The sequence below is a fragment of the Pteronotus mesoamericanus genome, unplaced genomic scaffold, assembly GCF_021234165.1.
Source record: "Pteronotus mesoamericanus isolate MK-2021 breed Mesoamerican mustached bat unplaced genomic scaffold, CSHL_Meso_final scaffold_85, whole genome shotgun sequence".
NCBI classification, from domain to species: Eukaryota; Metazoa; Chordata; class Mammalia; order Chiroptera; family Mormoopidae; genus Pteronotus; species Pteronotus mesoamericanus.
In genome coordinates this window covers 53,577,137-53,721,315 of record NW_026555329.1, presented here as the reverse complement: position 1 = coordinate 53,721,315, position 144,179 = coordinate 53,577,137, and the positions used below count along the sequence as shown (strand labels likewise).

Genomic DNA, 144,179 nt, shown 5'->3' with positions numbered 1-144,179 from the left:
CTCCTCTTCATATGCAAGTGATTTAGAAATAACCATTTTTAATAAATATATTAGGAAAGTATTTCAATTTTTGCTCTTGGATGGTTAATTAAAATTTGTTTTTTATTATTAGTTTAAAAGTTCCTTCACCTTTGCACATTTTTATTGTAGTGGCTATGTAAATTTTTGAAATTCTTGTAAAACTTGGGAAAAAACACTGTAATTTTTTTTACATATGAACTGTACGATTTTAAGGTGCTCCAATTTTCTGGTGTAGAAATTAAATATCCTTTTGATAGACATTACTCTCTGTTTGTGGAGGGCCCTTTGCAAGTTTTGTTGTTGTTGTTAATCCACTGAAACCTGCTAATATTGGAGGAAGTGGTTTTATAATGTTTTGGTAAGTATCATCTAGGTTATCCAGCCCCTTGACTTTGGATGAGAGGACTCAGAACCTAATCTATTGTTCTTAGACTTTAGGACTTTGATTAAAATAGAGACTTTAAGTGGTATTACATAATAATTTATGGGATCTGAATAAAAGGATTATGTTAGTTTAAAAAAAACTAAATCAAACTCTTTGCCCTATAGACAGAAATATATATCTTACCTTTGAAACCATGCAACTTTTAAGACATTGTGAGGGTCAATCTTTGACAAGGCAATAAACCTGGAAATCATTATAGAGAGACTTTAGAAAAGGTCAACAGTGTTAGTGGAGTTTGAAGAAAGTAACAAAAGATACCAGAAAACAATTTTTAAAAATCAAGGAGTTATATAACAATGATTCTTTTGTTTGTACTAATCTTTCTAGTTACATTTTGATGTTACTGATAAGTGATGATGATTTCCTTAAGTTTCCCCCACCCCGTTCTCAGTTTCTGTTACACAATAAACTATAGATGATAGTAAGTCTCATAACTCATCTCATAAAAATTGGCTTATTTTACAGTAATAAAAATGAGTTAAACATAAAAAGTGATTGCAGTAGGTACAAACTTGAGTTTGGGATTCTGATCTCTAAGTCTGGCCAACTTTCACCACCATACGCAACACACACTGACATTCTGTTTGTACGCAACCAGGTCTTCCATTTGACCTTAGAACTCAAGGTTTTGTTTTTGATTTTCTTCTTAAATCAGTCTCTTCATCTGCTGATTCCTTAGATGTAGAATCCTAAATCCCACCTACATTGAATAAAATTATGGCCATAAACTAATTTGCCAAACCTACGTTTACCTTAGGACCCAAGATGAATGGTTTTGTTGGGTTTTATTCCCACTTTTTTTCAGAAACATCAACATCACCTCAGTTATTTCAAAGCAAATCTCAGGTTTCAGTCCAGGGAATGGCTGGTTCTTCTGGGCATGTTTTTGTATGCACAGCTTGTTCTTTTTAGTGACCTCTCCATGAGTTTCTGGACTGTGAAGACTGTTTTCCTCCGAAAAAAAACATTGGCCTACATACTTCTATTTTTTTTTAAATTGCTACAAGGGGAACTGCTGTAACAAGCAATATCAAATCTTAGACTGTTTTCTACTTATCTTTCTGCCTGTACTTGATCCATGTGCCAGCAGAAAGTGATACAGTTTTGTGAGTCAGGTAATTAAGTTGAATAAATTAACAGATAAGTATACTGAAGAATAGGCATTAAACTGCAAACCCAATGCTTCCATAATGGGCTCCTTTCTATAATATGGCTTTCTTCAAAAATATCATTTTTCTCCTCACTACATGCACTTTCAAATTTCTAACACCCTTGCCTCCTGTAATACTCAGGTCACTCCTTTTCCTTTCTCTCCTTTCCTTCTTCCCTTTTCTCACTGCTAGATTTTTTTTATTTTTTGGTCAACTATTCAAATGAAAGTGCAACTTTAATCATTAAATCATACTGATACTAGGTTGTTCACAGTTAACAATCCATACATAATATTTAGATCTAATTTTTACTTTGACTTTTTGCTCAAATTTCCTCACGATGGTATAAGGCCTTTTTGTAACATAAAAAATGAATGTAGAGAGAAAATAAGTATGTGCATGTAAAAGAGTGAGACACAGAAAGAGAGACAAAAAAATCTAGACAGATATTTTAGATGAATGTTATTTTATATTATTTAGCAACATTTAAAAAAAACCAAGGGACATTAGCAAGATTACGGCTGTGTAATACTCAGGTGGAGTTAGAAGAAAATAGCAAGAGATACTGGAAAACAGTATTTCAAGTCGTATAATTATAAAATAATGATTTTTTCATTTGGACTAACCTTTTTATTTTCATTTTGATGTGGATTATGTGATGATTTCCTTAAGTGTACTCCCACACTGTTCTCTGTTGCTGTCACATGAAATCTTGTTTTCTAACATGCTAGGAAGAGATGTAGAAGAATCAGCCTGGCCTCAAAGTGACATGTGCTATTCCCACTCTTGATCTATTTATTATAACTGGTCATGTGGCCCCACCCAAACTTTAAGAGAGGCTGGGGGCTGGGGGAAGCATCAAAAGCGCTTACTACATTTGGAGTAGTTGAAAATGCATAGGTCTTGGAGTCCAGAAAATCTGTATTATTATCACCTTAAACTCAGCAGAAAATAAAGCACTTTCCATTTTTTCCAATCACATTTCTAGTCATGCTATTGCACATATTTAAATGGTCACTTTTTGCCAAAGAGCATATAAGCCTTTCGTTTTTATCTTGTTCGAGAGTGTTGATGTTGTATTCCATTCAATGAATAACAATTCCAACAGAATTAGAAGGAAGCATAAGACAGAAAAGTAGGAGAGTCATTTATTTTATAATTTATTCTGCTCTGGGTCATACATGACAAACCCACAGCCCATATCATACTCAATGTGTAAAAACTAAAAGCATTTCCATTAAGATCAGGAAGAACACAGGGATGTCTGCATTCATCATTCCTATTTCACTTACTACTGGAAGGCCTAGCCACAGCAGTCACAAATACAACAACAACAAAAATAATAAAAAGCATCCAAATTTAAAAGGAAGAAGTGAAACTGCCATTATTTTTTGATGACATGATACTGAACATAGAGAACGCTAAAGATTCCACTCAAAAACTACTAGAACTGATAAATGAATACATAAAAGCAGCAGGATACAAAATAAATATGCAGAAATTGGTTGTATTTTAACACTAGTAGTGAACTATCAAAATAAGAAACAATCCAATTTACAATTGCATAAAAAGTATCTAGGATTAAATTTCACCAAGGAGGTAAAAGATGTGTACTCAGAAAACTACAAGACACTGAAGAAGGAAATTGAAGAAGATAATAATGAATGGAAGCATATACTGTGCTCATGAATTAGATTTAAAATCATTAAAATGTCCTTACTACCCAAAGTAATCTATAGATTTAATTCTATATTAATTCTATATATCAAAATCAATTCATATCAAAATACAAATTATGTATTATACAGAACTAGAATAAATAATCATAAAATTTGCATAGAATCACAAATGACAATCAATAGCAACAGAAATCTTGAAAAAGTAGAACAAAATGGCAGGTATCACACTACCTGATATTAAAAAATATACTACAAGGATATAATAATCAAAACAGCATGGTGCTGGAATAAAAACAGACACATAGATCAATGGAACAGCATAGAGAGCCCATACTTCTATGTTCCATTAATCTATGACAAAGGAAACAAGAACATACAATGGGATAAAGGCAGTTTATTCTATAAATGGTGTTGGGAAAATTGGACAGATACATGCAAAAAAATGTAATTAAACCATCTTATTATACCACATACAAGAATAAACTCAAAGTGGATTAAAGACTTAAATGTAAGATCTGAAACCATAAAAGTCCTAGAAGAAAACACAGGCAGTAAAATCTTGGACATTTCTTGTAGCAATACATTTTCTGATATGCCATTTAAGGCAAGGGAAACAAAAGAAAAAATAAACAAATTGGACTACATCAAACTAAAAAAGACTTTGCACAGTAAGGGAAACCATCAAGGGAAAATGACACACACACACACACACACACACACAAACCCAACCCCAAAAAGCAACCTATTTAATGGAAGAAGATACTCACCAATGATACATCCTATAATGGGTTAATATCCACAATTTATAAAGAACACATACAACTCAACACCAGAAAACAACCAACCACATTAAAAAGTGATAAACACAAAATACACTGTACAAATGATGTATTATAGAATTGTGCTCTTAAAACCTTAAACATTGGTTAATATAACTTTATTAACCAATGTCACCCCAATAAATTTAATAAATTTAAAAATAAACAAAAAGTGGGCAGAAGACCTGAACAGACACTTCTCAAAAGACATACAGATGGTCAATAAACATATGAAAATTTTCTGTGTCACTAATCATCATAGAAATGCAAATCAAAACTATAATGAGATACCACTTTACACCTGTCAGAATGGCTATCATCAATAAATTAAAAAACAAGTTGTTGGCGAAAATATGTAGGAAGGGGAACCCTTTTGCACTGTTGGTGGGAACACAAACTGGTGCAACTACAGTGGAAAACACTGGAAATTCCTCAAAAAATAAAAAAATGTAATTGCTCTATCACCTATTGATTCCACTTCTGAAAATATATCCAAAGAAACTGAAACACTAATTTTAAAGAACATATATACCCCTTGATTATTGCGATATTATTTACAATAGCTAAGATATGGAAGCAACTCAAGCGTCCGTCAACAGATTAGTGAATAAAAAAGCTGTGTGGTACATAAATACACGTAATGGAATACTACTTGGCCATAAAAAAGAATAAATCTTACTTTTTGCAACAGCATGGGTCTACCAAAAAAAGTATGCTAAATGAATTAATTCAGTGAAAGAAAGACAAATACCATATGATTTTTCTTAACATCTGTAATCTAAATAACAATATAAAGAAACAAACAAAATAGAAATAGACTCAGATACAGAGAACAAACTGATCATTGCCAGAGGGGAGGAATGTTGGAGGGATGGATGAAAAAGGTGAAGGGATTAAGAAGTACAAATTGGTAGTTACACAGTAGGTACAGAGATGAACAGCATAGCGAATGTAGTCAATAATATCGTAATAACTATAAATGGGGCCATGGTACTTAAAATATTGGGGGGACCACTCTGTAAAATACATGATTGTCTTACCACTGTGCTGTATATTGAAACTAATACAGAATAATATTGAATGTAAACTGTACTTTAAAAATTAAAAATTACTGAAAAATTTTTAAAAATTCTGCTCTGCTTAAACTTGATTAAAGAAAATATACATATAGTATAATATCATTAGTGTGCAGTTAATGAATTTTCACGAAGTGACCATAGTTGGGTATCAGCCCTCAGTTCAAGAAGTAAAATGTTACTTGCAAAATAATGGAAAACTTGCAAGAAATAAAATGTTACCAGTAACTCAGAATCCTGTTTCAATCTGTAACCACCTAAGGGTCACCCCTATCCTGCCTTCCAACACCATGAATGAATTCGTACTTCCATAAATAGAATCATACAAATGAAAAAAGTGCTTTCTTTCTTGCTGAGTTTAAGGTGATTGTAATACAGATATTTTTGTGCCTTGTTTTCTTCACTTAGCATTATCTTGAGTTTTATGTTATTATGTTATGCTATTAGGTTATTTCCTTTTATTGTTATTTATTCTACTGTGGGAATATAGACACGCTATTAGACTTTTAAAATAAACATTAACGATGTTTGCTAGTTTGAGTTATTTTATGACCACCAATTCCTATTGGCTGGAGAGCAGAAAAATATCTTTATCTGTAATTGATGTCCTGAAACCTTGATTTCAGACTCTGGCCTCCGGAACTGTGAAAGAACAAATTTCCATTGTTTTAAGCTACCAAGTTTGTGGTAATTTGTACAGCAGCCGCAGGAAACTAACATACAGAGGCCTTGTCCACAATAGGCAGGGGGCTCTTAGGAACTGGCTACTGAAGTGAAGGGGATTCACTGGTTGCATCCATCTCTGCAGAGTGGCTGGAGTGGCTATTGTGCATGGGGCTCCCTGCCTGTGTGGATCACTGAAGGCCTCTGGCTGCCCTCTGAGGAGCCCCAGATGCAGCTCTGCTACTCAGGCTTTGGGAATTGTTGCAAGGGATGAAGTGGACCTGATATTGCAACACATATGCTGAGCCCTCTTTTTTTTTTTTAAGAACAAGTTTCCATTTATTATTAATTTTTCAATTCTCACCTGAGGATATGTTTACTGATTTTAGAGAGAGGGGAAGAGAGAAAGAGAGACAGAAAAAAAAAAACAAAAAACCCAGAAACAGAGAGATAGAGAAACATTGAATGGTTGCCTCCTGTATGCACCTGGACCTGGGATGGAACATGCAACCTGAGTATGTGCTTTGATGGGGAATCAAACCCACAGCGCTTTGGTGTACTGGACCACACTCCAACCAACTGAGCCACTTGGCCAGGGGAGGACTTTTGAGCCCCTCTTGACATGCTGTCCCAGGGGCAGCAGCATAGGGCTGCTATTAGCATTTAATTTATCCTCTAATTGTGCTGTGGTTTCTTTTCACTAGGGTTACTGACAATTTGTGGTGGGAAGACAAATTATTTTTTATAAAAAAAATCCATAGTTATGGTAGGAAAAGTATAGGTTCATGGTGAATCAGCAATCTGTGCCAGTAAAACCACCCATCAGAAAATATTTCCAACTTTTAAAAAAATGTATTGGGGCAACATTGGTTAATAAAATTATATAGGATTCAAGGGTACAATTCTATAACACATCATCTGTATAGTTGTACTGTGTGTTCACCACCCCAAATCAAGTTTCCTTCCATCACCATTTATCCCCCTTTTACCCTCTCCTACATTCCCCCCATTCTTTTTCACTCTAATAATCACCATACTGTTCTGTTTATGAGGTTTTATCTTAATCCCTTCACCTTTTTCACCCTTATTTTGATTTTCATTAGAGCATTCCTTAAGCATAATATAAAAGACCCTGAAGAGGTGGCAGAAGGTGATACAAATGCTTCACTGACTCCTATATTTAAGTTTAGAATTACCCTGAATTCATGATAGTCTATTTGAGCTTCATTTTTAAAAAATTCTCTGACACATTACTTCTTTGAGAGGTAGCAAAAGCTCTGAGTGTTCTTCAATCCACAGGTCACATTTTGCTCTTTGCAGTTCTTTCACACCAACCTTCTGTCTGCCTAACTATGTGCTTCTCTTCAGGTAGTACTCTCTGCCTCTTCTAACTGCCTTTGTGCCAGCTTTCCTAAACATTGTATTGTGATAAAGATGTTTTACAAAGATGGCCTGTGGGTACAATTTAGTGAAGAATTTTACAAAGAAAATACCAAAATAGACTGCTTGATAATTCAAAATTAGTGGTGGTTAGCTTTTGGAGCTGCCAACTCGCATTGATGGGCTTACAGAGTTCACAGTTCTTGCTTGGGGAAGATGGGTGAAAAGGGAAGGTGAATTCCCATCTTCTGGGCCAGGAAATAGTAATGTTAAACAAACACAGGCCAAGTATGAGCAGTGGCCACTTCTAGAAGCTCCTAGGGTGATGATAGAAATGACAGTGGTAACAGCAGCAGAGAGGGCATTTGTTTCTGGAATTGCCAGTGTATGAAGAGTGCTGGTGGAGTCTTCCCATCCCAAGAAATACTTTCTGAATTGTAGTTGAGAAGTAACAGGACTCATCCTTTGGATAAAAGTAAGTATCCTTATAATTTTTTGATGATACTTGGGATGGGCTCACAGAGGAAGCTAAATTGTCTCTGTTCATATAGGCAGGTGGGATTCACTTTAGTCTTTGGCTGATATGGCACCAAAACTCTTAAGTACTGCCATCGCTTCATTTTATAGATAGGAAAACAAGCCTCAAAGAGATTCAAAACCTTGTTTAAGTTCACAGTTAACAAGGGGCAGTCAGAATCACACCCAGGTAGTCTGGCTAAACATTCTGATTAGCACTCAATCCAATGAAGAGAGTGGCAGGATGATTCTGCTATTATTCCAATTACTACTCCAAAAATGAAAAGAAATTGTGCTTGAGATAGTTACATATTAAGGTGAGTTGGTGTCACAGCATGATGGGAGGGTATCTCTGGCATTTTACAACAGGCAAGAGTCATGCAAGAATATCTTGCAACTACCCTGTGTACACAATATTGAGATAGTATATAGTTCAGCAAAATATTTTTGAACCTGTTCATTTTTATACTCCAAGGTTTGGCAAACCTGACATTTTCTTAGCCTAGCTAGTGTAATTTATTTTAATCCATTTTTCTAATAAAATTAGAGTTTTAGGTTAAAGGAAAGTATTTATTAAAGAAAATATTTCCACTGTAATGTTGTTTCATTTAACCAAACCAGTAATTCAGTTGCCCCTGGAACAAGCTCTGCAGATCAAGAAGTTTAAGAAGGTTAAACATATAACTGACTAGCATTCTTGAGGAATCTTAAAATCTCCACTAATATGTTATCATTTTCAATCAACTTTTGAGAACATATACAGAATCTACTTTATTGCCATGAATGTCTAGGGAGCTAGGTTGTGGCTATTGATCCCTAATGTTCATTGAGAATCAATTATTGAATATAATGTGTCCAAGTTTTTTTTTCTAAACTTAATTTTAAGTAAGTCATTTATGTCAGTATCTTTTGGGGAAATGTCTAACTCAACAAAAAGGTGGTAAAATTTCATGTGTTATATTTAGAGATTAAAATTAAGCCTAAGCAAAAGTTATACATTTGCTCTTGCTCAACTAAAGTTGTTTGAATGAATAGAGATACTATCATTTAAGAACACCAACAAGTGGAGACTATCTCATGAAAAGATGCCTTCAAAGCCTCAGACTCCAGTGTCTCCTATTTCCAGAACTTCAGGAATATTTTACTAGGCATGTTGCATGGGATTTTAAAGAAACATACCCCAAACAGAATTCACCATCTTTCTCTCTCAAACCTGTTGCTTCCCAGACTATAAGCTAGATTGAAGCTAGAAATTACAGTATCATCATTGATTTATATTTTTTACCTATTGGCTTTGGAAATGGAATTGCTGATCTATTTTTTAAACTTTTTATTTTGCAATAATTTCAAATGTACAGAAATATAAATCTTAGTACAGTACTAAGAATTTCCATATGCTCTTTATCTGATTTGATCACCAACTTTACATGTTAACATTGCCTAATATTTGCTTTATCCTTCATGTATTTTTTCTCTATGTATATGCATACATACATACATTTATATAATTTTTTTCTGTTCTGTTTGAGAGTAAATTAAAGACCTCATGCTCTTTTCTTCCTAATTATTTAGTATTACTTACTAAGAATAAGAACATTCTCCTACATAATCAAACTGAAACTTCTGGAATCATAAAAATTAACATTGGGAGCTATACATGTGGTGACAGAAGATAATTTATTTGACTTTGGCTTGTGGGCACCCAACGCAATATAAAGATCATGTATCATAGAAATCTACACTTGGAATCTATACCACCTTATTAACCAATGTCACTCCAATAAATTTAACTAAAAAACTTGCTAGGGAAAAAAAGAAAACAAATTGGTGGATGCTTAGAGGCAGGTGGAGGGTATCAAAATGAGTGAAGAAGGTCAAAGCGTACGAACTTCCAGTTACAAAAAATTAACACTGATACAATGCTATTATTTAATCCATATTACCTACTCAAATTATTTTAATTGTCTCTTTATTGTCTTTTACAGTGCATTTTTTCTTTTAAACTTTTGATGACTGTGTTGGGGATGAAATCGGCCCTAAAGTTTGGACATCTCAGTTTTGAGAGCCATTAAATTCCTATTTAAAATACTATTTTATTTTATTTTATTTTTTACAATTGTTTCTTATTTGCAATTAACATGTTAATTTTTAGGGTTTTTAAAAACATTTTAATTTCTTTTTAAAAAATTTTATAAATCATGTTTTTTCTATTACAGTTGTCTAAATTTTTTCCCCTTTACCCCCCTACACCCATCCCACCCCCACCCCCCACTCCCACAGTGAATTCCCACTCTGTTGTCCATGTCCATGGGTCATTCATACATGTTCTTTGTCTAGTCCCTTCCCCTTCTTTCCACCATTGTCCTCTTTCCCCGTCCCCTCTAGTCACTTTCACTCTCCTCCATGTTTCTGTGCCTGTGGTTTATTTTGTTCATTAGTTTATTTTGTTGAATAGAGTCCACTTATAGGTGAAATCATATGGTATTTGTCTTTTATCAACTGGCTTATTTCACTTAGCTTAATATTCTCTAGTTCCATTTATGTTGTCGCAAAGGGTAGGAGTTCCATCCCTTCCTTCCTTCTTTCCTTCCTTCCTTAATGCAGATTGATTTTACTTATTTTTTCAAGTGTCAAAGTTAATTATAAAGTATTAAAAAATTTAAAACCATCATAAAGTCTCAGCAATTAAACCAACATGACATCGGCACAGAAATAATCAAGTAGAACAATGAAATATAATGAGCATTTTAGAGACAAATGTATATATCTAACAATATATGATTAAGTTGATATTTCTAATCAATGGTTAAAATAAGGCTTATTCAGCAAATAAAGTGTATTGACAACTATTACTTGAAATAAAACAAATATAGAGCCCTATTTCACACATTATACAAGAAATATTCAGGTGAGTTAAAAACTGATATGTAGAATCTAAGAAGTTTTAGAAGAAAATAGAACTAATATTTTTCATGACTTAAAGTATTCAAACCCAGAAGCTATAAAGTAAATATTGACAATATGACAATATTAAACATTTAGGACTATACAATAATATACATATAAAAAAGTTAAAGGACAAGGAATAGACCAGGACAGTATTTGCAATGCATCTAAAACATGGTTCATAGGTTTTTTTCTTTTCCTTTTTTTTAGGGAAAAAATTTCTACAAACTTCTAATCAATAAATGGATAAAGAATACCAAAACATAATTTAGAGCTTTTTAAAAATAATAGAAATAGGCAAGAAATGTACAAAAACAGGTTTAGTGTCAACAAATAGTAAAGGAACAATTAAAGTAACATCATTGTCACAATCAGATTAATGAGTATTAAAAATATTGATAATATCAAGTATTGGCAATTCTGAAAGGAACTGGATATTCATAGATTCTTTTTCTTCATCTTAAGGCAGTCCCTTTAGCATATTTTGCAGTGCTGGTTTGGTGGAGATGTATTCTTTTAGCCTTCTTTTGTCTGGGAAAATCCTTATTTCTCCTTCCATTTTAATTGAGAGCCTTGCTGGATAGAGCAGTCTTGGTGGTAGGCCTTCACTTCTCATTACTTGCAATAGTTCTTGCCATTCCCTTCTGGCTTGTAGTGTTTCTGTTGAGAAGTCAGCTGCTAGCCGTATTGGAGCTCCCTCGTTCTCCCTTGCTGCCTTTAGGATTCTTTGTTTGCCTTTGATATTTGACATTTTCATGATGATGTGTCTTGGAGTAGGCCTCATTGGGTTCCTCTTGAATGGGGCCCTCTGTGCTTCCTGGACTTGTGTGACTTTTTCTCTCCTCAAATTAGGGAAGTTTTCCATCATGACTTTTTCAAACAGCTTCTCTATCCCTTCCTCATCCTCTTCTCCTTCTGGTATCCCTATTATACAGATATTATTACGTTTCAAGTTGTCCTGCATTTCCCTCAATGCCTCTTCATTCTATTTTAGTCTTTTTTCATTTTCTTGCTCTTTCTGGGAGCTTTTTTCCTACCTTGCCCTCCAGTTCACTGATTTGGTCCCCAGCTTCATGGAGCCTGCTCTTGATTCCTTCTACTATGTTCTTCAAATCAGAAATTATATGCTTCATTTCCTCTTGTCTCTTATTAGTAGTTACTATGTCCTTTTCCATGCTGATATAGTTTGCAGTAAGTTCCTCGTAGTTTCCCTGCAGTTTTTTGTAATTCTCTCTGAGCTCATTGAGCTTCCTTAGACTTGTTGTTTGGAACTCAATATCTGATAGTTTACGTGCCTCTATTTCATTTAGTTCTCTTTCTTGGGATTCCTCCTTTCCCTTCGAGTGGGGCGTATTTCTTTGTCTTCCCATTATTTGTGAGACTCTTCTCTTTTGCTTCTGATTATTAAGTTGATCTGTCTTTATCTCCTGACTTTGTGGTGTGAACTTCTACGGTTGGAGACCACTGTTTTTACTTTCTGGATCTGTCTCTGATGATGTCAGATGTTGACCCTGCCTGATCTTAAACAGTCTGTTCGAGACTTCCAGTAATCTACTGTTTGTGGCTGTCTCCTTCAGCTGTTAATCCAGTCACTCTGCACTCAGCAGGGTGCCTTAGACAGCTCAGGGAGGGGCGGAGTCCCTCCTGGGGATGGGGTTATTGGGTCCACTCATGCTGCTGCTGTAAGGGGGATGAGTCCGCATTGGGATGCCACTGGCTACTTTCTCCTTTCTCTCCCCAAAGCCTCCATCCCCAGTCTCTCCTCAGGTGTCTCCAGACCTCTCTGCACCCCCTTTATCCAGAGATCTACCATCTATGGTGCCAGTTTACACTCAGCAGGCAGCTTAGACAGGACAGGGCAGGGTGCCTGGAGGCGGAGCTATTTGGTCCTCTGATGCTGATGCCACTCAGGGGGAGTGGTCTCTATCTGAGTAAGATGGCTGCTGCCGCCTGGGAGATGAATCAGCGCTGATATCCCGCCAGCTACTCTCTCAGTTCTCTCCCCAAAGTGTCCTTCCTCAGTCTCTTCTCAGGTGTCTCTAGCCCACTGTGCTCCCGCCTTTGCCAGAGACCAGGTAAGTGGCTGCAAATGAAAATGTATGTGTTGGCCCTTTAAACAGTTCTTTGTTTCTCCAGCTGCCTGCCCCTGGCAGAGAGCAACCCTGCAGCTTTTCGCAGCTGGCTGTTTTCTGAGTACCTTTTGGGCTCTGGTGCTGTGGGTGAGAGATCCCCACTTTTGGTTTAGACCCCACTCTTCTCAGGGGGATCGAAGTGGCTGTTTCAATATCTTTCTGGTGTTGTCATCCATGGGCGTCCCCACTGCCTTCTTGAGTCTGTACTGCACTCCTTACCAGTAAGATTGTGCTCAAGCTGATTCTTCTGTCTCCGAGGTTACAAGGTTCCTCTCCAGCCATTGCTCAGTTGTTTGTTCCAGATGATTTCTCCACAATTTAGTTGTAATTCCAGGTTGGTCCTGGGAGGAGGGCAGTGTGACTTCCACTCACTTCTCAGCCATCTTGATTCTCTACAGTGCATTTTTTGCTGGTCCAGGATGGAATTTGAATCACACTTGCACTTAGTTTTTATGTTTCTTATCTGGTATGGTTTTTCAGACTTTGTGTTTTATGACATAGATATTATAGAGAATACAGTCCATTGATGTTATGTTTATAAATTTGGGTTATGTTTATAAATAATGTTATGTTTTATAAACATAAATCTGATGTTCTTTCAAGATTAGTTTCAGTTTATGCATTGTTGTAAGACATATGATGTTAGTGATACTCTGCCCTCAGTATATCACATCAGCAGGCACAGGGTATCTATCTGTCTCATTATGGATAATTTTACCTTTATTACTTGGTTAAGTGTTTATTTACTGTTTTGTTCTCATTCACATCTTCACACCTTGCCCTTTTGTTCTGTCAATTCTTAAAATCTCCCAAGTTGAGAATTTCTACTCCATTCCCATGGCCTTTGCTTAGATTATTGCATTAGCTTCCCAATCCATCTCCCAGCTCCATCTCTCTTCTAATCCCTCTTCCATGATCTTGCCAAAATTGAATTTCTGAAATACAAATTTGGCCATTAATTCCCCTAATCTTCAACAATTAAGACCTTAATTCCATGCAATTGTTTATAGCAGCATTTCCAAATTACCTTATGTGGAACTCTGGCTCTTCAAAATAACATCTTGAAAAAGGTTCTGTTGTCAAGAAATGTGGGAAATTCTTTGTTACCATGTCTTGTATAGCCATATAGATGAACATACTGAAGACTCTGAGAAGTTCTGCAGATGTAATTCCAGAATTTCTAAAACTTACATGAATAAAAAACCTTTTGTTTACCATAGTTCACTATATATAACCCAAGAAACAAGTGGTCTACAGAGTTAATATTCATAAAATACCTTTGGGAAGATATTGTTATATAACCCATACTCCTTACAATTAAACTCGCACCTTGCCTGTCTTTACCAGGCCAAATTCTATCACTTTCCCTATCAACATTTTCTCTCTTTAATCAGTCAAAACTACTACTATGACCTCATTACACCCGATATGCACATGTCCTGTTACTGCACAAACCATGCCCTCTGTCTAGAATGCCCTTCACTGCTCCATCTCTTATGGAAAACACACACACACATACACACACACACGCTCCTGTGTGTCTCTTTTATAACTCACAGAGAACACTTCTGTGACCAGATGTGTTTTTCCTTACTCTCACACTACATTACTTCAATTCTGGCATTTCTGATCACCAAATGTGTGATATATTTCCCCACATCAAATAATTCTGTCACACCAGTTAAGTGCCCTGCAATTTAACTCAATTCTGACACTATCTACCTGAAGATAATATCAGATCCCAAAGTTTTAAGGAAAGAACTATGAGTCTGCCTTCCCACCACTTCAGAAGCTGATTGCAAGTCCAGGTTGTTACCTGTACTTCTGAAAGACTGACTATCATTCTGAGGTTCCTCCGACTCCTGGCTTCAATTAATTTACTAAAGTGACTCACAGAACTGAGGAAACAATTTATTTACTAGATTACTGGTTTATTATAAAATGATATAACTCAGGAACAGCTAGGTGAAAGAGATGCAGAGGGAAAGGTATGGGGAAGGACTGAGGTTCTTCCATCCCTTCTTTAAGCATGCCACTTTACTAGCAACTCCATGTGTCCACTAACCCTTAAATGTCCTCCAGCCCTGCCTGTCCTTTGGGGTTTTTTTGGAGGCTTCATTACTTAGGCATAATTGATTGGCCATTGGTGATTGACCTCAGCCTCCAGCCCCTCTCTTCCCTAGAGGTCGCAGAGTGGTGCTGAAAGTTTCAACCCTCTAATCTGGTCATCTCAGGTATGGTTGAAAGGGACTTGTTATGAATAACTAAAGACATCTTTATCTCTCTCATCACTTAGGAAATTCCAAGGATTCTAGAAGCTCTGTGCCATGAACACACACTGTATAGTATGTCACTTACACTCCTGTTAATGACCAAGTTCAAATGCTGTCTTCCTCCCTAAAATCTGCATTGCTCTCCTTATCTCTATTCCATTCCTGCAGCCCTCTGTTGAGGGCTTAACACACTGCACAATAATTACATGTTTGCATGTTTGCTTCTCTCCCCACATGGTGGGTTTCTTGTACACCTTACAAACACTGCAGTTTTGGTAAACTCTCACTGATTGATTACTGAATAAGTGAATGAACAGTCTAGATTTTTTCTACATGCTGATGAGACTATTATCTGGTAAATTTGATGACATCAGCTGTACCTAGTGACCATATCAGATTCTAGATACTGAAGGGAATTTTGTATCAAGTCAAAATGATAAGCATTCAAAATAAATTATTTTTCATTCCTCTTTTCTCACAACACTCACCTATATTTGGAAACACATTTTACAAGGTATATGCGGTAAATAATTTGACTTATTTCTTTGAATATTAATCAAATTCAACAAGTACCTTAATTAATTTTATCAGATAAGTGCCTATTACCAATAAGAAAACTGATCTTATTGTAAACAAATGAAGAAACAGGGTGGGAAATGGTATTCTCACATTTGTTCTGACTTTTATAAACACGCCTATCTTGCAATATTCTTTAGCCTTCTTTCTTTTTAATCCTTACTCTAGTACACATTCATTGGCTAGAGAGGGAGAGAGAGATTGAGAGAGATTGATTGATTGGCTGCCTCCCATATGACCAGGGATTGAACCTGCAGCCCCTTGGTGGGTGGATGATGCTCTAACCAACTGAGCCACCCTGCCAAGTCAGGCTTCCTCTTGCCTTTAAATACGGGATCCATCAGATTTTACATTTTTTCAACAGAGTTGATAAAAGCCTTTGTCTATGACAACTGTATATTCTCAACACACATCTTTACACTTCAGCTCACCAAAAGAGGCACTACATTTATTACCTATACAGGAAAACTGGATCATCTAAAAGGGTCACGAAACAGACTCTTTCCTAATCAGAAACCTTGGAGCCTGAATGTGTGCAACTTGGTTCCTACCCCTTTGGAGACAATCTTATGGGAGAAAATTTTTTCCATAGCAGTGGAGACACTATGATTTTTCCTTACTGCACTCCAATTTCTCGAGACTGTGCACGAAGTCAGATGTTGAACTAAACTCTAGATTTCTGACTTCTATTTCAAATACATTCCATACAATTATGGCACAAGTGTAGATTATACCATTCAACCTCCCTATGCACTATGATTCATAAGGAAACCTCTTTTACTGGCTGCCAAAACATGAAGAGCTTGGGATAGCAGCAGGGTTTGAGAGCAGGTATTCAGAATGGGCTTGGGCTGGGAAGGAATGCAGTGTGCATTCCAGGTTTGCAGAAGTGTAGAGTTTACAACTGCAAGGCAAAGCCAAACTGTTTATGATGAAAAAGAGTCAAGGAGGCTGTAAATACTCAGTAAATGGAGCCAAAAAATAAACACAGTCAAAATTTCTTTCTTTCTTTCTTTCTTTCTTTCTTTCTTTCTTTCTTTCTTTCTTTCTTTCTTTCTTTCTTTCTTTCTTTCTTTCTTTCTTTCTTTCTTTCTTTCCTTCCTTCCTTCCTTCCTTCCCTTCCTTCCTTCCCTTTCTTTCTTTTTCTTTCTCTTTCTTTCTTTCTTTTCTTTCTTTCTTTCTTTCTTTCTTTCTTTCTTTCTTTCTTTCTTTCTTTTCTTCTTTCTTTCCTTCCTTCCTTTCTTCCTTCCTTCCTTCCTTTTTCTTTCTTTCCTTTCTTCCTTCCTTCCTTCCTTTCCTTTCTTTCTTTCTTTTTCTCTTTCTTTCTTTTCTTCTTTCCTTCCTTCCTTCCTTCCTTCCTTCCTTCCTTCCTTTTTCTTTCTTTCTTTCTTTCCTTCCTTCCTTCCTTCCTTCCTTTTTCTTTCTTTCTTTCCTTTCTTCCTTCCTTCCTTCCTTTCTTTCCTTTCTTTCTCTTTCTTTCTTTCTTTCTTTCTTTCTTTCTTTCTTTCTTTCTTTCTTTCTTTCTTTCTCTCTCTCTCTCTATCTCTCCCTCCCTCCCTCCCTCCCTCCCTCCCTCCCTCCCTTCCTTCCTTCCTTCCTTCCCTCCTTTCTTTCTTCTTTCTCTCTTTTTCATTTCTCTGAAGTGTTTCCTGAAACATTAATTGTAAATTTTCCAAAGTTCCTTATTCTTTGCATAATGGGCAAACCACAGTGTTATTATATTTAGCTATTTCTGCAACTACACACTGATCCATCCCTAAAGTCACTGCTAAACTTAATGCTGAAGTATGTGCTAGTTTGCATCAGCATTACCATACAAGGAAGCTTTGAATTCCTCATGTTAAACTTTTATTACTTTTTTCAAGTTTTCCAAGCATTGCCAAACATCTTGAACTTTGTGGAATGATTATAAAATTTATAAACATAAGTCTCAATTCCACTTTGAACCTATTAAAGAATGCCAAAATTACATTAACAATGCCCACTTCAAATCAAAGCCCTGGAATACCATTTTGATTATTTTGACCTTAGAAAACATTTGTCGATATCACTGGACAATTGATAAACAGACATTGCAACAACTTTGCTGGTTTTCAAGATTATACAACCCAGAAACAAAGCTTGGGTTGTTTGCAAATGGCTCAGACATTTAAAAAGGTGCCCCTTTAAAATCTCCAAAAACTCTTGTTAGAAACACTTCATAGTGTAAGTATGCTTCCTTTGGCACCTCAGCAGGGCAGCTCTTATTTTCAGCTCAGAACATGAGAGATTTGGTTGAGAAACAGAAAGGGTTTTGACTTGAACAGGATGACATTAGACTACTGCTGGATTCATGACCCAGAATCAATGTGATATAGAGCAACTCCTTAATGAGGGAAGACTATTCTTGACACAGGATGAGCTCATGCTGCTGGAAGATGCACAGGTGCATGGAAGAATCTCTGTGGAAGGGCAAACAAGCAAAAGAAAACTTTTGTTATGTGGTCCTGACATAGCTTATATGAAGGGGGAGAGACATGTACACAGTCTGTCAGTATGGTAAAATAAATAGAATTCAGACTTTAAAATTAGATTGCCTAAGTTTGAATTCCAGTTCTAATGCTTCCTCCTTTAGTGGCTTTGGTCAAATTACATAACCCCATTGTCCTCAGTTTCCTTATCTATAAAATGATATACTAAAAGTACCTACCTCTAAGGGTTGTTGTGAATATTGAGTGTATACATATAAAGCATTTAGAACAGTGACTAGCTCTGCTCTTCAAAAGAATGTCAAGGCAATTTTAAAAAGGAGAGAGAGATGAAGAATGAACTTTGTTTTTAAAAAGTGTTTCAGCCAAAATTTTCTCTCATATGATAATGCTTGACCTAACACATATGTGTACAAGAAAAGTCATTGTAAATATTAACTCTTCCTTTAGTAAAATCCATATTAAGTAGTCTGACAAAGGCTCTATGATTATCTCTCAAAAACCTTTTGGCTGGAGACAATAATGAAAATTCCCACATTCATTTTATAAGTGAAGAAGAATTATTTTCAGCCTTTGATGGGAATACTACACTCTCCTGCTGAGATGCAGCTCCTTGCCACAGAAGCTCTGCCTCTCTGCTTGTTCTTATGTTGCCATAGGATTGGGCAGAGAGGAACCCTTAATAAATATTCAGTGGCAATGGTGATTTCACAATAGTGTCTTACAGTTACCTCATTGATTTTGCAAAACCCTACAGGGTATTTCCTGATTTTGGAAAATAGGGGGTGAAGTATCATTTGGTGGAAGGTCAATTCAGAATGAAAGCACTGAATGTTGCTGTGGTCCTATGTTGTCCTCCAGCTTCTCTCTTCTCTGCATCCCTAGCCCTCATTTCAGTCCATTAGCAAAAATTCATTTGGAACAAAGAGAAAGAAAATGTTTATGAAAGAAAACGTGTGTGGGAAAAAAATAATTTATTACATACCTTTGTCAAGCAGGACTCCCAACAATGTAACATGCTCCCTTGCTAGTCACTCTATCATATACTTAAGTACTTCGAAGGTATGATCCCTAAGTTATATAAATTGCAATCCTATGGAAGTAATTAATTTTTAATTTTAAAAATTCAAGAAATAGGATAAATCACTGCTTATGTATAGTAACACATGCCATTATTCTTTGGTAAACTATACATACTGATAAAGTGTACTAATCTCAAGATTTTATCTCTTCTGTTTGGTTTAACACAATGGATTGATAGTTTGTTTAATTACCTGTTTCCTTTATGAGCTATGAGACTGAACTTCTTGAGGGCAAGAACAATAGTGAATATAGTTTTATACCCAGAGTACTTGGGAGCTTGTACAAGATAAATAAATCTCCCCTCAATTTTTCTTAAGAAACTATTTTTTATAGATTTTGGAGAATAAACATGGCCCTGTATTCCAAGTTCTTTCTACTTGAATCTTTAGCAGCACTAAAGATGCTTCTCACCTTGGCAACTGGAGTGCTGAGGATTCCATTTGTTCAGCAAAACAATTCAAAATGTGAAGATTCCCCACAGGAATATAAGCCTCCGGCTTGCTTCCAGGCCATGATCCTAACCCCTGGAATGTACTGTGTTGAAAACAGTGTTCAGCAGTTTCTCTAATCTAGATTATTATAAATGTTCTTGGTGATTTTAAACTCTACAGATAGAGTTTATGGACATAACATTTATTAAAACTATACAACCAACCCTGGCTGGTATAGCTCAGTGGATTAAGTGCGGGCCTGTGAAAGGTTGCCAGTTCAATCCCTGGTCAGGGCACATATCTCGGTTGTAGGCCAAGGTACCCAGTTAGGGGAGTGTGAGAGCCAACTGATAGATGCTTCTCTCACACATTGATGTTTCTCTCCCTCCCTTCTAATGATAAATAAATAAAATTTATTAAAAAAAACTATACAACTGTATAAACCCTTAAGCAGTGGGAGAGGGAATGTGGATTAAAGAATATAAGCTAATATCTTAAGTAGTGCATTATTATAAATAAAATTTTTTTTAAATTTTATTTTAATTTATTTTTTCAAATACATTTGTCTCTGCCTACCCCCCACCACTTTCCCTTGCCCCCTCCCTCTTTCCTTCCCTGAGTTCTTCCCCTTTGGTTGAGTCCATGAGTCTTTGCTATATGTTCCTTGACTTTCCCCCTTCCCTTCCTTGTCCCACCCCCCTCCCTCCTTCCCTCTTGTCTCTGTTGATTTCTTTTACTTTCAGTGTTGCGGGTCTTACTTTCCTTGCATCTTTGTATTGTTCGTTAGGTTCCACTTACAGGTGAGATCATATGGTATTTGTGTTTCGCCCCCTGGCTTATTTCACTTCGCATAATGCTCTCCAGTTCCATCCATGCTGTCGCGAAGTTTAGTAGTTCTTTTTTCTTTCTGCTGCGTGGTATTCCATTGTGTATATGTACCATCACTTTTTGATCCAATCATCTACTGATGGGCATTTAGGCTGCTACCCACACTTGGCTATTGTAAATTGTGCTGCTATGAACATTGGGGTGCATAGGTTCTTTTGTATTGGCCTTTTGGTGTTCTTAGGGTATAGTCCCAGCAGGGGAATCACTGGATCAAAAGGTAGTTCCATTTTCAGCTTTTACAGGAAATTCCACACTGCTTTCCACAGTGGCTGCACCAGTCTGCATTCCCACCAACAGTGGACTAGGGTTCCTTTTTCTCCACAGCCTCGTCAGCACCTGTTGTTTGTTGATCTGTTTATGATGGCCATTCTGACCAGTGTGAGGTGGTACCCATGGTGGTTTTGATCTGCATTTCTCTGATGGCTAGTGATACTGAGCATCCTTTCAAATGCCTCTGGGCCCTCTGTATCTCCTCCTTGGAAAAGTGTCTCCCCAGGTCCTTTGCCCATTTTTTGATTGGATCATTTGACTTCTTGGAGTGGAGTTGAGTGTGTTCTTTATATATCTTGGAGATCAAACCTCTATCTGATGTATCATTAGCGAATATATTTTCCCATAGGGTTGGCTCCCTTTTCATGTTGCTGATGTTTTCTTTTGCCGTGCAGAAGCCTCTTATTTTGATGAGGTCCCACTTGTTTATTCTTTCCTTTATGTCCCTTGCTTTAGGAGACATATCAGTGAAAAAATTGCTGTGTGGCATAACTGAGAGTTTCCTGCCAATGTTCTCCTCTAGGACTTTGGTGGTGTTGCGACTTCTGTTTAAGTCTTTTATCCATCTTGAGTTTATTTCTGTGTATGGTGTCAGCTGATGATCCAATTTCAATTTTTTGCGTGTAGCTGTCCAGCTCTCCCAACACCATTTGTTGAAGAGGCTATTATTGCTCCATTTTGTGCTTCTGCCCCCTTTGTCAAATATTAAATGCCCATAGAGATCTGGGCTTATTTCTGGGCTTTCTATTCTGTTCCACTGGTCTATGGGTCTGTTCTTGTGCCAGTACCAGATTGTTTTGAGTATAGTGGCTTTGTAGTAGAGTTTCATGTCCGGTATTGAGATCCTTCCTACTTTGTTTTTCTTTCTTAATATTGCTGCGGCTATTTGGGGTTGTTTATACTTCCATATAAATTTTTGAAATGTCTGTTCTATTTCTGTGAAATATGTCATTGGTATCTTAATAGGGAATGCGTTGAATCTATAAATTGCTTTAGGTAGTATGGACATTTTGATGATATTAATTCTTCCAATCCATGAGCACGGTATATGCTTCCATTTATTTGTGTCTTCCTTAATTTTTTTTCAATGTTGTATAGTTTTCTGCATACAGGTCTTTTATGTGTTTGGTTAAATTTATGCCCAGGTACTTTATTTCTCTTCTTGCTATATCGAATGGTATTTTTTTCTGATTTCTTCTTCTGTTGCATTGCTGGTGTGCAAAAATGTCTTTGATTTCTGAATGTTGACTTTGTATCCTGCTGGTTTGCCAAATTCACTTATTAAGTTAAGGAGTTTTTTGGTAGAGTCTACAGGGTTCTCTATGTACACTATCATGTCATCTGCAAACAATGATAGCTGTACTTCCTCCTTTCCTATTTGGGTGCCTTTTATCTCTTTCTCTTGTCTGACTGCTGTGGCTAAGACTTCCAATACGATGTTGAAAAGAAGCGGTGAGAGCGGACATCCTTGTTGTGTTCCCGATCTTAGTGGGAAAGCTTTCAGTTTTTGCCCGTTGAGTATGATGTTGGCTGTAGGTTTTTCATATATGGCCTTTATTACGTTGAGGAATGCCCCATTTATTCCCATTTTGCTGAGTGTTTTGATCATAAATGGGTGCTGTACCTTACTGAATGCTTTTTCTGCATCTATCGAGATGATCATGTGGTTTTTGTCTTTTCTTTTGTTTATGTGATGTATCACGTTTACTGATTTGCGTATATTGAACCATCCCTGCATGCCTGGGATGAATCCCACTTGATTGTGGTGGGTAAACTTTTGAATGTATTGCTGGATGTGGTTTGTCAATATTTTGTTGAGGATTTTAGCCTCTATGTTCATCAGCGAAATTGGCCTGTAGTTTTCTTTCTTTGTAAGGTCTTTATCTGGTTTTGGGATCAGGGTGATGCTGGCCTCATAGAAAGAGTCTGGGAGTCTTCCCTCCTCTTGGATTTTTTGGAATAGTCTGAGAAGGACAGGGTATAGCGCTTCCTTAAATGTTTTGTAAAATTCTCCTGTGATACTGTCTGGTCCAGGGCTTTTGTGTGCCAGGAGTTTCTTGATATACGCTTCAATTTCCCCAGCTGTTATCGGTCTGTTCAAGCTTTCTGTTTCTTCTTCCTTCAGTGTTGGAAGATTATCCTTTTCTAAAAATTAGTCCATTTCATCAAGATTTTCAAATTTCTTGGCATATAATTTCTCATAGTAGTTTCTGACGATCCTTTGTATTTCTGTGGTATCAGTGGTTATTTCTCCTCTTTCATTTCTGATATTATTAGTTTGGCTCCTCTCCCTTTTTTTCTTGATGAGTCTGCTTAAAGGCTTGTCAATTTTATTTATCTTTTCAAAGAACCAGCTTCTGGATTGGTTGATCCTCTGAATTGTTCTTTTCGTCTCTATGTCATTCAATTCTGCTCTAATCTTGACTATTTCCTTCCTTCTTGCTCTGGGATTTATTTGTTGTTGTTTCTCCAGTTCTTGAAGTTGTAGTGTTACGTCCTTTATTTGAAATGTTTCTATCTTTTTTAAGTAAGCCTGTATTGCTATGAACTTCCCTCTCAGGACCGCCTTTGCTGTGTCCCATAGGTTTTGGACTGTTGTCTGTTCATTTTCATTTGTTTCCAGAAATTTTTGATTTCTTCTCTTATCTCATTATTGACCCATTCATTGTTTAATAGTCTACTGTTCAGTCTCCATGAGTTTGCAAGTTTTTGAAGTTTCTCTTTGAGGTTGATTTTGAGTTTCAAGGCCTTGTGGTCTGAGAAAAAGTTTGGTATTATTTCAATTTTCCTGAATTTGCTGAGGCTTGCTTTGTGTCCTATCATGTGGTCTATCTTTGAAAAACTGCCATGAGCATTTGAAAAGAATGTGTATTTTTCTTCTTTGGGATGTAAGGTTCTATATATGTCAGTTAAGTCTCTTTGATTCAGTGTTTCATTCAGCGCCATGATATGTTTATTAATGTTTTGTTTGGAAGATCTGTCCATTTTTGACAGTGGGGTGTTGAAATCCCCTACCATCAGTGTGTTGCTGTCTATATCTTTTTTGAAGTCGTCCAACAATTTCCTTATATATTTCGGGGCTCCTCTATTGGGAGCATATAAGTTTACAATGTTGATGTCTTCTTGATAGATTCTTCCTTTAAGTATGATAAAGTGCCCCTCTGGGTCTCGCTTTATGGCCTTTGTTTTGAAATCGACTTTGTCTGATACAAGCATGGCAATCCTGTCCTTTTTCTCATGTCCATTTGCTTGGAATATTATTTTCCATCCCTTTACTTTCAATCTGTGGGTTTTTTGCTCTGAGGTGGGTCTCTTGTAGGCAGCATATGTGTGGGTCATGTTTTCTTATCCATTCAGCTACCCTGTGTCTTTTGATTGGGGTATTTAGTCCATTCACATTGAGAGATATTACTGATAGAAACTTACTCATTTTTCTCTTTGTACCTGTGTTCCTCTCGCTCATTCTTTTCCTTCATCTTCTTAAACCAGTCCCCTTAGCATATCTTGGAGTGCTGGTTTGGTAGAGATGTATTCTTTTGCCTTCTCTTGTCTGGGAAACTCTGTATTTCCCCTTCTATTTTAATGGAGAGCCTAGCGGGGTAGAGCAGCCTTGGCTGTAGGTGCTTGCTTTTCATGACTTGGAATATTTGTTGCCATTTCCTCCTGGCTTGTTGTGTTTCTGTTGAGAAGTCAGCTCCTAGGAATATCGGGGCCCCCTTGTATGTGACTTTCTCCTTCTCCCTTGCTGCCTTGAGGATTCACTCTTTGTCTTTGATAGTTGCCATTTTAATGATGATGTGTCTTGGAGTGGACCTCCTTGAGTCCCTCTTGAGTGGGGTCCTCTGTGCCTCCTGGATCCACGAGAGCCTTTCTCTCCTCAAATTAGGGAAATTTTCCATCATTACTTTTTCGAGGAGGTTCTCTATTCCTTGCTCCTCTTCTTTTCCTTCTGGTATCCATATTATACAGATATTATTGCGTTTCAGGTTGTCCTGCATTTCCCTAAATGCCTCTTCATTTTTTTTGAGTCGTTTTTCCATTTCTTGTTCTTTCTGGGAGCTTCTTTCTACCTTATTTTCCATCTCACTGATTCTATCCTCAGCTTCACCCAGCCTGGTTTGGATTCCTTCTACTGTGTTCTTCAATTCAGGAATGGTATTCTTCATATCCTCTTGTGTCTTCTTGATAGTTTTTATGTCCTTTTCCAGGCTGATATAGTTTGCTGTAAGATCCTGATAGTTTCTCTGCAGTTTCTCATAGTTCTCTTTGAGCTGGCTGAGGTCATTGAGCTTCCTTAGTACCATTGTTTTGAATTCAGTATCTGATATTTCCCTTGCCTCTATTTCATTTACCTCTCTCTGTGGGGAGTCCCCTTTTCCACTCATTTCGGGGGAACATCTTTTTCTTCCCATTTTTGTGAGAGCCTGTTAAGTATTTTCGTCCTTTACTTTTCTTTCTGGGCCTGCCCCTGATGATGTCAGTTGTTGACCCTATATGACCTTGGGTTGTTTGTTTGAGCCTTCCAGGAGTCTACTGTCTGACTCCTGCTTGGGGCAGCTCTGTGACCCCTTCGGTGTGGGCTGGACTATTTTTTGGGATCTTTCTGCACTCTCACACTGGCTCCTTTAGCGCGCTCCCTGCGCAGCAGTATCCCCAGCCTGCCTGGGTTCCCAAATGCTTGCCCCAGACCAGGGGGCTTATTCGCGACCTCTTGTACTCATCTGGCCCCTTGGCTGGCGAGCTCCCCGGCACTGGTCCGTTTAGGGTCTTCTATTGTGTGTTTTCCCCGCTTTTGGCTCTTTGGGTGTGTTTCTTGCCCTCGCCAAATGGGGACTACGGAAATGGGAGGAAGTCAGCTCCAAGACTCTCCGGTTTATCCTCTCTCCGGTCTCTCCTCCAGGGATTCTGGGCAGCTCTACTAATTTTGTGGGCCACTCCACAATCCCGGGTGGGCGGGTCAATTTATGCCTGCCCTTGCCACTCTGTGCACTCCCTCGCAAGCCCTATTGGTGCCAATCTGTGGGAGTCCTTGCCGGCTGGTGCAAGCATTCGCCAGCCCGCGTGGGTCACACACACACTCGCCAACCCTCGCCGGTCACTCGGCGCTAGTGTGTGCGCTTGCACTGGATGTTTTTGGTGTGTCTGTGTGTGCTTTTTGGCTTTTGGTTCTTTGGGGCTGTGACCTCTTTCCTCGCAATGGAGACTACGGCAAGGAGAAAGAGTCGGGACTCCCCGGTTCCTCCTCCCGTTCTTTTCCCAACGCCTCCGTTTCCAGACTCTCCTCAGGGGCCTCTGGGCAGTTCTGTGACCCCTTTGGCCAAGGATCCACCACCTGTGCAGCCTGCGTTTCAATCGCAGGCAGTCTGGTTCATGCGCGCTCCGCTTCTTTCTCTTTGGTGGCGCACCTTTCCAGCCCACAATGGAGACTACAAAACGGGGAGGGAGTTGGGACTCCCTGGTTCCTCCTCCCATTCTTTCCCCAATGCCTCCATCTCCAGTTTCTCCTCAAGGCTCTCCCAGCCAGTCTGTACTCAGCCCTGCAGCTCACATGTGTATAAGCTGTGTGCGGGGCGCACAAAAGGCAGGTTAATTGATTCCCTTATGCCTGAGCAAGATGGTAGCTGCAGAGTGGGAGGTGCGTTATCACCTGGGTTCCATGGGTCGCCATGTCAGTTCTCTTCACAAAGTTTTCCTCACCAGTCTTTTCCCAGGCACCAGCCCACCCTGCTGCCGGCTCTACCCAGAGATCAAGGAGGGTGGCTGCCACTGCAATTTTTGCTTTCGCCCTTTAAATGTCTCTTTGCATCCCCAGCCACCTTTCTCTGGCAGAGAGTGCCCCTGAGCTTTTCGGGGTTACGTTTTGTCTGTATTTTCCTGGTTTTAGCTGCTGTAGTTTAGGGGTCCCTGTTTATGATTCAGACCGCGTTCTTTTCGGGGGGAGCTAACTGGCCGTTTCAATGTCCCTCTGGTGCTGGTGCCCGTGGGCACCCAGCCCACCCCTCGAGCCTCCACCGCACTTCTCACCCATTGGGATGTGTGAGAGTCGAATCCACTGTCTGTCCGCGGCTCTAAGGCTCCTCTCCCACTATCGTTCCATTGTTTTCCAGGTGATTACTCCACTATTTAGTCGTAATTCCATTTTGGTCTTGGGAGGAGGTCAGCATGACTCCCATTCACTCCTCCGCCATCTTCTCCTCTCTCTAAATAAAATTTTTTAGCATGCAGAGTAAATTGACTTTTTGCAGGAATTCTCCTGTATGGGTTGAATAACTCTGTTAAATAGGTGTTACAGATACCATGGCTAAATAGCAAATTACTCCAAAATTTTGTGGCATAAAGCAACCATTCATGTAAGTTTATGGAATCTGTGGTTTTGGAATCTGGCCAGGATACTGTGGGTTCAATTTGTCTCCACTGATATCAGGGCCTTCATTGGGAAGACACAAGGCTGGAGAATGGAATCATTTGAAGAATCATTTACTCACCTGTCTGACAGTTGACACTGATATTAGGTTTAGAGCCTCAGTCCCTCTTCATGTGGACCTCTCGACATGGAGACTCCAAGTGACCTACTTTGGGCTTCCTAACAGTGTGATAACGGGAGTTCATCCCTTGAGACAGAGAGCCTGAAGAAGTCATATCACTTGTTATGACCTAAGCTAGGAAAGCATGCATACCACATTTTGTTCACCCAGATAGTCACAAATTCCCTCTCAGTTTCAAGGGGAGGAAAGATAAACTCCAGAGAGTGAGTGGCAAGGTTCTGGAAAAGTGTGTGGAACCAGAAATATTACTACGGCTATTTTTGAAAATGCAATCTGACAATAGGAATTGATATTCCCAATTTATAGGTGAGAAATTGAGACAGAGAGGTTAAGTGGTTGTTTAGAACTTTCAATGTCTATTGTGTAAGTACTAAAACTGCTAGTTAATTTTTATCTCTTCAGAAAAAAGAGAGTTCCAACCAAGATGAAGGCGTAGGTAGAAATGCTTCACTTCCTCATACAACCCAAACAGGATAAAAACCAATTTAAAGACAAAAAGCCCCAGAACTGCCAGAAAATCAAACTGCATAGAAGCCTAACAACCAAGGAGTTAAAGAAACATGCATCCAGACTGGTAGGAGGGGCGTAGATGGGCAGCCAGGGCAGAGGGAGCTCATGGCAAGGTGGTGGACTGCGCAGGTGAAGCGAGGGCTGGATGACACATCCATGCACAGATAAGCTGGGAGGAACAACTGGAGATCAAGACAGACCACAAAACCTAGGGTTTCAGTGCAGGAAACTAAAGTCTCAAAACCTCTGGCTGTAAAGATCTGTGGGGGTTACAGCGGGAGAAACTCACAGTCTCACAGGAGAGTCCATTGGAGGAGTCCAGGGGGTCTTAGAATGTATACAAACCCACTCACCTGGGAATCAACACCTGAAGAGCACAATCTGCTTATGGGAAGTGAGGGAAGTGATGGAAAGTGGAGCTAGAGCCATGCAAGTGAGCAAGCAGGATTTTTCCCTCTCTGACCACAGCCCCTGCACCAGACAGCATCACAATGCAGCAAGGAGGGTTGCCCCACCCTGGCAAATACCTAAGGCTCAGCCCCTTACAACATATCAAGTGTGCCAAGACAAAGAAATATGGCCCAAATTAAAGAACAGATCAAAACTCCAGAAAAAGAACTGTGTGATGAAGATATAGCCAATCTATCAGATGCAGAATTCAAAATACTGGTAACCAGGATTCTCACAGAAACAATTGAGTTCAGTGGCAAAATGAAGGAAGAAATGAAGCCTATACAAAGTGAAATAAAGAAAAGTGTACAGGGAACCAACAGCAAAGGGAAGGAAACCTGCACTCAAATCAACAATTTGGAACAAAAGGAAGAAATAAACATCCAACTGGAACAGAATGAAGAAACAAGAATTCAAAAAAATGAGGGACATCCAGGACAACTTTAAATGTTCCAACATCTGAATCATAGGGTTGTAAGAAGGAGAAGAGGAAGAGCAAGACATTGAAAACTTATTTGAGCAAATAATGAAGGAAAACTTCTCTAGTCAGGTGAAGGAAATAGACTTCCAGGAAGCTCAGAGAGTCCCAAGGAAATTGAATCCAGGAAGAAACACACCAAGACACATCATAATTGAATTACACAAGATTAAAGATAAGGAGAAAATCTTAAAAGGAGCAAGAGAAAAGGAGCGAATTACCTACAAAGGAGCTCCCATAAGACTACCAGCTGATTTCTCAAAAGAAACCTTATAAACAAGAAGGTTCTGGAAAGAAGTATTCAAAGTCATGAAACGCAAGGATCTACATCTAAGATTACTCTATCCAGCAAAGCTATCATTTAGAATGGGAGGGCAGATAAAATGCTTCCCAGATAAGGTCAAGTTAGAGTTCATCGTCACCAAGACCTTACTGAGTAAAATGTTAAAGGGACTAATCAAAGAAAAAGAAGATCAACATTGTGAACAGTAAAATGACAACAAACCCACAACAATCAACAACTGAACCTAAAAAACAAAAACAAAAACTAAGCAAACAACTAGAACAGGAAAAGAATCACAGAAATGGAGCTCACATGAAGGGTTATCAGCAGGGAGGAGGAGGAGAAAATGGGGGGAAAAGGCACAGGGAATAAGAAGTATAATTGGTAGGCACAAAATAGACAAGGGGAGGTTAAGAATAGTACAGGAAATGGAGAAGTCAAAGAAATTATATGTACAACCCATGAACATGAACTAAGGGAGGGCATGCCGGAGGGTGGGAGATTTAGGGCAGAGGGAGATAAAGGGGAGAAAACAAACTAGGACAACTGTAATAGAATAATAAAATATACTTAAGAAAAAGAAAATATACTTACCTTGTCTTAATTTTTACCATGGAGAAAAATAGAGTAACATCAAAATCATTTCAAAAGCATCATTGGCATATAGTCACATTTCATAAGAAAAGGATCCTTTTTTGTAAGTTAATATGAGATACAAACATAATTTTATCCACTGACTTCCTTATTGACATTTCCAACCAGAGGGGTTTTTTGGGTTGTTTTTTTTTTTGAGATTTAGATATCAGGTTCCAAACTGTAACCCTCCACCTGCCTCAAACAACATATTCCAAACAGACTCATCATTTTTTTCTCAACCTAGCTCTTCGATAAAGGGATTTCCTGTGTGTAGGGTAAGTGGAAGCAGTTTGACTTCCTCACCCAGGTGTCTGGTTAACTGATGAAGTAGTTTCTCATAAGCTTGAAGGGTTCTGATAAAGGAGTGTTCTCATAGCCTTGAGTCTGGGTCTGATAAACACTTCCCATAAGATGAAGTGGGCTTGCATGCGCAGCTCATGCAATGTTACCTAAAAATTTGTCCTGTAGCCGGCTTTGTTCCTTCTAGTACTTAAGAAGGCAGGAACTTCTTGGTGTGTGCACAGACATAGACATGGGTTTGTAGCCTGTGTGGCTCCCTCGAATAAAGGCATGTCAAGCATCCCCACGGCTTCATGCATTTTCTTCCATCTACCTGAGTCTTGCATGGACCTGCCCAGCCTAGATAAGCTGCAACACACTGTGCTAAGTGCTCTATTGGGTTCCAAGGAAATATACATGAATAAAATTGTATTCCTGAACTCAAATAGGGTAATAAGTAAACTAGTAATAAAGGTCGAGACTTTTTGAGCACAGAGGATGGTCACAAACTTGGTGGTGTTCAAGAGTGTCATGGATCCACTTCTTTGAGGTAAGCTACCTTTGCAAAGTCATGGAGGTATGGAAGAAGATACTAAATTCAAGAAACTGCATCTTTTTATGGCTGAGTAGTATTCCATTGCATAAACATTCCATAGTTGTTTTATCCACTCATCTATTGATGGACATTTGGGCTACTTCCATATCTTGGCAATTGTAAATAATGTTGCAATGAACATAAGTGTGCTTATGTTCTTTTGAATTAATGTTTCAGGTTTCTTCAGATAAATTCCAAGAAATGGAATCACTGAGTCATAAGGCAATTCCATTTTTTATTTTTTTAGGTGACTCCATACTGCTTTCCACAGTGGCTGCACCAATCTGTATTCCCAAGAGTGCAAAAGCGTTCCCTTTTCTCCACATCCTCATCAGCACTTGTTTTTTGTTGATTAACTGATGATAGCCATTCTGACCTCTGTTAAGTGATATCTCATCATGGTTTTAATTGACATTTCTTTAATGATTAGTGATGTGGAGCATCTTTTCACGTGCATCTGGACGCTCTGTATGTCTCCTTTGGAGAAGTGTCTATTCAAGCCCTTGGCCCATTTTTTAATTGGACTGTTTCTTTGGTGTTGAGTTTTATAAGTTCTTTATAAATTTTGGATATTAACCTCTTATGGTTTCCTTTGTCATGCAAAAAATTTTAGTTTGATGTAGTTCCATTTGTTTGTTTTTTTTTTGTTCATTTGTTTCCCTTGCCTGAGGAGATATATCAGAAAAAATATTGCTACTAGCAATGTTGGAGATTTTACTGCCTACATTTTCTTCTAGGGATTTTATGGTTTCAGTCTAACATTTGTCTTTATGCTACTTTGAATTTATTCCTGTATATGGAGTAAGAAGGCGGTGTAGTTTCTTTTTCTTTTTTGCACATGTCTGTCCAATTTTCCCAGCACCATTTATTGAATAAACTGCCTTTAGCCCATTGTATGCGCTTGCTTCCTCTGTCAAATATTAATTGACTATAAATGTGTGGGTTTATTTCTGTGCTTCCTATTCTGTTCCATTGATCTATACGTCTGTACCAGGCTGTTTGGATTACTATGGCCTTATAGATGGAGTTGGAGATAATTATACTAAGTGAAATAATCCAGTCAGAGAAAGACAAATACCATATATGATTTCACTCATATGTGAAATCTAATGAACAAAGTGAATTAACAAGTAAAATATAACTAGGCTCATAGATAGAGAGCAGACTGACAGCTCTGAGGAGGATGGACTTAGTGGGTAGAGGGATCAAGCAAAAAGGAAAAAAGACTCATGGAAACGGATGGACAACAGTGTGATGATTGCAAGGGTGGGTATAAGGGAGATAAATGGTAATGGAAAAAATACAATAAAAGAAAGAAACTGAAAACATTTGGATATGGCTAGATAAAAATATGTAGGTATGGAGGGTTGGAAAAAGAGGGTGGCTTGTTGTTAGGTTTTTAGAAAAATACAGAATGGCTCAGGAAAATGTTTCTCAAAGTGTGGACCCAGACATCAATTAGCATCAGCATTTCCTAGGAACTTGTTAGGAATGCAAATAATCAGGCCCCACCCAAGACCAAGTGAATCAGAAACTCTGAAGAATGGGGTCAAGGAGTCTGTATTTAAAAAACCCTCCAGGTGATTTGTTACAGACTAGAGTTTGAGAATCAGTGAGTTAGAATGAAAGTGAGAGGATGAGATTTTAGAAAGAAAATCTTCATTGGAACTTTAATATCCCTGGTGGGAAACAAAGTTATCAACTAAAGTGTTGGTTGTGGTATTGGAGAAGCAGACATGAACAGATTCAATTAAGTGTTTCAGACAGCTAGATATGTCAGCATGGTAGGAGCATGAAGGAATAAGTAATAGGTTTTTGGGGAGCATTGGGGGGAAGTGAGAGAGAGAAGTAACAATTACCTGTGATTTGAAAATGGATCAGATAATAATGAGAATGAAATGGCAAGAGAAGCTGGCCAAACAAAACCCAGAACCAGTCACCCCAAGGACTTCATAGTGTCTCTTGTTCTATCTCCACATCATCCTGGGCTATGTAAGTGGCATCCTGCCTGAGAAAGATGTTCTCAAATGATGTCTATCTCATCTCACAAGCCAAGAGAAACCCCATGCTTCAGAACTAAGCAGCTGCCTAGCAATCCCGTATCTTCCAGCTAAAGATTGAATTCTAAACAATTGTTCACCATAGTGGTCCACTGCGGTAATTTGCCAGTTCAACAGCCATTTTCCTTCTTCCTCTGTCAGAAAATTATTCTGAGTAGCCATGTGCCCAGCTCTCAGAGTATGAATTACGATTAGATATGTCAACCATAGCTGTTTCCCTTTTCTTCTGAGCATGGGACCTAGTTCAAGCCAATAAAATGGAACGATAGGTAAGTCTGTTGGGGGCTCCTGGGAAAGATTTTTCTCCTTGTTAAGAGAGTAAAACACCCTTTTGCTCCCCCTCTGCTCTATACTTTGGGTGCTGTTATGTGTCGGAGTGGTACTTGAATAAAGGGGCAAACCTGAGAATGGAAGGTAACACATACAGGATGGCAGAGAGTTAAAAAAAAACAAAAAAGCTTCTTCTGAGCCAAATTTGTGTTAGCCTGTGTCTTCTCTTTAAGGCACTCATAGCAGTGTTTTTAGTCTCTTATAGCCAAAAACATTCTTAACTGATTACTCATCCTCTAGCAAACTATCAGAACTAAGCTTGGTATGCCTCTCAGCCTTCTTTACCTCAGACATCTACATTTTTTGGCCTCTTTTGGAAACCTGATATCCATTCTGCTCTGTTAATCCTCTAACCTGGCCCTATCCTTTTTTACCTTCCTTAACTTTACCACTGTGCCTTCTTGAAGTTCACCTTCTGTGAAGTGTGAACTTCCTTGTACTCTCAACCATGTCATCACATTGCTCCAGCTGATGCTCATTATGCCTCAAGGTCTGTAACATCTGTAGTGCTCTTGAGGCCAGTTATTTTTTCCCCACAGATGAGCATTGTCTTACTCTCCATTGTCTCTTCTACCTAATTCCTTTTTGCTTCCCAGCAATCAAAGCTCTTTGAAGTACATAGTACAGGGCCTCAGACTTTACCACTCATTTCTACACTTAGTTGACATCTTCTTTCAAATTACAGGATGCCCCATATTTTTTATAACTTTAGCCTCTGGCTCACTCTTCTTTCCACCTTTTTTCCTGTTATTCTTAGTGACTTCAACATATTCACAGAGGTCCATCCCACACTTGGGCCTGTTATTTCCTAGACTCCTGAAAGCTAACAGTCTTATCCTTCATCCTACTCAGCTGTAACTCTGAGGAGGAGAGGGAGAATCAATGGGACTTAGCCAGGTCTCTAGACCCCTAAAACTAGTCTTTTTTGAACTATACCATAATGCCTTCACAATCAGTGTTGTGGTGACATCAGCTCAAATGTCTCTGTATTTTATAATGGCTGACTCTAGTAAAGATAATTGGGTATAAGGTTTTGTTGTTGTTATTGTCTGAAGGTTGATATCCCAGGGAAAATTATCATTGAAGAAAAATCAATAGCAGCTTCCGTAAATATCAGCATAAAATGCCATTCAAAACAATTATAAAAGGTTAATGATATCTTGTTTTAAGTATTTTAAAATAAATTATCAGATGAAATAGAAACTAAATGACATGTTTCCCATGAAGTGACAAAATGATTAGCTAAAGCTGTTTATAATCTTTAGTAAATATATGAAAAAAAGCTTCTAATAGTCAAGCGAGAATGTTTCAGACTGTATATTCAAAATGCACCCCTCTATCCCAACACAATGAGTCCTTTTCATATATGTGAGCATTCAGTATAATTATCAAAGTCATCACTGAACACTTAAATAAGAAGAGGTCAAAGGAGGCAGAGAGAATCTAATAAGGATTTATAGTAAAGTACTCTTTTATGGAGACATTATTGGAGTCATTTGTTTTCTGATGAAGTAAGTGAACATCCAGAAGACAAGTTCAGATACGCCAGGGCATCTTGAAGCAAAGGCTTATGACTGATCTTGGGTGGTGTCTTTTTGGTAACCATGGTGATGTTGGATGAGCTCAAACATTGCGTGTTAGAAATTCCTTAAGAATGAGTCAGTAATAAATCTTTTGCCTTTGGTAAAATTGGGCTGAAATACTTTTGAAATCTATGCTTGAAGACTCAGAATCATAGAAATTTCACCTAATGTTGATTAAAGAAAAAATGACTCTTAGCTATTCATTTCCAATCAATCAATCAATCCATACGTAAGTAAAAAAAAGATACCATACAACAAATTTGAAGTCCAGTGAGTCTCTTGAGCAACTGATATTTCTTAATTGGATTAAATAACCCCAGTCCACTGACTTCTCAAAACTATAATTGTATCCAAGTGTTCCAAAAAATTCTTCTGCTTAGAGATGAGTAAGACATGTGTACATTCTGTGAATTAGTTCATGATTAATCATTTTAATATGGTCTATTCCAATAAGATGGTAAATGTATTACCTCAATATATTTCAGCAACTGATGGTGTGTCAAAATCTTTAGAACTTCTTAGGCCTCAGGAAAGAAATCTCTCTCCTCTCTCTCATAACCACTCTGTTCTCAAGTACCCACTGCTGATTAGGGGATAAGAGGATCAGAAATCATCATTATACCTTGTAATATCCAAGATGGTGGTTCTGCTGAAGGGAAAAAACACATTTCTTAATCTCTGTGGTGCCTTTATCATGTTTCATATTCTGGTAGTCTTTCCCTTCCAGTCTAGTTCTTTTCAGGGTGAGCGTCTCTCTACTGCAAACTGCACAAATGTGGTTGTTAAATGCCTGCTATGTTGAGTATAAAAGGATAAACTATATCTCTGAGAACTAGAACTAAATGGGATTTGGATTATAGAGATTTCCATTTATTGAACAATAGGAAATAAATAGAACAAAAGGTTATTCTTCATTATCTACTTTTGAAGAAAGTAATGCATGACTCTAGATAAAAACTTTTATTACTTCTCTATCTTTCACTGCAAGAGAAAGACTTAATTAATTCATTTACTTATTCTTTTGTTAAGTGTTCACAGGACAAAGTATTTGAAATTTTTTTTTACTTAACAATTTAAAATGGCAGGGAACTTTGAAATCTCTCTCATAGAGAGTTCATTAAAGGCCAAATTAAAAATAGATCAGAATAAATACTGTATGATCTCACCTATAAGTGGAGCCTAATCAACAAAACAAATGAGCAAAATAGAAGCAGGGTCTTGGAAATAAAAAACAAACTGATAGTGACCAGGGGGGCAAGGGGAGATAAATAATGGGGGAAAGAAGGAGAATGGGCAAGCAAAGGAACAGGAGTAGAGGACTCATGGGCATGGACAATGGAGGGGGGGATTGATGGTGAGAGTGGGGGGGGATGGAGTAGATAGAGGTGAGTGATAAGGAAAAACGAGGGACAACTGTAACTGAACAACAATTAAAAAAAAAAAAAAAAAGAACGAAGAGGCAAACCTAGTGGCTCTGTATCTCCCAGACAAAGTACTTTATTCTCCTAGGAAATTCCTAATTATACATGCAGTTATCCTCTTTGGTAGTGAATTATGACTTTGGTCAAATTCCTTGGGCCTTTACATCCCCCCAACCAGTCTGATTTTACTTCAACCTCAGAAGACAGGAGGCTGGGCGGGCAGACATATAAAGAGTGGCCATGTCAGTATGCAGAGAAATTGTTTTAATTTATTCCCACTTAGCCATGTTGGGGGCTGGAAACCGATTTTAAGGAGAATCACTCAGTCAAGCAAACAGGAACTGAAAAAAAAAATCAACATTAAATTATTTTGGGTATGTGTCACAGAAAACTATAACAGAAATACTTCACAGTGGTGGGGGGGAACTCATGATTTCCTAATATAAGGAAAAAAATGAATTTACCACTATTTCCTTCCTTTTTACAATAGGTTGCCATGAAAAAATTCTTAGTAAGCAAAATAGACTTGCAATTCAAGTATAAAAATCCTTGTTAGAGTCACCTCAAAAGAAGACAGTTTTCCCAAACTTCAATTAAAATGACATGTTTTCCTAAAAGAAAAAAAATTCCAACATGACTTGAAAACTAACAAATTCCTTGATTTTAAAATTTCATAAAACTTATAGTGAAAGCCTAGTTTCTGTTCCGTCTTGTCAGAAAGCAGCCTTTGTTTGGGTAATTTTTAATCCTTGGAGACAGCGCCCCCTGCTCTAACAAGTGTTTAATTGCAGAAGGATTTTTTTTTCTCCTCTCTAATGAAAAGGATATGAAGAATCAAGGTACAATTATTAAAGTGAAAGAAACTTTATTTTGAATAATAATATGCATGTCATTAACTTCATTTAATTTTCATAGTGCATTGTGTATGTAACTATACAGGGAAAAATAAACATTAGGAATACTTAAGGATGGAAGTATATGGGTGAAGAAGACATTCGATATACCCATGAACAGGCTTTAGAAGGGTCATAGGGCAATATCTATTAGAAAAGAAAAAAAACTATGCAAAAGAAATATACCCAAATCACAGCAGGCAATTGCAATCAGTACAAATTATAGTTTCTTGGGTACACAAAGTATATGTGTTCTTTGGATTGAAAACATAATATAAATGAGTAATTTTTAAGTCCATGCCAAAAATCATCTATAGAAATAAAGTGTGGATGCCACATGTGACAATAAAATATTCAAGGTCACATATGAAGGTCACCAGCTTACAAAGAGAATACTGAGAGGTAGGAAAAATTTATTTTTTAAAAAGGGAAATGCAATAAAGCCACCTCTACCTAAATTAGGAAATAGCAAATGCATCTCTCTATCTTATGCTGCATTTCTATTTCCTCTGTCAAAAGAATTTACTGTGTATTACTACAAAGCTCAGTGAATATGATGAAGCAATAAATGTAGCTTTGGCATTAGGGCAAGTTTCATTTCTTCTTCATTTTACACTAAAGGGAAACAAGAATATAGAACTAGAAATGCTCATCTCTCCATTCATCATATTAACTTTTGTTTCATATATACTTTTTGGCACATGGGGGATAGGGATAAAAAGATTAATTAAACTCAAGCTTCCAACTCAGTGATTTTACATCCGAAAAGGTAAAGAAAGATAACATTCTTTATATTTTAAAATCAAATGCTTAAAACAGGTTTTAAATTGTGAGATGAAAAAAAATGGTATGGGAAATACAGCAAAGAAAGATATTTAACAAAATCTTCTAGTATCCTTCATAGTTTCTTTTTTTCCATTTATTTTTCCAAATTGCATTTTACAGTAGAAATGCAGACCACTTTGGATAGCTATGGCTCAATACTGCTTGGTGCTCTCCTCTTAACACATCATTTTCTTACACTCCACTGAACAGAAAACCATGCCTTCTACTGGCATGAACTTCTGCCCAATGAGACACTTGCTGCAGCAGGAACACAGGAAGCACTCTGTGGATGCATGCCAGCTGAAATTGTTGTAGGTCACTCGTTGTACTTCAGGATCAATGGCATTATGGCATCCTTGACATACCTATTAAGTTAAAGATACAAATGAAAAAGAGAATGAGAATGACTTTCCAATTAATCTTTTTAGAAAACAACTGTTAATGGGACCTATGTGCAGAACACTGTGAGAAGTAACAGGTGAAGAGCAAACAGGTAATTTGATGCTTATAAAATATCCCCATGGTATTCAAGGCAGAAAGCCTTGATGGTGAATTACAAAGCAGTGCATTTGGTCCCAGCATATTCTATGAGACTGTACGTTAGTTATTATGTTTATGATTTTCCCTACAACACCAAATTCTAAGAAGGATGTAGAGCAATAGGAGCTCTGTCATTGCTGGTAGGAGTGCAAAATGATACAGTATGGAAGGTAGTTTGGCAGTTTTTTATAAAACTAAATATATTCTTATCAACAATCCAATAATCATGTCCTTTAGTATTTACCCAAGAGAGTTGATAACTTATGTCTACTCAAAATTCTGTATCTGGATGTTGCCTTATTCATAACTGCAAAAACTTGGAGGCAATCAAGATTTCCTTTATAGGTGAATGAATAAACTGTGGCACATTCAGACAATGAAATGTTATTCACTGCTACAATGAGCTATCAAGTCATAAAAAGACAAGGAGAAAACTTAAATGCAAATTACTAAGTGAAAAAAGTCCATATGTAAAGCTATATACTGTATAATTTCAATTATGATATCCTAGCAAAGGCAAAACTATGGACAAAATAAAAAAGAATCAGTGGTTGCCAGAATTGTGGCATGGGGCGGGGAGGTGGAAGAAATAAAGAGATAAATATGCAGAGCACAGAGGATGTTTAGGGTAGCGAAAATACTCTGTGTGACAGTAAAATGATGTGTGTGTACACATACATAAAATTACATATGTGTACATAATATATATTGTGTACATATATACACATATGCATATATACCATTTGTTTATTCTATACATTGTCTAAGTCCAAAGAATGTACACCAAGAGTGAACCCTAAGGCAAACTATGGGCTTTGGGTGATTAGGATGTGTCAATGTAGATTTATCCTTGGTAAAAATGTACCACTGAAGTAAGCGATATTGATAATGGCCAAGGGATATGTGTGGGGATAAGAGGTATATAAAAATTTCTATCCTCCTTTAAATTTTATTGTAAATGTAAAGCTGGTCTAAAAAAATCTTAATAAAAAGCTTTTCCTCATTCATTAAAGCTTTGAAGTGGTAATTTTATTAGTCTTACCTGTGACACATGAGACTATTAACAGCACTAATTTCTAGACAGTAATTGAAAATCATGCTCAAAGTAATTAAGGACTTAATTAAAAATACTGACAGTATGTGAGAATAGTTTGCACTAAAAATATAATGTAATTAATTGGCTTCTGTTTTGTCATGTCATAATTTCTGAATAATCTAATATTGTAGAATGTTAATACTTATATCCCCTTTACCATTCAGTGTATATGTATGTTATATACAAATACAGGGTCTGGCACAAATAATGCCTCTTTTTATCACAAAGTCTTTTATTATAACCATAAGCATATAATTCTGTAACATAACAATATCACACTCAAGCACACCATATGACATTTTAGGTGAAATGTTCAAATTAAAAGTATTAATTTTTACACCCATATTATTATCCTACCAACCATGCTCAAGCAGGCATTACTTCTGCTGGACCCTATATATGTATGATATCTGCAAATCCACAGCCACAAATATGCATAACATGCATAATTTTCTTCTTTAGCTGAATATGTATATAAAGAAAATAAATGAATAACCATTATTATACCAGAGAGCAAACTACTCAGTTGAGACCTCCAAGTCACCAGACAGTTCACATGCCTAGTTGTTGATGCATGTTCTGAATGAATGTGACTGTCTAAAGACTTTGTTTTATTTTATAACAAGTGACAAAATCAACAACATTGTCCATAATTACATGAAAGTGATTAATTCAACATTCTTGATATCTTAAATGTGATTGTAAGGAATTACTGAGAGATGGGGGTTGGGGGTGGGTTGAAGGTCATTTAGCCTGAGCCTTCTAACTTGAAAGGACTTCAAAGTGTGGCTGCGCCTCAGTGAGTTAGCCTTGTTACAGATATCCATTTCAGGCCTGCAAGATACTTTCCGTATTTTTTAGAGCTCCATGGCTTCTAATTACAGGGATTGTAGCTGCTAATTCCCACACTGTGTCGACCCAGTCTCCCTAAGAAACAAGGGAGAGAATCTTTTTGCGTAATCAATACAGTATTTCTGAATATAACAAAAGTAAGTGTTTTAATTACAAACATCCTCCAATTTTGTTGTTCCACACCATGCAAGCAATTGCTATTGTATATATTCATTTTTATAGCTTTATAATTCATTTAGGATGTCTTCCTCTATATCTTATATTAACTTTTCAATATTTTTAAAATTGTTTATATAAAATAGAAGCACTTCACACTCAGTTTTTTATTCCCTTGCTTTTAGTCCATGAACTTCCTCCTTAATCTCAGCCCTATATATATATATATATTTGTGAATTTTTTTAATACTCATAAAATACACATTTTAATCTGCAATTTATAAAAGAGATAACTACTATTAACTATACGTAATATTAAAGAAATTATTGAGGTTAAAACATAACTAATGAACACACTGAATTTAGGGTTTATGGTATCATAAAATTAAGTTTTATTAATAATTTGATTGCTATTCCTCCCTAGGTCTGACATGTAATCCTAGGTAAAAAATCTTACTGATCCTTAATTCAGTAAGGAAGGGTCTGGGGACTATAAAACCTTGCAGGGAGATAATGTGCTTCCTGTGTTCATAAACCTCAAATATTTCGGAGTTCTTCCTTCAAGTCCTCCTACTCCTTTTATTTTATTTGTATACACAATGTGAAATAGCTAATGACATTGTGTAAAGAGCTCTCTGGCAGCAGGGAATCTTGTAGATGTGAATTCTGGGGGTGGCGATTTGATACTAGAATTCAAGAGACCATGCAGAGACAAACTCAGTGCATTTCCCATTATCTTCCTTCTAGGTTAGTTTTTTTTTCCCCTCTAAGAAATGCCTTGTTTTGAGCTGATTGTTTGGCTTCAGGTTAAAAATAATTTGCATCTCTTTTCTTTTTATTAAAAAAAAAATGAAATGATCTAAGTAGATATATGCCCTAAACTAGATAAGCTTCTGCAAAATTTTGCATCATTTAGCATGTTGCATGCTTTATCTGGCATCAGCTGGAATTTGTTTAGGTGATGATATGTTCATTTTGGTATCAGGGAAAAAACAATAATATATCTTACAGAAAAGTAAACATTTGAAAGAAGTCATACCATATTATAAAGCTAAATACTTAAGAGATTATTTTTTAGAAAAAAATCATATTTGTGGTTATAATCTTCCCCACTGATTTGATATAATGTAATGGAGAGAAGCTTGTAAAAGTTAAATAAAGCAGCTTCATCTATTTAAAGTTTTATTCAATAAGTATTTATTGAGTATTTAATGTGTTGTTCTAGTGTTGCAAATAGAACAGAAAACAAAGCAGACAAAATCCTTGACTTCATGGAGTTTGCATTTTAGTCCTTGACATGAAGGTAGCATACTCTACAATAAAATACACATTATGATATCCCTCTTCTTTTGAGAAACTGTTAAAGCAATGTTCAGAGAAGTTCTTTGGCTAAATTATGTATCAGGCCACATGGTGATTCAGCATCTTTTCCCCAGGTATAAGGAGGGTCCATTTTGACCTCAAAACGAATGATAAATCTCGGACTACAAGTAAGTTACTCAAATGATTTCGGTGCAGACATTGAGGATAAGGAAATAAAAAGGCAAGCCCTATTCTCGAGCTGCTTACAGTGTAATGGAAGGGACAGATGAGTGATATTAACAATTGCACACCTCTGGGCAAGCACACACACAAAGACTCAAAGGAACAGAGGGGCTTCCAGCCCTAGTCAGAGAGAAAGGGGTGGCAGTTGGGGAAGGGAATCAGGAAAACTGTTCTGAAAAATGTTAAGCCTAAACTAAGTCTGGAAAAATGTGTAAGCATACTCAGCTAAAACAGGAATAGGAGGGTATGTCAGACAAAGGAATAAGTGTGAGCAGAAGACAAAGAACAGTATATAAACTGGAAAAAGATGGGGTAAGATGGTGGAAGACTGAATGGAAGTCACACTGACTTATTCCCAGGACCAATCTGGAATTACGACTAATTGTGGAGAAATCACCTGGAACAAACATCTGAGCAATAGCGAGAGGAAAGCCCTATAACCTTGGACAGATAGAAAATCAGCTTTAGCACAACCTAACTGGTAAGGAGCATGGTAGAGATTCAAGAAGGCAGGCTGGGTGCCCATGGTTGGCAGTGCCAAGGGATATTTAACGACCAGTTGGATACCCCTGAGAAGAGTGGGGTCTAAACCAAAAGTGGGGATCTCCAGCCTGCAGCACCAGAGCCCAAAAAGCACACAGATGACAGCCAGCTGTGAAAAGCAGCAGGGTTGCTTTCTGCCAGAGACAGGCGGCTGGAGATAAAAAAAAGATGTTTAAAGGGCCAACGCATAAATTTTTATTTGCAGTCACTTACACTGGGCTCTGGTAAAGGCGGGAGCAGAGTGGGCTAGAGACACCTGCAAAGAGACTGGGGAAAGAGGCTTTGGGGAGATAACTTAGGGAATAGCTGGCAAGATCCCATTGCTGAGTCATTGCCCATATGGCAGCAGCCATCCTGCTTGGGCAGACCACTGCGCTGAGTGGCAGCAGCGGCAGAGGAAATAATATCCCCATCCCAGGAGGCTCTGCCCTGGCCTGGTGGTGCTTAAGCCTGGCTGCTGACTACAGTGGTAGTCACAGATAGTAGATCCCTGGATACAGGGGGCTCAGAGTGGTCTAGAGATCCTTGAGAAGAGACTGGGGAAGAGGGTTTTGGGGAGAGAATGGAGAGAGTAGCCAGTGGGATCCCAGTGCTGATTCCTCCCCTATACGGCAGCAAGCAAGTGCTCCAGCAGACCACTCTCCTGAGCATCAGGAGCATGACAGGACACAATATCCCTGAATCTAGGAGGGAATCTGAACCAACCTTTGTGCCTAAGCATGGCTGCTGAGTGCACAGTGACTAGATTAACAACTGAAAGAGACAGCCACAGAGTGTAGATTCCTGGAAGTCTCAAACAGTCTGCCTAAGATCAGATGGGGTCAACTCCTGATCATCAGAGGCAGATCCAGAAAGAAAAAACAGCAGCCACCTACAACAGAAATTCACACCAAGAGTCAGGAAGGAAAGCCAGATCAATTCAAAAACCAGAAGCAAAAAACCAAGAATCCCACAAATAATGGGAAGACAAAGAAACAACCCCCAGTTGAAGGGAAAGGACAAATTCCCAGAAAGAGATTTAAATGAAATAGAGGCAAGTAAACTATCAGATACTACATTGAAAACAATGGTTCTAAGGAAGCTCAATGAGCTCTCGAGCTCAGAGAGAACTATAAAACGCTACAGGGAAACTACAAGGAACTTACTGCAAGCTATATCAGCATGAAAACGGACACAGAACTATCAATAAGAGACAAGAGGAAATGAAGAATACAATTTCTGATTTGAAGAACACAGTAGAAGGAATCAAAAGCAGGCTTGATGAAGCAGAGGATCAAATCAGTGAGTTGGAAGACAAGGTAGAAAAAAGCTCCCAGAAAGAGCAAGAAAATGAAAACAACTAAAAAGAATGAAGAGATGTTTAGGGAAATGCAGAGCAACCTGAAACATACTAATATCCATATTAAAGGGATACCAGGAGAAGAAGAAGAGCAAGGGATAGAGAACCTGTTAGAAAAAGTAATGATGGAAAATTTCCCAAATGGAAGGAGAGAAGAAGTCATAAAAATCCAGGAAGCACAGAGGATCTCATTCAAAAGGAACCTAAGGAGGCCCACTCCAAGACACATCATAATTAAAATGGCAAATATCAAAGACAAAGAGAGAATCTGACAGGCAACAAGGGAGAAACAAGTAGTAACATACAAGGGAACCCAATACAACTATCAGCTGACTTCTCAACAGAAACACTACAAGCCAGAAGGGAATGGCAAGAAATATCCCAAGGAATGGAAACCAAAGGCCTGCAACCAAGACTGCTCTACCCAAGTCTCTCAATTAAAATGGAAAGCAAAATAAGGAGTTTCCCAGACAAAAGAAAGGTAAAGGATTACACCTCCATCAAATCAGCATTGCAAGAGATGCTAAAGGGACTGCCTTAGAAAGGTGAAGAGAAAGAGTGAAAAAGAGAGGAATGCAGGAACAAAGGGAAAAAATGAATAAGTACCTATGAACAATAACTTTAAATGTAAATGGATTAAATGGCCCAATCAAAAGACATAGGATAGCTGAATGGATAAGAAAACATGATACACACATATGCTGCCTACAAGACACATACCTCAGAACAAAGGACCTACACAGACTGAATGTAAAGGGAGGGGAAAAAAGTATTCCAAGCAAATGGATAGGGAACAAAGCAGGGATAGCAATACTTACACCAGACAAAATCGGTTTCAAAACAAAGGCCATAAAAACAGACCCAGAAGGACACTTCATAATACTAGAAGTAGAATCCAACAAGAAGACATAAACATTATAAACCTATATGCACCTAACACAGGAGCACCAAAATATATGAGGAAAATCTTGGAGGACTTCAAGAAAGATATAGAGAGCAACACAGTGACAGTAGGGGATTTTAACACTCCAATGTCAACAATGAATAGATCTTCTAAACAAAACATAAACAAGGATATTGTGGAAGTGAACGACCCATTAGAGCAAAGACTTAACAGACATATATGGAACCTTTCATCCCACAGAAGCAAAATACACATTCTCTTCAAATGCACACGGAACATTTTCAAAGATAGACAACAAGATAGGACACAAAACAAGCCTCAACAAACTCAAGAAAAATGAAATCATAATAATCATTTTCTCAGACCACAAAGCCTTGAAATTGGAAACCAACTTCAAGGAAAAAACTCAAAAAATTCAAACTCATGGAGACTGAATAGCATGCTATTAAACAATGAATGGGACAATAATGATATCAAGGTAGAAATCAAAAAGTTTCTGGAAACAAATGAAAATGAACATACAACAGTCCAAAACCTATGGGATATAGCAAAGGCAGTCCTGAGAGGGAAGTTCATAGCAATACAGGTCTACCTAAAAAAGGTAGAAACATTTCAAATAAATGACCTCACCCTACAGCAACAAGAACCAGACAAACAACAACAAACAAAGTCCAGAGAAAGTAGAGGAAGGAAATAATCAAGATCAGACCAGAATTGAATGACATAGAGACTAACAGAACAATTCAAAGGATCAACAAATCCAGGAGCTGGTTCTTTGAGAAGATAAAACAAAATTGACAAGCCTTTAAGCTGACTCATCAAGATAAAAAGGGAGAGGACTCAAATAATATCAGAAATAAAAGAGGAGAAATAACAACTGATACCACAGAAATACAAAGGATTGTAAGAAATTAATATGAACAATTATATGCCAAGAAATTTGAAAACCTCGATGAAATGGACAAATTTCTAGAAAAATATAAACTTCCAATACTGAATGAAGAAGAAGCAGAAAACCTGAACAGAGTGATAACAGCGGGTGAAATTGAGGCAGCAATCAAAAAACTCCCGGCACACAAAAACCGGATGGTTTCACTGGAGAATTTTACAAAATATTCAAAGAAGAATTAACCCATGTCCTCTTAAGACTATTCCAAAAAACCCAAGAAGAGGGAAGACTTCCAAACTCTTTTTATGAGGCCAGCATCATCCTAATCCCCCAAACGGATACACAACCATGAAAGAAAACTGCAGGCCAATATTGCTGATGAACATAGATGCTGAAATCCTCAAAAAAATATTGGCAAACTGCATCCAGCAATACATTAAAAAAATCATTCAACATGGTCAAGTGGGATTCATCCCAGGGATGCAAAGATGGTTCAACATTCAAAAATCAATAAACATAATACATCACATAAAAAAAAAAGAAAGGCAAAAACCACATGATCATATCAATAGATGCAGAAAAAGCATTTGATAAGGTATAGCATCCATTTACAACAAAAACAATCAGGAAAGTGGGAATAAAGGCAGCATACTTCAAGATAAAAAAAGCCCGTTTATGAAAAACCTACAGCCAACATCATACGCAATGGGAAAAAACTAAAAGCTCCCTCACTAAGATGGGAAGACAAGGGTGTCTCTTTCACCACCTCTGTACAACATAGTACTTGAAGTCCTAGACACAGCAATCAGACAAGGAAAAGAAATTAATGGCATCCAAATTGGAAAGGAGGAAATAAAATTATCATTGTTTGCAGATGACATGCTAGTGTACACAGAAAACTCCAGAGACTCCACCAAAAAACTACTCGACCTAATAAGTGAATTTGGCAAAACAGCAGGATACAAAGTCAATATTCAGGAATCGAATGCATTTTTGTACACCAGCAATGAAATATCAGAATCAGAAATTAGGAAAAAAATCCCATTTCTTATATCAACAAGAAAAACGAAGTACCTAGGAATAAACTTAACCAAGAAGTTAAAAAACCCGTACTCAGAAAACTATACAATACTGAGAAAGAAATTAAGGAAGACACAAATAAATGGAAGCCAATACCATGTTCATGAATGGAAAGAATTAACATCACCCAAATGTCCATACTTACCAAAGAAATTTATAGATTCAATGCAATTCCTATTAAAATACCAATGATGTATTTCTCAGACATAGAACAAACACTTCAAAAATTTATATGGAGCCATAAATGACCCTGAATAGCTGCAGCAATTTTCAGAAAGAAGAACAAAGTAGGTGGGATCACAATACCTGACATCAAACTATATTACAAGGCCACTGTAATCAAAAGAGTCTGGTACTGGCATAAGAACAGACACATAGATCAATGGAACAGAATAGAGAGCCCAGAAATAAACCCATGTTGCTATGGCCAATTAATATTCGACAAAATGGACAGAAGCTTAAAATAGCCTCTTCAAAAAATGGTGTTCAGAGACCTGGACAGCTACATGCAAAAAATTGAAATTTGACCAGCAAGAAAATTGAAATTTGACCAGCAACTTACACCACACACAAAAATAAATTCAAGATGGATAAAAGACTTAAATATAAGTTATGACACCTTAAAAGTCCTAGAGGAGAACATAGGGAGGAAACTCTCAGATATTCCACACAGCAATATTTTCACCGATATGTCCCCTAGGGCAAGGGACCTAAAAGAAAGAATAAACAAATGGAATTTCATCAAAATAAGAAACTTCTGCACAGCTAAAAAAAAAAAATCAGCAAAATGAAATGGGAACCAACCATATGGGAAAATATATTTGCTAATGATATATCACATAGGGGTTTGATCCCCAAAATATATAAAGAACTCACATGACTCCACTCCAGGAAGACAAATAATCTAATTAAAAAATGGGCAAAGGTCTTGAGCAGACATACTCCAAGGAGGACAAACACAGGGCCCAGAGATATATGAAAAGATCCTCATCATCACTAGCCATTAGAGAAATGCAAATTAAAACCAAAATGCGATACCTTTTCACACCTGTCAGAATGGGCATCATCAAGAAATCAACAAACAACCGGTGGTGGTGAGGTTGTGGAGAAAAGGGAATCCTAGTCCACTGTTGGTGGGAATGCGGTGACTGGAGCAGCCACTGTCAAAATGGTTTGGAATTTTCTCAAAAAGATAAAAATAGAACTGCCTTTTGATCCAGCAATTCCACTGCTGGGATTATACCCTAAGAATTCTGAAACACCAATTCAAAAGAAGCTATGCACCCTAATGTTCATAGCAACACAATTTACAATAGCCAAGTGCTGGAACCAACCCAAGTGCCCATCAGCAAATAAGTGGATCAAAAAACTGTGGTACTTTTACACAATGGAACACTATGCAGCAGAAAGATAAAAAGCTACTACCTTTTGCATCAGCATGGATGGAACTGCAGAGCATTATGCTAAGTGAAATAAGCCAGGCAGTGAAAGACAAATACCATATAATCACCAAAACAAACAAGCAAGAAAAATATAACCAGCAACGTTGAAAGAAAAAGCAAACCAAGAGTAATGAGGGGGAATGTGGGAGGGGGTGTAACAGGGAAAAGAAGGGGAAGGGTTAGGTCAAGGAAAATGCAAAGGACCCATGGACAAAGTCAAAGTGGGGAAGAATTGAGGGTGGGAAGTGGAGGTGGGAGGGGCAGGGGAAGGGTGGCGAGAAAATGGAGACAAATGTATTTGAACAAAAGAAAAGAAAAGAAAAGAAAATACTGTTAAATTGTGGAAATGCATGATTTGGGTTAGATTAAGAGTAGAAGCAGCTAGATATGTAAGGAGAGCCTCAGATGATGTGGCTCAGTTGATGGAGTGTCATCCCATAGGCAGTAAGGTTGTGCATTTTCCCCAGTCAGGGCACATGCCTAGGTTGCAGTGTCAGTCCCTGTTCTGGGTTGTATACGAGAGTCAACATATCAATGTTCCTCTCTTACATTGATATTTCTTTCTCTCTCTCTTCCTCCTTTCCCCTCTCTCTAAAATCAACAGGCATGCCCTCAGGTAAGGAAAATAAATAAATAAATAAATAGATAGATAGATAGATAGATAGATAGATAGATAGATAGATAGATGATAGATAAATAGCAAGAAGAGACTGGTAGATCTATTAAGCAAAGGCTTAAGGATCAAATTTGCATTTTAGGAAGATTATCTTCCACTGTTATGGAGGGTGGCTTTGAACAAGACCAAGAATGGATGTGGGGAGACCATATTTGAGGCCAGTATGACAAACCAAATAACAAGAAATAAAGGTCTGAAGTATAGTAGCTGTAAATGTGAGGACCTGAGATATATTGATGGATGAGGCAGAGTTGATTAAAAAAAAATAACTAATTATATCTGGGGACAATGGGCAAGGACTGAAAATTGGCATTGACCCCAAAACTTGTTACCTTATTTTCATATTATTATTCCCCTAGAACTATGTAAATATGTCATTTTCTTTCTTAGCCAGAGTCTCTTCTACCTGATAGCTCAGGGAAACCTTTAATTGGTAGGTATTTTCTTCATACAAAGAAGTAAATGTCTGTGCTTTTAATATCCCCTGGCTTATAAGATTTACCATATGTGGTCAACTTTTTAAATTTACTAAATTATCTAAATTATCTCAATTATCTCCTGGCCATCATGCAATAGCAGCTTTGTGTAAGCAGGGCAGATTCAAGAAAAAAAAATGTACTCTTTCGTTGAATACTTGAGTGTTTGGTCCATGCAAATAAATCATTCCAAGCAGCAAAAACAAAGTCCTAGTAATGGTCTAGTAATATGAACAGAATCATAAAATAGCCAAAAAATATGATCAGCCACTAGAAACTTTAATTTAAATGGAATTTTATCTATATGATGAGAATCAAGCAATCTCATTTTCATTAAGAAATTTTTTTGAAAATAGGGATTTGATAATTGAGTACCATTTATAATCTACAGTGTAAACTGCACAGGTAGAAATCTTGAGATAGGCGACAGTAGACACATTTATTGCTTTTGAATTATCTGGATTTTAACACCCTATGGTAGGAATCATATGTTTCCTACTTAAGAGTAGTGCTCTCTGTTTCTCACTTGTAAGAGACTTAAAGGCATAAAGTCAAATCATAAAGCAGGCTGAGGCAACATATCCCTAGACTGCTTCTTACCACAGCATGATTCTTCACATAACAGGGCTTGCACACGGGCTTGTCATTGACCATCACATATATTTCCCCAGCTAGGATGTTGTCACAGTCAAAGCAGCAGAAGTGTTTTAGATGCCAATTTTGGTTTTCTGCCTGAGTATACTCATTGTTGAATATCAGCTGGAAAGAGGATAAAATTAAGAGAGGTATATATTTTTGCTACAAATAACAAAGCTATGTTCTTTAGATAATAAGGGAATTAGATCCACAAATATATCAGCTTACATTCTTGTCTGAAAGTAACCTAAACTTGAACTTAGGTTATTATTTAGTTTAGTCTAAATCAATCTTTTATGTTTCTGGACACTTTTTTCTTAGTCAACACAATTAATATAGTACTCAGAATGACTGAAATTAACAGTTTTTTTCATTCAATTTCTTTGGATATAAATAAATTAAATGATGTTTGGCTAATTCATGTCAGCTTCTTGCTAAGAGTTGCCTTACAGTGGTAAGAGAGCCATGTGAGGGTACAAAATGAGCCTGCATGCAGGTCGCCTTAGAGAACATACCTCATCACAGCCAGCACATCGGGGTTTCTCACTGTCACAGTAATGTCTGCCACAGTATAGCTTCCCATTCTTCCAGAAATAAATCATGTCGACCAGGAGTTCAAGGCAGGTACTGCAGACGAAACAAGCTGGGTGCCACAGTTTATCATAGCCAGCCCTTTCAGCATAGATGGCTGGGTCACCTTCCTTCATACTCAGTTTGCAGCAGTAGCAGGACTGAAAAGAAATCCATCCAAAACAATCTAGCCATCATAAGACTGGCATTTCTCATCAGCAGCTTTAGTAAAAATTCACAGAAACAACTTTCAAAAGAAATAATTTCTACTGAAATTAATAGTTTGTCCATATAAACAATAAGGTGTTAATAAATAATTCTGTGAAACAAAATCTCTTGGCTTTCTCTAGGTCATTCAAACCTCATTGTTGCAATCTGTATGTAACAGAGTATTGGTTTCTGAATTAAAATAACTTATGGAAAATGGCTAATTGTCATTTTCATCTAAATTTTGAGTGGATCTCTGAAACATGATTACCTTAGAGCATATTAGTACTTTCTGAAAAGTGTTTTTTTAAACAAAACTAAGTCTTATTGGTTGATGTACTAATAGGATCTATTAGAGATGTGTTACATTAAATTTAGTTCTCATTTTTTGGTCATTGGTGTCACAATTGTCTTCAAGCCGTTAAAAAAAGACTTCAATTTCCTTCTCTATAAGATGTTTTAAAAAATATGATGGAGCATATATCCACATAAATTTACTTAAGTTTGAATTTTAGGTACGATGTCACAAACAAAACTGAATTAACCTAACCATATATTATTCTTATTTATGGGAAGAGATAAACAGCACCAAAATTATGTTTAGAAACAGATTCTAAATTAGTATGCTGTGTTCCAGAATGACACTAATGCTAACTATTATGTTTACCTAAAACTCATAATTATTCTTGGCAACAATAAGAAAACTTGGCTTTAGGCAGAGGTTTCAAACATGATTTTCTAAAATCAGTATAAACTGAATTTTAATTCAATTTATTTCCCTTACTCCCTTTTGGAAACAAAGGAATGGACTCCAAAAAGGTTCAAAGAAAGAGACAATATCTATAAAATACACCAACCGGGCCAATGGTGTGACCACTCTACTCACATACTGAATTCTTTTGTGTTCAGCCGATTTGTCCTCCATGGTCCCCACTGGTGCTGTGGTGCTTCTGTCTCCACTAGGGATGTACATTCTGTTGGAGCCTTGAGCATCCATCTCACGGGGAAGTTTGACATCTCCTACTCCCAGAGCCTCACTCTTGTATTTCTTCACAAACTGCTCCATCTCCTTTACTTCTTTGGGAGACAACTCGTGGCACTTTGAAGGGTCCTGGTCATGGGCAGGGAGCTGCTTGGCCAGCTGCTTCTTCCGGTACTGCGCCCCCTCTGAGCCTGCCACTGGCTGTTTCTCCTTGGGCAGCATCTGCATGTACTGCCTGGCCTGAACCACAAGGAGATCAGTGTTAACTGGGAGGTGCCTTGGCTGTCAGGCAGGCAACACTCAGTACACATCAGAAGCATGTGACTTAACAAAGAAGTTGGCTTTATCTATTAACAAATTATCTTCATCATATAAATGTCCTGAGATATTAACATATTCAAAAATGGTACATCAAATAGATTTAGTTCAATAAAGATAAACACATATTTCTCCATGAAATTAAAGATTTTCTCTTCAATTTATGAAAAGATTCAGGTTACTTATCTTTACTTGTCCTAAATGCACAATGTATAATTGTAAGAGAACAAATTTTTAGGCAGCATGTTTAGAATCGCTTTTGGATAAACAGCATTTTCATTATTAAAAAATTATCACAAGATTCACTCTGATGATTTAACTAACCTTCTTAAAAGACTTCCACATGCCTCATCTAGTTAAAACAGGAGTATCACATAATATGTAATGCCTTTATTTTGCCTTACATAGTAAAATAAATATGGTGCTGAACATGTTTGGAGTTCTAAATAATGATAGAAGTTTTATTCTGTAGATATTATTTACTATCTTAAAAGAAATATTCTCAAGCATAAGCTAGAAGAGTCACTAGATTTGTAGAAAACATCTGTTTTGCATCTAATTATTAAGAATTATAGGTCATTCCCTCAAAAAGTTTAACATATTTGATAGAAAAATTCTATGAAGTATCTAATCTTACTTTCAAAAGACTATAAGAGAAGTTGAAAGTCAGAGTAATGTAAATCCCAGAAAAATAACTGACCTGAGGATGATTAGATAACTAAAGAAACTGCCCTAAAGAAGTAATTCAGGAACTTTGATAAAGGGACTCCCCTCCCACTTATTATTTACCAATGCCTGATTCTGGACAGGAGGAGCCCATTCATAGGTAACTGTATTGATGGAGACATTCTTCTTGGCAGCAACTGGATTGGTCAATATCATAACATTGCGTTTATACATGGGAATTCCATCTGATTTTAGCTTTGCAATCAGGGTGGTATACTTGGTGTCTTCAAAAAGTTTCCCTACTTTTCGATCCTCTTCATTGCTCAATAGGACATCATGCTCTTCTTGGCCGCACTTGCAGTTACGACATATTTTTCTATAATTTTTGGGATAAAGTAGGCAATGATTAATTATACCCAATCAATAATAATTATGTGTATACATTTGTAATTTATAAAATACTTTTACACATATTCCAATTAATAGTGTGCAAAAGAAAATCTTTTTTTGTGTGTGTGGTGGGGGCAATACTAAGTAGCTATTCATAAATTTAAGTAATGAAACATAAAAATGTAACTTCACTCTATGAGACTGAAAAAGTTAGGTTTTGATTTAAAAATACATGCTCAAGGGGGCATTCTGAGAGTAACCCTATCTGGTATTCTTTATTCTCTCAAATAAACAATCTATCAACAATCTATCTAGCAAAAAAAAACCCTATCCTAGCCAAGAGCTTTCATTTTTTTTAATAATCACAATTTTCTAGCCATTATTCAAGTATTTTTTTTAAGTGAGAAATAGGGAGGTTGATATAACTTTTGTTATCAAGGACTATAATTCTATAATTTAGGTTTACCTTTTCTGGTCCCTTTCCAATTTCCTTTCCTTTCTCATTTTCCATTTTTCCATTTTTCTCTCCTTTCTCTTCCCTCTTTTATTTCTTCAAACCCTTAGTGATTATCTACCATGTGCTCCATTATGCATAAAAAGAGGTAAATGAAAGTTTCTGCTCTTCCTGTAGTTGAAGTACACTACCAGCTCCCCTAGTCTTGTCTAGCATATAATCATTCATTCATTCATGCAACATATATGAGTGCCCTATGTGCCAAGTACCATGTGTACTTGGTAGTAGGACATAATGGTGACAAAAATAGGCCCAGTCTCTGACGTTCTAAAAATTACCACCTGATGGGGAGGCAGACATTAAACAAATACACACACACATTCACATTCACTCTATAATTGCTTTTGTGATAGAAAAGTACAGGACACCTTGAGATGGTATAACTGAGAGGACATCTTGAAAATGATGAGGGAAGAACTTCTTAAGAACATTATTCCATAATGACATTTAGGTTGAGATCTGGAGGATGTGGAAAATAATAGGTCTGAATTGGGTTTGTGTGTGTATATTTGGAAAGGGGGAAGGAAAAAAGAAGATCCTCCAAATATTCTGGGAAGAATGAGTATTTGTGGTGGTCCTAAATTAGGAAGAAATTGTTCTTTTAGGTTCCATGATCAGAGAAGGCTGGTATGACTGTAATGAAGTAAGAAATGGGGCAGTGACAAGGATGGGAGGTAACCATGAGATTATACATGGACTTGTAGGACACCTTAAGGAATCTGGTCTTTCTTATAGGAGGAGTCAAGAGGCACTATAGGCTTTTAGATAATGGGATTACATGATTAGATCTACCATTTTCAAAAACTGTAATACCCACCATGTGGAGTGATGAGGGATATAAATAATTGAAAGCAGGGAAACCAACTGACATGTCAATGGTGTATCCAGTTTGCAGTGGCATGATTCTAAGTAACAGATTCTGCTACTAATTAACAAGTGTAATGAATTTGTAGTGGTCCAGGTAAGATGTGTTAGAGCTTGGACTAGAGTATTTGACAGTGGAGTGTAAATAAAGGAACAAATTTAAGATCTCCTTGAGTGTAAAACTGACTAAACCTTGTGGTTGATTTGAATGTAGTGATGGTGAAGGGAAGGCCCAGTTTGTCAAAAAATGATGAGGTCATAAGATGAACCAGGTTTCTGGAATGAGTAAGTTGGAAAAAGAAATGAAATTTATTACGACAGTAAATGGAAAAGAACAGATCTAAGGTATGGGAGGCTGGTAATGAAAGGTCTCCAAAACTGAACTGTTGATAAGTTTGCAGTGCCCAAATGGAAAGGAATAGATCTGAGGTATGTGAGGAAAAGATGGATGAAAGGACTCCAAAACTGAATTATTATTAATTTTGAAATGTCTATAAGAAAGGGTAAAGATCTCAAGCAGATTGTAGGATATATAGATCCAGTGTTAAAAACTGTAGCCTGGTACTCAAGAGCCAGGGAATGATACATATGCATTATGAGTTGAGCAGATTACATTCACTTCCCAGGGGAAGAGTGGAGGAAGGAGGTGAGGACCAGGAAGGAGCCTGACAAAAGAGCAGAAGCTAGAAAAGATAACAGAGGAAACTGCAAGGAGAAAGACTATGTATGGTATTGAAAACAAACCAAAAATCCAAGGCAACAAGAGCGTTTAAAGCAGAGGGGGAATCAGAGTTTTAAAAGCCAATCTAATATACTTACAGTGTCAGGAAGATATTAAAGGTATAAGTTAACATTAGGTGTTAAGTATACATGTTAAAAATATCTAAGTAAATAAAGAGAGAAATATTTTATATAGTTTCTAAATTAACAGAGAAAATGAAATGAATATATAAAATGCAATTAGTCAAACAGAAGGCAATAATTGACTGTGGGAGTAGGGGGGCTGGAGTAGGGATGAGCAATGGGAAAAAAGGTGGGACAATGTAACTGAACAACAATAAATTAAAAAAATAAAAAGAAAAATTTCCATATGGGAAAAATAAAAATAAAAATATTCTTTCAATTCCAGTGTATTAATTAGTGTAGCTATACTATTTATATTTGATGTTAATATTGATATTAAAGATTGTCTCTAATTTAAAAAAAAGAAAGCAATAAAGGAAAAAAACAGGGAATTACGACATGTAGAAAGTAATAATTAAGATGGTTGATATAATCCAAATATATCAATAGTCACAATAAATGGACTCAATTCCCCAGTTAAAAGTTAACGGTTTTCAATGGATAATAAAACAAAATCCAACTATATGCTATAGTAAAAGACACAAAATTTAAGGACACAGAAAGAATAAAAGCATAAAGATACAAAAAAGATAATACAGGCAAATATAAGCAAAAATTTAGATTCCTATGTTAATATCAACAGATTGGACTTTAATGATTTTTCCTTTAACAAGTATTGAGTCACTACATAGTGACAAAAGTTTAAAAAACACCTCTATGATGTAACCATTCTTAACTTAATGCAAACTAATAACGTAACTTCAAAATATATGTGAAAATAGCTATAAGAAACAAATGGACGTACCCATCAGTGTAGGGAAACTAAAAAAATTTGAAATAAAGATTTGAATAAGGCAATTAATAAGCTTGATCTAAAAGGCATATGAAAATGTCATATCAATTGACTGGAGAATACATTTTCTTTTTTTACAAGTATTTGAAACACTTGGAAAAACTGAGTACAACTATGCCATAGAGCAAGTCTAAAGAAATGACCAAGGACTGATCATCGGCATTATCTGAACAGAGTGCAATTATGTTAAAAATCAAAAACAACAACAAAAACTAGAAAACACTTCTTTAAAAAAAACCTAAAAAATCCAGTGTTGAAAGAAACAATAATATTTAATAAAGAGACATTAAAACAAAAATATTTTCAGAAAAAAGGCGGCAAAATTTCTTAAAACTTGTACAACAAATCTAAAGGGTTCCTTAGAAGGAAATGTATAGCTTAAATGCTCAAATTAAAAAGAAGAAAGCTAAGTATTCAATTCAAGAAGTTGGGAAAAATGCAAATTACAACTAAAATACAAGGAAGGAAAATAAAGACAATAGCAGAAACTAATAAAGTAAATGTTCATTTCTCATGCAGAAAAAGCATTCAATAACACATTTCAACATCTCTTCTGGTTATGTTTTGTTTATTAACTTAAGATATAGAAGAGAACTTAAAAGAATTTTAGAAGGGATTTCTGAGAAAAAACCCACAAACACTCAGCATACATTATACTTAGTACATTCATTTCAGAATCTGAAGCAAGAAAGCAACCTTGCTACTACTGCTTCATTCATATTGTCCTGTGGGTATTAAGCAGAGTATTAAAAAAATTGAAGAAATAGAAGTTATAAAGAGTCAGTAGAAAGAAAGAAACTATACTATTGTTATTAAAAGATTCTATGCATGATTAATCATAAAAATACAATGTATTAGCATCAATAAGAATTTAATAAGTTTTCAGGATTTAAAATTAATATAATTGGATTTCTCTACATCAGAAAGTTAAAAGAAGTAAGCAAAAACTCTTAAATGAATCTTTTTGCCAAATAACAAATTATTAATATTAAATAATTATAATTTTTGTGTTCTGAGTTTTCTTGAGGTGAGTTTTGCAAATTGAAGATATTAGAGCTGACTTGTACAGTTCCAGAAAGTGAGAGACAGAAAGAGAAAGACAGAGATACAGAAATATGAAGGGTGAGAAGGCAAACTACTTTCCTTGTACACACACTGGTCAGAAATATTTATTTGGTAAGAATTCGCTAAAGAGTTTGCATATTCTGATTAAAGACTCTTACATCTAGTTATCTCATACTTCCATCTAATAGAAAGAACATACTATTCTATTGCAGTGCATTCTCTTCATTCTTGTTCTTTGGTTAACAAACTATATATATGTTTTTATATATAATTTTAATATAAAATATATAATTTTTATATATAAGTATATATATATATTTAGTCATTAAACTACCACATCATTTTTGGATCAAGTTTAAAATCATACATTCCTGAGGGAAAGAGGTGGGGTGGGAATTTAGTTCTTAATATGGATAAAGAGATCCTTCTATGCTGTGAATTATGGTATGCATCCTAATTATTAGCAAAGTGATTGATTAAAAAAGTAGTAATGTTACAGGAATATGTGGTTAATACTAGGCTTGCTTTGGAAATGTTTATTATCCAGTTCTAAAGCTTAAAATAAGGGGAGTTAGATTTTTAGAAATTGCTAGATAGATTGTAAAAGAGTGAGTGAAATAAAGCCTGCTGGTTTCTACAGCATAAACTATGACAAACTGTACCATGGTTAAATAAATTATATGAAAATGTTATATATAAAAAGGTATATTAACCAATGATATAAGAGCCCCCTGTATACATTTTATTATTATTTGTCTTAGCTATTATTGGAAGATTCTCATTCTGAGGAAATCTGCTTTCCCTACTGACCCCTTCAACCACCCAACATACCTTTATTAAGCAAGTAAAAATCAGGTTAAAACAGTACACTAGTGGCAGCAGTAATGAGGGAAAAGAAGTAGCTAAACAAGTGCTCAACTAGTTTTCTGAGTGGGGAAAAACCTATGATTGATTAATTATAGTTTTTAAAATCACAAATATATTATAAGGCTCATCTGCATCCTCGCTCCAGAAGGTGACCTCCAGGAACAGAGCACTTAGCAGGAATGTGACTCAAGAGGGATGGAATAGTTCTTTTGGCTCAAGCTGTCATCACTGAAGGAGTTGGAATGACCACATACCTTCCAGATCCCTTACACTCAAGCTTCATTTATACAATAAAAAGGGACTGCTACAAACTGCCATGCAAGAAGGAATCCTATAAAATGTGGGCCAGGGGACAGAGCTCCACACTGGGAAAACCTGTGGTATTTACTACTAATCTAGCTTTTTAAAACTTTTTTATTTTTATTTTTGACACTATTACAGATGTCCCCATTCCCCCCACCCTCCCTCTGTCTACCTCCACCCAGGCCTTGCACCTGCTTTCCTCTAGCCATCACCACACTGTTGTCTGTGTCTATGAGTTATGCATATATGTTCTTTGGCTAATCCAAATACCTTCTTTCATCTAGTCCCTGCCTCACACTCCTCTCTGACAGCTGTCATTGTGTTCCAAGTATTTATGCCTCTGTTCCTATATTGAACGTGTTTGTGTTTTTCATTAGATTCCATATATAAGTGAGATCATACAGTATTTGTTTTTCTCTGACTGGCTTATTTAATTTAGCATAATAATCTCCAGGTCCACTCATGCTGTTGCAAAAGGTAAGATTTCCTTCTTTTTTGTCTACTCATCTACTGATTTGTGCTGTTTCTAGATGTCAACTATTGTAAATAATGCTGCTATGAAAACAGGGGTGCATTTATTTTTTCTAATTGGTGTTTAGGGATTCTTAGGATATATTCCCAGAAGTGGGATCACTGGGTCAAATGGCAGTTTCCATTTTTAGTTTTCTGAGGGAGCTCCATACCATTTCCCACAGTGGCTGCACCAATCTGCATTCCAACAGTGCATTACTGCCCTTTTCTCCACATCTTCACAAGCACTTGTTGTTTTTTGATTTATTGATGGTAGTGATTCTGGCAGGTGTGAGATATCTCATTGTGATTTTAATTTGCATCTCTCTGATGACTAGTGACATTGAGCATATTTCCATATGTTTATTGGCCATCTGTATGTCCTCTTAGGAAAAGTGTCTATTCAGATCCTTTGCCCAATTTTTTAATTGGATTGTTTATCTTCCTCATGTTGAGTTGTATAAGTTTTTATATATTTTGGAAATTAACCCCTTATTAGTTGTATCATTGGTGAATATGGTGTGTTCATTTTCATTTTGTTGACTGTTTCCTTTGCTGTGCAGAAACTTGTTAGTTCATAGTTCCATTTGTTTATTTTTTCCTTTGTTTTCCTTGCCCTAGGAGACATATCAGCAAAAATATTGCTAAGAGAGATGTCTGAGGTTTTACTGCATATGTTTTCTTCTAGAATTTTCATTGTTTTATGACTTATATTTGTCTCTTATCCATTTTGAGTTTATTCTTGTGTTTGGTGTAAGTTGCTGGCCTAGCTTCATTTTTTTTGCGTGTACCTATCCAATTTTTCCAACACTATTTATTGAAGAGACTTTATTTTTTACATTTTTTAAATATTTATTTTTTATCATTTATTCTATTATAGTTGTCCAAATTTTTTTCCCTCTTGTTCCCCTATACGCAGCCCACCCCTCTTGCCCATATTCAATTCCCTCCCCGTTGTCCATATCCATAAGCCATTCATACAGGTTCTTTGACAAGTCCCTTCCCCTTTCTTCCACTATTCCCATCCTCCCACCTCCCTTCCTACAGCTATCAGTCTGTTCCATGTTTCCTGTTTTATTTTTCTCATTAGTTTATTCTGTTCATTAGATTCCAGTTATAAGTGAGGTCATGTGAAACTTGTATGTCACCAACTGGCTTATTTCACTTAGCCTAATAGTCTCCAGTTCTATCCATGCTGTCGCAAAAGGAAGGACTTCTTTCTTTCTGCTGCATAGGATTCCATTGTGTAAATGTGCCACAGTTTGTTACTCCACTTACCTACTGATGGACACTTGGGCTGTTTCCAATGCTTAGTTATTGTAAATAGCACTGTTATGAATATAGTGGTGCATAAATTCTGCTGAATTGGTGTTTCCAGATTCTTAGGGTATATTCCCAGCAATGGAATCACTGGGTCATAAAAATGGAAGGCAGTTCCATTTTTAATTTTTTGAGGAAATTTCATACTGTTTTCCACAGTGACTGCACCAGTGTGCATTCCCACCGACAGTTCCCTTTTCTCGACATCCTCATTGGCACCTGTTTTATTAATGATAGTCGTTTCTGATAGGTGTGAGGTGATATCTCTTTGGGGATTTAATCTGCATCTCTCTGAAGGCAAGTGATGTTGAGAATTTTTTCATATGTCTATGGGCCATCTGAATGTCCTTGGAGAGGTATTTATTCACACCCTTTGCCCATTTTTTAATTGGGTTATTTGTCTGCCCAGTGTTGAGTTGTATTTATATATTTTGGAGATTAAACCCTTGTCTGATGTATCATTGGCAAATATGTTCTCCCAGTTAATTCCCTTTTAATTTTGATGATGGTTTCTTTAGCTGTGGAGAAACTGTAATTTGATGTAGTTCCACTTTATTTTTTCCTTTATTTCCCTTGACCAATGAGATATAGCGGCAAATATATTGCTAAGTTGGATGTCTGAAATTTTACTGTCTGTTTTCCACTAGGACTTTTATGGTATCATGACTTATTTTTACGTTCTTCATCCATTTTCAGTTTATTCTGGTGTATGATATAAGTTGGTAGTCTAGTTTCCTTCTTTTTTTTTTTTTTTTTTTTTTTGCATGTACCAGTACAGTTCTCCCAACACCATTTATTGAAGAGGCTGTTTTTACTCCATTGTATGCCTGTGCCCTCTTTGTCAAATGTTAATTGGCCACAGAGGATATGGGTTTATTTCTGGGCTCTCCATTCTGTTCCATTGATCTATGTGTCTGTTCTTATGCCAGTACAAGATTGTCTTGATTACAGTGTCCTTGTAGTATAGTTTAATATCAGGGATTGTGATACATCCAACTTTTTTGTTCTTTCTCAAGGTTGCTGAAGCTATTCAGGGTCTTTTTTGGTTCCATATAAATTTTTGGAATATTTGTTTTAGATCTGTGAAATATGCCTTTGGTGTTTTAATACAAATTGTGTTGAATCTATAGATTGCTTTGGGTAGTATGCATATTTTAATGATGTTAATTCTCCCAGTTCATGAATACAGTAAATGCTTCCATTTTATTTGTATCTTCCACAATTTCTTTGCATTCTATAGTTTTCCGAGCACAGGTTTTTTATGTCCTTGGTTAGATTTATTCCTAGGTACTTTGTTTTTCTGTTGCTATAGTAAATAGAATTTTTTTCTTAGTTTTTCTTTCTGATACTTCATTGTTGGTGTACAATAATGTCATCAACTCCTCAATATGAACTTTGTATCCCACTACTTTGCTGAATTCACTTAGTAGGTCAAGTAGTTTTTTGGTGGAGACTATAGGATTTTTTATGTACAGTATCATGACAACTGTGAATAATGGTTTTACTTCTTCCTTTCCAATTGGATGCATTTTATTTCATTTTCTTGTCTGATCACTATGGCTAGAACTTCCAGTGCTGTGTTAAATAAGAGTGGTGAAAGTGGGTACAACAACCTTTGTGTTGTTCCTGATCTTAAGGGAAATGCTTTTAGTTTTTGCCCATTGAGTATGATTTGACACTAGGTTTCTTGTATAGTGCCTTTATTATGTTGAAGTATACTCCCTCTATTCCCACCTTGTTGAGTGTTTTTTTATCATAAATGGCTGCCATATTTTATCAAATGCTTTTTCAACATCTAAGATATGATCATGTGATTTTTGTCTTTGACTTTGTTTATGTGATGTATTATATTTACTGATTTGCAAATGTTATACCATCCTTACATCCCTGGGATAAATCCCACTTGATTGCAGTGTATGTTCTCTTTAATCTGTTTCTGGATACAGACTGCCAACATTTTGTTAAAGATTTTAGCATCTCTCTTCATCAGTGATATAGGCCTGTAATTTTCTTTCTTTGTTGTGTCTTTATCTGGTTTTGGAATCAGGATAATACTGGCCTCATAAGAAGAGTTTGGGAGTCTCCTCTCTACTTGAATTTTTTTGAATAGTTGGAGAAGGATACATGTTAGTTCTTCTTTGGATGTTTTGTAAAATTTGCCTGTGAAGCCATCTGGTCCAGGGCTTTTGTGCACTGGGAGTTTTTGGATTACTGCTTCAATTTAGCTGGTTTTTTCCCACCTGTTCAGGCTTTCTGTTTCTTCTTGATTCAGTTTTGTGAGATTGTATGTTTCTAGAAACTTGTCCATTTTGCCCAGATTGTCCAGTTTTTTGGCTTATAGTTGTTCCTAGTAATTTCTGACAATCCTTTGTATTTCTGTGGCATCAGTTGTAATCTCTACTCTTTCATTTCTGATGTTATTTATTTGGGTCTTCTTTATTCTTAATGAGTCTCATTAAAGGCTTGTCTATTTTGTTTTTCTTTCCAAAGAACCAGCTCCTGGATTCTTTGATTCATTAGATTGTTTTTTTTAGTCTCTATGTCATTTAATGCTCTTATTTTAATTATTTCCTTCCTTCTACTTGTGCTGGGTTTTGTTTGTTGTTTTTCCTGAACTTATTTAAGATGTAGAATTAGGTTGTTCATTTGAGATTTTTTTATCTTCTTTATGTCTGCCTGTATTGTTATGAACTTCCTGCACAGGGCTGCCTTCATTGTGTCTCATATGTTTTGGGTTGTTGTGTATTCATTTTCTTTTGTTTCCAGAGACTTCTTGACTTTCTTTCCTGATCTCACTGTTAACCCATTCATTATTTAATAACCTGTTTTTCAGTCTCCATGTGTTCGAATGTTTTTTGAGTTTTTTCTTGAGGTTGGTTGTAGTTTCAATCCATTGTAATCCAAGAAGATGCATGACATGATTTCAATTTTCTTGAGTTTGTTAAGACTTGTTTTGTGTCCTACCATGTGGTCTGTCTTTGAAAATAATCCATGTGCATTTAGATCACCTTGATGGGCACCCTCTGTGCTTCCTGAACTTGCATGCTTTTTTCTCCCTCCAAGTTGGGGAAGTTTTCTATCACTATTTTTTCAAACAGGTTTTCTATCCCTTGCTCTTTTTCTTCTCTTTCTGATATTCCTATGGTGTGAATATTGTTACGTTTCATGTCCTGAATCTCCCTTAAACTATCTCTTTCTGTTTGAGTCTTTTTTCATTTTGTTCTCACTGGATGTTTTTTCCTACCTTGTCTTCTAGCTCGCTGATTTGGCCCTCTGCTTCATCTAGCCTGCTTTTAATTCCTTCTAGTGTATTCTTATTTCCAACATTGTATCCTTTATTTCCTCCTGGTTCTTATTCATAGTTCCTATGTCTTTTTTCATGCTGCTGTAGTTCCCACTAGGTTCCTTGTAGCTCCCATAAAGTTTCTTGTAGTTCTGAGTTCCTTGGGCATCCTTATAATCATTATTTTAAACTATCTGATAGATTGCTTGCCTCAAGTTCATTTTGCTCTTTTTCTGAGGATTCCTCCTTTTGATTGGGATTGTTTCTTTGTCTCCCCATTTTAAGTGACTTTTTGTTTGTTTCTGCTTCTCAGATTGCTCTGCTTTGACTGCCTCTCTCCATGGGGTGGCCTTCTGTGGAAGGAGTTCTGTGGGACTCTTGATTCAGCCCCTTTATCTCCTGATCTGGATGCTCTAGGGATGCCCTTTATTCATTTTATGTGGCCTCTCTTGTTGTACTTAAATTGATTATTGATGTTCACTCATTGGTGGGTTCTCCCCTCTGGCTGGCTGGCTGGCTGAGTCACAACCCCCATCACATCTTGTATGCTTTTGTACAGGTGCTGGCAGAACAAAGCAAAACTACCCAGAAAACCAAACCCACACCAGCAAAAATGCCCCTGACCACTTCAGCAATATCAACAGCAACTGAGCAAAGACTGATACAGGTGGAAAGAGATTAAGAATATTATAAGATAGGAGAAGAGAATACGAGATGACTAAAGGAGAGAGAAAAATGATTTTGAGAGGGAAGAGAAATACTAAGAATAGGGAATACAAAGAAGGCAACAAAGGGAGAAAATAGAATTTAAAACATAAATAATAAAAGGAAGGGCAATGGTAAAATGGAGTAGGAAAAGGAAGAGTATAATATGTTGTTAGAAATAAAATAAAAAACAGTGAACCAAGAGGAACAAAATGGAAGAAAAAACACAATGGGGTCAATAAAACAGCAGATGAGCAAAGATGAATAAAGGTGAAAAGAGAGTAAGAATATTATAAAACAGAGAAAAGAGAATATGAGATATCTACAGTAAAAACAAATGATTTTGAGAGGATAGAAGGAAGAGAAATAATAAGAGTAAGGAATGGAAACCAGATTGAGAGGGGAAAAAAATAAAATCCAAACTCAAATAAACAAGGGCAGGAGGAAGGCAAAATATAGTAAGACATGGGGAGACTAACCTATGAGATTTGAAATAAAAAAATAATAGTGAACAAATGGAATAAAATTGAAGAAAAACAGCAATAACCGCAATATCTATGCCAAAAAAGCAATAATTAATAAAGGTGGAAAGAAAATAAGAATAGTATAAAAAAGGGACTAAGAATGCGAGCTAATTAAGGGAAAGAAAAATGATTTTGAGAGGATAGAAGAATATGAGATAATAAGAGTAAGGAATAGGAACAAGGCACAGAAAGGCGGAAAAAAAAATTTAAAATGAAAATAAGAAAATGGCCAGTTGGATCCCCCTGAGAAGAGTCGAGTCTAAATCAAAAGTGGGGATCTCTAGCCCACAGCACCAGAGCCCAAAAGGTACACAGAAAACAGTCAGCTGTGGAAAGTGGCAGGGTTGCTCTCTGCCAGAGACAGGCATCTGGAGACACAAAGACTGTTTAAAGGACCAACGCATAAACTTTTATTTGCAGCCACTTACCCTGGTCTCTGGCAAAGCCGGGGACAGAGTGGGTTAAAGACACCTGAGGAGAGACTGGGGACAGAGGATTTGGGGAGAGAAAGGAGAGAATAGCTGGTGGGATCCCAGTGTGGACTCCTCCCCCATATGGCAGCAGCATGAGTGGACCCAATAATCCTGCCCCAAAGAGGGACTCTGCCCCGCCCTGAGCTATCTAAGGCAGTCTGCAGAGTGCAGAGTGACTGGATTAACAGCTGAGGGAGACAGCCACAAACAGTAGATTACTGGAAGTCTCGAACAGACTGTTTAAGGTCAGGCAGGGTCAACATCTGACATCATCAGAGACAGATCCAGAAAGTAAAAACAATGGTCTCCAACCATAGAAGTTCACACCACAAAGTCAGGAGATAAAGACAGATCAACTTAATAATCAGAAGCAAAAGAGAAGAGTCTCACAAATAATGGGAAGACAAAGAAATACGCCCCACTCGAAGGGAAAGGAGGAATCCCAAGAAAGAGAACTAAATGAAATAGAGGCACGTAAACTATCAGATATTGAGTTCCAAACAACAAGTCTAAGGAAGCTCAATGAGCTCAGAGAGAATTACAAAAAACTGCAGGGAAACTACGAGGAACTTACTGCAAACTATATCAGCATGGAAAAGGACATAGTAACTACTAATAAGAGACAAGAGGAAATGAAGCATATAATTTCTGATTTGACGAACATAGTAGAAGGAATCAAAAGCAGGCTCAATGAAGCTGAGGACCAAATCAGCGAGCTGGAGGACAAGATAGAAAACAGCTCCCAGAAAGAGCAAAAAAATGGAAAAAGACTCAAAAAGAATGGAGAGGCACTGAGGGAAATGCAGTACAACCTTAAATGTAATAATATCTGTAAAATAGGGATACCAGAAGGGGAAGAGGATGAGGAAAGAATAGAGAATCTGTTTGAAAAAGTAATGATGGAAAACTTCCCGGAGATTGGAAAGATGGCGGAGGAGTGAAAGGGAGTCACTCTGACCTCCTCCCAAAACCAAACTGGAATTGCAACTAAATAATGGAGTAATCACCTGGAAAGCAGTGGAGCGATAGTGGGAGAGGAGCCTTGGTGCTGCGGACAGTGGATTCGACTCTCACACATCCCAACGGGTGAGAATTGCGGTGGAGGCTCGAGAGGGTGGGCTGGGTGCGCACGGCACTGGCACCAGAGGGACATTGAAACGGCCAGTTAGCGTCCCCCCGAGAAGAACGGGGTCTGAATCATAAACAGGAACCCCTAAACTACAGCAGCTAAAGCCGAGAAAATACAGACAAAACGCAACCGCAAAAAGCTTAGGGGTGCTCTCTGCCAGAGACAGGTGGCTGGGGATGCAAAAAGACATTTAAAGGGCAAACGCAAAAGTTGCAGCGGCAGCCACACTCCTTGATCACTGGGTAGAGGCGGCAGCAGGGTGGGCTGGTGCCTGGGAAAAGACTGGTGAGGAAAACTTTGTGAAGAGAACTGACACAGCGGCCAGTGGAGCCCGGGTGATAACGCACTTCCCACTCTGCAGCTACCATCTCGCTCAGGCATAAGGGAATCAATTAACCTGCCTTTTGCGCTCTGCACACAGCTTGTGCATGTGTGAGCTGGGGGGCTGAGTGCAGACTGGCTGGAAGAGCCTTGAGGAGAGACTGGAGACAGAGGCGTTGGGGAAAGAACGGGAGGAGGAACCAGGGAGTCCCGACTCCCTCCCCGTTCTGTAGTCTCCACTGTGGGCTGGAAAGCCGCGACCCCAAAGAGGCAGAAGTGGGGCGCACATGAACCAGACAGCCTGCGATTGAAACGCAGTCCGCACAGGGGTTGGATCCCTGGCCGAAGGGGTCACAGAACTGCCCAGAGGCCCCTGAGGGGAGACTAAAAACGGAGGCATTGGGGAAAGAACGGGAGGAGGAACCGGGGAGTCCCGACTCCTTCTCCTTGCCGTAGTCTCCATTGCGCGGGAAGAGGCCACACCCCCAAAGAGCCAAAAGCTGAAAAGCAAACATAGACACCCCCAAAACACCCAGAGCGGGCGCGCACATTTGCGCCGAGTGACCGGCGAGGGTTGGCGAGCGTGTGTGTGACCCACGCGGGCTGGCGAACGCTTGCACCTGCCGGCAAGGTCTCCCACAGATTGGCACCCATACGGCCTGCGAGGGGGTGCAAGGAGGGGCAAGGGCAGGCGTAAATTGACCTACCCGCCGCGATTGCGGAGCGGCCCACAAAATAAGTAGAGCTGCCCAGAGTCCCTGGAGGAGAGACCAGAAACAGGATTACCTGGAGAGTCCTAGAGCTGATTTCCTCCCATTTCCGTAGTCCCCATTTGGCGAGGGCAAGCAACGCACCCAAAGAGCCAAAAGCGGGGAAAACACACAACAGAAGACCCTAAACTGACCAGTGCCACGAAGCTCCTGTGCCAGGGAGGCCAATGAGTACAGGAGGTCGCGAATAAGCCCCCTGGTCTGGGGCAAGCACATGCGAGCCCAGGCAGGTGGGGGACCCTGCCGCACTGGGAATGGGCTCAAGGAGCCTGCGTGAGAGCGCAGAGAGATCCCCAAAAATAGCTCAGCCCTGACCGAAGGGGTCACAGAGCTGCTCCAAGCAGGAGTCAGACACAGGCATTAGACACCTGAAAGGCTCAAACAAACAACCCAAGGCCCTATAGGGTCAACAACTGACATCATCAGAGGCAAGCCCAGAAAGAAAAGTAAAGGACAAAAATACTTAACAGACTCTCACAAAAATGAGAAGAAAAAGAAGTTCCCCTCAAATGAGTGGAAAAGGGGACTCCCCACAGAGAGAGGTAAATTAAATAGAGGCAAGGGAATTATCAGATATGGAATTCAAAACAATGGTTCTAAGGAAGCTCAATGAGCTCAGCCAGCTCAAAGAGAACTATGAGAAACTGCAGAGAAACTATCAGGATCTTACAGCAAACTATATCAGCCTGGAAAAGGACATAGAAACTTTCAAGAAGACACAAGAGGATATGAAGAATACCATTTCTGAATTGAGGAACACAGTAGAAGGAATCCAAAGCAGGCTGGATGAAGCTGAGGATCGAATCAGTGAGATGGAGGACAAGGTAGAAAAAAGCTCCCAGAAAGAACAAGAAATGGAAAAACGGCTCAAAAAGAATGAAGAAGCATTTAGAGAAATGCATGACAACCTGAAACGCAATAATATCCGTATAATAGGGATACCAGAAGGAGAAGAAGAGGAGCAAGGAATAGAGAACCTCCTCGAAATAGTAATGATGGAAAATTTCCCTAATTTGAGGAGAGAAAGGCTCTCATGGATCCAGGAGGCACAGAGGACCCCACTCAAGAGGGACCCAAGGAGGTCCACTCCAAGACACATCATCATTAAAATGGCAAATGTCAAAGACAAAGAGAGAATCCTCAAGGCAGCAAGGGAGAAGGAGAAAGTCACATACAAGGGGGCTCCGATACGCCTAGGAGCTGACTTCTCAACAGAAACACTACAAGCCAGAAGGGAATGGCAACAAATATTCCAAGTCATGAAAAGCAAGGGCCTACAGCCAAGGCTGCTCTACCCAGCTAGGCTCTCCATTAAAATAGAAGGAGAAATACGGAGTTTCCCAGACAAAAGAAAGCTAAAAGAATACATCTCTACCAAACCAGCACTCCAAGATATGCTAAGGGGACTGGTTTAAGCAGATGAAGGAAAAGAATGAGAGAGAGAGGAACACAAGTACAAAGAGAAAAGATGAGTAAGTTTCTACCAGTAGTATCTCTCAATGGGAATGGACTAAATGCCCCAATCAAAAGACACAGGGTAGAATGGATAAGAAAACATGACCCACACATATGCTGCCTACAAGAGACCCAACTCAGAGCACAAGACCTACACAGATTGAAAGTAAAGGGATGGAAAAAAATATTCCAAGCAAATGGGCATGAGAAAAAGGACAGGATTGCCATACTTGTATCAGACAAAGTAGATTTCAAAGCAAAGGCCATAAAGAGAGACCCAGAGGGGCACTTTATCATACTTAAAGGAAGAATCTATCAAGAAGACATCAACATTGTAAACTTATATGCTCCCAATAGAGGAGCCCCGAAATATATAAGGAAATTGTTGGACGACTTCAAAAAAGATATAGACAGCAACACACTGATGGTAGGGGATTTCAACACCCCACTGTCAAAAATGGACAGATTTTCCAAACAAAACATTAATAAACATATCATGGCGCTGAAGAAAACACTGAATCAAAGAGACTTAACTGACATATATAGAACCTTACATCCCAAAGAAGAAAAATACACATTCTTTTTCAATGCTCATGGCAGTTTTTCAAAGATAGACCACATGATAGGACACAAAGCAAGCCTCAGCAAATTCAGGAAAATTGAAATAATACCAAACTTTTTCTCAGACCACAAGGCCTTGAAACTCGAAATCAAGCTCAAAGAGAAACTTCAAAAACTTGCAAACTCATGGAGACTGAACAGTAAACTATTAATCAATGAATGGGTCAATAATGAGATAAGAGAAGAAATCAAAAAATTTCTGGAAACAAATGAAAATGAACAGACAACTGTCCAAAACCTATGGGACACAGCAAAGGCGGTCCTGAGAGGGAAGTTCATAGCAATACAGGCTTACCTTAAAAAGATAGAAACATTTAAAATAAAAGACCTAACACTACAACTTGATGAACTGGAGAAAGAACAACAAATAAATCCCAGAGCAAGTAGAAGGAAGGAAATAGTCATGATTAGAGCAGAACTGAATGACATAGAGACAAAAAGAACAATTCAGAGGATCAACGATTCCAGAAGCTGGTTCTTTGAAAAGATTAATAAAATTGACAAGCCATTAAGCAGAATCATCAAGACAAAAAGGAGAGGACCCAAATTAATAATATCAGAAATGAAAGAGGAGAAATAACAACTGATACCAGAGAAATACAAATGGTCATCAGAAACTATTATGAACAATTATATGTCAAGAAATTTGAAAATCTTGATGAAATGGACTAATTTTCAGAAAAGTATAATCTTCCAACACTGAAGGAGGAAGAAGCAGAATGCTTGAACAGACCGATAACAGCTGGGAAATTGAAGCAGTAATCAAGAAACTCCCAGCACACAAAAGCCCAGGGCCAGACGGTTTCCCAGGAGAATTTTACAAAATATTTAAGGAAGAGCTAACCCCTGTCCTTCTCAGACTATTCCAAAAAATCCAAGAGGACGGAAGACTCCCAGACTCTTTCTATGAGGCCAGCATCACCATGATCCCAAAACCAGATAAAGACCCTACAAAGAAAGAAAACTACAGGTCAATTTTGCTGATGAACATAGATGCTAAAATCCTCAACAAAATATTGGCAAACCGCATCCAGCAATACATTCAAAAGATTATCCACCATGATCAAGTGGGATTCATCCCAGGGATGCAGGGATGGTTCAATATATGCAAATCAGTAAACGTGATACAGCACATCAATAAAAGACAAGACAAAACCACATGATCATCTCAATAGATGCAGAAAAAGCATTTGACAAGGTACAGCACCCATTTATGATCAAAACACTCAGCAAAATGGGAATAAATGGGGCATTCCTCAATGTAATAAAGGTCATATATGAAAAACCTACAGCTAATATCATACACAACGGGCAAAAACTGAAAGCTTTCGCACTAAGATCGGGAACACGACAAGGATGTCCGCTCTCACCGCTTCTTTTCAACATCGTATTGGAAGTCCTAGCCACAGCGGTCAGACAAGAGAAAGAGATAAAAGGCATCCAAATAGGAAAGGAGGAAGTAAAACTATCATTGTTTGCAGATGACATGATAGTGTACATAGAGAACCCTGTAGACTCTACCAAAAAACTCTTCAACCTAATAAGTGAATTTGGCAAAACAGCAGGATACAAAGTCAATATTCAGAAATCAAAGGCATTTTTGTACACCAGCAATGCATTAGAAGAAGAAGAAATCAGAAAAAATATACCATTCGATATAGCATGAAAAAAGATAAAGTACCTAGGGATAAATTTAACCAAAGACACAAAAGACCTGTATGCAGAAAACTATACAACATTGAAAAAAGAAATTAAGGAAGACACAAATAAATGGAAGCATATACCGTGCTCATGGATTGGAAGAATTAATATCCTCAAAATGTCCATACTACCCAAAGCAATTTATAGATTCAACGCAATCCCTATTAAGATACGAATGACGTATTTCACAGAAATAGAACAGACATTTCAAAAATTTATATGGAACCGTAAATGACCCCGAATAGCCGCAGCAATTTTGAGAAAGAAACACAAAGTAGGAGGGATCACAATACCGGACATCAAACTCTACTACAAAGCCACCGTACTCAAAATAATCTGGTAGTGGCACAAAAACAGACCCATAGACCACTGGACCAGAATAGAAAGCCCAGAAATAAGCCCAGGTCTCTATGGACATCTAATATTTGACAAAGGGGGCAGAAGCATAAAATGGAGCAATAACAGCCTCTTCAACAAATGGTGTTGGGAGAGCTGGACGGCTACATGCAAAAAATTGAAATTGGATCATCAGCTGACACCATACACAAAAATAAACTCAAGATGGATAAAAGACTTAAATATAAGTCGTAACACCATCAAAGTCCTAGAGGAGACATTGGCAGGAAACTCTCTAATATCCCAAGCAGCAATTTTTTCACTGATATGTCTCCTAAAGCAAGGGACATAAAGGAAAGAATAAACAAGTGGGACCTCATCAAAATAAGAAGCTTCTGCACAGCAAAAGAAAACGTCAGCAAAATGAAAAGGGAGCCAACCGTATGGGAAAATATATTTGCTAATGATACATCAGATAGAGGTTTGATCTCCAAGATATATAAAGAACTCACTCAACTCTACTCCAAGAAGACAAACGATCCAATCAAAAAAATGGGCAAAGGACCTGGGGAGACACTTTTCCAAGGAGGAGGTACAGAGGCATTTGAAAGGATGCTCAGCATCACTAGCCATCAGAGAAATGCAGATCAAAACCACCATGAGGTACCACCTCACACCGGTCAGAATGGCCAATCATAAACAGATCCACAAACAACAGGTGCTGGAGAGGCTGTGGAGAAAAGGGAACCCTAGTCCACTGTTGGTGGGAATGCAGACTGGTGCAGCCACTATGGAAAGCAGTGTGGAATTTCCTCAGAAAGCTGAAAATGGAACTGCGTTTTGATCCAGCGATTCCCCTGCTGGGACTACACGCTGAGAACACCAAAACGCCAATAGAAAAGAACCTATGCACCCCAATGTTCATAGCAGCACAATTTACAATAGCCAAGTGTTGGAAGCAACCTAAATGCCCATTAGTAGATGATTGGATCAAAAAATTATGGTACATATACACAATGGAGTACTACGCAGCAGAAAGAAAAAAAGAAGTACTAAATTTTGCAACAGCATGGATGGAACTGGAGAGCATCATGCTAAGCGAAATAAGCCAGGGGGCGAAAGACAAATACCATATGATCTCACGTATAAGCGGAACCTAACCAACAATACAAAGATGCAAGGAAAATATGACCAGCAACACTGAAAGGAAAAGAAATCAACAGAGACAAGAGAGAAGGGGGGGTAGGGAAAGGGAAGGGAAGGGGAAAGTCAAGGAACATATAGCAAGGACTCATGGACAAAACCAAAGGGGAAGAGCTGAGGGAGGGAAGGTGGGAGGGGGCAAGGGAAAGAGGTGGGGGGGAGGCAGAGACAAATGTATTTAAAAAGTAAATAAATAAAAAAAAAACATAAAAGAAAAAAAAAAGAAAACTTCCCTAATTTGAGGAGAGAAAAAGTCACACAAGTCCAAGAAGCACAGAGGGTCCCATTCAAGAGGAACCCAATGAGGCCCATTCCAAGACACATCATCATTAAAATGGCAAATATCAAAGACAAATAGAGAGAATCCTAAAGCAAGCAAGGGAGAAAGAGGTAGTAACATATAAGGGAGCTCCAGTAGGGCTAGCAGCTGACTTCTCAACAGAAACACTGCAAGCCAGAAGGGAATGGCAAGAAATATTCCAGGTCATGAAAAGCAAAAGTCTGCAACCAAGACTGCTCTTCCCAGGAAGGCTCTTAATTAAAATGGAAGGTGAAAAAAGGAGTTTCCCAGACAAAAGAAGACTAAAAGAATACACCTCCACCAAACCAGCACTGCAAAATATGCTAAAGGAACTGCTTTAAGATGAAGAAAAAGAGTCTATGAATACCCAGTACTTCATATTACCAATAATTTTAATACTCATTTATCTGATTGTGACAATGATGTTACTTTAATTGTTCCTTTACTTTTGTTGACACTAAAGCTGTTTTAGTATATTTCTTGCCTGTTTCTATTATTTTTAAAAAAGCTTTAAATGACTTTTTAGTAGTCTTTATCCATTTATTGATTAAAGGTTTGTAGAACTTTTTTCCCTAAAAAAAAAAAAACAAAACAAAGCTATTAACCATGTTTTAGATGTTACAAATGCTTTTCTATTCTATTCCCTGTCCTTTAACTTTTCTTATATGTATATTACTATATAGTTAAATGTTTAATATAGTCATATTGTCAATATTTTCTTTATAACTTCTGGGTCTTAATATTTTACTTTATGTCATGAAAAATATTAGTTGTATTTTATTCTAAAACTCCTTAGATTCTACATATTGATTTTTAATTCACCTGAATATTTCTTGTATAATGTGTGAAATAGGGCTTTGTATTTGTTTTATTTCAAGTAATAGTGGTCAATGCACTTTATTTGCTGAATAAGCCTTATTTTACCCATTGATTAGAAATATCAACTTTATCATATATTATATTGTTAGACAGATATATACATTTGTTTCTAGAATGCTCATTATATCTCATTGATCTACTTGATTATTTCTGTGCTGATGTCATGTTGGTTTAATTGCTGAGACTTTATAATGGTTTAAAATTTTTTAAATTTTGACATTTAAAAAATAAATAAAATAAATCTGCATTTAAGAAAGAAAGAGAGAGAGAGATGGAACTCCTACCCTTTGCAACAACATGGATGGAACTGGAGAATATTACGCTAAGTGAAATAAGCCAGTTGATTAAAGACAAATACCATATGATTTCACCTATAAGTGGACTCTATTCAACAAAATAAACTAATGAACAAAATAAACCACAGGCACGGAAACATGGAGGAGAGTGAAAGTGACTAGAGGGGATGGGAAAAGAGGACAATGGTGGAATAGAAAGGGAAGGGACTAGACAAAGGACATGTATGAATGACCCATGGACATGGACAACAGAGTGGGAAGTGACTGTGGGAATGGGGGTTGGGGGTGGGTAGAGGGGTGTAAAGGGGTAAAAACTGAGACAACTGTAATACAATAAACATGATTTATAAATTAAAAAAAATAAGAGAGGGCAGAAGCAAGGCAAAATGGGAAGAGTACAATGTGACATTTGAAATAAAAATAAAATATGAAAATAAAAAATAAAAGCAAAAGTAGTGAACTAGTTGGAACACAATGAAAGAAAAAGAAATGTTAAAAGGCTATGCAAAAAAACCCCCACAAATTCTGAAGAATGAGGTGGAATTTATCTCAGCACAGTTAGGTGTTTGCCTCTGTCTTCTCTTTCTGGATCTGCCTCTGGCTTTTTATCAGCTCAAGGTCCAGGGGTGGGTCATCTGACTTCAAGCAGCACCACATATATCACCTTCACCTATCTCTACAGGGGGCTTCTACTGGGATCAGGAGGTGAGATACCTGTGAGGCACTGTTCAGTCTTCTGGGAAAATTGTGAGTGTCCCCTCTGTCCCTGTGCCACCTGTCTTGGTTGTCCCAGTATTTCCAATAATATATAGTTTCTAATGGAGTAGATGTCTGTTTCAGGGGTGGGGCCAATCTGTGTAAGAGGGTCAGTTCTTTCCTGTTTGGTGCTGATCGCAGGTCTGCGTGAGAGCCAAGGCTGGGCAGCGCCCTGATTCCCCCCTGCAGAACCAATTTCTGATCTCCCTACCCTGCTGGCCTCAGTGGAGTAAGTCCCTGGGAACCAGTGTCTTACCCTGAGAGAGGTCCAAAATTGGCCCTTTTGGAGTTTCTCTTCCTGTCTTTCTCCTATAGCGGGTTCTTGAGCCTGTCCTGCCTGTTCTTCAGAGCTTCCCTGTTGGATGTGGTGGGGTGGTCTTGCAATCCTGCAGGTGGGGGCTGGGTGAGTCCTTCCCTTCTTGGATGTTTCAACTCTGCCGGCTGGAGAAGAGGGCTCCTCCTAGCTGTAAGTAAACTCAGGTGCTCAGCTCTTGCCTTTCAATTCCCAGCTTACTGCCCTTGCAGCAGACACAGTCCCAAACTCTCCACCCTGCACAGCCCCCAGCCTACTAGCCATGCCAAGATGAACCCCAGAAACTCCCTTGCTGTGTAACTTTCTGATATCTCTGTCCAACTATATTCTGTGGGGGCAAACCGCGCTTTCAATCTTGTTCCTTTGTTGGTAGGGCAGTTGCTCACAGGGTCCCTGCCCAGCATGGTTCAGCTCCCCTTTTAAAAAGTCTGTCCATGGCACACCCACTAAAGTACTAAGTCACTGTTCAGTTTTCCACACACACCACCTTTCCAAAAAGCCGAAAGTATCTCACAGTCACAGCGGGCTGCAGCCTGCATCTTCCCAACCCAGGTGCAGCCCCTGATCCATTTGGGAGATAGTTCCTTTCTCTCTCTAGCACCCTTCCAGGTGGCATTTGATGCTGCAGATATGGACATGCTCCTTGCTGTGTGTGTGCAGTCTGGATCTCCCTGACTTCATATATCCTCCCAAGTCACTCCCAGCCTGGGTCTGGGGGTTCCTTGCCCTGGGAGGGGAAGGAACCACAGAGCTGAGATTTCTGACAAGTCTCTCTGTGGAAGCAGGAGCCATGCATAACTATAAACTCTCTTTACTTCCCACTGTAAAGTGTCTTCTGTACTCCTTAGCTTCCAAACTTCATATCAGCTAAGATTCTGTTGGTGTTTCAGGTTATTTGTTGTAAGATCAGCTACAAATCTGAGTTGGGGGCAAGAGCAAGTGGACTCAGCTTCCACTTACTTGGCCGCCATTTCTCCTCCGAGGAGCCTTGTTTTTCACTCCATTGCATGTTCTTGCATCTTCTGTCAAATATTAATTGACCATAAAGGCATGGATTTATTTCTGGGCTCTCTGTTCTGTTACATTGACCTATATATTCTTATGCCAGTACCACACTGTTTTGATTACAGAGGCCTTGAAGTATAGTTTAATATCATGGATTGCAATACATCCAACTTTGTTTTTCTTTCTCAAGATTGCTGAACTATTTGGAGTCTTTTATTTTTGGTTCCATGCACATTTTTGGAATATTTGTTCTAGATCTTTGAAATATGCCATTGTGAATTTATAGATTCCTTTGGGTAGTATGAACAGTTTAATGATGTTAATTCTTCCAGTCCATGAATATGGTCTGTGCTTCCACTTATTTGTATATTCCTCAATTTCTCTCTCCAGCATCCCATAGTTTTTGAAGTACAGGTCTTTTACCTCCTTGGTTAAATTTATTCCTGGGTATCTTGTTTCTTTGCTGTTGTGGCAATCGTAAATGGGTTTTTTCTTAGTTTTTTTGTCTGATAATTCATTGTTTGTGTTCAAGAATGCCTTTGATTTCTGAACATTGACTTTGTATCCTGCTACTTTGACAAATTCTCTTATTAGGTCAAGTACTTTTTTGGTGGAGCCCCTAGAGTTTTCTATGTACACTATCATGTTGTCTGCAAATAATGACAGTTTTATTTCCTCCTTTCCAATTTGTATCTTTTATTTCTTCTTCTTGTCTGACTGCTGTGCCTAGGACTTCCAGTACTATGTTGAATAAGAGAGGTGAAAGTGGGCATCCCTTATTCCAGATTTCAAGGGAAACACTTAGTTTTTGCCCACTGAGTATGATGTTAGCTGTGGGTTGTCATATGTGGCCTTTATTGCTTTGACATATGTTCCCTCTATTCTCTCTTTGCTGAGAGTTTTTATCTTAAATGGGTGTTGGATTTTATCAAAAGCTTTTTCTTCAACTGTTGGCATGATCACATTTTTTATCCTTTAGTTTGTTTATTGGTGTATCAGGTTTGTTGATTTGCAGATATTCTGGTTTCTATTCAGATTATATAAATCTTTTGCCAATTTCTACTAATCTAGTTTTAAATACTGTTCTAAATCCTTTACAACTGTTTTATATTTGAATCTCCCATATTTAAACTGGGAAATTTTATTTTTTGAAATATCTTTTAACAAGTTTTAAAGTCATTTGGAAGATAAAACTTACTAAAAGGAATATCTTACTGAAGAATTGAGGAGGAAAGGGATACTGCTATCTTGATATACAAAAGAAGGCATGAGGATGAGTGAGATATTTATCACATATTTTATTTCCATCTATAACCCAGATTTCAAGAACATGAAGGGACTTTTTTAAAAAATGGGTTTGTACCAAATAAAAAGAAAAACAAAAACAGGACATGGGTGAGCACAGTACTCATGTGCTAGAGGCTATGTTTGTAAGGTTGGTAGTATCTTTCCTCAGATGAGTCATAGATAATTTTTGATGATATATGTAGACTTAGATAGTTTATGTTTGTTAAATTAATTTGAGTTATTTTAATTTGCTAGCAGTTTTTCAGGAGCATATAAATCAATTCCCATACTCAAGCACAGGTGTCAAATCTCTAACTCTTATAAACTGTCCCATAGTGCAATTCGCCCTAAACTGTTCCTGGGATGTTAATAAAAGTTATGTGGGAGAAAAAGGAGAGAGATTCAGAATTTAGTTTAACACAGACTTTTTATGACTTTAAAAGATACAAAGGAGACTGTTAGTCTGGGAAGCTCTAAGGCATTAGGGGAGGAGGATTGTTTGTACTAAAAGTTCATCGTACAAAAAAAGTTCAGCACATCAACACATATACAAAGAAACGTTAAAATGCATGACAAAGCAAAACTGATACAATTTACATTACAACTTCAGAGTCCTTGTGCTAAATCCAAGGTAGTAACAAAATTTATCAAAAGCATTACCTCAAAAAAATATACAGATTGACAGTTTCAAGCTGAAGGCAGTCAAACTATGCCTCATCCTCCCAAAAGAGAAATATTTTTAGTATCCCTATTTGTAAAAATTATTATTTTTACAAGGCAAGTAGTAGCAAATGAAGTGCTTTGACATGGTGCCAGCATTCACAGTGATTTAAAAGCATGGTCATGACACTGCTACAAACCATAATTTTAACAGGGTTGGAGGCTGCCCCTTTATAACAGGGATACACATATATGGACTTAAGCATGGGCCTCTGTTATAGAATTCAATGCAGGCATTAATCCATTTATGGTGCGGGATTTTTAGCTTCAGCTAGCTCTACACCAATCAGAAATTCTTTGAACAGATGTATGCTATATTCAAATAATACTTCTCTCGTAAAATGCAACTGTTTTATTGGAAGGATTAATCAAAGATAAGAGAGAAAAATAATTCTGTTACATATATATAAATGAATCTATGGTTCCAATGATATTACTATGCTTTCAATATAAAATAATCTTGTAATCTTGTTTATGTCTTATATTTCATAAATATTTATTATCTCCAAATATTACTTGAAAGTGTGCCCAGAAGGTAGTAGTTTTATTTAGTAAGTGTTCGGCATCCTCAATATTTTATTTTCCTTTTGTCTAATCATTGGTTCATTATAGAAGGGGTGAGCTCATAGTTAAAGAACCCCATTGTCCACAAAGATGTCAATATCACAAAAGTACCACACTTTATAGAAGACAGACTAGTGCAGTCTGATGTTCACTGGTCATAAGAGTATAAGCCTGGGTTCTAGTTTCTGCTCTGCCACGAAGAACGGTGGTGGTGATGAAGGTTCTGGCAAGCTTTGAGTCCAAATTCCAGCCCTGCCATCTCTAAACCATGTCTTTGGTAAGTTATTTGACTTTCCTAAGTCTATTATATCTCATATATAAAATGGGAAAACTACCGCTTATCTCAAAGGTAAATCAGGTACATAAAATGTCGTAGTAAGAATTTAAAGATGGTCTTTATCACCTTTACCCTCTGGTGTCACTTTCATGATTATGTTACTTTATATGGCAAAGAGACATTATTACCCAAGGTTACCTAATCTAATCACATAAGCCCTTCAAAAGGAATGAGTTTTCTTTGGCTGAGAGCAGAAGAGGACATCAGAGGGATCTGAGGTACAGAAAGGAGTTTAAGCACTGTTGCTGGCTTTGAAGATGGGGGTGGCTCTGTACAAAGGAATGTGAGTGGCTTCTAAAGGCTGACAGCCAGCCCCTGGTTGACAGACAGCAAGAAAGCAGGGACCTCAGGCCTATACCCACAAGGAAATCAATTCTACCAACAGCAGGAATGAGTCTGGAAGGAGACACTTCCCCCAGAGTTTCCAAATAAGAGCCCAACCTGGCTAACACCTTGATTTCAGCCTTTTGAGACCCTAAGCAGAGAATCCAAATAAGCCCGCCCAGACTTCTGACCGAAAGCATAAACAGATATTGAGTTAATTAATAGGAATTGTTTTAACCTGCTAAATTTGTAATTTGCTGTGCAGCAATAAAAAGCTATTACACGTGTTTATTGGTGTGCAGTACATAGGAAATGTTCATAAATTATATTCCATATTAATAACTTATAAGCTCAAATAAGTCACTTTAATTTCTTTGGGTTCTTTGATCAGTAAAGTGAGGTGTGGCTAGCTTAGTGCAAGTTCCACTCTAAACCTCCTTAAGCTGAGAATTCATTTTTAGCATTTTGCAACTGTTATCATACCTGCTAGATCTCTTCTATTCATTCTCCAGCTCCATTCAACACCCTTTATTAATTACCCTGTACTACGCCCCAAGAGGCGGACCTACAAGGAATGCAGCAGTAGACTACCTTGTCCCTGTAATGGAAGGTACCACCTGGATATCCAAGTGATGAACTGTCAGGTCTCAGTGTTTCCTGGCTTCCAACAAGTGTACAAAGTGCTAAGGGGAAAAATAATCCTTTAGTTGGAGGTGTGTGGAAGCAGGGAAAGAGGGTGCTATAAATTGAACTGTGCCTTCCACCCCAATTCAATTTGTATGTTGAAGCCCTAACTCTCAATGTGACTATAATCGGATACAGACTTTTTAGGAGGTAATTAAAGATATATGAGGTCATAGGGTGGGGTCTTAATCTAATAGGATTGGTGGCCTTATAACAAGAGGAAGAGAGAGAGAGATGTCTTTCTTTTCATGTGCACACACAGAGGAAAGACCATGTAAGGACATGACAAGAGGGTGATCATCTATAAACCAGGAAGAGGGTCCTCATCAGAACCCAACCATGCTGGCATCCTGATCTTGGACTTCTAGTCTCCAGAAATGTAAGAACATAAATTTCTGTTGTTTATTACACACAGTCTATTATACTCTGTTATAGAAGCCTGAGCAGACTAATATTGGGAGCATGGAGGACTTCTCAGAGGCAGTACTTTAGCTGAAATGTAAAGGAGAGACTTTTTGTTTCCTGGTGGTCAGATGTAAGGTCTTTCCAGGCAAAGGAAATGTGCAAAAAGGCACAGAAACTTTAGGTAGCAGCATCTACCCAAGCTGCTGGAGCACAAGATATTTGGAAGGGAAATGAGAGAGGAGACTGGAAAACTAAGTTGAGGCCAATCACTGAGGTTTAACAATAAAGGCCAAAGACTTTGCCCAAAGGATCAAGTCCAGTGGCATAGCACCAAAGATTCTTAAGCTATTGGGAAGTATACAATAGGATCCATTTTCAAAAGACCATTCTTGTATCTGTGTGGAGGGACAGACTGGTAAAAAGTGGAGAATAATGTAGCTCTGACTCTCCCACTGTGCCTCACGAAGACCCAAGGGGCCTAGAAGTAAAGGGTCACCATAAAGATGGAAAAGGAGATAAGTGGGCAGGGCCCTGGGACCCCATGCCCACTTTAATCACAGCAGTTCTGTGGCCCTAGACTGGACCTGGAATCTTCAATACACTCAGAACAACCGGCCTAGACTATTTTACTTCGAAGACTACTGAAAATGGCTCATCTGAAGGTCAAAGGCATTGCCCTCAAAGCCTTCCAGTTGTGGTGGCAAAGTCAGGGAATTATAAAAAATTCTGAGAAAAATGTGTCTGGACTCCTGCCAGGGAGAAGACACTAGTACCAATGGGATGGGCCCAAACTAGACTGAAGGTCATGCCAAAGCCTTTGACTTTCATGGCTCCTAACGTATTTTCAGACTACACCTAGACAAGTTTATGATTCTGTGTGGAAATTTTTTTTTTAAAAAGTGGTTTTCATGCCACAGAGATCTACTCTTGTCAAACATATTTTTTCTCAAAATATCAGATTATCGTGAACAGCAATAGAAAAATTATATAAAACAAACAAAAATCACTATAAACTAACTTTCTGGTTTGAAGAAAAGATGTTGTCACTTAGGAATGAGGTTTAATAATCTCATAACAGTTTTGAGCAACTGTATTGAAGAAATAAGAAGACTATTTTTAGATTGTAGAAACAGAAGCATAGATACATGGGACAGATTGACAACTGTACGAGGGAAGGGGGAGGGAGCACTGGATGAGAGAAGATGAAGGAATGAGCCAAAGGACATATATGCATGATCCATGGACAAGGGCAACGATATGGGAACTGCCTGAGGGGGGGCCTGGGTGCAGATGGGTAAAGGGGGAAAAGTGGGGACAGCTGTACTAGCATAAACAATAAATATAGTAATAATAATAATACAAAAAATTGTAAAGTAAGAACTATGCCCAGCAGAGGGCAGTGCAGCTCTCCACAAAGGCACTATGAGTACAAGAGACTGGTGCACATATTAAAAGATAAAATATACTAATCAATGAAAACTATTTTGTGTCTAATGTCTTTACTTTTCTAAAACATGACAGATATATTGCCTAACCTCTATGTCCCTTGAAAAGGTAGCACAAGGATGAGCTATTAAAGTCTTATAATTTAAAAACTCCCTGGAAAATTTTAGCTCCCTACAAACAGAGAATTGTATCTTAATTTCTAGGAGAGCTGAAGTTTCTGTTGCCTTCACTATTTAAAACAACTGCCTTTGTTTCCTAAAACTTACTAAATAAGTTAGCTTTTAAAAGAGACTAATATCCCCACTTTATTTTTCTACATTCTTCTTTAACTTATGCTGTATATAGCCCCAGTAGCTCATGATTTTTTTTACTCTAGACAGTTTCTTATAGAAACAGTCAGTATAGAAGTGGTTCTCAAGTGAGATTCATTCTAACAGGCAGCTGCAGTCCTAATGATGTATAATTGATTGTATTTATTTTCTCCTTCTAACAATAATGTTCTGAGTCTAGCTTTGAACAGACTTATGAGCTACCACTACAGTCCCAACCACCACTGATGAACAACATCTAGGTTCTTCATTAGAATTAGTTTTAAATATAATTTTAGATTTATATGACATACAATATTACTTTTAATAGCATACAAGTAAGATCTATACAAAATTCACATTTTTTGATCTACTAACATTTGTCCTCCATATATAAACACAATTCTTTCTTTTTTAAAGATTTTATTTATTTATTTTTAGAGAGGGGAAGAGAGGGAGAGAGAGAGGGAGAGAAACATCAATGTGTGGTTGCCTCTCGAGCATCCCATACTAGGGACCCTGGCCTGCAACCTGGCATGTGCCCTGACTGGGAATTGGACCAGTGACCCTTTGGTTCACAGGCCAGCGCTCAGTCCACTGAGCCACACCAGCCAGGCCTAGACACAATTCAAATCAAGACATTGGCAATGAATTATTATTATTTTTATTATTATTATAAATTCAAGTGTTTCAAAGTTTTTCAGCAGTATATTTATAGCTGAAAATTTTGAAGAGACTCAGATTCAAGTTTCCTGACAATCTGGATCTGAATGTTCAATTCATCATTGATATTTATTGTTTATTGCAAATATACAGACAAGATGTACAAAGTTACCAATAATTATTTTTAAAAAGACTAATAATTAAGTTAATAAACATTCCCAGGACTTTACCACAAACTTACTTGTCACTCAAAAAAGAGACATACTTAGCATTCTATATTCACAGGACATCTGAAGGATAGCAAATAAATCAAACAATTCTGAATATAGTTACTGTGGCCCAATTAGCTCAAACTTAATGACAGGAATATGGAATAGATTTATTTTTTATTTATTTCTTAGAAAAGAATGTAACAGATCTGCAATTTAGCAACCAGCCTAAAGAACTTGTAAGAGATTCCCACTATCTGAGGAAGTAGTGCCAAGGAGTAGAAATTCCTAATGTGGTTGTAGTTTTCAAAATATTACCTCCAGAAGTGCAGTTCAAATCCTTCACATTTTTCTTTGCATTTTAAACAAGGAGCTCCAAATCCTTGCTCATGACCTAAGCCCATCTGTTAAAAAGAAAACAATATAGATTTATTATTACATGTTTGAAATATCTAAAAAATTGAATAAATTGCACTTTAAATTCCCCATACCACCCCTGTTTACAAAATTGTCAAACAAATCTTTTATGAGTATCACACTGTTTAGTCCATTGATGATACCCAGGTACATATATGGTGACTCTACATACATTCATACTTTATATTCTTATTGTATTTTTTTCATAAAAAGAAAAACATAAAAATAAAACTATATAGAAGAGTACAAATATTATAATTTGCAAAAAGTCATGAATTGATTATTTTTGGCCACTACATGCCCCTGATTATAATAGGTACAGGGAGCTTAGAAAGTAAGCCTGGCCCCAAATGATATATTTTGCAGAAAATAAGGAATGCGTAAAGATTTTAGGCATTACAATAAAAATATTATTTTATATTATGATAAATAATAGCAACAACAAACATATTGAATGCTATGGAACTGAGATTAGCATTAATCTCATAACCTCATAAAATGCTTATAAAATAGATGTTATTCTCCATTTTAGAGATAAACAACTCTAAGTCCTGTGCTTTTATGCCTGGGTAGGGGTCAGGGGGATTACTATTGCCCTTATTATAGCAAAACAATTTTTTTCTTTACTATATTAAATAATTCTCAGGAACTTGCTGATACATGACTTGAGGTGGGGAGAAGAACATTAGGGAAGGACACAAGAAGGCAATGTAAGCTCTTTTACACAATTATTGATATTATAGTAAAAAGATGAGAAAAAAAATTTTTGCATAGCACATTCACAAAAAAATTGGCTTATTTTGTGTTTTAAGTATCACATCAGTGACTACTGAAAAATTATCTGCTACTGCCTAGAGTAATACTTTAAGACAGAAAAGTAACATTTTTTTCCAGTGGCACCCTTTTGTAACCTAACCAAACTGTGTTTGTCAATAAGCATTTAAAACCACATTATAACTTGTTCCTTAAAATATCAGCCTGATCATGCCCTGAAGCTTAATAATTAAATTAATAAACAGGAAGACCTTCCTTTTTCTTTTTTTTAAATAAAGCAAGCAAGCTCTTCCTTTTTTTTTTTTTTTTTTTTTTCCCTGAAGAAAACCACCACATCCTCTTACCGTAACCAAGGGCATATTCAAAATCAGCTGGTCCACTCAGCTGCTTAGGAGAACCCATGTTATTTTAAGTCAGACTATCTCAGGCATGCTTTCTAATGGTGATAAAAATCTGTCCAACATTAACTAAACTTCATTACCTTTTCCATGTCTACATTACCAATTTTCAAAACAATTTTAATTCTCTAAATCATATGTTTAACTTTAACACTAGAATACACTTTTTTTTTTCCTTTTGAGGAATCAAATTGTTTCCTTGTCACTGATGATCATAGTTCACAGAACAGAAATAAAATGGGCTAAGCAAAAGCCAGAGAGATGGCTATTTGAGGTTTCCAGTCTTTTGTAATGCACGTAATTAAAGAGTTTTCTCCATTACAATACCCATAGTAAAATGAACAGCAAATCTAAAAGAGGTGTATTCTTTTACAAACCCTTTCTAGTTTTCCATTAAGGAGAGTTAACAATCCTAAATTCACCTGCAATATGGATCTGCTTCATACTGTGTTCCATGCATCTCCTCTTAAACTCCAGTCCCAAATGAAAATTAAGAATATATCATTAAGGCTGAATCACATAACTCAGTTTGAAACAACTGCTTTTAAACTTTCTTATATGTAATTCATAGTAAGAAATAGATTTTGTTACAAAGAATATACATACATAAATACAAACTTATGTGTATATAAGTATTTTTAAATCCTAAAAAGATTTACTGGCTTAGATAATAACTGGGACTAAGTGTGCTTCTGCCTTTAAATTAAATCACTGCCTAAACAAATTTTTGCCTGCTTTTAAATCTGAATCCCCTGGTCTGAGCAATGCTGGGATTAATAAAATACTACAAACATACTGAAACAATAGTATCGTGTTTTTTATTTCTGAATGAAACATGTAAGCTTAACTAATATCACTAGAACCTCAAATAGCAGACATTTTACACTACGGCCTCAGTGTAGCTCACCGCTGACTTACAAAGTCAGCCTTCGAAAGTAATAAGTTGTTTCTTTCCCACCTGCTTTTTATCTTCTTAAAACAGTTATTAAATTACTTATTAGAATTATTAGAACTGGAAGTATTCCATGAACATCTGCTTTTTATTTATTTTTTAAATTTTCTAAAATTATATTTTATTGATTATGCTATTATAGCTGTCCTGATTTTTCCCCCTTTTCCCTCTTCCACCCACCATCCCCCACTCCTTCAGGCAATCCCCCCACCATTGTTCATGTCCATGGGACATACGTGTAAGTTCTTCGGCTACTCCATTTTCTATATTGTACCTTACATCCCGATGGCTACTCAGTAACTACCTATTTGTACTTCTTTAAAAACAAGATTTTATTTATTTTTATACAGAAGGGAAGGGAAGGAGAGAGGGACAGAAACATCAATGTGTGATCGCCTCTCACGCATCCCCCAATGGGGACCCGGCCTGCAACCCAGGCCTGTGCCCTGACTGGGAATTGAACTGGTGACCCTTCGGTTCATAGTCCAGGGCTCAATCCACTGAACCACACCAGCCAGGGCCCTATTTGTACTTCTTAATCCCCTCACTGCTCCACCCATGCTCCCCCTTCCTGCTCCCACCCAGCAATCTTCCGGTAACTAATTTCTTTTCTCTTGTTTTTAAGAGTCTCTCTTTATCTTTAACATTTGGCCTTTTAATAATGATGTATCTTGGAGTGGGCCTCTTTGCATCCTTCATAACTGGGACTCTCTGTACTTCCTGGACTTGCATGTCTATTTCCTTCACCAAATTAGGGAAGTTTTCTTTCGCTATTTTTTCAGATAGGTTTCCAATTTCTTGCTCTTCTGCTTCTCCTTCTGGCACCCCTATGAGGTGAATGTTGGACTTCTTAAAGTTGTCCCAGAGGCTGTATATACTATCCTCAGTTTTTTTGGAGTCTTCTTCTTGTTGTTCTGCACAGTTGTTTTTTGCTTCCTTATGTTCCAAATCATTGATTTGATTCTCGGCTTCATCCATTCTACTGTTGTTTTCCTATAAGTTGTCTTTTCTTTCAATTAGTGTATCCTTCATTTCTGACTGGGTCTTTTTTATGCTGCTGAGGTCCTCACTAAGTTCCTTGAGCATCCTTATAAACAGTGTTCTGAACCCTGCATCTGATAGATTGAAATGGATTTCTCCATTTCATTTAGCTTTTTCTAGAGTTCATCTGTTCTTTCATTTGGGCCATGTTTTCTTTGTCTCCTCATTTTGGCAGCCTTCCTGTGTTTGTTTATATGTATTAAGTAGAGCTGCTTTGACTCCCTGTCTTGATAGTGGGGCCCAATGTAGTAGGTGTCCTGTAGGGTCCAGTGGCACGGCCTCCCCTATAACCCAAGCTGGGTACTCAAGGTGCGCCCTTTGTGTGGGCTGAGTTCACCCTCCTCTTGTAGTTGAGCCTTGGTTGCTGTTCAATGTTGAAAGTCAATGGGAGGGATTTACCCAGACCAGTCAGCTGGGACTGGCTGTAACCACTGACCACCAACCTCTGCCCTCCATGAAGGATCATCTGTGCAGGGGCAGGGTAGTGGTGTTCCAAGGTGGTATGTAGCTGTCTACTGTGTGCATTGGCCCTAGCGTTTCTCGGGTGGTGCAGGCCAAGGTCAGTCCACACCTGTATTTTGCCTGGAGCACCCTTGCCTGAGCTATAAAGCAATCTGAGATGGCTCTACTTGTGTTAGGCTTAGACATTCCCAGGTGAAGCCAAGCTGTGACTCTAATCTAGCTGTCACTAGGGCTCACTGAAGCCAGCTGTTGCTTGTTCGATAGGATTCAGGAGCCAAGGCCAAGTACTCTTATGGAAAAGCAGCTTGGGTGGGCCCATAAGTTGGGTGGGGTAGAGCCTCTGTGGATGTCCAAGGTGAGTCACACAGTGTTAGCCAGGTTGCTGGAGTCTCAGATATGGCACCAGCCTGCTGGTTCTGTTGGGGAGAGGGCTCAGCAAAAGGACAATGGCCTCTGCTTCCCCCAGTGCCAGACACTTCAGTTTCTCTCTATATACCACTGGAGCCCTTCAAGCTGCCACCCCAGTGCTGGAGGTCAGAGGGAGCGAGTCTGAGTGGGTGAGTCTATGTGTGGGTTCCCCAAGAGGAACTGCTTAGCGCTCCAGCAGGCTCCTCCACTGACTCAGTCCCCACAGATTTTCGTAGCCAGAAGTTGTGGGGACTTATCTTCCTGGTACTGGAATCCTGGGCTGGGGTCCTGGAGTGGGTGTGCGACTCCTTGCTCCAGAGATATCTCTCCCTAATTTTTATTTACATGGATGTGGAACGAGCCCAATCCGCATCCACGTGCCTCCTTCTAGTCTGCATGGTTTCTTCAATTCCATAGTTTTTAGACTTCCATTCAACTCAATTTCTGATGTTCCTGAGCAATGGTTGTTCTATATTTTAGTTGTAATTTTGATGTGGTTGTGTGAAGATTGAGCTATGTCTGCCTACATCACCATCTTGACTGGAAGCTGAACTTCTGCTTTTTTAAAGTGCCCCACATCTTTTCAGTGCTGGACAGGTCTAGGCACCACCCTGGTATAACAGATCAGGAAGCTAAAATCTGGACTTCTCACACAGCTAGTCACCAGCAAGCTAACCTAAAACTCAGTGTCTGACTCATGTTCCATTGAGCTGCAGTCTTCAGTCTTCCAAAGAGATTCCCTTCTGCTGCTCACTTCGTCTGCAAGGAAAACGACTACACGCCCACAAAGTCTCCTGAACACCTCTAAATGTGACAGACTTTCAGAGAACTTTATAAAGGGAACATCTGAATCTATCAGGAGGTTGAGAAAGCTCTTTTGAACAAATGATGCTTGAACTGTAATCAAAAGTATGCGCAGCATCTAAGTCAGCAAAAAGGAGAAAGTACATTCAAGACAAAGGGGACATCATATAGGAAGGCCTGTGGCAGAAGAAGGTATTTTAGGACACTTGAAAGGTGACAGGGTTAGCCTTGTAGTAGGCAGAGTGGGTTTCTGCTCCTTTTTCTTTTCCTTTTCCTAAGGAAGAAATAAATCCCCTCAAATATTTGGCACCATGTCTTGAGCCACCAGGTTTGACAGAGGAAAAGATATTCCCAGGGACAGGATGAGACTGGTAAGGAGGAAGTACTAAAAAAAAAAGCCAGGTAATGGGGCTGAGTGTGGGAGGACAAGAATGCCTCTCATCCTTGCTACCCAAACCTCAGAGGAAGGACTTTAAGGGACACTCCAAGACCAGACTGAGAAAAGCAGTAACTTGAGAAAACAGTTCTATAGCCTGCCCTGGAAAGCTCAGAAAGCATGGCTCCAGTGCTCTTCTACCACTACTGGCTTGCCTGGAAGGCCAACTTAATCTTCATTATTAGCTCCTTCCAGGGCAGTTGTGATCACCTAAAAAATGTATACACTCTATTTTTCATCTACTTCAAACGCTCAGATGTAAGGAGTGAGGGGACTCTGAAAATATCCCAGAGACAGGCAAATAAATGAAAAATTATGGAATGAGATCATGGCAATATAATATGCTCTCCTGCGATTACCCAAACAGAAACAGTTCTAATTAAAAATAAATACCCAAACAAAAAAGACACCTAGTTTTCAAAGCCATTGTTAGCAGCTGAAGTGACTAGTAAGAGTTTCAGACTGGCAATGAACTTATTTTCCTTGGGGAGTTTCATTTAGAGAAATCATTATCTTCGTCATCGTTGTCATCATCATCATTATTTTATCCTTACTTGAGGATATTTTTTTCACTGCTTTTAGAGAGAGAGGAAGGGTGAAAGAGAAACATTAATGTGAGAGAGAAGCATTAGTTGGTTGCCTCCCACACATATCTGGATGAGGGATTGAACCCATAACCTACATGTGGGCCCTGGCCAGGAACTAAACCCTTTGGTCATGGATAAAGCTCCAACCAAGCCACACTGGCAACAGCTAGAGGATTATTTTATAGCTATAACTATACAGCTATAAAACTTAAAATTAATTGATATTCAGCATTGAGGATCTCTAACTAATGCCACATTACTTTGTAGGAATTTCTTCCATATCCTTAACACTTTTTATCAACCTGTTAAGATAAAAAGGCACAATGCCACTGAAACACTAAAGATATGTGGTTCACAAGCTAGTTAATGTTTTCTCTGCTTAGCAGATTGCATGTTTCAGACTGAACTGTAACCTAGAGTGCTGCTGTGTTCTCTAATCCTGTTAAATCCAATTTATATGCTAAAACTGAACCAGAGTAGACAAATCTCTACTAGTGTGAGGCAAATTTCTTGAGCTTCTATTCCCACCCCTATTTAGGCATCTAGGCATCTAGGCATCTGCTATTCTCCCCTTTACAAGTTGAACATATATCAGATAAAGGAAAACATGCTAATTCTACTCTATAATAAAATGTGATTCAGAGCCAGAGCTTCCCCGGGCACAATTTCTCAAGGCTGATTACTAGCCCTTATGGGGCAGAGGTTCACAGGAGCTGGGATTCCCTAACTCATCTTAGTCTCAGTTCAACATCTAAAACCTCATCTGAGCCAAGCGCTCAGCCACTTTCCCTCCTTCCTTCACTTTGTGTTCAGGATTCCCTCAAGCTCAGGACTCAGAATTCTTCTCACTATATCTCCACCCTTCTCTTTACCCACAACATAAACCATACCCTCCAGTCGAGTTCCTTCTCTTTTCCTCAAGAGCAATGGTTTTCCTCTTGGACATCTAGATCTTGCAGGTTATTTTCTGCCTATGTGTCTGGACTTGAGAATTCTTGGTGAGGGGTAAGAACAGGGAAGGTATGTTGGTGGGGCTGGTAGAGAGGAGGGGGAGTCCAGAAAGTTCCTCAGGTAAAGGCAACCTGACTGACTGGAAAGTGAAATGAGCAAGAATTACATGGCAATATGCCAATTATGTCTCAATTTAAAAAATTACATGGTTATATATACTAGAAAACTAACAGAACAGAGAACTGTGAAAATGTAGAAGGATCACTGGAGAAGAGGCAGAAAAACTGGCATCTGGTCCCAAGGTGTCGCTGCTGAGTTCACTAATTTCAGAAGTCATTTTTTTCTTCTCTGGGCTTCATCTAGATAATGATGAATCAATTAGATCAACGCCAAGACACCTCTTAATTCTACAATTATGACTACAAATCATATTTCAAAGTAACTACAACTTAGTTAGTTATTCAACATGGTCATTTGCTCCATGTTTTAAACACTAAATAGAAAATAATTATTCAATAAAATTCTGAGGGATAAGACACAGTTTTGTTGCATTGAATTATTTCAACAGCAAATGTGATATGGTATTCCCTACAGAGTCAACACTTGGTGCCTAAAAGCACATGTTTTTCATAAGCATGTAAGTCCCAAAGCTGTCTACTTGATTTAATTTTAGTAACACATTCTGGCCAGCATCAAAACAAGGATATGAAAGATTAATTTTTCTTGTTCAATATCCAAGAAGATGGGTCTTTTCAATTCACTACATTAGGAAAATCTACAGTCAGGTTTTGGGAATACCTATCAAGGTTCTTTGAAAATATAAAAATGACCATATTTATCCTAAAACACTAGTCATTAAAAAAAAAGAGTTTTTAAATATCCTCAGCTATAGGCTCCAAATTCCAAACTTATATCCCCATAATTTGTGACTCCAAACATCTTCTTATCCCCTACTTATTTTAGGGTAAGAAATGGGATGTAATCAGTATCCCCATATTCATAATTTCAGGCAACAAGATATGTTGGCAACATTTCAGGTGACCCTTCTGACCCAGGAAAGGGTATTGCATATCAGATACTTGAAAGAAAAAGAAAAGGGTAGAGAACATATGGTATTTCAAACATGGTCTGAGTTGATCTGGAGATGATTTGGATCTGAAAGATATTATGCAGTATTCAGGGTGAAATCATCTGATCATGGTGTTTTCATAACCAAATATCTTTATGGAGCAAGGAATCATATGTGGTTACTAAACAAGCTTGTTACTAGGACTTCTTTAATCATCTTGGACTGAAGCTGATCAAAGTAGAATATATGAAACGTACATATCTCTCTGTACGTGTATACATGTACATGTTTATCTACTTATCACATATGTATATATATAGTTTCAGATTTTTAGTTCACTGCCTATTTTCCAATATCTACTGAGACTTAAGGTGCCAAAAGGGGAAGTTTCATAGAAAACCAGACTTAAATATGAAAACAGGACCTGTCAACTTTTTTATAATTTGACAACTTTCTTAAGTGAAAATAAAAACTATTGTGATTAAGAGCTCCTATTAATCATTCCAATAAAATTGCTGTATCTTTTAATTTGTTTATAAGAACAAAATTCCCCATCTTTCCCTTACTCAAGTCTGAAATACATGAGGAATAATGAAGGACAAGTCTGGGGCTGGGAGGCCTTCTTATCCTGTGTAGCCATGCTAAACTATGCTCCTATGTTGCTGATCTCTTCTCTAAAATGACACAATTTGTTATCTCATCTCCACTCCAGAACCACTCACTGCTAAGTGTGTCCTTTGTATAAAGTCATATTGTTGCTCCCAGAATATTTTCATAAAACCTAAAGATGATCAAAACAATCCCCTTCTAGATATTTTAATGAGTTCAGTGAATTTCACATGTCTTAGCATGGCAGCGAAGGGCCTTTTCAACCTGGCACTACCCCTGCTCCCACCACCTCCCTCCTCACAATTCCCCTCCAGCTGTGCTCTGCTTCTAGGAGACTTTTTCCTTTTGCTGGATATCATTCCCCATATCCTCCACCTGCAAAATCTTACTCTCTGTAGACCAAATTCAAAAGTCAGTTACTCTGTGATACCTTTCTTCTTCTATGCCGATATGTTCTTTTAAATTCTTATTTGATCTTGATATAAATTCCATTATTTAATTCTTTTTAACTATGACTACATATCAGTTTACATTATTAGACTGTGAGGTTCTTGTTCCTTTTAGAATTCCTGACTCCTGCCATAGAGCCTGAGATGTACAGAAATAATGACAGAGTTTTATTAATTACTTGTTTTAATTACAAATGATCTTTAACATAGAACACCTTTACCCTAATGCATCTATCCCCCCAGCACACCAAAAGGCTCTGGCAGTAGTGGTGGTGATTATATTAGCAGCAGCAAATCTTTATTTTTCTTTCTTTGAATTGATATATAAAATTAGATTAGTTTAAGATGTAAAATATAATGATTAAGTATTTGTATACATTCAGAAATGAACACCATAATAGGTCTAGATAACATCTGTCACCTTAAATAGAATGGTCATCATAAACAAGTCAACAAACAACAAGTGCTGGTGAGGTTGTAGTGAAAAAGGAACCCTAATACACTGTTCATGGGGATGCGGACTGGTGCAGCCACTGTGGAAAAGTTTGAAATTTCCTCAAAAAGTGAAAAATGGAACTGCCTTTTGATACCCTAAGAATCCCGAAACACAAATTCAAAAGAACCTATGCACCTCAATGTTCATAGAAACACAATTTATAATACCAAAGAGCTGGAAACAGCCTAAGTGCCCAAAGAAAATGAGTGGATCAAAAAACTATGGTACATTTACACAATGGAATACTACACAGCAGAAAGAAAGAAGGAACTCCTACCCTTCAGGATAGCATGGATGGAACTGGAGAGCATTATGCTAAGTGAAATAAGCCAGGGCGTGAAAGGCAAACACCATATGATCTCACCTATAAGTGGAACCTAATCAACAAAACATCAAGCAAGAAAAATATAACCAGCAACATTGAAAAAAAAAAACACCTGACTAAACAGAGGGGAGAAGGGAGGGGAGTAATGGGGAAAAGAAGGGGAAGGGTCACATCAAGGAACATGTATAAAGGACCCATGGGCAAAGCCAAAATGGGGAAGGATTGAGGGTGGTAGGTGCGGGGGGTGGGGGGAGCACAGGAAAGTGGTGGAAGGAAAATGGAGACAACCATACTTGAACAATAAAAAAATTAACTTAAAAAAATTTTTAAAAATTAGATTAGTTTAAGATATACAATATAATGATTCAGTATTTGTATACATTCAGAAATGAGCCCAATAATATATCTAATTATCATGTCACCTTAAACAGAGAAAAAAAGTTGTTCTTGTGATGAGAATATTTAGGACCTACTCTTGAGCAATTTTGAAATATGCAAAACACTTTTATTTATTTAGCACTATATTGCCAGCCATAGTTCTAAGTTTTTACATGAATCATCAAATTTTACCCTCATAACAGTCCTACGAGAGGCTGAGGTACTACTAAGTATTATCTGCATTCTCATCCAGGTGAAGAAATTACAGCAGAGACCTTTTATCTTGCCCAAGGTGACTGCATTACAAATGCCTATTCTATTCTATTCTATTCTATTCTATTTATTTATTTATTTATTTATTCATTTTTAATTAATTTATTTTTCCAAACACATTTGGTTCCACCTCCCCCGTACCACTTTCCCCTGCCCACCCCATGCCCTCCCTCAATCTCTCCCCACTTTGGCTTTGTCCATGAGTCCTTGCTATATGTTCCTTGACTTGCCCCTTCCCTTACTTTTCCCCCACCACCCTGCCCTCCTTCCCTCTTGACTCTGTTGTTTTTTCTTTCAGTGTTGCTGGTCTTATTTTCCTTACAACTTTGTTTTGTTGGTTAGGTTCCACTTATAGGTGAGATCATATGGGACTTGTCTCGCCCCCTGACTTATTTCGCTTAACATAATGTTCTCTAGTTCCATCCTTGCTGTCACGAAGTGTAGTAGTTCTTTTTTTCTTTCTGCTGAGTACTATTCCATTGCGTAAATGTACCATGGTTTTTTGATCCAGTCATCTTCTGATGGGCATTTAGGCTGCTTCCAACACTTGGCTATTGTAAATTGTGCTGCTATGAACATTGGGGTGCATAGGTTCTTTGGAATTGGTGTTTTGGTATTCTTAGGGTATAGTCTCAGCAGGGGAATCACTGGATCAAAAGGCAGTTCCATTTTCAGCCTTTTCAGGAAATTCCACACTGCTTTCCACAATGGCTGCACCAGTCTGCATTCCCACCAACAGTGGACTAGGGTTCCCTTTTCTCCACAGCCTCGCCAGCACCTGTTGTTTGTTGATCTGTTTATGATGGCCATTCTGACCAGTGTGAGGTGGTACCTCATTGTGCTTCTGATCTGCATTTCTCTGATGGCTAGCGATACTGAGCATCCATTCAAATGTCTCTGGGCCCTCTGTATCTCCTCCTTGGAAAAGTGTCTCCCCAGGTCCTTTGCCCATTTTTTGATTAGACCGTTTGTCTTCTTGGAGTGGAGTCGAGTGAGTTCTTTATATATCTTGGAGATCAAACCTCTATCTGATGTATCATTAGCAAATATATTTTCCCATAGGGCTGGCTCCCTTTTCATTTTGCTGATGTTTTCTTTTGCCGTGCAGAAGCTTCTTATTTTGATGAGGTCCCACTTGTTTATTCTTTCCTTTATGTCCCTTGCTTTAGGGGACATATCAGTGAAAACATTGCTGCGTGGGATATCTGAGAGTTTCCTGCCAATGTTCTCCTCTAGGACTTTGATGGTGTTGCGACTTCTATTTAAGTCTTTGATCCATCTTGAGTTTATTTTTGTGTATGGTGTCAGCTGATGATCCAATTTCAATTTTTTGCACGTAGCTGTCCAGCTCTCCCAACACCATTTGTTGAAGAGGCTGTTATTGCTCCATTTTATGCTTCTGCCCCCTTTGTCAAATATGAGATGCCCATAGAGACCTGGGCTTATTTCTGGGCTTTCTATTCTGGTCCAGTGGTCTATGGATCTGTTCTTGTGCCACTACCAGATTGTTCTGAGTATAGTGGCTTTGTAGTATAGTTTGATGTTCGGTATTGTGATCCCTCCTACTTTGTTTTTCTTTCTCAAAATTGCTGCGGCTATTCGGGGTCGTTTATGGTTCCATATAAATTTTTAAATGTCTGTTGTATTTCTGTGAAATACGTCATTGGCATTTTAATAGGGATTAGGTTGAATCTATAAATTGCTTTGGGTAGTATGGACATTTTGATGATATTAATTCTTCCAATCCATGAACACGGCATATGCTTCCACTTATTTGTGTCTTCCTTAATTTCCTTCTTCAATGTTGTATAGTTTTCTGCATACAGGTCTTTTACCTCCTTGGTTAAATTTATTCCTAGGTATTTTATTTTTCTTGTTGCTATATTGAATGGTATTTTTTTCTGATTTCTTCTTCTATTTCATTGTTGGTGTACAAGAATGCCTTTGATTTCTGAATACTGACTTTGTATCCTGCTTGTTTGCCAAATTCACTTATTAGGTTGAGTAGATTTTTGGTGGAGTCTACAGGGTTTTCTATGTACACTATCATATGATTAGCAAACAAGGATAGTTTTACTTCCTCCTTTCCTATTTGGATGCCTTTTCTTTCTTTTTCTTGTCTGACCGCTGTGGCTAGGACTTCCAATACAATGTTGAATAGAGGTAGTGAAAACGGACATCTTTGTCTTGTTCCCGATCTTAGTGGGAAAGCTTTTAGTTTCTGCCCGTTCAGTATGATGTTGGCTGTAGGTTTTTCATATATGGCCTTATTACATTGAGGAATGCCCCAGTTATTCCAATTTTGCTGAGTGTTTTGATCATAAATGGGTGCTGTACCTTACTGAATGCTTTTTCTGCATCTATCGAGATGATCATGTGGTTTTTGTCTTTCCTTTTGTTCATGTGATGTATTACATTTATTGGTTTGCATATATTGAACAATCCCTGCATCCCTGGGATGAATCCCACTTGATCATGGTGGATAATCTTCTTAATGTATTGCTGGATGTAGTTTGCCAATATTTTGGTGAGGATTTTAGTCTCATGTTGAACATGTCTATGTTTAGTTCATGACGAACATGTCTATGTTCATCAGTGAAATTGGCCTGTAGTTTTCTTTCTTTGTAGGGTCTTTATCTGGTGTTGGGATTAGGGTGATGCTGGCCTTATAAAAAGAGTCCGGGAGTGTTCCCTCTTCTTGGATATTTTGGGATAGTCTGAGAAAGACAGGGGTTAGCGCTTCCTTAAATGTTTTGTAAAATTCTCCTGTGAAACCATCTGATCCAGGGCTTTTGTGTGCCGTGAGTTTCTTGATTACTGCCTCAATTTCCTCAGCTGTTATTGGTCTGTTCAATCATTCTGCTTCTTCCTCCTTCAATGTTGGAAGATTATACTTTTCTAGAAATTTGTCCATTTCATCCAGGTTTTCAAATTTCTTGGCATATAATTTTTCATAGTAGTTTCTCACAATCCTTTGTATTTCTGTGGTATCAGTTGTTATTTCTCCTCTTTCATTTCTGATATTATTTATTTGGGTCCTCTCCCTTTTTGTCTTGATGAGTCTGCTTAAAGGCTAGTTGATTTTATTTATCTTTTCAAAGAATCAGCTCCTGGACTGGTTGATCCTTTGAATTGTTCTTTTTGTCTTTATGTAAATACCTATCCTTAACCACTAGTGCCTGAACATGGGTCATGAACAAGGAAAAACCTTGGATTAGACAAATATTTAGTAAGTCATTTTTTAAAAATATATAAATAGAATATTTAACTTAAGGCCAAAGGATTACAGCTCATGAACAAAATAATCGATTAAAGGTATATAGTTGTCAATATCACTTATCCAGAAGCAGATGAGAACAAAAGCTGATTCTGGCATTAATTTTCACATTCCTTCAACTTTTCAGTGCATGAAGTACAAAACTAGAACCCTATATGAATCTCTGTCATCAAACCACTGTGAGCCAAATGCACACCTTTTTGCTCATAACACTAGTTAATAATCACATTGACTATTCTGTGATGAAAGTAAAGAAAACAGTGATCTTTCAGTCCAAGTAGTTTATAATAAAAATCTAATCTGGAGGTACTGGGTTGGTCTTTCTGGAACTTTAACAAATGAAAGAATGACTCCCACCCAATGTGCCTCTTCATCACTTAAGGCAGTACAGTGACACAGGAACCATCTCAATGGCAATTTTTCTGTACTGCAGTGTGAGATGTAATCAGGTTGTAGCAGATTACCTAAGACAACTATACTACCTCAATAAACATGGAAACATATTTGACAAAAATCAGAAGTAGATCCTGTTTTTTTTTTAATAGGAAACTAATTAATTTTAGTTTGGTAGGATACCTTAAAGCACTTCTGATTATACTGTTTTCTTAATGAGTATTGGTGGTTGTGATGGTGCAGGTGGTAGTAAAAGTACCTCAACCACCATTTGGTAAGACATTACTACCTGCCAGGCATAACACATAGATAATCTCGTTTATTTCTTATAACAATCTAAACTGTGGGAAAGTATTATCATCCCTATTTCACAAAAAGGGAAACTGAGGCTTGGTAGATTAATCAGTTTGCGCAGGATTGCCCAGTTAGCAAGTGGCAAAGCTGAGGTATGAATCTTGGCATTTATAAATCCAAATCCTGAGCTCTTAACTACAAAGTCACAGTGTCTTTTTATCTAAAATGAGACTTTGAAGATAAGTAATAATTTCAATAAATAATATTCCTCACCTGTAACCTCTCTAAAACAATAGGTTTTGATGTGAAAGAATGCCTATCTGTCACTATCCAGGAGCTCCTCCTTCCTAGAAAAATGAGACCGATTACAAGGAACAAGAATGTCTGCACACTAGCTGCACTAACACTGATGGCCCTGAGGTGCTTAATTCAGACACAGACACGTATACAAGAGCCTTCAAAAGAATGGTGTGTGAGTCAGGGAATATCCAGGGTCCTGAAGCAAAATGAGTCTCTTCCAATGTTATAGCAACAGAAAAATGTTTAAAAAGGAGACAACTGAATATAAATGAAAAAATTAAATTTCAGAGTTGAAAGATCTTTATTTAAAATGTATAGACTAACCACTAGTACTGAAAATTATTTGCTATATTATATAGATGATTCTGTACATTATTATTGCAGCAGGGGTAATACAATAAGGCAAAAACTGAAATATTATTCTTTTCATTTTTTAAAATCACTAGTTTTCTAGATTTATAATGCAAAATCTCTATATTAGTAACAAATTACCCCAAAACTCAGTGGCTGAAAATAGCAAACATTTACCATCCCACAATTTCTGAGGGTCAGGTAAATGGGAGTGGCTTACCCAGGTGGGCTGGCTCAGGGTCTCTTTCAAGGTTGCAATAAGGGGTCAGTGCTGTAATCTCAAGCCTCAAGGGCCAGGGAGACCTCTTTTAAGATCTCTCACATGGCAAGTCTCATGATAAGGCAGCTGGTTCCCCCAGGGCAAGTAATCCCAGAGAGTGAGATCACCCAAGAGGGAAACAGGGAAACAGGTCTTTAATCTTGGAAGAGCTAGCACTTCTGCCATATTCAGCAATCTGTGCAGGTCCAGGAGCTACTCAAGGGCAGGGAAAATACACAGGGTCTGAATGAATTCTAAGAGGTGGAATCAGTGGGTCAGACTACCTACCACAATTCTTTTCTGTTTGAACTTTAAATCCAAAGACTAAGTGAGTTGTGATGAGACAGACATATTACAAAGGGAGGAGGTAGTACAAGGGGATGATTTTTACAACCCTTGCCTTTATTTTTCCAGTTCAAATATTTAAATATCTCTTCATCCAAAAGGCCATAGTAAAACAGAACTATGTTTTATAAACATTCTTATTCCCCTCAATTTGTTAGTATTCAATCAGTTAGGACCAGGAAATAGTCTTCCAGAAGACAGGGTAGAATATGAGTTTTAGTCTCTAAGCCTTGTGCTCTATCCATCTTAACATACTAGGGGAGATCCAAGACAAACCAGAATTTATCTATAAAAAATTGTGTATTTATTCTTACACATTTAAACTTCAGTCACCTTCAAAGTACTCTCCATTTGATGCAATACACCTATCGAGACATTTTTTCCACTGCTCAAAAGTTTTTTGAACTTGTCAATTTTGATGTGTTTTAGTGCTTCTGTTATTTTTTGTTTCACCTCTTCCACATTGGCAAATCATTTTCCACTGAGGACTTTTTTCATTCAAAGAAAGAAACAAACAAAAACCAATAGGGATGGTAGGGCACGGGGTCATGCTGTTTTTGGTCAAAAACTGCTCAACTGGCAGCTTGGTGGGGGCAGGTGTGCTCATATATCACCCATCATGAAATGGGCGAACACATTAAGAGAGTCTTCAAAAAAAAATTCACTGAAGCCAAACACAGCCTCTTACAATAACACCAACTGGTACGCTGATATAGATGGGTTCCTAGAACGCTCACCTAGCAGGAGAAACCTGTACCAGAAAGGGACCACCCTCCAGAAGATAATCCTGGGTTTTTTTTTTAAATTCCCCCTTATATATACACACTTGTGTGCACACTTATACACAACCATACTTGTGTTACAGAACTCGATCACAAACCAGAACACAAACTATCAGAGTTAATTAGCAAAAAATTTTCAGAAACATATTTAAGAGAAAAATTTCACAATTTTTATAATATGCTCTATTCTTCTTTAATGAACACAGAATAAAAAATGGAAAATGATTTATATCGACTTTATGCTATTACATACATCTACCTGGTGATGGAATTAAGTGAAATAAAACAGATACAGCACTTCTTTGTGATATCAGGATACATATTACTTGATTCACATTAGATAGTATTATAATCAGCAGTTCATAACTACTTTTCCATTACTGCTTACTTATTCAAAACTAATGTATCCTGACAGCATTATTATGGGCAAAAATAGTTAGATTTCTTAAAAAGATCTATACTTTGGGTAAGCAAATGATGAAACAAAGTATATTCTCTCTGTTCAGTTCATGCTAGTTCCTTATGAAAACATGTTTCAAACTGACTACTATCAAATGATTTTCATACTATTGCATAAAGGATATTGCTTGAAATGTTCAATAGAATACTTCTCCTTTGGAGTCTACTCAAAAAAGGCCTCCTCCTGAATCTGTGAGTTTGAAAAAGATAATGCAGCCTATAAAAAAAGTCAGAATTAATAGGCTATGAATGTTGCTGAAATTGCTTTTTAGTTAGGATTGGCTAAGATCTAGCCCCAAGGAAAGACACTGCAATGGCACATAGTTTTGTACACAAGCCCTCCAAGCCTCTGATTTTTAGCTATATGTACATAGGGCTATGAGGAATTTAAAGTACCTGATTCCAAAAGGCATCTGTAGGAATCTTTTAAAAGAATTTAAGCATCACAAACATTCCTAATTTGGTCCTGTGTCACTACCTCCAACTGGCTCTAAAGAGAAGATCTCACAGCTCAATACTGAGAGACCTGTATTAAGGTGCCATGGATCCAAAAAACTTGAATATTACTATCACCTGTGCCAGGCCTAAGGGTTGCAGTATTATTTCTTTAGGAGTAAGCTGTTGTGGTAGTTTGGTGAGGGTAAGGGGAGGGTGGCTGTACAATTATGTGACTTATTGACACTAATTCCCCAACTATCTAATCAGAGCACATGCAAGAAGAGAGGACAGTACAGGTGTGTTTTTCACAGAACAGAGAATAAAGAAAAGTACCTTGAGATCTATTCAAGGAGGTTACCCAGGGGAGTAGGAGGATCCAAGAGAACCTGAAGAGTAAAATCCATTGAGGGGAAGGCACAGAAAACCAAGACGGGGGGAGGGGCATGCAAAAAGACAATCTCATTTTCCACTTTTGTCCAAGATGGGTGTCCAAGGGCATTTGGAACAAAATAAAAACCTTACAGCACAGTGGTGTTCTTGGAAAGGGAGAAAAGAAGGGGAGAGATGCAGGATTCTTCTGTCGAATGCTGTAAGCTAATTACTTATTGTCTAGCCATTTCATACCATCCCTTACTCACAAAAAATGAATTGTGTTGACAAGGTATGGTGTATAAACATAAGAACCTTAACTAATTTTTGACCCATCTTTTAGAGAAGTTTGATTTTACATACTTTTTGTTCCATATTTAGACTATAACCTAAATATTTCCCAAACAACAAAGGATAAATAGATGTCATTTTAGATTTATCTATGTAAATCAGGGGAAATAGACAACTTTCAAAACATACCTATACAATCTTTCTACAACTAGGATCAAATTTCAGTTGCATATTAATTTAATTTTCCTTTTTCTTGATGAAACAATAAGCAAATAAATCAAAATTAGGTTTTACTAGATTGGAAAGAGGGCCATTCTCAAGCAACCGGTGTTGTCAAGGAAGCTACAGTGTCCTCATTCTTTATTCTTTCATTTGTACATAGGGCTATGAGGGTAATTCAGAGTAGGAAAACCTTTTCCATAGCTCACTATGGGAGGCGAGAAGACTTGCATCCTAGTAATAAATGAGGTGTGAATTATGATTTGTTACCTAAAACAAACAAAAAACCAAAACACCCTTGAACATAGTAGCTTGTTACAACTGTTTATTCTGTTGTTTCTGATTGTGATATTCTGCTCATGCTTCTGAAGTTTGTCACCTTGAGTTGGGTTCGGCTGGCCTCACTGCATCTACAGTCACCTTGGGAGAGCTAATCTAGAGAAGCCTCAGGCTGAGATGTTTCATCTGTTTCATGTAGTCTGTCATCCTCCAGCAGGATACTTCACTTGGTAGCAGCAGGGTTCCAAGAAAGTAGTTAGAAGCCAAATGGTCTCCTGAGGTCCAAGCTTGGAGTGCACAGAATATGATTTCCACCATAGTCTATTGGCAGCCCTGATTCAAAGGGTAGGATAGTAGACTTCATTTCTCAATGGGAGGTACTACAAAGAATTGTAGCCATTTTTGCAATTTACTACAAAAACTCTGAGGCAGATTCTGTTCAGGAAAACATACCTGGTCCCTAAACTGGACCAGAATACCTGGTAAATCAAATTCCCCCTCACTAGAAAACCTAATTAATATAGCTTTGGTATGTACTCTGACAAGTGCTGGAAATAATTACTTATTTTTTTAATCGTAAAAAAATTGAAATCAAAATAATTTGCAAATAATAAAAAGAAAAAAATTAAATCCAATAATTTAATACATCCAAAGTATTAACTTCGTATGAACATTTCTCTGTGCCCAATAAGGCACCAAGTATCCAGTTTCCTGAAAGCATTTTGTCATAAAATACTTAATATATATAGGAGCCTATTAAGTGATCTGAAGATCTATGAAAGATTTTCCTCCCTTTACATTGATTTCTTGATAATGATTATAATACATCTGTTTACTGTTGATGTTCAGACACCATATTTTGTGCTTTAAAATGTTTGTCTCCATTATCTTAATACCCCTGGTAAGATAAATGGCTGTAACCCATTTTCAGATAAGGATCCTAAGGTTTAGAGGGTTAAGTAACTTTGCCAAATTCCCACAGCTAGTAAGTATCAGTGCTAAGACCTGAACCCAGGATTCTGAAGCCAGTAATCAACCTTGCTGCAATATCCGCTAGAGCTCCAACCTTTTGCTTAAGGTATCCAATGATCTAAGGAAGTTGAAGAATATATGGAATCAACATGGCCCCAACCCATAAGGGGAGCCAAGAACACATCAGCTAAGACCCCCACGCCCCGTGACATTTCCTCCTCTATATGAAGAGATGACACAGTGTATTAAATAAGAATCAAAATTAGGATAGAGGTGTAGATCCTCAAGCATAGGCTAGGATCCTTTATGAGCTCAGTGACACACTTCCTTAATTCAAACCTGTGACCTGGAAAAATGATAAATTACTCCTGAGTATGTACCTTGGTTTTATTTTAGAAGAGTCAAAACTGAAAAATGTAATAGTGTGAATATCAAGAATTTAGAGTTTTTGCAATGATATTCTTTTGGTTCATGCTATTTATCCTTCCTATAATGCATTTTTTTTGCCTAATGAACTAAATTTATCCTATAGGAGTTAGTCTGAATGTTGCTACCTCCATAAAATACTCCCAATGCACACAATTTAAGTTTATTACTTCTGCTTCTGAGACTTCATAATAGTGGTTTCTATTTCTATTATTGCAGCACTACCCGAAGTCTGGCAGTCCATGACAACAAACATAAAGACACAGAATAAGCAACTAGGAATTATTAAGCAATTTGATGCACTTAATAATTTTTTAAAATTGGCCTTGGGTCTTTTTTTAGTAATTCATTTTTATTGTTTTTAAAAATATAGGCTCATAATAGATTCAGAGTTGGGTTTTTTTTTTTTAATGGTTCTGCACCACAGGTATTTTGAGAAACATCATATTATAGCATTTATTTCATTCTACCTAGCATTGTGGTTAATTTAGATGTCTGTCTTGCCCACCTTCTAGCTTGCCTGCCTGACTTTTTTTATCTGCCAAAGCTGATACCCCAGTGTTTCAGGGGGCTATAAGCTCAATAGGTGATACTAATAGAAAGAGTTGAGATTCTTCTGTTGTCTTATATTTAAACTGCCCTTTTAGTATTCTCTATGAAAAACAAAAGGTAACTTGCTTTTGTTTAGCTCCCAACTATTTTTATTGTAAGCCAGTATCTCATAAGGAAAAAAAAACAACAAAAAACGATTTTTTACCTTTGTGACTCATTCAATCAAGGCTTTCATAATGATATTCACAGAAACAAAAAAAATCCATATAACATCTGTATGATCAGTTTTAAAGGACACATGATATCACTTTATCTTCAAACAAAGCAAGAGTAAGTTCAATGTGGCTACAGACTTATTAATAGACTCAACACCAAGGCATTTATCTGAGGCCATCAGCCCTTTTTTGCTAGGTTCACTGGTCAGACAAAAAGCTGGACACATGGAAAACCCCCTTTACAATTTTGCATGGTGGTCAAAATGTCACTATAATAAAAACAAACCAAATCATTTATGATTTGAGGGTAATTCAGTATTTCAGAGATTAAATATATGTACATAGTAGCAGCCATGTTGTTTTTTAGCAGATGAGACCTCAGCAATTCTCCTTGCCTAGCTTCTCATACCCTTTAAGCTTTGCTTAACCCTGAGGAGTCTCCCATTCTTAGCAGACTATCTAAGGATCAGAGAAATTGGCAATCTTAAACTATACTCTTATTCTTTTTTGAATATGTCTGAAATAAAGGCAGTGATATCTGGAATCATCCAATTTTTATAGCTATGCTCTCAGTGTGACAGAAACATGAAATACTTTTCCAGCACTGTTCCCAATTATACCTAGTGAGTTTCTTGTGGTTTTTATCCTGTACCATCTTCTGCTGTTTTCTAATATTTTTGGCAATGAGTAGTGATTATACTGGTTGGTTGAGAAAGAAGAAAGAGAAAAGCAAATGAAGTCACTTTAGGATCACAGCATGAATTTGCATTAGAAAATTTTAATTATATGTACCCTAATCTCTTTAATTCCCCACTATATAAGTAGGGAATTGGGTAGATTGGACACTTAGAAAAAACAAACAAATAAGTAAAACTACCCTAAATTTGATTGGAGCTTTTTTATAAAAAAAAGTCCAAGATTGGAGTTGGAGAGTTGAAAAACATAATATCTAAATTTAAATCTCTACTAACAGTGCTTAAGACAATTTTCTTTTTTACTGTCATCCATGGATATGCTTATTGATTTTAGAGTGAGGGAAAGAGAAGGAGAGAGAGGGAGAGAAACATTCATGTGAGAGATCAACATCAACATCAACATCGATAGGTTGCCTCTCATAGGTGCCCCAACCCCTGACCGGATCCAGGACAGAAGCTTGCAACACAGGCATGCATGTTAACTGGGAAGTAAACCTTCGACCTTTTGGTTTACAGGGCAGTGCTCCAACCAGCTGAGCCACACTGGCCAGGGTGCTTAAGACAAATTTTAATACATGAATATTAACTGAAAAACAGGGATGAACTTATCTATTACCAAATAATTTTTTCTACTATCTTGATAATCTATGAAGTTTTGAAATCTATTTTTAACTTGGTTAATCTTTCTATTATTTTCACCTCAAAAATGTTGATTTCATAATTTGTAATTTACATAATGTGTTCTGAACATCACCATTTGTAAAAAGCAAAATAATTTCCTGTATGTACTGTATATTAATGATCTAATAGATTTTTTTAAAATCATAGTTTCAGTTACCAGGGTAGCAGTTACCAAACAAAAATTAGCAATGACTACAAACAGGAAACTCAACCCAAGAATGATTCCTTTGTGATCAGGAAGAAGACTTAGTTTATGATTATATGAGTGTAAGTTTTATTATTACAGCCTTATTCATTTATGAGCTTTTTCACATTTTAGTACATAAAAGCTGCTTTCTCATTTCTTTTCCATTTGTTATTACTTAAGATAAATGAAATAAGAATCCCTACTTATAACAAAGTTTGCAAAACCAGGAATGAAAGCTAAGATCACCACTAAAACTACCCATATTCTTTCTGTGTTAGAGGACTAGTGCACGGCTGACATGTAAAGAGTTCACCAATGGGAGACATCTAAGTTGTGCTTACTTTCCATCACTTATTTTGTCATTTACTTTCATTACTTTTTTATTCTATCATTCCTCTCAACAGTCTTAAGTTCTGTGATACAAGGTACTTTGTCCTTTTTGTTCATATCATACCCCAGAATCTACAACAGTGGTTGGCACAGAGCACTTACACAGTTTTTAAATGAATCATTGTATTTGGAGAATGATAACTTTTAAAGACAAATTTTTTTAAAAAAAAGCTCCATTATTTTTCATTTTCATGTAAGTAAATATCAAGGAAAGTAACACATCACTTCTAGGCTTACTTGACCCAGGCTAATGGATCAGTCTATATGCCCCTGAAGCTCCATTCGATGGATTTATATTAACTAAATTTACCATGTTCAAATACCTCACAAATATTAAAAAGGTTAACTAATTAAGTAAAAACAAGAAAAATAGCTAAGATTTATGAAAAAATTATTCAGTTTAGTACACTATGGCATTTCATTCAAAACATACATATATTTACATATTCTTGGCTTGTATAACTTCTAAGCATTGTGGAACTTTATTATACTCATAGACTATTGATAATATTTGCTGCAGTCAAAGAGAGTCATAGGATTTGGAGAAATACTGGAAATCACTTGGTTCTTCTATTGATTTTTATAGATATGGAAATGGATCCAAAGTAGCCAACATTACAAAATCTAGAGTGGACCTAGAGCTACTAACTCTCAGTCCAGAGTGATTTTTAACAATAAATTGATAACAGAAATGAGAGAGCTGATATACCACAGAGCTTTCCATACACTACAGCTCTTTATATGTACTGGGTACCTTCTGACCTTTCCTAATTTTTTAACACACCGTGGAGATTTAGTTTATAAAAATAACTTATATTCAAACTAGTATCAGACCAAACTGTATTCCTACTTATAGTTCTCAGAAAAAGTACATAGGAAATAGTTTTGTTTTTTCATTTATTACTCAATAATAATTTGAGAATGATCACCAATTTATTCTCTTTCTGCTAAGTAGGCCCTTCAGAGCAACCCTTGTTGCTCTCTGATGGTTCACAGTGTAAATTCCACACACATAATGCTGGTATCGTCTTGCAGCTCAGTGAAAGCCTCATAAAATAGTTGACCATTTTGGTGTTTCTCACTGCTTAATCGATGCTTTTGTGTAAAGAATGGGAAAGTTAAAGCAATGGCAACAAAAAATAACAGTTCTCCTATCTAGCATTGCTTGTTTGTTTTTTAAACTCCTTTATTCTTAGCTATCTGGTCTGCCATTCCAGTGGCACTTCGCGCACTTTGCCACTAGGGAAATGAAAGGTTTAGCCTACCATGCTATGTGTAAGGGTTTATATAAACTCTGGAGTTCAGCAGGTAGAACACATTCTTCTAAAGCGCAACTGTGAGTGTCTCTATACAGTTTCAGACGTCACTGGCTGAAATTCCAAAGCAGAGAGCTAAATGTGGGGTTATATTGTTCAGGAGCATATTAAGTAGGTAGGAGGCAATACTACCACAGCTCCCAAGAAAAGTTGGGAAGTTGAAAGAATACTATAAGATATAGTCCAGAATATTATTGGAGTTTATGGAATTCCTACGCCTGTAAAACTGTCACAAAAGTTCTTTTTCATGATACTTTTACTTTACTTAGACTCTCTCTTGAACCAAAGAAGGTCAATGGCAACTCATACAAAAAGGCATGGATAAAGTGTAAATAAAATATAAAAAAAGTAGGGTGGTAATTTTATTGGAATAGAAATCACTTCCTCCATTATAATTCTTTTAAAGAAATAAAAATGTTAAAATGTATTTTATGTTATTTCTTTTTATATTATCATAGTTCATTCACCACATATTTCATGAACAAGGCAGTGATATAAGAAGACTTAGAGGCTGGGTTTCATGATGGTAGGAGCATAAATTCTGAAGACTGTGGTTAAGATCATAGTTAGGTTCTGCCAGGTTCAGATTAACCTACCTCAGTTTCTTTATCCTTAAAATGAGGCTAATGTCTAATGTCTAAAATTACTTTTGAACAGTAAACAAAATAACTATACAAGTATAAATATGAGTCCTTTTCTCCATAAGCTTGCAGTCTAGCTAGAAAACTATAATCTAGAGTAGCAATTTTCAACCAGTGTGCCACAGTACTTTTAAAACATGCAATACCCGACTATTTAGCCAGGGGCACTGATCTCTTTTCCCTTAGATTTTGAAATTTAAAAAAAAAATGACAACAGCCAACACAACAATAGCCATCCAGCACAAATGAATTAAAATTATACCTATTTTTTTTGGTCAGATCTACAAAAATATATTTTTTGGTGTGTGCCACAGAATTGTAGTAATTAGTTTTTGTATGACATGAGATTAAAAAGGTAAAAAAATCACTGATCTAGAAAGAGAAAGTAACAAATGTCTTAGAGTTACAGAAAACATATTTGGAAATTCAGAAGAGATTTTGCATCTAAGGCACAATGAGAAAGATTTCATGGAAGATAGTGCACAGTGGGAGGTGCCTTGAAGGATGAGTAAGATTTAGTATTGAAGATGGGCAAGCAAAGTCAAGTGGGGAGGTAGTGGTACACAGTTAATAGCCAGTTGAGATATAAATACCCAATTCTACTTCATAGTATAGTAGCATAATGGAACAAAATCAATAGAAAACCTATTACAGTTCTATTCAAAAACAAGTTAGAGAAAGTGACATTTCTCTGCTGAATTAATTAAATGACTCACATCATTCGTTAGAAGAGAAAAAAGCCGAGATGAGGACTAATTTACTTCCCTCTGTACTTCATCTGAGACAGAGTAACTGACTCAATGGCAAAGCCCTGGAAATACCTTGCCCTGTTCCCCCAGCTCCCCCAGCCTTACCAATGATTCTTGCAGCAAGAATGGTTTGAAGCAGAAATCCACCTATAGATTTGAGCATCAAGGTCACTATGTACTATACTTGCTTTTTCCACTTCAATCAGGGAACTCCTAAGAGGAAATGTTCATTCAAATTTCTAATAGAAATAATATCTCTGGTTCAGTACTCTTTCCAACTGCAACCACCTGGTTTCACTAATTTTTTATTTTTTATTTTTTTGGCTAATAACAGAAGCTTTTAAAACAAGTTTGGATGCTAAGAAAGGAGATCTTTCAGTGTCCTGTAATCTTTAAAATTCATCTCATCTGTTAAAAATAAAATGAAAGAAACAAATAAAAAAGTACTTGAAAATATGCAAGATGTTAGGTAGAATCAAATGACAGAAGTTAGAAGGAAAAATAAGTAAGGTATAATACTAAAAGCCCTGAAGCAATTCCAGGCAGCATATGGAAATTACTGGAGTTCTTTTTCCTTCTGGAATAGTTCTCTCTCTCTCTCTGGTATGTTTTTAAAGGGGGAAAAAAAGTGATTCTCATGGGAGAGTAACACAGAAATAAAAGAGGAAAACAGCTGGCTGTAGTCCATGATTTATCATTCACCCCAAAATGAGACTCCGTTTCTGCTTTTCAAAGACCATTGTTTTTTCTGAGTAGACACAGGCTCTATTTACACAAAGTCAGTTATAATGAAGAGACTGAAGACATCGGGAACAGGTCTAGATGCATCATTCAGAAGACAAGGCAAAGACATAAAAGTCAAATCTATTCTAAAATATTAGTAAAACAGAACTCTGTATAACCAAACTAGCTCCCACATCCTAGCAACAGCTCACTTACTTCAAACAAAACAAATATAGTAAAATCTAATTATAAAAACCCCTTGTCTTTGTGATGATGGGTTTTAACTGGTAATTAACCCAAATGTGCGCAAATGATATGCACATCAACTTCTCTTATAAACCAAGAATCCTGTAATAGGATCATCCACTTGGGTTGTGGAATAAAGACAACCCTCTTTAGTTCTTCTTATACAAAATGTTAATGTAGAAAAAGAAATAAAACCTTTAATCTGCCTGGGGAAAATTCCTTAAGAAATCAACAGTATAAGGGGTTTAGAAGGAAAAAAATGCCACATATCTTAAAACAGAATTCAAATTTAATCTTCTTTAAATGGTTGGTTGTGTCTTTGTTCCAACTTCCAACCTGGCTTTTTAAAAGTTACATTCAAACTATTTTCTTTTCTCATATGCTCAAGCCTAAAAGAAGAGAGACCTGAAAACTATCTAGGTAACAAAATAGGGTAAGAAAGCTTTGACAGTAGATCAGAGATAATTATGCAATGTTTCCTTTTTCTAGTGTGTTAGAAAACAATTTCTAAATGGAATGAAAGGGTTTCTTTTTTTGTCTTTCCTTTTGGTTGTTTTTTTTTTTGTTTGTTTGTTTGCTTGTTTGTTTTTAGATTATGGCTAACATTATAAAATGTATTCCTGGATCTCCAACCTTTGATCTGGGAAAATTTGTGGAATCCACAGAACACAGTTCTCCCAATTCCTTCAAGAGGTCTGCCTACAAAGGCAGAGAGAGGGTATGGTTAGCAGTCAAACTGGACATCTTTGGTGTCTTTTAGTAGTTTCCAAATTACTGGTTGAGGGCAAGGTAATGAAACAAGGATTTGTTATTGTCATGGGATTATCTGTAAAAGTTTTAAATTTATGGTATCCTTTTTCTTGAGGAAGGAAAGGAGGAAGATATGATTCTCAGCTGAAAAGATAACCTTTTAAAGTAAAGGGGAGATGAAGGAGAATAATTACACCATATATCAGGGGCATTATTTATCACAATCCATATTTTAAAACTAAGGAAATTGTTTATAAATAATGTCTGAATTTTTTTCCCTTGCAAGCACAAAATTAATTCTTAACTTTGTAGACTTTTTCTTTGTAATTACGTCTTTGTCTCAAATACTTTTTTAAAAATTAAATATTGTTACATTGGTAAATACAATTATACAGGTTTCAAGTATACAATTCTATGATGCATTGTCTGTGTAATGCATTGTGTGCCCACCACCAAAAATCAAATCTTCTTCCATCATCATATTCAAATACTTTCAAAATCACTTTTGGATGCTGACCTTTTTTTTTCTTTAAGTAGACTTTATTTTTTCAGAGCAGTGTTAAGTTCAAGCAAAATTGAGCAGAAGGCAGATTTTCCATATATCCATCCCCCACACACACAGCTGTCCACAGTATCAATATCCTACACCAGAGTTGTATATTTGTAACAACTGATGAAGCTACCATGACACATCATTATCCCCCAAAGTCCATAGTTTTTACTAGGATTCATTCTCAGTGTTGTTTAGTTATGGGTTTTGACAAATACATTGTCCGGCAAAAATAATGCCCCTTTTTAATTACAAAATCTTTTATTACAAAATCATAAGCATATAACTCTGTAACATAATATCACACTGAAGCACACCATATGACATTTTAGTTGAAATGTTCAAGTTGCTGTCCATCTGACCTGAGACATTCACGTACCCTAGCAACCAGACTCAAGCAAGCCTTCCTTCTGCCAGACCCTATATATAATGACATGTATCCACCATTGTATTATCATTCAAAATAATTTCACTGACCTAATAAATATTCTCTGCTTCAATGATTCAGCCCTCTTTCCCCCACAAAAGGATGTTGACTTTTAAAAGTAGTTTTGGAATCAATATTTATAAGCATGGACAAGACCCCCCAAATTTTAGACAACTACTAAATTAAGTAACTGTTACTTACTTAAAAAACAAAATAAACAGTGTTCATCAACAGAAAGAGCAACCAAAATACTTTCTTAGTGGTAAGCAAAATTAACAAAAATATCAGTGTCATTTAAAAGCAAATAAAAAAATTAAGAAACCCCAGTAGAAAAGACTAAGTGCAATCATGCTACTCTTTAAATTTACATTATCACCTCGACAGGTGTGGCTCAGAGGACTGGACATCAATTTACATTACCTTTTCCTGTCCTTGGATTCCATTTTGAATGCTGGCTCTTATAAGGCATGAACTGTTTTCCCACTGGAAGTTTTTATTTTTCAACAGCTCACTAACATTTTGCATTTTTGTACACTTTCAAAAATCCAATTCTGGGCATTAACAGAATTAATGCTCAAGTCACGAATTTTGCCTTTAGAAGGTAATATGTGCAATATTGGCAACCACAGTGGGCAAGAGAAGAAAATTAGGTTCTCTCTGCAAAACTTCCTTCCCTATTTGATAAGAGACAGCTGGTTTAAATTTACTGCAAAGTAAATATGAGCAATTCCTTGGAAACAGACCTTTAAACACATAACATTATCCCGGAATGTGACATCAGTGGAATCTGACATCAGCATTCCATTTGAGTCACAGTCTGGTCCCCACCCCTTCCTCCGAGGAGACGGGAAGCTCAGGTAACTAGGGAGCAGTTCAGGCAGTGCCTTGGGTCCTGACGCCCAGGGCAGGCAGTCAGGCGGAACCATCTCCGGGCGCTAAAAGCACTGTTGACTATCACTGTTTGGGGCTAGCTGCCAACAGGGGAGAACGTTTTCTTTGAGATAACTTCTAAGAGGCAGGCAGAGCTTTGAAATTAAAGAAATGAATGACCAAAAAAAAAAAAAAAATCATCACTTTTCACGTTATCACTAGCCGCGGGTGAAAAGGAAGTCGATTAAATCACCACTCACTTTGGAGAGCTTCTGGCAGCCAAGTTGGAGGGGAGGAGGTCTGAGCTGTCAAAGTCACCCCAGTGCCCCTAAACCACAGATGCTTAATAAAGTTGAACTTCCTGAGACAGGAAGAAGTAGTGCCACGGTCTCGCCTGAACCGTCGCTAACCTCATCCTTGTCATTTTGGGAGGCAAGGCGCCGCTGAAACATCTTTTAGAAAGTTTCAAACACTTCCAACCGTTGTACGTGATTAGACTGGCGTGAGGCCCCGCGCCTGTCCTTGCTCGCGCTCCCTACTCTCCGTCGCTCCGGGATTTCAGGAGTTAACAGGGACAAGGGGCAGCCCCTCAACCCCAGGGGTGGGTACCTTGCACCCGGGGCAAGGGTCCCTCTTCCGGCTGGTTCCTGGAGGCCCTAGCGCCCCATCCACCGCCTGAGGCTAGGGGGCGGCGCCCCGTGCAGGTGAAGTGGCCGCCGCCCTAGTCCCCCTACCTTCTTCACTTTGGTTTCCAGATCCATGCTTGTGTGTCAGAAAGGTTCCTTCTCCTGTCCAGGATCTCACACCCAGGTTTGCCTGGGCTCCGACTACGCCGCGGATACTGGGGGTCGGGGGTAGATATCTGCCGGGTCTCGGGCGCCACTGCAACCTCCACTCATCTGGCGCCGTCAAACTTCCGCAGCCCAGTCTGCGGAAGCCGTCCAGCAGCGGGGACTAGGAACAAAGAGGCCTAGGCAGCCAATGGCAGCAGGGCAGCGCCGGCAGCCGCCAATCACCGAGCGCCGCACGCACCTTGGCGGCCGGATTGCAGTGGCAGCAAGGTGAGGAGCGGAGCTTCGTCCGGGGCGGTGCCTTCGGGAACAGGTCCTGGAGCCGGGACCTGGTCTCTCTGCGGATTCCTGGGTGTCTGTCGACCCACTTGTAAAGTATTCGGGGCCCTGCCTTCACCAGCTGAAGATAAGGAAAATTCCCTTTCCATCTGGCAGCTTTGTACAATACTTGTGTTTGCTTGCCTTGACCTGTGTCCTGAGGAGTACTTATCCCACTACTAGCTTCTTGATTTATTTTCAGGGCAAGGAGAAAGACAAGATACTGCGAAGATTTTTATGGATCCCTTTGATAGGCATTGCACCCTAATTTCACTATTGAATTGTGGAGAGAGGCTTTTCTCAAATGTTTTTCTCCATAGTCCCAGGCACTGGCAAGAAACCTATTATAGAATTGTACACCTGAAACCTATATTATTTTATTTTATTAACCTATGCCACCCCAGTAAATTCAATAAATAAATTTTAAACAATGAGGACAGGGATTTGATTCTAAGGTAGGAGTAAGAGAGACTTAGGGGTCTAAGTGGGAACCCTAGGAGCAAGGTTTAAAAAAAGAAAAAGGAACCTAGTCTCACCTAAATATCAGTGAAGATTGTTATGTATGTTTTGTGAGCATTCAATTGTTCTAAAGTGAGGATGGTGTGAATCATTTCAAAAACAGGTTGTGTCCTACCTTCAGAAGTAGAGGCTTGTTCTTTGTCCCTGCTATGGGAACTGATGTAAAGCTGCTCATATGTCTCATGCTTTGGTGAAACAGTTTCATAGGTCTAACACACAGCACTGGAGCACCAGCACAGGATCCATTTCATGGCCTCATTCAGGAACAATTGCAATTAATACCATCAGATTGGCGGATCTGGAAGGGATCCCAGAGATTAAATCTGGCTTTCTCATTTTACAGGAAACTGAGGATACCGGAGGTACAGAGACCTGCTCAATTTCTGAGTCTTTAAGCAGTGTCTCCAGCATCTTTGGAAATGTAAACACAGCATTTAGGCTAAGTAAAAGAGAAAAGTCCAGGGTTGTTTTTTCAGTTTGATGTTATGACAAAAAAAAAAAAAAAAATATATATATATATATATATATATATGTATGTATGTATGTATGTATGTAATGGGTGAACAGCAGCTGATTTCCTAATCTAGCCCCTACTTTTAATATGAAAAAAATCCCAAATAAAGTAGATGTTTGGATCCAAAGATCTCTCTCCTTTGCCTCCAGAAATTTGATATGAAAACATCTAAAATTTATTTTAGCCAACACTTTCAATCCTTTGTTTATTCGGCTATTTGTTGACATACTTCAACAGAACATTGATTTATAGTGTGCATGTTTTCCTTATCCTATTAATAAACTAAAAGTGGAGTGCCCAAAATGGATCATGAATTTTTCTTTTCATTTGGTTGAAGTAAAACTTTCCGATCCCATTTTCCCAAACTATCCTAACATTTTGGGCCCCTAAAAAGTTTACTCAGTGTAAGATTCAATGAACATGAAGTTTATGACAAGGCAATTTGGTCTCTTTCTGGGAGATTAACAGATGGAAAATGTCCAGTACAACAGTTTAAATAAGGCATCAAACAAATGTTTTAAGTAAATCCTGGGTTTAGTTGGTAGAATTTCAAAGATCTGGATACATTTATTTTTTAACCATTAAATTCTGCCCTTCCTCTCTTTCTTGCCCACCCTCCCAGCATCACTTTCTATGTGTATCATTGGCAAGAGTGGAAGTTAAAATTCAGTGATTTCTATCTGGACTCATTATTATACCAATTAGATAGAAAAAAATTGATGTACATAAATGCTAAATTAGGAGTCTTAGATTGTGAGTCCCTATTTAGCTAAGTGTTAAGCTAAGTATTAAGGAGTTAGAATTGCCACTACTTGTTGACTAGATGTTGTTGATGACAGAGGAATGAATAGAAGATAGCATACATGTTTCTCACTTGATCACCTATGTGGCTGGTTCAGGAAAAGAGACAATATAGGATAAGGGGCAGGGTTTTGTTTAGTTTTGCTTTCTTTGGGGGATGGTGGAGAGAAAAGGGTACAGTTTTAAATATATTCGGTTTAAGGTTGGGATATTGAAGTGAAGTCTTCACTTCAATCTGAAATATAAGTATTAGATATGTGACCTGGACTGGAAAGGTGATTTAGGAGTCAACATCCTACATAATTAAATAGTTGAAAACCATGGGTAGAATAAGATTAACATGGGGAATTGCAAAATAAGAGAGTATCAGTGACTACAAATGAGCAAAACTGAGCAAGAAAAGCACAAGAAAGGAGATAAGGCTAGTCAGAAGGTAAGAAAAAAACATTGGAGTGGCTTTCAGGTGACCAAGAGAGGAAACTCAAGAAATAATTAGTCAACAATGTCAAATTATAGAGGAGGATTAAATGTCCATTGGATTAACAAAAAGGAAATCATTAGTAAACTTGGAAAATGCTAGCTATATCCTACCTGAAATAGGATGATGGCCAAAGTTAGGTAGTAGCAATGGGTATGGAGAGTTAGAAGGAGTATCCAGTGACATTAAAGAGATAGAAAATTTTGGAACTGATTGATTGGTTCAAAGGGAGGGAAGATAAGCCTAGAATGTCGTTCAAGAATCTATCCTTGAAGACTGATATGGTGGGTGTACCTTACTCCTTAATTTAAGAAACAAAAAAGAACGAAGACTGAGAAAGATTAATGGGTTTAGTGTTGTATATATTGATTTAGCAAAGGCAATTTGATCTGAGTTTGGTAGTCAAAAGAAAGATCTGGGCTAGAGATATAGATGATTGATTATAAATACACTGTCACATACATATACACAAATATATATGTGCATATAAACACAGACAATAAACATACTGAAAGCACTAGGGAAATGAAACACCAATGGGAAAGATTTCTACACCAGGTGAGGTAAGTTTTCAAGATGGACACAACTACACCTTTCTCAATTATTAATGTGCTCCCAGGAGCCTTCTTTAAAAATGTTAATTATTTATTAATGCCTGTTAGAGGAACTCCTGAGCTACTAATATAGCTATCATTGCTCATTAGCAACTTGTATAGGATTACATGTTGTTTTTATAGGGATACACCAACATAGCAGAGAGCAAATTATTACCTGTAAAACATTTTTTTAATTGACCAAACAATTAGGGATTGACTAAGTAAATAGTGGATGATCTATATGCTAAATTTATGATAGCATAAACATTGTTCTGAACAATGATACTTAAGAATTTTTGTAATAGTAAACAAATATAATCTTACGGGAAGAAAATAAAATACAGAATTGTATATATATTACACTCACCATGCTGCAAAATACCATGCACAGAAAAACAACATGAAGAAAATACACTAAAATGTCAGGAATGGATTGCCTTTGATAGCTGGGGCCATGGGGATTCTTTTCTTCATTAAAATATTCCACGATGCGCATGAAATATTTCTTAATGGAAAAACCTTATTTAAAAATATATTATTCAAAGCATTTTAGGAAGATGGGGCAATGGCAGCATAATTTTTAATCTCTTTCACATTAAAAAACAAAACAAAAAACAGATCAACTTTACAATGAAACTAGGCAATCTTTACAATGAAACTAGGTGGCAAGGTATTTTCATAAACTCCAAAACACAAGCAGTGAGGACAAATCACCTAAAGCCACGAGACATGTATGTATAAACAATTTTGTGGGAGGGAGAGAGGGAAGCAATAGGGCAGTGACTGGTGGACAGAACTCAAGAGGTCCTCCAGTTACTCATTTTTAAACACTGCGAGACAATTTTCTAAAAGAAGCTGAAATAGAATGATCGAAAAGGCTAAAGAAATTTCACTCTTGTGATGTCTTAAAACTGATGCTCCTGAACTCCCTTCTAGGAGAGGGTCCAGGACATAATAAGGAGCTGTGTGGAGGGAAATCTAAATTTAGTAGGATGGAACAGAAGAGGTGGTGGGACGTGAAAGGCTAGAGGAGCATTTTCTAATATGATAGCCAGTAACCATATGTTGTTATTTACATTTTAATTAAATAATTTAATTACCTAACATTAATTAAAATTAAAAATTTAGTTTCTCAGTTACGCTAGCCATATTTCAAGTGCTCAACAGCCAGAGAGGGAGAGTCGGGAAATCCCCAAAATACACTATATTTTTAACACTTCATAAAAACAAAGGAAGATGGAGTTCTCTGATTTAGGACACGATTTTCTGTACCTGGCCTTACTATAAAAGTTAAGAAAATTAATAGCATATAAAAATGAACAGTAAATTATCAAGATGAAATTCAAAACAAAATTATCAAAAGAAAAAATAGAGCAAAATAATTTCCTTACAGATACCGAAAGAACATCCGGAAGATGTATCCACAAAACAGAGCAAAGCTAAGCTATTATTTTAAAACAAGCTCAGAGACATTAAAAAGTTAATACATGCCAGAAAAAAACCTTACAAAACAGATTTAAAAAAAAATTCAGAAGTGATGTAATAGACCTCAGGAAAGAATTACAAGTGAAGAACAATATTACATAAATAGAGACTAAACTAGAAAGAGTACAAGGTTAAAAACTGATAATGCTTAAGAACACAGGAAGGTATACAAAAGAAGTTTTTTCTAAAACATCCAAAAAATGAAGAAATAAATAATAAAACATTATAGGTAAAATAACAAATATCGAAAATAAGATAAAAACATCAAACATGTGGACAATAGGAATATCTGAAGACAAAAACCAAACCAAACCAAAGGAACAACTAAATACTAAAAATTATGATTCAAGAAAACTTTTCTAAATTAAAATAAATGATATGAAACTATTCATTGAAAGAACATGTGCATACCTGAAAATATTGACTCAAAATAACCAATACAAGACATATTCTAGTAAAATTATTGGTCTTTAAAGAATAGGGGAAAATATTTTGGGTATCCCTCTGTGTTCAGGGAGGGATATGACTTATAAGGAGAAGAAAATTACATTATCATCAGACTTTTTCTGCAGTAATCCTTTAGATCAGAAGAAAAAAGAGGAGCATATTAAATATAGTCAAGAAAGCTAGTGTGAGCCAAGGATTTTGTATCAAGTGATTTTCAGGAATAAAGGGCACAGGCAAAGTCTTTAAAGATAGAATTCAGGAAAAATAGTTCTCATGAGCCCTTCCTAAGAAATTTTCTCATGGCGTGTGTGTGTGTGTGTGTGTGTGTGTGTGTGTGTGTGTGTGTGTGACTGTTTCCCTTCATGAAGACAGCAGTCATTGGATTTAGAGGCCACCTCTAATCCAATATGACTTAATCTTAATTAAATATATATACAAAACCTCTATTTCTAAATAAGGTCATATTCTGAGGTTTCAGGTAGATGTGAATTTGGGGGGGACACTAGGCAACCCACTACAGTGGAGAAACAAAAGCTACATAGCACAACAAAAGTCCTACTTTGAAAAACAGAAGCAGTCATTGGCCATTGTTCCACAACAAACTCTATGTCTTGGAGAACCAGGAATATCGGAACCTACTTCATCAGCGGTGTTAGTTCCTTCACCTTCCATTTTAGATGCATTGGATTCTTACTTCTGAGAGGTTGTTCCTAATGCGAAGAGAGGCATAGGTTGAGATTTTTCTTCTGGAGAGTTGTGCTATAGTAAAAGCACCTCTTGGAGGATTGGAAAATTTGAGATAGCATAAGGAAATAAACTGTACGCCACTTTTGCTAAGCTTGAGACTTAAGGTAACTATGTGGCTTCCCTTTTTATTTCAAGGGAACTTTAAATCAGTATTTCTCAATCATGATACCAATGACATATTGAGCCAGATAATCCTTTGTTGTAGAGTGATGTTCTTGCATATGGTAGGATGTTTAACAGCATTCCTAGCTTTGACTTACTAGATGCCAGTAGCACCCTGCTCCCACTGTGACAACAAAAAATTTCTGAATATTGTCTTCTGAGAGCAAAATTATCCCTAGTCAAGAACCATTGTTTTAAATTATTCCAGAGATCTATTATCTATTGTTATGTAACAAGCCACCTCAAAATGTACTGGCTTTAACAACAAAAAACATTAATTTTTCTCACAAATCTGCAGTTTGAGCAGAAAAGGCATGGATCCTTTGTCCCTCTTGCATATAACATCGACTGAGATACCTGAACTGGAATACTGCAAGATGGCTTCACATGACTGTCATGTTGGAGCTGACTGTTGGATGAGACCTCAATGATGTTTGCAGGTAAAAAGCTTCAGTTGCTCTCTAGCATGGCCTCTCTGAGCTGCTTGGACTTCTTTACAGCATGGTGACTGGGTTGCCAAAGCAGGTGTTCTAAGACAGTGAAGTAGAATTCATGGAATTTTAATGATCTGACTATGAGAGTCATGTAGTGTCACTCCCATGATGCTCTATTGTTTCAGATAATAAGAAACATCAGGAGACATAGACCACAACTTGAAGAGAGGAGTGTCAAAACCACAATTTAAGAAGAGTACATATACAAGATGGGACATATTGTTGCAATCTTCCTTGGAAAATATAATATTCTACCACATGCCTTATTATAATAAAAATTATATCCCTTCCACATGCCAAATATAATTACTTCACCTTAGAAGATCTTCAAGTCTCCACAGGTCAAACTCTAGTATCTGTCGTCTAAATCAAGTCAAGGTATGGATAATGCTCCTTAGGTATAGTTATTAAATAATTGGTTACAGTCTGAGTAACATTCTCTTTATCCAAAAGAATCTGAAAAAGAAACATGATACCTGTCTCTCACAGACACTCAACATTTAGTGGGAGAGACTTAGCCTATCTGCTATAGACAATACTTTTTGAAAACTGGTAAAACCGGAAGCACATAAGAATCTCTGTTTCAGCAATTCTGACATCCAGCTAGGAACTTGTCATGTTCTTGATTAGAATTCATTCCCACTCCATGGACATTGTTCCTCATTCTTCTTGGCTCCATTCTCTGAGATCTTGGTTCTGTTTTCTGAAACATTTTATCTTTTCCACCCAAAGTACTCTATGTTTGAGAGAATCCAGATAGCAGAGGAGTGAATGGAGATCACACTAATCTCCTCCCAGGACCAATCTGGAATTACAACTAAATTGTGGAGAAATCACCTGAAACAAACAACTGAACAATAGTGATAGAGGACACTTATAACCTCGGAGAGACAAAAGAGTCAGGTTTAGCACAACCTAACTGATAAGAAGTGTGGTAGAGACTCAAGAAGGAAGGAGGGCACCCATGGGAGGCAGCACCAGAGGATATTGGAACAGCCAGTTGGATCCCCCTGAGAAGAGTGGGGTCTAAACCGTAAGCAGGGATTTCCAGCCTACAGCACCAGAGCCCAAAAAAGTACACAGATAACAGCCAGCTGTGAAAAGCAGCAGGGGTGTTCTCTGATACAGATGGGTGGCTAGAGATGCAAAGAGTCTTTTAAAGGGCCAATGCATAAATTTTTACTTGCAACCACTTACCCTAGTCTCTGGCATAGGCAGGGGAAGAGTGGGCTGGAGGTGTCTGAGGAGAGACTGGGGAAGGAGGCTTTGAGGAGAGAACTGAGAGAGTAGTGGGCAGGATCTGGGTGCTGACTCATCCCCCAAGTGGCAGCAGCCATCTTGCTCAGGAAGACCACTCCCCTGAGCAGCAACATCATGAGAGGACACAATAGCACCACCACCAGGAGGAACTCTGCCCTGACCTATGGTATCTAAGCCAGCCTGCTGAGTGCAGAGTGACTAAATTAACAACTGAAGGAGACAGCCACAGGCAGTAGATTCCTGAAAGTCTCAAACAGACTACCTAAGGTCAGACAGAGTCAAGTCTGACATCATCAGAGACAGATCCAGAAAAAAAACAACAGCGGTCTCCTACCATAGGCATTCACACCATAAAGTCAGGAAATCAAGACAGACCAATTTAAGAAGCAGAAGCAAAAGAGAATTATTTCACAAATAATGGGAGAACAAAGAAACACCCACCAGTTGAAGGGAAAAGAATAATCCCCACAGAAAAAAACTAAATGAAATAGAGTAAAGTAAACTATCAGATACTGAGTTCCAAACAATGGTTCTAAAGAAGCTCAATGAGCTCAGTGAGCTCAGAGAGAATTACAAAATACTACAGGGAAACTACAAGGAACTTACTGCAAACTATATTAGCATAAAAAAGGACATAGAAATTATCAATAAGAGACAAGAGGAAATGAAGAATACAATTTCTCATTTAAAGAACAAGTAGAAGGAATCAAAAGCAGGCTAGATGAAGCCAAGGATTGAATCAGTATGCTGGAGGACAAGGTAGAAAAAAAAAAGAGCAAGAAAATGAAAAATGACTCCAAAAGAATGAAGAGGTGTTGAGGGAAATGCAGGACAACCTGAAATGTAATAATAGTCTTATAATAGGGATACCAGAAGGAGAAGAGAAGGAAGGAAGAGAGAACCTGTTTGACAAAGTAATGATGGAAAACTTCCCTAATTGGAGGAGAGAAAAAGTTACACAAATCCAGGAAGTACAGAGGGTCCTATTCAAGAGGAACCAGGTGAAGCCCACTCCAAGACACATCATATTTAAATGGCAAAATCAAAGACAAACAGAGAATCCTAAAGGGAGAAAGAGGTAGTACTGTATGTTGTCCTGCAGTTCTCTTAAGCTATCTTCATATTTTTTTCATCTTCTTTTGTGCTGGTCCTCTACTTAGGGATTTCTTTCTACCTTGCCTTCCAGCTCCCTAATTTGGTCCTCTTCTTCATGCAGCCTGCTTGTAATTCCTTCAAATGTATTTTTTATTTCAGTTATTGTATTCTTCATTTCTTCCTGGTTCTTGTTTGTAGTTTCTATTTCCTTTTTCATGATGTTGTAGTTCCTGCTCAGTTCCTTGTAATTGTCAGTGAGTTCCTTGAGCATCTTTATAACCATTCTTTTGAATTCTATGTCTGATAGTTTTCTTGCCTCCATTTCATTTAGCTCTTTTCCTGGGGATTCTTCCATTCCTTTCGAATGTTGATTCTTTCTTTGTCTCCACATTTTAGGTGACTTTTTGTTTGTTTCTGTAATTCAAGATGCTTTCTTTTGCCAGCTGTCTTCTTGGGGTGAATTTCTGTGGTTGGATTTCTGTGGACTCAGTGGTGTGGTCTTTTTTATCTTGTCTGGATGCTCTAGTGTTGCCCTTTCTTCTATTTGTGTGGACTATGTTGTACTTGGGCTTTACCTGTTGGTGGCTCCTTTGTTGGTGGGTTCTCTCTTCCAGTGGGCTTACTGATAGTTTCAACTCTCACCTTGTCTCATATGCAGAGAAAAACTCAAGAGCAACAACCTCTGCAGGAGTCAGTGTTGGGGTAGGAAAATCTGAATTGTAATTGATGAGCTGCTGGAGGCCCAGTGTGAGAAAGCCCAAGAGTTAAAAACTCCAAGGGGACTCAGTCATGGGATTTAGGGAGTCTCTATACTCATGAGTTTACCTCCAGGAGCTCAACCAGGTTCTCATAGTAAATGCCTACAGTAAAAATATCATGCTTCCACCAGGAGAGGGGGAAAAGGAACCAAGAAATGTGCAATTTCAAGACTGGCTCTTAACTGTAATATAAATATGAGTTTCTAGTAAGCCTCAGTGTGAACAAAAGCTATTAATTTATTTTTCATAAATTGAATCAGTCCTTAAAAGGGATGGTACCAGCCTACTGGTGACTATTTTAATATCTGGATAAGAAAGAAAATAAATTATACCTCTGAAAGACATGTAGATACTGTTCATTAAAAACCCAGGCTTTTAAGCCCTGGATAAAAACTTAGTCTGGAATGTATTCTGAAAGGCTACTATCATAAGAGGTTGTAATAACAACTCTAGTAACCTATCAGTTAAAAAAAATGAATTAGTCAAAATGAAGATGTAAGGGATATGCCAAATAAGGCCAACTTCTTGGGAACAGTCCCACCTGGTTTTAGGAACTGGAGCCTCGCAAACAGGCAAGAAGACCCCAAGGCTGGAACTGAGCAAGGAGGCCTTGGGAAAATAGGGCACTGATGAGACAAAACCTGCCCCCCTGGCAGGGATGCAGCCCCTTCCTCCCTCACATCACCCTGCTTGGCCCTGGAGGATAGCTGGTTAGTCAATGATGGGTAAGACCCCTTTATGGCAGGGGCAACCTAAGACAGGCACCGTCGCATAGGAGCCATCAGGAAAGGACTTGGGGGACACAGAGAAGAGGAAAAGACTCTCACCCCTCGGCTTTGATTTGGCCAGAGTCCTCATTCTATCTGAAAGCAGTCTCCTTATCTCTTGGTAGCTCTGCCCTGTTGGCCTGGCTCAGGCTTGAAACAATACTAAAGGCAGGTACAGCCCTAAACTGGATGGGGCAGTTCCCAGGAACAATAAGGCCTAGAAGTTCCTTGAAGCATGCTTTGTTCTTCCTTCCAAAGCTATGATAACTGGCTCATACTGGGAAGGATATTTACATTTTTCATAGACCCTGACCTGAGGTAGATTTCTTGTGTTCCTTCAATTGTTATCTATGATCTCTATTTGTTTTCTGTAAACATAGCCTTCTGACGTTGATTGATGAGCTTTACATTTATGTTGTATAGACCTGTGCATATGGTTCTCAATAAAAGCCACTTCAAGAGAAGGGCTCAGGGACCTTTTCCACTAGAGAGAAATGCCACCTCCTTCCACTGGCAGACCAAGAAAAGTGTCTGGGATGACTTATTTTATTTTCCCATCTGTGACGACCCAGAGCATACTCTACAGGACAGATTCTGCTCTCCACCACAGCTGGCACCCGAAAAGAGACCCTCAGGTCCAGGGCCCCATCTTCCTCACCAACTTATTCTTTCTTTTGATTTGTGAAAAGTAAATTGTGCTATAAAATTTCTGTCATATTTTATCTGTTTTTGATAGATCATAGAAAGTGTATCAATATTCAAATGAACATGAGAAATTCCAAGAGTATCAAAGGGGATTGAATTAATTGACTTATATGATTCTTAAGATTTAATTTTTCTGTAACCTTAAAAAATAAAAACCTATACATATTTAAAATACACAAAGCTATTTTTATCCTGTGGCTCCTGCTCTTGGTGAGTTAATAGGAAATAAATTATTTATTTCATGTCACATTTCACTGCTTACAGTAGATTGCTAATTATATTCAATTTAATTGAAATCAATTCATTTCCTACTGAGAGCTCATTCCCCTCCTAATAAATATGGTATATAGCCCAAAGATGTCAGATTATCTTCACCCTCTGAAGTCCTAATGTGAAAAAAGTGAGTAAGTAATAGGAAACAGTAAAATAGCAATTCATTCATTCAATTGATGTAAGTTACAAGTGATAGGGAGTTAGGGCTAAAGACTTGAAAAATAAAATATGTATAAGCATATTTACAACAGCTCTGTTCATAACTGCAAACACGGGAAACAATCAAAATGCTCATCATCATTGGAGAAGTTAAATGAGTTGTTTATTTACAATGGAATTTAATGCTTAAAATGAACGAACTGTAGCTATGGGCATCAATAATGATGAATCTTCTACATAGTATTGTGTTGGAACAACCAGGTAGCTCCACTTATAAAAAGATACAGTTATATCCAGTCCTTATGGTATCCAATGATAAAAATCCATAGATTTAAATAAAATCATTTAAGTACTGCAAGAAACATAAGAAAATTTCTTTATAAAAAGAAAAGCACGTTTCAACTTTGATTAAAAATTCAGAACTATTTTAAAACTCACAAATTAACTACATTAAAAAACTCTTCTGTGTGGCAAAACTATTATATGCAGTCAAAAACCGAATGACAAATTAGAGAAAAAGACTTACTTATGTAATTCTAATAATATGCTAGGAATTCATTTTTTAAAAAAGTATGATTAAGATAAAATGTGCAAAAGAAATGAAAAGCTAGTTCACAGAAAAAAAAGACAAATTACCATAAACATAAAAAAAATTGGAGAATCAAGATGGGGGAGGAGTGAGTGGAAGTCACACTGACCTCCTCCCAGGGCCAACCTGGATTTACAACTAAATTGTGAAGAAATTGCCCGGAACAAACAACTGAACAATAGCGAGAGAGGAGCCTTGTAAGTTTGGAGACAGAAGAATCAGCTTTAGTGCAATCTAACCAGTAAGGAGTGTGGTAGAGACTTGAGAAGGCGGGCACGGAGCCCACGGGTGGCAGCACTAGAAGGATACTGAAATGGCCTACAGGATCCCCCTAAGAACGGGGTCTAAACCAAAAGCGGGCATCTCTAGCCTACCGCACAAGAGCCTAAAAAGTGCACAGAAAACAGCCAGCTGCGAAAAGTGGCAGGGTTGCTCTCTGCCAGAGACAGGCGGCTGGAGACACAAAGAACAGTTTAAAGTGCCAATACATAAATTTTTATTTGCAGCCACTTACCCTGGTCTCCAGCAAAGCTGGGGGCAGAGTGGACTAGAGACGCTTGAGGAGAGACTGGGGACAGAGGCTTTGGGGAGAGAACTGAGAGAGTAGCTAGTGGTGGGATATCAGTGCTGACTCATCCCCCAGGCGGCAGCAGCCGTCTTGTTCTGGCAGAGACCACTCCCCCTGAGAGGCACCAGCGTCAAATGACCCAGTAGCCCCACCCCCAGGTGGGATTCCACCCCGCCCTGTGCTGTCTAAGCTGCCTGTGCAGTGAAGAGTGGCAGCCACAGATGGTAGATCCCTCACTGAAGGGGGTACACAGAGGTCTGGAAACACTTGAGGGGGGACTGGGGACGGAGGCTTTGGGGAGAGAACGGAGAAAGTAGATGGAGGGATCCTAGTGCGGACTCCTCCCCCATACGGCAGCAGCATGAGTGGACCCAATAACCCCGCCTCAAAAAGGGACTCTGCCCCACCCTGAGCTGTTTAAGGCACCTTGCTGAATGCAGAGAGAATAGATTAACAGCTGAAGAAGACAGCCACAAACAGTAGATTACTGGAAGTCTCGAATAGACTGTCTGATGTCAGACAGGGTCAACATCTGACATCATCAGAGACAGATCCAGAAAGAAAAAACAGCGGTCTCCAACCATAGAATTTCACACCACAAAGTCAGGAGTTAAAGACAGATCAACTTAACAATCAGAAACTAAAGAGAAGAGTCTCACAAATAATGGGAGAACAAAGAAGTACAAGAAATACCTCCCACTCGAAGGGAAAGGAGGAATCTCCAGAAAGAGAACTAAATGAAATAGAGGCAAGTAAACTATCAGTTATCGAGTTCCAAACAACAGTTTTAAGGAAGCTCAATGAGCTCAGGTACCTCAGAGAGAATTACCAAAAACTACAGGGAAACTATGAGGAACCTACTGCAAACTATATCAGCATGAAAAAAGATATAGTAACTACTAGTAAGAGACAAGAAGAAATGAAGAATACAATTTCTGAATTGAAACACAGCAGAAGGATTCAAAAGCAGGCTAGATGAAGCAGAGCATCAAATTAGCAAGCTGGATGGTAAGGTAGAAAAAAGCTCCTAGAAAGAGCAAGAAAATGAAAATGACTCAAAAAGAATGAAGAGGTGTTGAGGGAATGCAGAACAACCTGAAACGTAATAATATCCATATAACAGGGATACCAGAAGGAGAAGAGAAGGAAGGGAGAGAGAATCTGTTTGACAAAGTAATGATGGAAAACTTCCCTAATTGGAGGAGAGAAAGAGTCACACAAGTCCAGGAGTTTCTGTTATTTTTTTTAAAAAACTTTAAATGACTTTTTGGTATTCTTTATCCATTTATTGACTAAAGGTTTGTAGAACTTTTTTCCTAAAAAAAAACAAAAACCCATTAACCATCTTTTAGATGTGTTGCAAATACTTTCCTATTCTATTCCTTGTCTTTTAACTTTTTAATATTTATATTACTATATAGTTAAATGTTTAATATAGTCATATTGTCAATATTTACTTTATAGCTTCTGGGTTTGAATATTTTACTTCAGGTCATGAAAAATATTAGTTCTATCTTCTTCTAAAACTCTTTAGATTCTACATATTGATTTTCAACTCGCCTGAATATTTCTTGTATAATGTGTGAAATAGGGCTCTATATTTGTTTTAGTTCAAGTAATAGTGGTCCATGCACCTTATTTGTTGAATAAGCCTTATTTTACCCATTGATTTGAAATATCAACTTTATCATATATTACATCGTCAGGTTATGTACGTTTGTTTCTAGAATGCTCATTATATCTCATTGATGTACTTGATTATTTCTGTGCTGATGTCATGTTGGTTTAATTGCTGGGACTTTATAATGGTTTTAAATTTTTTAATATTTTATAATTAACTTTTACATTTAAAAAATAAATAAAATCTATCTGCATTTAAGAAAGAGAGATGGAACTCCTAGCTTTTGCGACTACATGGATGGAACTGGAGAATATTATGCTAAGTGAAAAAAGCCAGTTGATTAAAGACAAATATCATATGATCTCACCTATAAGTGGACTATTCAACAAAATAAACTAATGAAAATAATAAGCCACAGACATGGAGACATGGAGGAGTGTGAAAGTGACCAGAGGGGAGGGGGAAAGAAGAAAATGGTGGAAAGAAGGAGAAGGGATTAGACAAAGAAAATGTATGAATGATCCATGGACATGGACAACAGAGTGGGAATTGGCTGTGGGAGTGGGAGTCCCTAAATGCTTCTTCATGCTTTTTGAGTCTTTTCTTGTGTAACGTGTAAAATAAGGCTCTATATTTGTTTTATTTCAAGTAATAGTGGTCCATGCACCTTATTTGTTGAATAAGACTTATTTTCCTCATGCATTTGAAATATCAATTTAACCATTTGTCACATTGTTAGACAGATATTATATGTTAGATTGTAGAATGCTCATTATATGTCAATGATCTACTCGATTATTTCTGTGCTGGTATCATGTTGTTTTAATTGCTGAGACTTTATAATGGTTTTAAATTTTTTAATATTTTATAGTTAACTGTGAAATTTAAAAAAATAAAATCAATCTGCATTTAAGAAAGAAAGAAAGAAAGAAAGAAAGAAAGAAAGAAAGAAAGAAAGAAAGAGGGAAAGAGGGAAAGAGGGAAAGAAAAGAACTCTTACCTTTTGCAATTACATGGATGGAACTGGGGAATATTATGCTAAGGGAAATAAGCCAGTTGGTGTAAGACAAATACCATATGATCTCACCTATAAATGGAATCTGTTCAGCAAAATAAACTAACGAACAAAATAAACCCATGCATGGAAAGTGATCAGAGGGGATGGGGAAAGAGGGCAATGGTGGAAAGAAGGGGAAGGGACTAGACAAAGAACATGTATGAATGACCCATGGACATGGACAACAGAGTGGGAATTGGCTGTGGGAGTGGGAGTTTGGGGGGATGGGTGGAGGAGGGTAAAGGGGAAAAATTGAGACAACTGTGATAGAATAAACATGATTTAAAAGTCTTTAAAAATGAAATTATAAAAAAGAAAAAATCTAATAAGAAATAAAAAAATACCTTGGGCATCACACAAGATGGGCAGTTGGATTAAGCAGTAGTGAGTGACAGACCAATAGATTCATGAGGTTTGAGTATAAAGAGATCGGGAGCTTATCTGGGAAGACATTACATACGTGTTTGTTGTTTGCAGACAAAGACAAGTCCAGGAAATATTCGAGAGTTCAACATATCACTATTTCTTAGGTCCTGGCTAACATTGGCTCTAGCCTTGAGGCTCATCACTGAAAATCATCTACAGAACTAACACTGCTCAATCCAGCTGCCTAGGTAGATACTGATTATTTAGGAGTTTGTTGCTTAAGTTCTATACACTTGTGAATTTCCCAAACGTCCGTCTGTTGTCATTTTCTAATTTTATTCCATTGAAGCTGGAGAACTCACTGTATAAATTCAGCTCTTTTAAATTTAGTAACACATTTTATGACCTAACATATGACCTTTCGTAAGAAGGTTCCGTGGGCACTTGAGAAAGATATATATCCTAATGTTGGGGGAGTGTTCTATAGTTATTCCATGTCAGTTATGTTTATAATGTTCATCAAGTTTCTATTTCCTTGTTCATCTGCTAGTTATCTATTATTTAAAATGGGGCATTCAAGTGTTCAACAATTATTGTTGAATCATCTATTTCTCTCTTCAGTTCTGTCAGTTTTTGCTTCCTGTCTTTTGGGACTTTGTTTTTTTGGTACATATATATTATAATTGCTTTATCTCATTAAAGAATCATTCCTTTTATAATGAGAAAATATTCTTTTTGCCTCTAACAAGAAATTTTATCTTAAAGTTCATTTTGTCTGATAGTAAAATAGTCACTCTGGGTTTCTGTTGACATTTGTCTTCTGAGACAAAGTAGCAGGTGGGAACTTAAAGGAAACTGTTTATAAAACTTCTAGAATTTTCTATACCGTGCAGGAAAATTTCCTTATAAGCTGTATTCTTTAACTGACAATGATAATGTTTTCCAGGAATGACAACTTTCTGGCTTACCTCTATGTTGCTGTTATATAAATTGCTAAGTTTTAAGAGACAAGGAATGGGGTATGTGAAAAGCCAAAAAATTCTATTCTATGACATGAAAATTTGTAAACATAATTCCACAGTATAACTCCATAGATACTGATTAGCCGTGTTGTGTTTATAGTACACAGTAGACCACATAGAGCTTTCAGGAACACATAATTTGGAATATGATTGATGTAGAAAACACATACACACTCTCATTCCCACCCCTTAAACAACTGACTTAGGTAGGTATATTAGTTTTCTATTTCTGCTAAAATAAATTGCCACAACTTTGATAGTTTAAAAACGCAAATGTATTATGTTATCTTATGTATGTCAGAAGGTTTATAGGAATCTCAGTGGGCTAAAAACCAAGGTGTCAGAAGGATGCATTGTTTTCTGGAATGTCTAGAGAAGAATTTGTTTCTTTTCCTGTTTCAGCTTCTAGCAGCTGCCTGAATTCTTGGCTCATGGCTTCCTCTCTCCATCTACAAAGCCAGGAACTTGGCGTCTCTCTGACTGCTTCTGTCATTACAGTTCTTTCTCTAACCATAGCCAGGAAGATTCTCTGCTTTTCTTAGAGAGTAGATTAGACTGTACTCACCTGGGTAAGGGCTCCATCTCAAAGAATCTTAATCTTGATCACATCTGAAAACTCCCTTTTTGTGTGTGTGTTTAATGTAGCATGTTCATAGGTTCTGGGGATTAAGATATGTATATTTTTGTCAGGGCCTTATTCGCCCCATTATAGTCAAGATCACTACTGGATTCTAAAACCATTAAGTAAAAGGTCGATGGGGAACACAGATTACATGCAGATCCCAAAGGAAATATAATATATAACTTTAAAACAAAGAGATTAGCTTGTCTTCTCTTTAGTCCAGAAATCATATATACTATCACTTATAATGGGACATCAAACATGAGATAGATGCACAATGTTCTACACAGTTATTACCTAGGAATTACTCTTATTAAAAGTATGTAACTAGACTATAATTCAGCCAATACTTTTAATCTCCAGTATACAGGAAATATAAAGGATAGAAGATTAATTTAAATGATGTCACAGGAATAGGCAGACAAGTCAAGGATATGTAATATTCTACAAAACAATATGTCCCTCTGAAAAGTCTATATGATGAAAGAAAAAGGAAGAGGGAATGGAAATTGCTTTAGGTTAAGGGAGACATAACAACAAAAGGCAATGCATAGTCTTTGATTGGGTCTTGTTTGAAAATAAAAACAGCTATAAAATATGTTCTAGAGATAAGTAGCAATATATAAATATAAATGTAGAAATAGATGACACCAAAAAGTTTCCTAAATTTGTTAGATGTGATGACACTACTGACAATGAGTAGGAAATGCTCTTATTTTCTGGAAATGCATGCTAGAGTTGTTTGGTTAAAGCATCATAATGTTTATAATTTATTTTATAATTGTTCAGGGAAAAGAACATATATAGAACAAAGAACATATATAGAACAAATATGCCAAAATGTTAATGATATAGGAAGTATATAAGAGATAGTGTGCTACCTCTACTTTTCTGCGTTATGGAAATACTCATTTTAGTAGAACTTTAAAAATCCAATATAAAAATACACACACATATAACTTACAATAATTGCATTATAACTTATTGGAGATAATTAAGTTGACATTACAGAAATACTGTTGTCTGCAGAAATAATTAGACAAAAACATTTAATAAATAAACATTTGTCAGTTTTATCTAGTCTAATCTTTTCTCACTCTAGGGGACAGATTTATTTTCTTTTTTTAAGAAAGGTTTCTAGAGTCACAATATCATGCTGGGATTTTAAAAAGAACATTCAGTTCTTTTCATTCTGTTTGTATTGAGCTTCAGGATGTGCCAAACAGATAACCAGTCTCAATTCTTGAAACAGGCAGAGATGCTACATTCATGTATTATGTGACGAAGTTGCCAATACAAGAGACTATATGGAGGTCAGTAAACCGCAGACTCTCACTTGAAGGTTCCTTCTGAACTTCAGCTCAGTCATGTGTGTCAGGTATCCAATGAAACATCTAGGTGTCTGGCACCTGGTCTTGATCAGTGGATGTCACTGCTGGAAAAGCCTTTCTAATCACAGCTAAAATACACTTGCTGAGGGAATCTGCCTGACAGACATTGCAGAAGTTGTTGGCGACCCCTGGTGGTGGCAACATAAAGGAAAAACAGCTCACCACAAAATACCAGCCTTTCTAATATAGAAAAGAGTAAATGGAAAATGAAACTATTCCCTAGAAGTCTCCTGTACTCCTCTGACCTTTTATTTCACTTTCCTTTCTTCCACTCTTTAAATACTTTGTCATTCCTTAGTGGTTTTTCCATGCCACTTTTCTCATTTATGCTTTCTCTCTAAATTATCACATTAATTCATCAAATCATAATTTCCTCAATTGAGCTCATGCCCATACTTTCAACTCCCTGTTAGATATTTCTATTTAGATAGCTCTTTAATTTAACATGACCAAACTTGCTAATTCTATTTCTTTTTTTGATGTCTCAGACTTCTTTTATTAAATGTGATCCTAGCCATGTATTTATTTACAAATATTTTATATACATATAAATACATGCGCACATACTCATTCCAAATCTTTTGAGAGTATTTTGCTGACATGATACCCCTTTACCAAAAAATGCTTGATTCAGAGTGCATTTCCTAAAGTACAAATAACCAATGTACTATTACCAAAATCATACAATTAATAATAATATAATATTATTCAAAATCTGCTAATTTTTCCATTTATAGTGAATTCCTTTATAGTGAATATAATTCTAATTTCTTATCTCAAGAAATGAAATAGTATCACAATACAGCTAAACCAAAGGGCTTATACTTCAAAAAAGCATAAAAGTGTTACTGAATAAGGGACCCGTTGGGGGGTTGCCCAGATGCTATTACTGAAACAATGCCCCAACAACCCAAGTCCCTCGGTTGTAGGTCCTTTACACGCTGTCCTTGAAATTACGGCCCTCGGTGGTAAAGTTTGGTGAAAAGGAAAGGAACTATTTATTCAAAAGTTATACAGGTTTTGATTAATGGCTAAATATCACCCTTAAATCTCAAAATCCCTTCAAAACACCCACCATTTAAAACACCAACACACACAGTCCTACCTTCCCCTCTTTGCTCAGTTAATCCCTTCAGGCCAGTCAAGTGTACCACCCTTCAGAAGAAAAAGAGAACAGAAATCCCGGGCTCAGCTAGGCAGGACTCTCACTGTTCCCAGCACCACCCGCTGAGTCACCGAGATCTCCAGCTCTTAATCCAAAACCATGTGGCACCTTCTCATGGCCCGCTAGCAAGAGTCCTTTCTCCCATTTTCTTCCCGCTTGGTCTTCACATTGTTCCCCATAGTCTGTGTCCCTTTGTCTCTCCTACAGGTCCTGGTTCATCCTGCTTCTTACACCGCGTGGTCAAAAAGCCTCTAGCATGGTGCCTACCCCGGGTTTTAAATCCCTGTGTGAATCCTCCCCTGCAACCCCATCTCCTATACTGTATTTGAGGGAGCTGCTTCCCAGTTCCCTCCTGGGTTAAAGTTCTGCAAACTTCCTGGTTAGCCTGGTTAGTATGCAAAATAACCATCTTTGCATATGAAGTGTGAAGCTATCCTCCTGTTATTGACATGTAAAGTAACTCTCAATGGCCCTGCTCAGTGTCTCCCTTTCCACAGGGCAGTCTGGGTGGGGCGAGGGGAGTGTGTGTGTGTGAGAATATTCTATATTTTTCTTGGGCACTCCAATTTCTGGATCCCATTATAAATCCCCTTTGGGGAGCCCTGTGTGTCAGTGGAGTGTATGTTTTCTCTGGGAGTTCTGGGAAGGAGACCTAACCCAGCCTGAGATAGAAAGATGCAAGATGAAGTCTTCCTGGAGGAAACTATCAAGCTATATTTTTGTATACAGTACAAATTGTCTGTGTTATGTGCTGAATTGTGTCCCTCCAACTCTCAAAATTTGAAGTCCTCGCCTTCAGTACTTGAGAATGTAGCTATAGTTGGAGATAGAGTCTTTAAAGAGATCATCAAGTTAATATATGGTCATGAGGGTGAGCTCTAATCCACTATGGCCAATGTCCTTGTACAAAAATGGAATTTGAACACAGAAGGATACAGCGAGAAGACAATGTGAAGACAGAAGGAGAATAAAGCTCTCCATAAATCATTGACACTGCTGACACTTTAATCCTAGATTTCCAGGCTCCAGAACTGTGAGAAAATATATGCACATTTGTGTTGTTTTTTTCCACCCAGCCTGTGATACTTTGTTATAGCAGCCCTAGCAAAGTAGTATATTCTGATTTCTTTTTCAAGATAAAGGTTATACTTTTCTAAGCAAAAGGAAAGGAATATGCAAAACAAGTAACCATGAAAGATCATAGCTTACTTGGGGAACTATAAGTAGTTTGGTGTGACCAGGCTACAGGGCATGCAGTGGTGAAGATATGTGGGGGGAATGAGGCTAGAGAGATAGGAAGAGGTCAGATTATGAGAAGAGCTACAGTGTACCAAATTAAATAGTGGAAATTGAAGCAAAGATATGGGATTGAAGGAAAAATTGCCCTGACCAGACAGCTGGGTTGGAACGTCTAGTAGGTACAACAGAAGGTTGCATGTTCAATCCAAATATAGCCTCAGATAACGATTAAAAAAAGGAAGTAGTATTAAAGATCTTATATTGCAGTTTGATCTCTCAAAACAAAGTTAATCATTGGTGTAAAACTCTTAGGGCTTTGTTTAATCCAGTTTTCCATGTTAACAACTATTATTTCATGATGACAATGATCAATTGTTCTCTAGATAGAAAAATATATTTTTACAAACTACATTAATACTTTACTCTTACAAGATGTTCATCCCTCCTGAGCAATCTAAATATTTCTTTAATGAATTTTATGTCAATATTCTTTTCTCCATTACCTTATTTCAAGCTTTATTGATTTCTTCTCGACAATGTTCCAATATCTGGAATTTGTAACAGCACTTCTATTGGGTTGGTGCTTATATAAACTGGATTTTGCTAGAAAATCAGTACTTTTAAAAGTCAATATCTCAGTTTCTCAAGTCTTCATATTTATTTTTCTTCCTTTTAATGAAGATTACTTTTCCTAAAGTCTAAAGCTTAGGTAATTTATTTTTGTTGTCCTCTTTGCAATCTCCACATTGCCTCTAAATTCTTGATACTCCCAAGGAAAGAACAGAATTAATTGTCATGCTATGATAAAATAAGTCGTAACTCCATGAAGATAAGTTATTACCCACTTTTTCATCTGTATGTTATCAGTGCCTGATACAATGACTGATACATGATGGATAATAAATGTACATATTTTTTAAATTTTATTTTTTCATTACAGTTTTCATTCAAGATAATTTTGTATTAGTTTCAGATGTATAGATGTGGTTAGGTAATCACATACTTTACAAAATGTTCCCCTTGATATTTTGAATACCCATGTAGAAATATGCATGGTTTTTACAATATTGACTATATTCCCTAAGCTATACTATATATCTCCATCACTATGTAACTACCAATTAGTACTTATTAATACTTTTACCTTTTTCACCAGGCTGCCTAACTCTCCATCCCCTCTGGCATTCATCAGTCTGTCTTCTAAATCTCTGAGCCTGTTTTGTTTGTTTATTTTGTTCTGTAGATTCCACATAAAAGTAAAATCATATGGTATTTGTCTCTCTGTCTGGCTTATTTTGCTTAGGATAATACCCTCGAGGTCCATTAATGCTGTTGCACATGGTAACATTTTATTCTTTTTATGGCCTAGTAATATTCCATTGCCTATATGTACAGTAGTACATGTTATTTAGATAATCATCTGTTGATGGGCAATTGGGTTGCTTCCATATTTTGGCTATTGTAAATAATGCTGCAATAAAAATAAGGGTGCACATATTCTTTTGAATTAATGTTTTGGGTTTCTTTGGATGTATACCCAGAAGTGGAAATACTGGGTCATAAGGCAATTTTATTTTTAATTTTTTGAGAATTTATTTTAAATTTTCATAGTGGCTGCACCAGTCTGCAGTCCCACTAACAGTGCACAAGAATTCCCCTTTCTCCACGTACTCACCCGCACTTGTTTTTTGTTCATTTATTGATGATAGGCATTCTGACCAATGTGAGGTGATACCCCATTTTAATTTGCATTTCTCTGATATTTAGTGATGGTATCTTTTTATATTCTATTGGCCATCTGTATGTCCTCTTTAGAAAAGGGTTTATTCAGATCCCCTGCCACTTTTTATTTTGGATTTGTTTATTGGTGCTGAATTATTGAGTTCTTTATAAATTTTGGATGTATCTTTGATCAATATTTTCTCCCATTCAGTTGGCTGTATTTTTTTTTTTTTTGGATGGGTTCCTTTGCTGTGCAAAAACTTTTTACTTTGATGTTGTCCCATTTGTTTATTTTTTCTCTTGTTTCCTTTGCTTGAGGAGATATAGTAGAAAAAAATACTGTAAAAGAAACATCTTTAATCCATTTTGAGTTTATCCTTGTGTATGGTCCAAGAAAGTAGTATATTTTAATTTTTTTTGCATTCATCTGTACGTTTTCCAAACACCATTTATTAAATAGAGTGTCTTTACCCCCTCCGTTGTCTAGATTAATTGACCATATAGGTGTGGGTTTATTTCTGAGCTCTCTATTCTGTGCCATTGATCTCTGTGTCTCTTTTTATGCCAGTATCATGTTGTTTTGATTACTATAGCCCTGTAGTGTTGTTTGCTCTTTTACCAGGCAGGCACTGGCCTGGAGCGAGTCTGCCTCAGGCTGGCCTTTAGTGTGTGCATTCTTGACTTAGTGTAGGAAAGATTTCACAGCATCAGTTCAGGTGATTTTAAGAATATGTTTATTCAGGCTGAGGGCAGCGAAACAAAGGAAGACTTAGGGTGGAAGAACAGAAGAGAGCCTAGGTAGGGTTGCTTTGGCTCCCTAGAAAAGTTATAGGAAAGGAGTAAGCCAAGGCAGAGCTGCTGTTACTTTACCTGGAAGTCAGAGAAGAGGAGTGCCCTTAAGACAGGATGAGAGCCTAAACCTGGGTCAAGTTGCCACTCTCCACAGCTCCCCAGGCTGCAAGTTCCCTTGAGGCCCTTAGAGTTTATGATGAAATAAATAGTTCATGCCTGAGAAGGAGCATGGGCATGCTCTAGAGTAAGCATACCCTTTGCTTTGGTCTGAAGGCTTTTTATCTTTTTTCTGTGGGTGAGAATCTTAGGGGAGGGTTTCAAAAAAATATTCATTAGCTTTTCAGGTGCATTTAAATATGCTAATGTGTTGGAAGGAACACATAGTGGGGTTTGGGGAATAGCCCTTGGTCCATTACACTGTTTTACTTTTATCTTGGGTCTGCTTGGCTTTTAATGGGGTTTTTGTTATTTCTTTCTGACTTTATCTGTCCTCAGGTTTAACTGGCTCAAATGACATTAATTGGACCTCTGTTCTGTTTCCTAGACCAGGGAGATTTAAGCTATGTATTCTTTGGTTAAAGAAGAGAGCTATAAACCATTCTCTCTGTGTCCTTGGTTAAGGGAGATAAGTTCTCACAATTAACCAGCTGGCTGCACATTGATCAACCTGTTTGGCCTTTTTAAATTTTCTTGGCTCGGTTTCCCCAATTCACTTGCACAGACTATTTCCTAGCTTCTTATTATCCTGCCTCACTCTCAAGTAGCTTCATACCTTCAACTTTGTTCTACTTTTTCAAGATTCTAGTTGCTAGTTATGTCTTTTGGGGGGTTGCATATAAAATTTTCAATTATTTTTTCTAGTTCTGTGAAGTAGACCATTTGTATATTGATAGGAATTGTGTTGAATCTATAGATTGCTTCAGGTAGTATGGACATATTAATGGTGTTATTTTTTTCAATGTCATAATTTTCTGAATACAAATCATAATTTTCTGAGTACAGGTTTTTTACCTTCTCGGTTAAATTTATTTCTAGGTATTTTATTTTATTTTTTGGTGCAATTATAAATGGAATTGTCCTCTTAGTTTTTCTTTCTGATAATTCATATTGGTGTACAAAAATGCAACCAATTTCTGAATGTTAATTTTGTATCATGCTATTTTACTGAATTGATCTATTAGTTAAGCAGTTTTTTTGGTGGAATCTTTAGGATTCTCTTTATATACTATCATGCCATCTTCAAATAATGAGGGTGTTACCTCTTCCTTTACAGTTTGGATGCTTCTTATATCTTTTACTTTCCCAACTGCTTTGGCTAAAACTACCAATTTTATGTTGAGTAAGAGTAATGAAAACAGACATTCCTGTCTTGTTCTTGACCTTTTTATTTATTAATTAATTTATTTTTTAAATACATTTGTCTCTGCCTACCCCCCACCACTTTCCCTTGCCCCCTCCCTCCCTCAACTCTTCCCCTTTGGTTTTGTCCTTGAGTCCTTGCTATACGTTTCTTGACTTTCCCCTTCCCTTCTTTTTCCCCGCCCTCCCTTCCTCCTTCCCTCTGTTGATTTCTTTTCCTTTCAGTGTTGCTGGTCTTATTTTCCTTGCATCTTTGTATTGTTGGTTAGGTTCCATTTATAGGTGAGATCATATGGTATTTGTCTTTCGCCCCCTGGCTTATTTCGCTTCGCATGATGCTCTCCAGTTCCATCCATGCTGTCGCGAAGTTTAGTAGTTCTTTTTTCTTTCTGCTGCGTGGTATTCCATTGTGTATGTGTACCATCACTTTTTGATCCAATCATCTACTGATGGGCATTTAGGTTGCTTCCAACACTTGGCTATTGTAAATTGTGCTGCTATGAACATTGGGGTGCATAGGTTCTTTTGTATTGGCGTTTTGGTGTTCTCAGGGTATAGTCCCAGCAGGGGAATCGCTGGATCAAAGGGCAGTTCCATTTTCAGCTTTCTGAGGAAATTCCACACTGCTTTCCATAGTGGCTGCACCAGTCTGCATTCCCACCAACAGTGGACTAGGGTTCCCTTTTCTCCACAGCCTCGCCAGCACCTGTTGTTTGTGGATCTGTTTCTGATGGCCATTCTGACCGGTGTGAGGTGGTACCTCATGGTGGTTTTGATCTGCATTCCTCTGATGGCTAGTGATGCTTAGCATCCTTTCAAATGCCTCTGGGCCCTCTGTATCTCCTCCTTGGAAAAGTGTCTCCCCAGGTCCTTTACCTATTTTTTGATTGGACCGTTTGTCTTCTTGGAGTGGAGTTGAGTGAGTTCTTTATATATCTTGGAGATCAAACCTCTATCTGATGTATCATTAGCAAATATATTTTCCCATACGATTGGCTCCCTTTTCATTTTGCTGATGTTTTCTTTTGCCGTGCAGAAGCTTCTTATTTTGATGAGGTCCCACTTGTTTATTCTTTCCTTTATGTCCCTTGCTTTAGGGGACATATCAGTGAAAAAATTGCTGCATGGGATATCTGAGAGTTTCCTGCCAATGTTCTCCTCTAGGACTTTGATGGTGTTGCGACTTCTATTTAAGTCTTTTAATCATCTTGAGTTTATTTTTGTGTATGGTGTCAGCTGATGATCCAATTTCAATTCTTTGCATGTAGCCGTCCAGCTCTCCCAACACCATTTGTTGAAGAGGCTGTTATTGCTCCATTTTATGCTTCTGCCCCCTTTGTCAAATATTAGATGTCCATAGAGACCTGGGCTTATTTCTGGGCTTTCTATTCTGTTCCAGTGGTCTATGGGTCTGTTCTTGTGCCAGTACCAGATTGTTCTGAGTATAGTGGCTTTGGAGTAGAGTTTGATGTCTGGTATTGTGATCCCTCCTACTTTGTTTTTCTTTCTCAAAATTGCTGTGGCTATTTGGGGTCGTTTATGGTTCCATATAAAATTTTTAAATGTCTGTTCTATTTCTGTGAAATATGTCATTGGTATCTTAATAGAGATTGCTTTGAATCTATGAATTGCTTTGGATAGTACAAACATTTTGATGATGTTAATTCTTCCAATCCATGAGCACGGTATATGCTTCCATTTATTTGTGTCTTCCTTACTTTCTTTCTTCAATGTTGTATAGTTTTCTGCGTACAGGTCTTTTACGTCTTTGGTTAAATTTATGCCTAGGTACTTTATTTTTCTTCTTGCTATATCGAATGGTATTTTTTTTCTGATTTCTTCTTCTTCTATTGCATTGCTGGTGTACAAAAATGCCTTTGATTTCTGAATGTTGACTTTGTATCCTGCTGTTTTGCCAAATTCACTTATTAGGTTGAGGAGTTTTTTGGTAGAGTCTACAGGGTTCTCTATGTACACTATCATGTCATCTGCAAACAATGATAGCTTTACTTCCTCATTTCCTATTTGGATGCCTTTTATCTCTTTCTCTTGTCTGACTGCTGTGGCTAGGACTTTCAATACGATGTTGAAAAGAAGCGGTGAGAGTGGACATCTTTGTCGTGTTCCTGATCTTAGTGGGAAAGCTTTTAGTTTTTGCCCGTTCAGTATGATGTTGGCTCTAGGTTTTTCATATATGGCCTTTATTACATTGAGGAATGCCCCATTTATTTCCATTTTGCTGAGTGTTTTGATCATGTCGTTCTTGATCTTATGGAAAAGACTTTTCATTTCTCCCCATCGAATATGGTGGTAGCTGTAAATTTTTCATATATGGTCTTTATTGTGCTAGGTATGTTTCCTACAATCCCACTTTACCCAGAGTTTTTTATTTTCTTAAATGGGTGCTGGATTTTATCACATGATTTTTTTCTGCACCTATTGATATGATCATTTAATTTTTATCCACTTTTTAAGTTTGAATATATCACATTTATTGATTTGCAAATATTGCACCAACTTTGCATCCCAGGGATAAATCACACTTGATCATGGAATATGATCCTTTTGATAAATTGCTCCATTTGGTTTGCGAATACTTTGTTAAGGATTTTAGCACCTATATTCATCAAAGATATTGGGCAATAATCTTCTTTCTTTGTTGTGTCTTTATCTGGTCTTGGAATTAGGGTAATACTGGCCTCATAAAATGAGCTTGGGTGTCTTCCCTTCTCTTGAAAATATTGGAATAGTTTCAGAAGGATTGATTATGTTCTTTGAATGATTGGTAAAATTTGTCTATCTAGCTATCTGATCCAGGACTTTTGTGTGCTTTGAGATTTTTTAATTATTGCTTTAATTTCATTCATTGTTATCAATCTATTCAGATTTTCTGATTCTTCTTGATTCAGCTTTGGGAGATTGTATGTTTCTAGAAATTATCCATTTTACCCAGTTTGTCCAAGAAATTTCTTGGCATATAATTGTTCATATTAATTTATTATAATCCTGTATTTATCTGATATCAGTTTTTATTCTGTCTCTTTCATTTCTGATTTTATTTACTTGAGTTTTCTCTCTCTCTCTCTCACATCTCTCTTTTAGATGAGTCTGATAAAGGTTCCTCAGTCTTGTGTGTCTTTTCAAACAATCAGCTCCTGATTTCATTGATCTTCTGTATTGTGTTTTGGTTTCTTTTTTTGGTCTCTACACTGCTGATGTACTCTCTGACCTTGATTATTTCCTTCCTTCCACTTGTTCCAGGTTTTGTCGGTGTTTTTCTAGTGCTTTTAGGTTTAGTGTCAGATTGTTTATTTGAGAGTTTTTTTGCTTCTTGAGGTAGGCCTGTAGTGCTATGAACTTCCCTTTCAAGACTGCTTTCACTATGCCCCCTATATTTTAGTTGTGTGTGTTCATTTTCATTGGTTTCCAGGGTTGTTTGTTTTAATCTCCTCCTTGATCTCATTGGTAAACTATTCTTTCATTAATAACATGCTATTTAGCCTCCAAGTATTGAGCATTTTTTAGTCCTTTTATTAAGATTGATTTCTAATTTTATACTATTGTAATCTGAGAAGATGCTTGATATAATTTAAATTTTCATAAATTTTTCAAGGCTTGTTTTGTGACCTAACATGTGGTCTGTCTTTGAGAATGACTTGTGTGTACTTGAGAAGAATGTATATTCTGCTGCTTTGGGATAAAGTGTTCTGTAACTATCCATTAAATCAGTTTGATCCAGTGTGTCACTTAATACCTCTATATCCTTGTTGACTTTTTATCTTTAAGATCTGTCAATTGATGACAATGGGGTGTTAAAATCCCCTGCACTACTGCTGTCAATTTCTTCCTTAAAGTCTAGCAAGATTTTCAAAAATATATTTAGGTGATTCAGCATTGGGTGCATATATGTTCACAAGGGTTATATTAGATCCTCCTGTTAGATCAATTCCTTTAGTATTATGTAGTAACCTTCTTTATCTCTTTTTATGGCCTTAGTTTTGAAGTCTGTTTTGTCATATATAAGTTTGTGGGGGTTTTTTTCCATTTCGAATTTTTTCCATTTGGTTGACTGTGAGGACAGATCAGAGTGTACAAGTGGCTGTGCAGGTGCTGATCACATAAAGTGGAATTTGCCTTAGCAGGGCCTGCTGCCTGTTGAAATCTCCCTTTCAAGATGCTACTTGTGAATCTACTTGTGAATTGGATTCTGCTCTGATGTTATTTGAAGCTGGCTACTGGGTATGTCTGTTCTGGGGCCTCTTGGGAGACATAGTGCAGATCAATATCAGACACTGAATGTGATTGGCCCTGGGTAACCTGTTTGGAGCTACAAAGCAAAACACAGTTTGTGTGCATGGGAAGGACCAAGGCCACTTTTACCAGCTATAGGCTCAGTGTTGGGAACCATGCCACCTGGTTCAGGGATAGGCAAGAGGGTCCCCAGGCTGGAAATAATCAGGGATGCCTTGGGAAAACAGGCCACTGAGGAGAAGAAACTTGTCCCTCTGGCAGGGGCGCAGCCCCTGCCTCCCTCACATCACCCTGCTTGGCCCTGTGATGGTCGGTTGTGTTTTTGTTTTTTTTCATCTTCCAGTAGCATTTATTTTTCCTAGAATCTAGATACAATTAACTAGCAAGACAGTGCTCAATACTATTTAAGCCTCACTTTAACTTCTTTAAACTATCTCATCACTTGTAAATGTGAATTCACATTTCAGTAAAAATTGAAACTAAAATTTGACATTAACAAATTTACTCAATGATGTTAACTACAAATTTTATATGAAACACGTGGACTTTAATATGCCAGAATTTGGGCTTTATAAACTAGCTTACATAGTTACTTTGCCTATCTGTCCTAATCTACTTAGTGTTGCACTAGAGGGTCCCCCCGCCCCCATAGCTTTTACTACACAAACAGATTTCTCCTACATAAACAGGACAAAGTGAAAAAGTTCCCATCCATAAAAAAAAAAAAAAAAATTCCTAACAGAATTATTCATTTCTAAATCATCAGCAGATATAACACCAGAAATAGGTTATGGGCTACTCTTAAGTCTTTTAACCTCAGCAATATAAAGTTACAGTGTTGACCGAAAGAACACACAGTTTTCTCATTAAACTTTGTTTCAGTGGGTCTCAAAATTCTGTGACAGATTTTGGTCCAGTTGTTTCCATTTAAAAGTACTGATTTTAAAAACTAATAACTTAAAAACTGGCACACACAGAAAAACCAAATGGTCCACAAAACATTCTCTTTTCTTTCTGAAGGTTTTACAATGCATTGTAATCATTAACCAGTCCTTTACTATTAAACTTAAGTGGCCAATTGAGACAAACAGTTCTGAGACCATTCTTCCACCCCTGATTAAGACTGGAGTGGGAGGTATTGGGGATAATATTCATTTAGCTTTCTGAGCTTTCTGGGCAGACTTGGTGACTTTGCCAGCTCCAGCTGCCTTCTGGTCCACTGCTTTGATGACACCAACAGCAACAGCCTGTCTCATGTCACGAACAGCAAAGTGGCCGAGGGGGACAGTCAGAGAAGCTTTCAACACACATGGGCTTGCCAGGAACCATATCAAGAATGGCAGAATGACTGGATTTCAACAACTTCAGGCCGTCTTCTAGCTTTTTGCCGGAACGATGATCAATCCTCTCCTTCAGCTCAGCAAATTTGCAAGCAATATGAGCTGTGTGACAATCCAGAACAGGTGCATAACCAGCACTGATTTAACCAGGATGGTTGAGGATAATCTCCTGAGCTGTGAACCCAGCTACTTCCATTGGTGGGTCATTTTTGCTGTCAACAGCCACATTGCCATGACGAACATCTTTGACAGACATGTTCTTG

At 37.4% G+C, this 144,179-nt stretch overlaps 1 protein-coding gene and 1 pseudogene across 1 annotated transcript; both read right to left on the bottom strand.

Moving 5' to 3' along the window:
- Positions 1 to 36,906: 36,906 nt before the first annotated feature.
- Positions 36,907 to 113,367, bottom strand: TES (testin LIM domain protein). The gene is made up of 7 exons (XM_054564423.1): positions 113,178 to 113,367; positions 83,487 to 83,572; positions 52,745 to 52,997; positions 51,542 to 51,877; positions 50,394 to 50,609; positions 49,843 to 50,001; positions 36,907 to 38,069 (listed from the first exon to the last, which is right to left on the bottom strand). Exons 1-7 carry the CDS (start codon positions 113,202 to 113,204, stop codon positions 37,881 to 37,883), a joined length of 1,266 nt encoding a protein of 421 aa, XP_054420398.1. The 5' UTR covers positions 113,205 to 113,367; the 3' UTR covers positions 36,907 to 37,880.
- A 30,360-nt stretch (positions 113,368 to 143,727) lies between these two features.
- LOC129063356 (elongation factor 1-alpha 1-like) overlaps positions 143,728 to 144,179 on the bottom strand; it is a 1,230-nt pseudogene continuing 778 nt past the window's right edge.

Excerpts from the sequence above, each read along its gene's own strand:
- TES (XM_054564423.1), bottom strand. The coding sequence starts at position 113,204 with ATGGATCTGGAAACCAAAGTGAAGAAG. Across the intron at positions 50,610-51,541 it reads AACACAAAAGAATTCAGTAT|TCCTGCTACTGCTGCAAACT; the intron begins GTGAGTAGAGTG and ends ATTTCTTTTCAG. Across the intron at positions 38,070-49,842 it reads ATGTGAAGAATCATGCTGTG|GTATGTCAAGGATGCCATAA; the intron begins GTAAGAAGCAGT and ends TTAACTTAATAG.